Source organism: Amphibalanus amphitrite, unplaced genomic scaffold, assembly GCF_019059575.1.
Source record: "Amphibalanus amphitrite isolate SeventyFive unplaced genomic scaffold, NRLGWU_Aamphi_draft 000723F_arrow, whole genome shotgun sequence".
Lineage (NCBI taxonomy): Eukaryota > Metazoa > Arthropoda > Thecostraca > Balanomorpha > Balanidae > Amphibalanus > Amphibalanus amphitrite.
Window position 1 is genome coordinate 217,811 of NW_024882217.1, and position 144,179 is coordinate 361,989.

Consider the following 144,179-nt stretch of genomic DNA (forward strand, 5'->3'; position numbering starts at 1 on the left):
TTGTTTATTTTCTCTCTCCTGCTTATAAGCAGCTTAAAGTGATTAAAGTGACCATCCCACCTTAACATTAATTTTAAGTTGAGGTAGCCTAATTGGTGGCCATGGCCTAAAAATACCGATTTGGGCACTCACAACATCGAAAAATGCTTTAATTCGGAGATATGGAATTTCAAACTTTCAGTTTTCGGATTCCAAGGGGCTAATGCATTGTAATGCCCCCTTAGAATTTGTGACGTCAGCGCAGATCTAGCGATTTTAAATCTTTTACTAAAACGTTTGATAGCACGCGGTGGTATATGTCACTTTGCGCGCAACAAGTGCCGCACTTTCAAATAAAGTCACTAGGAACAGCGGATATCCCAAAAGTAAACAAGAGTAAAAGTCTAATACACTGTAAACTCATTTTGACAAGGGGTTGTCGTACAACGACGAGCGTTTGTCAAAAATACTAATAAAGGTTATGTCGAACGACGAATATCTTGTCATAGTTGGTTGAATCAACAGGGCAAATATTAGTATCAGCCCCAGCACCCAGTCGACCATTCATAAAATTGACGAGGATTATGGAGGCTATTGTGAAAACTACCAGGGTCTTATTCGTAATATGGAACATAGATTTGCTTATGATTTGTAATTTATATCCTTGTCGAAAGAACCAGCTACACCATTGCAACAATACTGATACATACTTATGTAATCTATGTCCTTGTCAAAGGTATCAGCTACACCTTTGCAACACGGACTTAGTTACGCTAGTTAGACGTGTTAGTAGTAACATATACAAAGCTGTTACTTGTTATATAGGTGGCGCCAAAAACGTTTCCGGCCGTTTCATTTTGAAAGTTTCAGTTGCGCGCCAACCGCCGTGCAGTGATGTGGGCCTGTGGCCTCCTGCGCACTTCCGTGAAAATGGTAGGTGATAACAGTGTTCGGTCGTTTTTGTCATTTTTTAATGAAATGTATGTCTTTCAACTGATAGTAATGCAGATTGAATCAGAGAAATTTGCTAAATAAGTGCGTGATGTATGGAAGCAAGCACAATGTGTTCTGCTCCAGGCCATATTGTTCTGCATATGCTATAATATAGCGATGCTTTCTTTCAGGCTTTCATCAGGAGCGAAAGCTCCAGCTTGCAAGCAAGGGTCGCTACACTGAAGACAGCAAACTGCAGAAACTCAAGAATTATAAAAATGAAAAAGCACCTGAATTCCAAGGGACTAATGATTTTGAATGCCCCTTAGATTTGAATGGGTACAGTGTACTCGGTAAGTGATGACGCTCATTGCTTTTTCGCATGCGTTATTGCCCTTGCCCCTTGGGTCATGAGTGTTATCACCATTGTGTGTGTAATGTGTATGTACCATTTTAAATACATGACCTACTTTCAGTAATGCTGTTTTGCTGTAATAATGAGACTGCAGAGCGGCGACCTGCGATTTGTGGAGAAAACTGACGAATACAAGGGAGGTCTTTGTAAAACGTTACAAACCTGAGACTAGATAGATTGCTTACAAGTACAGGTTTGCTGCACATAGACATTACTATGCTAACTAAGATTTGCATTGATTTGACTTAACAAGTACACGGCTCAGCCCTGTTAAATGCAAACATGCGCAGGTCTTTACCTGGTAGCCGCATGATTATAACTAGGAAAACAGTCGTTCACACAACAATGACAAAGCAAACTTTGGTAGCTAATCTAACGAACTACATGTGAGTGGGTTGTAAGAAAAACTACCATGACAAACAATAGGGTCGTTCGATGACATGGCAAAGGGTGCGGGGATTTGCGCTAAATAATTTTCCTTGTAAAAGTAACAAACGTTTGTTGAAATGAGTTTACAGTGTATCTTGAAAACCGGTGAATATTTTTCGATGAAATTCGGTAGCTATTCGTTTTCGCTCTTTCTGAACCGAGCGACATCACTTTCATGCCAGACAGCCAATTCATTATCTTTTTTGAAGGTGGGAGGGTCCCTTTAACCCGGCGGCCGCTGGGCCTCCGCGCCATCCGCCGGCCGCTGGGGGGGGCATATAGTTGCCCCCCCCCCCTTTACTTCTGCGACGATATCGTCGCAACGCGAAGAGATAGAGAAGCGAAACTTTGCACACATCTTCCTGAGTACCTAGCCGAGGTTGTGTCAAAACTTGGTGTCGATTCCATTTGAAATGACGTCACAATGACGTCATAAGTGAAATTATAGATTTGCGACTCTCATATTCCTCACGATACATCAGACATATGGGACCGAATATAAAAGGGTCGATTATTGGTCAGAAACTAGATGGAAGTGTAGTTAGATGTTTTAGGATGACAGCAGGTGCTGTCTAGTTCATTTACAGTTGAGTTTCAAGCTCAGCGCCATCAGAAACGGTCCATATCGGAAAACGGCAAAACTTTACGACGTCACTGTGACGTCATCTTAGGTGCTACAACCACCAAACTTTCCTCAAACATTGCCTAGGTATTCATTTGAAGCTATGCCAATTGCCAAGTTTCACGTTCGTAGCTCATCAGGAGTTCGGAGATATTTCACAAAACGTAAAGGGGGGGGGGGGCAACTTTATGCCCCCAGCGGCTCGTGGGTCAAGGCTAGAAGTTAATACAGGCAGCTTTGAGCATCAGCACGTTATTCGCGGCTGTCAGGCTGCGAGGGTTTTATGTCGGTTTGGCTGTAAAACTATTAGACGATCGAGAGTGTATGTTGTGGGGTACGTCTAACTGGAGAGCCATGGTGCGGGATTGGGGATGCGCTAACTGCAAAATTAACGAAGTTTCGATAGCCCGCTTAACAGGACAGATTTCGAGAGTGCATCTAGCTCTATAGGAAGCTGATGCAGATCTTCGAAGTGATATTTGTTATTATCAGCTACTCTAAACATCTACAGTCAGCGTCCACAGTCTACAACCATCTACAGTCAGCGTCCACAGTCTACAACCATCTACAGTCAGTGCATATCCAGCGTAACTCTTGATATCAGTGATGGCCAAGTTAACTAATAACTACCCACCATGATGTCCACTGAGTACCCATGTGACATAAAATCAGTGCCCATGCAGCCTCACATGTTTCATTCGTTGACATAACATCAAAATATTAGCAATGGATTATACGGTGAGTTTTTCACTGCTGATCGTTTTCCGCTTCCCTCTTTGGAAGTTTTTATTCACTACGTTCAACTGAGTTCAGCGTTTGATATGGATTAGAACCAGAGAATACACAGTTAGGTCCATTTAACGCTCTAATACGCACGTAATTTACCGTGCGGCAAAATCTCAATCAAAATTTCCGAGACTTAGGTCTAATCTCAACGCCTATTTTAGATAGCTTGATCAGTTTCTATTCAGACTATTTTTGACAATTTTCAGAAATTCCAAATGGTCTGGTAGTATCAATGAGCGACGGAAATTGCAAATGGTCTGCTAGTATCAATGAGCGATGTAAGCAGATTTTGCAGATAATGCATTCTGTGCAGGGAGAAGGCTATTACTGCAGTGACGGCCCCGTTGGAGCCCGATAAGCTATCCGCCATGGTGCGGCTCTCCGTGGCAGCGGCGCTGGTCACGGGGAGGCGGACTCCGACACGAGCAGCGGCCACCGGGCTGTCTCCGGGGAGACGAGGTCTATTGACGAGCGCGCGACTCTCGACGCCGCCGGCGCGATTGGGCCGCCGCGCCGCCGCCGACAAAAACCGTCAGAAACAGATTACTGCGGCACGGCGACTGTGTGTGTGAGCATTTTTCATGTCTCGAGCGCCTGCACCAGTGCGCCGACAGGCAATCAGTGCGGCCACACAAGCGCACCTGAGGCCACTGAATGCGACCCGTCGACAGAGCTGCAGATGATTGGTTTAATATATAAGGTCGTCAGACGCCCGGTGAAAAAAGCACTGTCGCTTCCAGTCGGTTCCAGTCGCTACAGAGCTTGATATACCTACCTTAGATTTCTGACGGTCCCGGTCTGTGGTTGGTAAGAAAAGCCGCAGCCACTAAGTCAGTGAGTCTTCCGTATCAGAATTTGATTGCGAGCTTAACTTAGGCTTCCATATTCTCTCCCGACAAGCCCGAAATTTCTCAATCGGACAGAGGGGCTAGGGCCTGTGCACTTGTGCAGCGTGCTGCAAATTTATTGTGAGCTCTGGCTTCGTCAGTCCGTCCATTCGAAGCTTGTGAGCTATGTCGACTGTGGTCTCTGCCTGACCCTCTTTATGGTCTCAGTGGTCCTCGCTCTAGCCGCAGTGGTCCCCCTCTCTGTCTCTCTCAAATCTCAGAGCTGGTATCAGCTCTGACCCTGTAGCTACCCTGTAACCGCAGGTTGTTTGAAATCAGAAAAATACTACGAATATTCGTTAGAATGTGTTTTTCTATTGAAATATCTACTGGACGCCACGGCTCTCAGCTGTCTCTGTCGTTACAGCTGTTCTCGGCCGACCCTGCTCTGGCAGCTATGGTTCTCAGAGCGGGGTATTCTCTGTCTTACAGCTGTTCTCGGCAGACCCTGCCCTGGCAGCTATGGTTCTCAGAGCGGGGTTTTCTCTGTCTTACAGCTGTTCTCGGCAGACTGCTCTGGCAGCTATGGTTCTCAGCTGGAGTTTTCTCTGTCTTTCAGCTGCTCTCGGCAGACCCTGCTCTGGCGGCTATGGTTTTCAGCTGGGGTTTTCTCTGTCTTTGCAGCTGTTCTCGGCAGACCCTGCTCTGGCAGCTGTGGTTCCCAGCTGGGGTTTTCTCTGTCGTTTCAGCTGTTCTCGGCGGACCCTGCTCTGGCAGCTATGGTTCTCAGCTGGGGTTTTCTCTGTCTTACAGCTGTTCTCGGCAGACCCTGCCCTGGCAGCTATGGTCTTCAGCTGGGGTTTTCTCTGTCGTTACAGCTGTTCTCGGCAGACCCTGCCCTGGCGGCCGTGGTCTTCAGTTGCCTCTGTCTGTCGGTCCTGGTGCCGCTGGCAGCGACTGTCATCTGCTGCAGCCGCTCCTGCCGTCACAGACATCAGGAGACGCACCAGGAGACCTGTCAGGAGCGTGACCGAGCCGCGTACAGGCGGTGCCGAGCCAACTGCAACGTGGCACTGCTCGTCATCACACTCTGCGTCATATTGTAAGTCCTAAACGAGTGCACGCTGTGCCAAGCCTAACAAGTGCCGCAATACCATTGTAGTTACCTACCTATTAGTTGCAGTGAACACAGAGGCGAGCTTACTGCCTACTGGGGCATCATTGGCCACCTTTAGTAACGGAGCCGTGCATTACAATTGAGTAGGAGCCTTAGTTTGGTTATTGGTGTAGAATGGGGCTCAACCTAAGGGGCCCGATACTCTTGGCCGCGTTCGTTCTCCTTCTGTCCGGTGCTTTCCTTGCCATATGTGATTCACTGGTGCTTGGCACCCTCCAGGCCTCGACGGGCCGACACCCACCTGACCACAGATGACCTATCGACCACTGCACTGGCACTCTCCAGACCAATTACCGCCCCTTCGTTCACTCACGCCCCCTGCTCATTTACCCACCCTCGTTCACTCACGCCCCCTGTTCCCCTGTCGGCACAGCTGCGTGGCGGTTCTGCTGGTCGCGGCCGCTGTTCTGATCCGCTCCGGACTGAACCGCTCGGGCCCCGCGGTCGGCGCCGCCCTGACCGAGGTACACACTGTGACCAGTGACGTGGCCGCCCGCCTCACCCACCTCCTCGGCTCGGATATGGAGACGGCCGTCCGCGACACGGAGAGACTCATGGAGGGTGAGGATAAACGGATGGAAATGATGTAAAATCGTGAGTACTCACCTAACATTTTGATTAGAAAAATGAATATGCAATAGGTTTAAGTTGCAGTCACAGTGCATGAAATGTCGAAAAATGAATAGACAAATCATCACGGTAGCGAATGGAAACTAATTGGAGCAGACGCTGCTTGGTGCCTTTGGTTTACAACGCTTTGATTACTTCAGTAGTTAGTTTAACTTAGTTCGCAACAATATCATTGATGTCCTAGAACTTATTAAAAATGATACCAGTCAGATGCAGACATTGATTTTATTTCATTTCTATTGGATTTCAAGTGCAATGTGTATCCAAGTGCTTGTTTCCACGGTGCTCGCTGTTTCATTTCTTTTGCAAGCCATATTGATGTCTCTCGGGGACATTCTATGTGTTCTGACACCCGCTTCAAATGTTGCCGACGTTGTCATTTCGCGGTATCTACCATCAAACGTATCCAGGGCTTTGAGCCTCTCGGTTTAAACTGTTGCTTTATGGAAGTTCGTCGATAAAGTATACCATTGATCAAATGGAAGCAATATTATCAAAAGACATTATTTGGTATTTCCATCAAGCCAATCAGAGCTGATTTATTTATTATACCTTCACCTATCACACACCCGTCTCCAGGCCACCCCGCTGTCTTGTTCACACCGATTCCCTTCTGCCCAGGCGCGGCCCACCGTAGCACGGAGCAGATCACCATGCGGCTGGCCAACCAGTCACGCATGACGCAGGTGTTCAAGTCGCTGTTCCAGCTCGACTCGAGTGAGTGGGACACACTCTCAGGCGGCTCTATGGCTCTCGAGACCTAAGAGATAGCGCAGGATCATGCTGATATAAGATAATGATCACTCGCTACCTACTGGTGTGTATGCAGCTGGAATAGTGACACGGGCACGGCATCCCGGTGCTCTGGCCTATCATCAATGAAAACGTAACATTTATCATATTTCTCATCAAACGGATGCATGTATGTGCATATGTACTTACGAGTATGTCGACCTTTGCTTACCGTATGTTCACTAGCTGCATAGGAAACTTTTAACATTTTCTTCGCCAACTTATGTCCTTGCATTGATAAGTAATGGTTTATTCAGACCATTGAAAGACCAAACATGTCCTAACTCAGATGTTCCTGCAGTAACTAATCTGCTATCGATCAATATGTCACTGTGACTCCTTGACTCCTTCGACCCGCGCTTCTCAGGCTTACAGACGGTATCGGCCGGCCTCCTGGCCCTGGACTCGGACCTGGCCAACCTGACGGCCGGCTGGCCGGGCCTGGTGCGCCGACTCGGTGACCTGCGCAGTGACCTGGAGCGGGCCGTGTCACTCTGTACAGACCGCGACCGACACCTGTGTGAGGGTCTGCAGTCTGACGGACTGGCGCTGACCCAGCTGGACGTCACAGCGGTCAGTGGGGGTTTCACGCGGGCACATCACAGTGATCTTTGAGAGATTACACGGTCACAGAGAGGACGTGCAGAATCGCAGAGGTCAGTGAGAGGCGAGAGCAGAGGCCTCTTGCACCAAAATCCTCTTGCACCAATGCTTGGATTATTTTGCATCGTATAACCAGTCCAAGTCTCAAATGTAACAATTTGCGTGCAAAATTTTGCAAGCACATGTAGGATTATGTATTGGGCTATTGCAAACAAATTTACCACCGTTAGATTAGCTTATTCTGAAACCGTTTTTTCGATTTTACCTAGCTAGGTAGTTTGGTGCAAGAGGCCTCAGTACTCATAGCCACAACGGCAAAGTTATTTATAGGAATGTCACAGAGTTAGCCAGACAGAAAGCGACATTCAGTGCGCTGTGTTTTACAGTGTCGCGACTCAGGGATCCGTGCCATTCGGATAATGATAATGAAGTAAAGGGACTAAACAATGCGTGAAAAGTAATAGCCACCGTCCACGCACCTTCCGGTGTTCTCAGGCGGCACTCGGGTTCCAGTCGTGTTCCATACATCCAGCTGGAGACGGGCGGATATACTGAGCCGCAGACCGCCGGTGTGCTGCGGTACAGTATACCTTCCAGGCAATTCTTGGCGAGTGCCGGCTGCCGGGCGGCGGCGGTGTATCGACGAGCTAGGCCGTTGCTCAGTGCAGCTTGCGTATTGATAATCAATATTTAGTTTATTTGACTCTTGAGGATTACATGAAAAAATGATAGGAACTCTGCGTAGGTATCATTCCAGATAAGTTTCCCCGGAGCCCACGCCCGCAGTAAATGTTCCCCGTGCCTGGACGGCCCGTAGGTATTCCTCCGGTTCCAAACACCCAGTAAGTGGCCCTCCGGTGCCAAACACCCAGTAAGTGTTCCTACTGGCTCGCGGACACCCAATAACCCGCGCCCTGGTGGGGGGGGGGGGCTATTTTTTGCCCCCCCCCCCTCCAGACTTTTCGATATATCTCCAGAACCGCTGCGCCGATCGTCACCAAACTTTCAGTACCCTCCCGGACATCAATTTTACACATTGTGATCAAAAAATTTTCCAAAGGCTATGATAGGTTGGCCGGAAATGACGTCAGAGTGACGTCATGTTCTGCCGTTTTCGACCCAAAAAAGGGTTTCGCGGGAAGAGCTGTCAGGCCTATAGCTTTGCAAATACAGAAAAATGATAAAGACATAAAAGCTGTAGATTGAACAGGGCTACAAAACTGCTATCTCGGATTTTTAAAATTTTTGGATTTTGACCCCCAAAAATCAAAAAATAGATTTTTTGGATATAATAATCGAAAAATCCAAAAAGTTTTTTGAATTTCGCAAAAACCGGAATATATGTGATAGTCCTTACCGCCTTCCATCCACATACCAAATTTGAGATTGATACCTCTTTTTTTGGCGAAGTTATAGCGAAAAAACTGTTCAAAATTGATGACGTCAAATTTTCAAACTCAATTTTTAGCAATTCTAGACCCCGTAGCGCAAAACAAAGACCACCATTAGACTCCCCGTGACGAGCTGCATCGAATCAATACCCATTTTATGCAAAACTATCAACTTTAAAATTTGACCTTTTTGGCCTGACCTTGACCTGACCTTGACCTGAACTTCACCAGAAACTGACCTAAGCCGTACCTGATAGTCTTATAACCAACACCATTGAGTTGGAAATGAAAAATTGGCCATAAAACATGTATCACACAACCTTAGTAAAGTTGGGCTCATGTGACCTGACCTGTGACCCTTGGTGACCTGACCTGTGACCTGACCTGGTATTGCCAGTGACCTCTAATAGCAACATATCTACTAGGCAACTGACGCCCTACCGCTGATTCTCGACAAAATGCGTTTTCCTCGGTGTTATAGCGCATTCCCTAGAAGCCCCGTGAACGGTGAAACACTTCATCTCTGACCTGACCTGTGACGTCATCAGTGACCCCGAGGTCAATGAAATTTGGTTTCCTTCGACAAATTTGACAGGCCTTTCGAACGCCGTTTGAATTTTGCAGATCCGTCCAGTAGTTTCGGAGATACGAGGGGGGCAAAAAATAGCCCCCCCCCCCCATCAGGTCGCGTTATAAACAGACCCCACCAGGGCGCGGGTTAAGTGTCCTCCGGTGCCGGCAGGACGCGCTGGCACCGAGCCTGGAGCTGGTGCGGCGGTACCGGTCCGCGGACGTGGCAGCGCTGGCCGAGACGGCACAGACCTCGGTCACAGCACTGGCCAACAGCCTGCAGAGCGGCATCAGCACCGCCAGACCGGGTACGTGGGGGGTGAGACCGCCGCACTATGTGAGACAGACCGCGACACAGGGGATGAGCTGCGGGTCACTGCTGGGTTTTCATAGAGATAGCTTGTGTGGTATTCGCCGGACCATTGACAACCTGCAATTGACTTCCGAATATAGTTATAAATCGATTTGAATGTTTATGCCTCATGTTGTATAAATGCCAATCGAATACGCATGGTCTATAAGTGCCTGGTACCTACCTATCCTACAGCAGAGCATAGCAATAATTGCTCAGCTAATTATTTACAGATAGCTTTGCATGATCCGCACATTGACAATGATCACTGATCACTGTTCGGACAGGGATAGTGCGGGAGCTGCGTGGCTCACTGGAGAGAGCCGGACGCCACCTGGCAGAGGTGCAGCCCGCCCTGCGACAACTGCTCGCGCACCTCAGCGGACTGGCCGAGAGAACTCGCCGCCGGCCCTTGGTGACGGAGACCGCGGCCACGGCCATCTGGGGCAGCACTCTCGGTAAGTCAGCGCTCAGCTCAGCATCGCAGCACACTCGGTGAGACGGGGCAATCACCGGACAGCCTACCGCTCTCAGAATGCCAGGACTCGCCCTCTTTCACTTTCTCTCTCTCTCTCTCTCTCTCTCTCTCTCTCTCTCTCTCTCTCTCTCTCTCTCTCTCTCTCTCTCTCTCTCTCTCTCTCTCTCTCTCTCTCTCTCTCTCTCTCTCTCTCTCTCTCTCTCTCTCTCTCTCTCTCTCTCCTCTCTCTCTCTCTCTCTCTCCCCTTCCTCCCCTCCCCTATTGATGTAGAATATGAGTGAACAAAAATGCTAACAAACCATTTACTGATAGTCTGGAGAGTGGCTTCTGTTCTCAGAACGCATGAACCATGGAACTGGCAGGAGCTCTGCGCTTCGTCCCGTTTGAGGTTTCCCGAGCCACCACTAGTAATCTGAAGAAATATGATCCTTATGTAACTATTTTATGATCTTATGTTTATTAACCTTATGGCTAGCATAGCTGTAATTAATCGTAAAATTCACCATCCGATAACTGATTCTCTAAATTGCAGCGTTTCATATAACCGTTGCACGAACTTGGCACATCAGTGTAGCGTCAGTGGACTTAGAATATCGACGACAACAAATAGTCCGGCTAGGATAAACACATACCTATAATCTATTTGAAAACAAAGTTTCACTTTGAATTTGAGACTCCTTTAAATCTATCGACAGAACTGACCTTATTTTCTGTCCACTTTCATTGCTAGCTGGCTCCCAGCTTCGACTAGCTAGAACCATATAACGAGTGCTTTTCTCGATTCACGTTGGAGTCATGTTTGTCATGCGACTTAAGCGTCTCTTCACTGAAAAGTTCCGAACACCCATAGGAAACGCTGGGCGAGCGCTCAAGCGGACTTTTATGAAACTTTGCAGCCAAGTTGCTAAAAGCACTCCTGGGTATACTCTACTGAGTCGAGTTCCAGGTAATGAAGGCAAGGCGAGGTCTGACGACCATGGTAAGCGTCGGAAACATGGGGAGCGTTCATCGTTAAAATGCCATATTTTTTAGGTGAAAATACTGCTTGTCTGACCCATACCCAGACGGCTGGATAATGAGAAAGGATATAATTATGACGACATTGATCATGTCTTGTAGAGCAAAATGTGTAGTGCTGACATCCGTCCTGTCTTCTACTGATGCAGTTTGATTCTCAGCTGTTCCCTGTCTAGAACTGACAATTAATTATCCTCCACGGTGGTTTCCTGTCTGTTACTGCCAGTTGTCCTGTCTGGTGCTGAGAATTGTCCTCTTCGTTCACAACCGTTCCCTGTCTGGTGATGGCAATTGTCCTCCACAGCTGATAGCCACCCTTTCCACAGCGGTTCCGTGTCTGGTGTTGACGGTTGTCCTCCACAGCGGTTCCCTGTCTGTCACTCCTCTCCGCCCGCAGCGGTTCCGCGTCTGGTGTTGACAGTTGTTCTATCTGGCGCTGACAGTAGTCTCCTCTCCTCCCAGGTTCCGTGTCTGGTGTTGACAGCTGTTCAGTCTGGTACTGACAAGTGACAGCTACGTCCTGTCTGCTACTGACAGTAGTCTCCTCTCCGCCCGCAGCCGTTCCGTGTCTGGTGCTCACGGTGACGGCGCTGCTGTACGGGGCCGTGGTCGGCTCGTACTTCCCCAGTCGGAGCTCCTCGAGACCCCATCGGCACACCGCCAACACCATTCGCATGTGGGTGAACCGAGACGAGTCGCCGCAACATCAGCCGCAGACCAAAGGAGCTTTGGTAACTTGATCCCAACGGGAGACTATCGGCTTTCAGGTGTACGCAAGGGCAAGCGTACATACGTCATACGTTCCATTGACTTTTTTCATAAAATGCAACACCTTTTCAATCGGTAACAAGGCCTAGACAAAATTAAGTTTGCAAGTGCGACGTAAGCCTGTTATCACGATGCTAGGTAGCACAATGTCCCAGGCCACCGATAGAGGTCGCCGGTGGAAGCATGCTCACAGCCGGCGTTCTGTGTGTTCTCCTCAGGGCGCTGTTTCTGCTCACGGTGACCTCCGCTCTGGTCTGGTTAGTGGCGGCAGTCGGCGCGCTGGTGGCGGGTCTCCTACAGGCCGGCCTTTGCCCCCGTCCGGCGGACGACCGACCTGCTGAAGTGGCCCAGGTCACCCACCGGATGGGGCTGAGGGCGGCCCTGCTGCCGGCCACTCCGGGCCCGGTGCAGCAATCACTGGCGGACACCCTGAGGTGAGGCCAGGGCCACGGGTGGTCGGGAGCGCACGGAGTGAGTGACCGGCTAGGTACAAGTGTCGGGACTACACTTTTACTGTATTGTATTGTTTGTCAAGGCGATCCAATTCGCTATCTCGCTATGTAGCAGCCGGAAGAACGTGCTACTAAGTTTGTTTTAAATAATGAAGCCGAAATGCCGTATACATAGTTGAAACTTGAATGGTTAATAAAAATGACTATTGTAACATTTTAAACGTCCAGCTACTTTCTAGAGAAAACGGCAACATCAAATCCAGATCCAATGCCGCAACTCGAATGTGTGTTAAGTCTGTCTGTGTTTATTCATGCGATCTAGCTTGGTAGGTAGTTGGTGCTCGTAAAGATTCTGCTCAGCCCTACCGAACGAATTTCGTTTTTACCAGATAGCTCAACTTTGCGTTTCAATTTGATTCTAAAGTACTCTAAAGTATTTTGTTGACATACTTGGCAACAATTGCAGGTGTAGCATAAATAATTGAATAAAAGTGGACCAACCATATTCGAGACACACTTTTAGTTCATAATTCTACCGGTAATGTTGCTAATAAAACTGTTCCGTGAAATGGTTCTGTTGAGGATTAATAACGGCCTCGATGTGAAATTCAGTCGGAGCCGGTCGCATTCCTCGGCGACTAATTAGGGCCTCGGCAGTCGACGCGGGATGTCAGTGATAAAAATTCCCACGAGCTACCAGTTGTGGGGCTGGGTAGGTATGTAATTAGGGTAACTGTGGGGAAAACGCACCCCTGGGTTAAACGCCTCCCCTAAAAAAATCGTATTTCTTATCGACGGATAGGTGTTTTATCCTGTCTTTCAGAACAGTCAGCTGCTTGTTTACGTAGGTCTCTATTTCCGGTTCTGCGTCTTGAGGAGCAGCGTGGGTAGGTGCTGATGTTGGTTTTGGGTGTTGTTTTTGTTGTTTTTACAGAAGATTCCTAAGATTTTGATGCCCTCTTTATATCACAAAACTTGCTATTGTGCACATCACTAAAAACTGCGTTTTATTGCCATTCTGTTGAATTTATCATGCTGCGGCGTTAGTGGCGCGTTTTTTGTCAATATTTTGTTGACCGGAAATGGAGTGGATGGGGAAAGACGCCTACTCGATGCATGGGGCAAGACGCCCCCAGTTTTCTGAAAGGGGGGCGTTTTGCACGGTGGTGAGAGTGCAGGGTAGCGCCCTGTAGGTGGGTGCCGAAAAGGCCTCTCCCTGTCCTTTTTTGCTGATATATCCTAAACGACTGCAGATATCGTCACCAAACTTTCAGGACTCCTCCGGGCATCCATTTTACACATTGCAACACAATTTTATTCCAAAGGCTATGATAGGTTGACCACAAATGACGTCAGAATGACGTCAAGTTCTGCCATGTTTATCATTTTCTGTTGATGGATGGGGTGGGGGCGCTTTGCACATGGGTGTGGGCGTATTACCCAGGGTATGGGGCAAAACGCCCTTTTGTAAGGGTATGCGAAAACCTTTTTGGGGGGTTAAATACCACACGCAGGTGTCTTTTCTTGGTCTCAAAGCGTAGTAAAAAGAATGAGCTACATGATGGTGCCCAAAGGTTTGAGTGATCTGTGTTGGGTTGAGTGTCAGAAGGTTTCGCGCTTAATGGGGGCGTTTTTGACCTATTCACCCTACATTACGCTCAGTTTCATTGAAATGCGAAAAGCGACGCTGCTTCGAAGGGAAAAGCTGGTGTCTTTTCTTACCAGAAACATTCAACAACGGGATACGATGAACTTTTAACAGAGTTGCAGTGAAGTAAATTACACATGGTTACGCAGGAGTAAGGACAATATCAGAATGTTAGGTACCTACCTGACGTCTACATCGATGACACCGCTTAGTCAGCCTCAGAATGAATTTATCACATTGTTTACAAGCCTCCAAATCCGAACACATTCCTTTCGCTTCAGACATAGGTACCCCAAATCAGCTTTCGAACAATCGTGCTCCGTTTCAAGCTCAAAGTTGGCCTTATAGTTGCTTCCTTCATCTCTCACTTCGCGTTTCAAACAGCGTGTGCGGTGTTTCAGACAAATCCTGTGTTGTTCAGACCTCAGACAGTCTCTCATGTTGCCGTTATTTCAGACAGGTCCCGTGTCACGTGGCTTTACGATAGACAGTATCGCGTTTACGACAGCCCTGCGCGTCGTTATTTCAGACAACTCCCGTATTGTGGTTCATACAATCACGTGCCGTGTTTCAGGCAGTCCTGCGCCGTATTTCAGACAGTGTCGGTCCGTGTTTCAGACAGTGTCAGTTCGTATTTCAGGCGATGTCAGACGTCAGTTCGTATTTCAGGCAGTGCTGCTCGTACAGCACTGCCGCAGTTTCAGGCAGTCCTGTCCGTGTTTCAGGCAGTCCTGTCCGTGCCTCACGCAGTGCCGGTCCGTATTTCAGGCAGTGCTGCTCGTAGGTATTTCAGACAGTGCCGGTCCGTGTTTCAGGCAGCGTCAGGCAGTGTTTCAGACAGTCCTGTCCGTGTTTCAGACAGTCCTGTCCGTGCCTCACGCGGTGTCGGTCCGTGTTCCAGGCAGTGCCGGGCCGGCGGCAGTCTGCTGACCGTGTTTAACCTGGACCGCCCCGCCGCGGTGAATGCCGCCGGTCAGCTCGACGCCCCTCGCCTTCACTCCCTGCTGGACCGGGTGGTGAGCCGAGCGCCGGCGGACGGACGGACAGACCTGCTGGCCACCAGTCTGAACCAGTACCTCCGGCTGGCGGCCGAGCTGGTCCACACCGACCTCGGCCCCGTCAAGGAGAAGGTGAAATACGCAACTCTGCACTGATGATCCATGTGTAAGGATGCCTAAGTTGTGTGTGTGTGGGGGGGGGGGGGGAACAATATTGTTTTCAAATAAGTCTCAGTTCTCACAAAACCACTCAATGATTTTTTACACCGACTCCTGTAACACTGATGATGGGATCGAATTTGCTAAGCCTATTTAGCAATGCCTGTTACCGCATACATAATTTCCAATAAACTGTTGGAGATATTGAATCATGCGTAGAAGCTCACAGCCAAAGCTTCAATTCTTCCAACATTACCTAAATTATGTATACCTACCTGTATTTATGGGCCAAGGTTTCTTTTTAGTTATGATTTACCTAGAAGTAGAAGTGGGAACGAAACACATCAATGAAGGAATAATCAAAGTAGATAAGCTAAATTGACAATAAAAAGCAATTTAGACAACCACCACAACATAATTAATTTAGAGAGCCCATAAAAATAAACCCGACACCCGACAAGCGCAATAAAAACCAATACTATTCGAGCTTCAAAGCCTGCACGGTCCGACAGAGAAGGGTACAGTTGACGGTTTGGCAGTCCTCTCCATGAACTGGGTACTTTGTGATGTGGATAACCGATAAATTTCACGACCCCGCCCCGCGCGGAGCAGGATGCGGGTCCACAGCTGAGTGGGACATTCTGTATAAAGAGTGCATATACAAGACGGTGAACTGAAAAGCTGACATTAGACGAGGTTCCTTTCTCAGACCTCGTCACAAAAGACGCCGTAAAGCAGACGGCAGTTATGATAGTGGAATTTGGAGATATTTCAGCCAATACAGAACAATGATAGCTTTGCCAGTTTTTAGTTATTGCTCTGTAACTTACAACTTCAGAAGTTCGGCTTTTAGCTTCACCGTCTGTAAGAGCACCATGCCCGTACTGGACGAGCCTTCAGAGGTGATCACAAATCTACATGTGACAAATTGCAGTTACTTTGGACGCTTGTCTCGCGCGCTGTATGTCCGCCTAGGGCGTGTCAGTTACTCGTTTCTAGACGACCGTCTCCCCAATCCGTCAGAGTCGCAGAACCGACTGTCTCTAATACGCTTGGCACCAGCTATCCCCTGACGTCAGGACATGGGTTCAATGTCTTTCAACACAGACTATCTCATAAAATGCGCTGGAAGCTCTGGAATGGGTGCATGGAGTCACATACTGATCTGAATTGTCTGTCTACGTAGCAGCAAGTCTGAAAGGCAGTCAAACTGGCGCAAGTAATGCTGCAGACCATGGAATCTAACTTTTTATCACTTCTTTACTCAATCATCCAGGAAAGGCTTTGACAGCATGGTTCATGCCACCATTACCATCCTTTATTGCATATTGTTTCTACACGAGTAGAACTTCGCTTGAAGAGATTACACGGACATGGTGGAGGATAAATATTTGATCCAAATTGCTTAATAGCCTTTATGGCGCCCCACTCTTATGCGGAGAGCTTTATCTCTCACGGATCTCCGGTGGGCAATAATCAATCAGATCTGATTCGTGAACTACGAAGTAATGAACCACGCCAGAAAATTCACAAAATTATGTGAAGTGCAAACATTTTCCGTCGGACGCCGTGCAATCTCCTCGCTTCAGCCGCTGGCATCCATATCGCGTGTTCAGAACTTGGCCCGGTGCGTTCGTGAGTGGTCAGTCTGTCACGTCCTCCCGGTGGTCACCACTCTGACCCACCGCGTCGCCCACTCATTGGCGGCAGCTGGAGCGCCGCTCGGCGTCCTCGGACGTCGCCGGGGTGCTGACACGGCTGAGCTCAGCACTGAGTCAGCTCAGCTCGGAGACGGACAGGGATCGGCTCAGCGCCCTGGCTGACCGGCTGACCGAGATCGTCACCGGAGCTCTGTATACACTGCAGAAACAGAAGGTAAGCCTCTGTCTCTGTGTGTAGACAAACGGTGGTCGATCGGTAAGAGGAAATGAATATGCTTTTGTGTCGCCATGGATACAACATAGGGAAAAGGTAGGGAGGAGAGAGAGAGAGAGAGAGAGAGAGAGAGAGAGAGAGAGAGAGAGAGAGAGAGAGAGAGAGAGAGAGAGAGAGAGAGAGAGAGAGAGAGAAGGAGAGAGAGAGAAGGAGAGAGAGAGAGAGAGAGAGAGAGAGAGAGAGAGAGAGAGAGAGAGAGAGAGAGAGAGAGAGAGAGAGAGAGAGAGAGAGAGAGAGAGAGAGAGAGAGAGAGAGAGAGAGAGAGAGAGAGAGAGAGAGAGAGAGAGAGAGAGAGAGAGAGAGAGAGAGAGAGAGAAGAGAGACATAGAAAGAGGGGATAATAATTTCTAACACGCGTGATGATACCTATGTTCGATGGTATCGACGCGTGGCTAAGAGACGACGGGTGGCCGCGCTGCCGCCAGGCTCGACTGGTCGTTCAGGTGGCCACTCTGGACATGTCGGCCATGGCGCTCAGAGGTCAGGTCACCAGTCTCAGAGGCCAGATCGCCCAGGTGGACAGCTTCCTCAGCAACAACGCCAGCCACGTCATACAGCAGGTGAGCAGTGAAGAAAGGTATTTGTTGCAACTTGCATAGCCGTACATTTTCTCGTATCAAGCCCTGCGAACCACTTGGGTTCAACGCAAAAAAAAAAAATCAACGAGGGCAGTGGGAAAACTCTGAGAGTGTTGCATCAACCGGCTGTCCCTTCCGTGTCAACAATGGTGGCCAAATGACTTAACAGCCGGTACCGTAGATGTATGCTAAATGCCTCGATGCAAATTGTGAAGCATTTTAGATGTTTCTGAAATTGTGACGCTTCCAATTGGGTTAGCTAGGTAAACCTATCAGTACTTTCTTATGTTCAGCAATCGCCGGTGAGCATCATTAATGTGAGCATGCATAATTCGCAGGTTTTAATAGAACGTTTCGATGACAGAAATGACTGCGCTTTAGATTCAGGCTTTAAGCTGTATTCTGTATTGGAAGATTTGCAGTTATCCAAAGACACGGTGCCCAGATCACAGGTGTGCTCCGTATGAGCTCCGAATGCTGGTGGTTTGGTTCGATTCATCCAGTGCAGTGATGAATGTACATACGTAATATCCGTCATGAAATTCTCCACGAGGATGCTGATTTGGTGAGACGGTAAAATCACTACGACTCATGTCTTTGCCAGTACCTTTTACGTACAGGCCGTTCCCAGCACGCTTCTTGGCGTGGTAAGGAGAGCCGGAAGGAAGCTCTGTCACACCGCACCTACATTCGTTCCAGGAAGAGTCCAATTTCCGCCGCCAGATAAGAGGCCGTCTCGAGCAGTTCTCCAATCATGTGCAGACGGTACTACGCCGCGACACCAGCTGCCTCCCCGTGTGGCTGGCCTTCAGGTGAGAGGATTCCTGCCTCGTGTGGCTGGCCTTTAGGTGAGAGGATTCCTGTCCCATGTGGCTGGCCTTTACGTGGGGGGATTCCTGCCCGGTTTGGGTGACCTTCAGGTGAGGGCATTGCTGCGTGGTGTGGCTGTGCTTCAAGTGGTAGGATTGTTCACTGCTGGCGCCAGGCTGAGGCATTATTATGGTAAGCGAGCCACACAGTGAGCTTAGCAGACCGCCGCTGGTGCTTTGACGGTATTCTACCGGTATTCAGGTAGGTGTTTGGCTAAAACAAATTTTAATGCACCTCGATGTCCAACGAACAGTGTCCTCTCTTCGATACAATACACATGCAACTTTAAATTCCGATCGCCAATTCTCATACATATAACTTCGTAAAATAACACAAGTTCTACTGTTTAGCACAAACTAAAAGAAAACGCATTATAAAAAATGTAAAAAATCAAGTCACTGCCTATCAAATCGTTGAATCTTAAACAACAATTGTTTTTCTTGTTCGGTACTATGCGAGTGCAAAGTAATATTTTTATCGCATTATGGTCAGCTGAACGGTGCCCGTCTCGCTGCAGGTCGTCGGCCTCGACGGCGTGCCACCAGCTGCTGGGGGGTGTCGGCGCCTACTGGCTGGGCTGTGCGCTGACCGGGGCACTGCTGCTGCTGCTGGCCGCCGCCGCTGGCCCGCTGCTGGCCCGGCTGACCAGCGGACGGCGGCCCTCCTCAGAGTGAGTACCCCGGACACTGACCCCGCCGGAGGGGTGACTCCATCTGACCTCTGGCCCCGCCGGAGGGGCGACTCCCCCTGACCTCTGACCCCGCCGGAGGGGTGACTCCCCCTGACCTGACCGCGCCGGGGAGGGATGCTGACCGCCCCCTCAGAGTGTCTCCCTGACCTCTGACTCCGCCGGAGGGGCACGATACCGAAGGCCATGTGCTCGGTATCGGTTCACGGCACAGTGGCTAGGTATGGGGCCAGTGCCAGCTGGGTGCCAGCCGCGAGGTCAGCGTAATTTTCACTGCGATATAGGGCCGCGATTCGCCGTGGGACTATGAATATTTTTGCATGCCCGGCAGATGCTTTTGGGTCAGCTCAGAAGGAAACAGTGTTGACGTGCCGGACGGGGACAATGTTTTTTTCTTCTTTTTCTCAGAAATACCTAATTCACCGGTTGCACCAATTATATCTAACACAAAAGAGCCTGTATCACATTATCATTCCATATTTCCAAACAGCTACTCGTAACAGATAAACCACGCATGCGTGTTGAGCTACTCACATCCAATTTTATGGTCCATGGGCCAATCAGTGTAATAAATAGTAACTACGTACCTCGATCTCGAATCCTTGTTTTGTTACCATGACTATCTAAACAGCCGCCTGAGCCATAGAGATCTTGTAAGCCATAACATACAATTCGGACTTTCAATTTGAACCAAACGGCTTTTGTGAGCCATTTGGATCATAAGGCAGTCTTCTCCCGCTAGCGTTTGGTTAGGACAACTGATCAGTTAGCTCTTAACATCTAAGCTGAGAGAAACACAGCGTCTTGACGTGCGTGTTACATGCTAGGACTTATCCATCGACCGTGATGCGATGCAGTAATGTTTATAGACAGTATCCCTGTCTCATCACTCACCATCGAGAGACAAGACGGCCAGTGACATGTCACAGGACGAGCGCCAGCCGCATTCCCGAGACAAGCAGCGGGAAAACTCAGACACTGCTGTGCACGACGTGCACATTTCAGTGAAGGCAGCGCTTAATAAACACAAAATCACCTGATTTTGAAGCTGAACGCCTGAACGGTACCAACAAGAAGTCTGTGGGAGCGTGCAACCCGCAGCCCTTTACCATAACATACGACCAACGGCCTGCTAACGCTATGGTGGCTAAAATTGTATATCAGCATGTTGTATGTTTTTGACTGAAGTCAATTTTTTTCAGAGAACCTTCTGTTGAAGGGGATTTCAAGCTGTGGGGATCAGTGTCTTCAGAGATGCAACAGTAAGTGCCTACAACGCTCATGCACCTTGGTCTCTTGCACTACGTTACCGGAGCTCACTCAGGTAAAGGCAAAAAAAAAAAACAGTAGCCATTTCCGCCCAGATCGCCTCGTTCAGTTTCGTGACTGCGCACTTCTGGTAATTACTTGCCCGGTGACATTTCTAAGCCTGAAACAAAAACAGCTCAGCGGTGGGCGGTTCACCTTCCGACCCAGCCTCCCGGCGGCGTACCAAGGAACCAAAAATAACAAAGGCCACCTCCTTACCCTAAGTGCGCGGCGCATTAGCGGCGGTGCCATTTGGGCTGTGTTGTGGCCGCGCGCCGAAGGGAGGCTGGCCGGTCAACACTAGAGGCGGTCCTTCAGCCGAGCGGAACAGGGGACTTGTGTGTGTGCATACTCGTGTTGTGGACGGACGCACGGTGAAGGTCTTACACGTCACTTCCAAAAGGAAGTGCTTCTTCTCGCGTCGGAAATGGAACAATCAATGAGGCATTAGTCGGGAAACAATTGATTCATATAAAGCTGGTATAGGCTTGTCTCGGAATCACGAGTAGTTGACAGTTGATGAAGGCAATAATTTTATCTTGCTTCGTGATGAAATATACGTGGGCACAACGAAAGGCGAGAATGCAAAATGTAGGACTCCATTGTTGAATAAAAATATACCACCATAGCAGCAAAATTCATTGCCATTGAATAAGAAAATAGTTCACCAGACAATGAATACGCCTACACATTAGATACATTAACATTACATTAGCATTAGCATAACCTGACCATTAGGCCTGTACACACTCGCCATTTGATTAACCCGCGCCCCACTGGGGGGGGGGCTATTTATAGCCCCCCCCCTCCCGTTTTTCTGCAATAACTTCCAAACCGCTTGACGGATCGACGCCTAACTTTCAGTACCTTCGGCTGCATCAATTTGACACCTTGTGTCAAAATTTAAACTTCGTAGCTACCATAGGTCGGCCGGAAATGACGTCAGAGTGACGTCATGTTCGTCCGATTTCGACGCAAAACATTGAACCACGGCAATCGCTCCCAAGAGCTCAGTTTTTAAGCTAGATCCAATTTCTTTGCATGAAAGGTCTCAGAATTGACCGCGCTATCAAACTGCTATCTCGGATTTTCAAAATTTTGAAAATTTCGAAAATTGTATATAATAATATTCAAAATTTATATTTTTATATTTTTTTCAAAAAGTTTTTGACTTTTCGAAAAAACCGGAATATATGTGACAGAATGCATGATTATGACTAGCTCTAGCAAGTTTTAGCTAAATATCTTCAAAAATGGCCAAGTTATACGCATTATTGCAAAAAAATTCACAATTATTAATTTTTCAAATTAATTTTTCAGCACGTATTTGACATCGTACACCAATATAAATGGCACCATCGTGTTCCTGAGCTCAAACTGCATCCAATAGACACCTTTTTTGTTGAAAAATTTTAACTTCAAAATTTGACCTTTTTGACCTGAAAGTGACCTGACCTAAGCTAAATTCGACTCAAAATGACCTCGAATGACACAGACGACATCAAATTCGAAATCTATGGCCTAAATGGACCATAAAACATGTGTCACGTGACCGACGCATGATATAATATTTTCGTGACCTGTGATGACCTGACCCTGACCTGAAAATCGTTTGTTTGTTAATTGGGGCTTTAGGGCGCGCCGACTACTTAGGTCATTTTGCGCCCATAACGTGGTTTTAATAAAGGGGAATATTTGTTTCTGGTCCCTAAAAAGCTGTTTCTGGCACCTAATTGCTGATCAGCCCCAAAATGCTTATTCGACCCTAATATCTGAATCTGGCACCTAATTGCTTCCACACAGCCTAAAGTTGCCAGATCGTCTAGTTGAACTCCGTATTTGCTGTTTGCTGATTCAGCACCAAAACCAAAACATCCAGCATCTATTTTATTCCACGTTTGCCTACCTAATTCGCGTAATCTTCCTGATTTTATGTATCCTAACAACATGAACGTTGCATTCGGTGATGTCAAGTGCCATTTTCGCCAGTGGAGATAATGATTAATGCCATTTCTAGCCAAAAGAGAATCACTAGCCAGCTATGGTGCAGCATAGCAAGACGCTCCTATACCAGCCCGCTATGTAGAGACTAGAGATTATTGCACCCTCAGCCATTTTAACGTGAAAAGTTTGGATCCGTCACTTCCAGCCAGGCTCTCAGGTCATAAACTGGAGTAAAGCAAAATGTAAACTCTGAACAGACATGCCACGCAACCGGCCCTCTTTTCAATATTATTAGCTTTCTGCAATCATCGTCTGACTCCATCTCGATCAAACGCAGCATCCGGTTTCTACAGGGGCGTTTGACTGACCGGCCACACAATAACCAAAAACAAAATCAAAGCTTCATGCACACAAATGACATAAGTAAGAAACGGATGAAAAAGGCACAACCACGGCACAACTCTGCGCGGCAAACAACGGACAATGTCCCACGCAAGATCCCGCGTTTCTTCAGCGGCCTTGAACGGAATGAAAACATTACATTTCTTTTTTGGAGCTATTTGATGACGTCAAAAAATACAATACCCGTTTTAATGGTCAAAATCGAGACAATTACTCACAAAAATGTTTCCCTTTAAGCATTACAAATAAATGCTTTTAGATATTTAAATGACATTGTTTTTTTTCAAACAAATCAATATTATTTGCTTACTTAAACGTCATATACAATGCTGAGATCACTACGGGGCTGTCTTAGAGTGTAGCTGCACTGGCAACCTTTAGACTAGACTCCAGGGGTCATTATACCAGAACAACATGATTCTACCAGCCAGTAGTTCATTTTTCTACTAGATTGGTGCTACGCTCAGCATTTAGGTGCCATATTCAGAAAAAAGAGTAAGGCGTACCGATGAATAGGTGCCAGAAACAGCTAATTAAGGTCATTTTCCATGATTGGTGCTGGTATCCACCAAATAGGTGCTGAGGACCAATTTTGGGGCGAGTCAGCTTTTAGGTGCCAGAAATAGCTTTTCTGGGACGCAATTAAATGGCGTCCTTTAATAAAACAAGTGTGTCAAAAGAGAGAACCTTCTAGATACGAAGACTAAAAAGTAAAAGACTCGATATAAAAGAGCAAGGTAAGATAAAGCAGCGCAAGAGTGTCGTCCTAGACAACTGACTAGATGTAAGGACTAGAGAGGACTAGTTGGATTTCATGTCAGGTCGAGTAGATCACTTGGAAGTTGATCGAACGGATAAAGGAAAAAATGTTGCCGGATAAAACCCAGGGTGAGTCATCACCCAGAAGGTGGCGGATAGTGGTTACAGGAGCAATGCGCCCGAGATAGCGTGTCCGGTTCGGTTCAGCGAGAGGACAAGATAAAAGCACGTGAGAGACAGTGAGAGGCACGGCACACCGACTGCATGTGGGTTGTTCCTCTCCACGGAGGAGATAGCCATGAGTCGCGTACGTATGACCAATACGCAATCTGCAGAGGGCCACTTCCTGGTGCCTGTTGCTTTGGAAGCAAGACTGCCAGGGCTCCAAGGTAGGCTTTACGCTCCGCAGCTTCCCAGATCCTTGGAGATGCCACTCTGCCTGCCAGCTTGACATCGTGAAGGTTTGGATGGCTGAGTAAAAATCACGAGCCGGCAGGGGCAAACGCCGAAGGCATGGAGCCGCGGCCGCGCGTCTCGCGGCCGCGTCGGCGAGCTCATTGCCAGTTATACCCACATGGCTTGGAATCCAGCAAAACTTGATAGTTTTGCCTGACTGCTCCACCGACGTGAGCCGAGATAAAATGTCTTGGACTATCGGATCGTCTGGGTTAAACCTCCGTATAGCCAGCAGGCTGCTGAGAGAATCCGATAAAATGAGGTAAGACAAGTTGTCAGACACCTCGATAAAACACAACGCCTTCTCGATTGCAACGACCTCGGATGAGAAAACGGAGGCAGAGGAAGGCAATGAAAAAGTGCGCGTGTCGCGACCAGCCACGAAAGCGCAGCCGACGCCGTCCTTCGTTTTCGAGCCGTCTGTAAACACCGAGATAAAACCGTCGTATGACGCAATGTGTTCCAATGCCCGTGCTCGTTGCACACATGGCGGCAGGTCGTCCTTCTTGACCTCAGAGAGCGTGAGGTCTACTTGCGCTGGAGCGTATTTCCATGGCGGAGAGGGCGTACCCCACGTACGTCGCACTTCACGGAACTCTATGTGAACTGTAGAAAAGAGCTCTTTTATGCGCAATCCGAAGGAGACCGATTGTCGCACTCTGTCAAGACGATTAAAATCAGGAGAAAAGACGTACGGATACGTCGGATGTCCTGGGAACTGGCGGAGTTTCAGTGCGTACCTCATCCCCAGCATCTGACGGCGGAGAGATAGTGGCGGTTCGTGTGCCTCGGCGAGGAGGCTGCTCTTGGGCGACGTGCGGAATGCACCTGTGGCAACACGTAGCGCCGCGTGGTGCACGGAGTCAAGAGCCTTTTTACTGGATTCGCTGGCAGAGTCGTAAACAAAGCATGCGTAATCCAGTTTCGATCGGACGATCGACCGATATAAAGAAGGAGCGTCCTGCGGTCTGCACCATAAGATGTGCGGGCGACACATTTTAAAACGTTCAGGGATTTAAAACATCGTTCCCGAAGCGTTCTAAAATGTTCTCTATACGTCAAACGACTGTCAAAAAAGATTCCAAGAAACTTCGCCACCGGCCGAGTAGGAATCACCTGTCCATGGAGCTTGATTCCCAAGGCTAAGTCGTCACAGCGGCGGCGGCAAAAGTGCATAGCGACGGTCTTCGTTGTTGAAAAACGAAGGCCATTGTCGTCGCTCCACCTCTCCAGACGGGTTACAGCGAGCTGCAACTGTCTGGCAACGTGACGGGCGGTCGTAGCTGAAAACCAGATCGCGAAATCATCGACAAATAGTGATTTGCCGATAGATGGTGCGAGTTTGTCGCCAATGTCATTGATCGCCACAGCGAACAGCGCCACACTGAGCACTCCGCCCTGAGGAACTCCGTTCTCCTGAACAAAACTGCTCGAAAGACGGCTGCCAACACGGACTTTGAACCGACGACCCGATAAAAAGTTCTTGATAAAGAGACCCATTCGGCCACGTATGCCGTACTTATGTACTTTGGAAAGTATTCTGTGTCGTAACACTGTATCATAGGCCGCCTCAATATCAAAGAACAGTGCTCCAAGGTGCTTCTTTTCAGTAAAACAGGTGCGTATCTCGGTGTCAAGGGCTAAGATGTGGTCCACAGGGCTGCGGTGTTTTCTAAAACCGCACTGGGCGTTTGTAAAAACACCGTGATGTTCCAGAAACCAGCTAAGACGCACATTGACCATCTTCTCCATCAGCTTTGATAGCGATGATGTGAGAGAGATGGGCCGATAATGGAGAGGGTCATGTCCCGACTTGCCAGCCTTCAAGATAGGAATGATAATGGCTTCCCGCCAGGTCTCAGGGAAGGTGCCAGTCTCCCAAAGCGAATTGAAGGTTGCTTGCAGCGCCTCGAGGGCAACTGCGGGGAGATGACGGAGCATGTCGTTGTGGACAGCATCTGGACCTTCTGAGACGCTGCGCAACGAGCTGATGGCAGACGTAAGCTCAACCATGGTGAAAGGCTCATTGTACACGAAATTTTCAGCTGTGCTGAAGTCCACGGCGGCTGGTGCAGGTCGTGAGGACTCTCCTCGGCAGCGCTGATAGAGTGCACGGCCTATCGTCTCTGCGACGTCTGAAGGGTGAGATATGTCCGTGTTGTTCACTCTTAAAACCGGAAGCGGAACAGAGCTGAACCGGCCTTCAATGCGCTTCATGCGTGCCCATATCTGGGTCGTAGGAGTAAAACGGTTTAAGGAACTTACGTAAGTGCGCCATGAAACAGCCTTTGCCTCTTTTAAAACGCGTCGGGCAAAAGCCCGCGCTTTCTTAAAAGCGATGAGGTTCTCAGTGGAGCCACTCCGGTCAAACTTTCTAAAAGCGCGTTTCCTGGCACGAATCGCGTCTCCGCATTCCTTGGTCCACCACGGAACAGGAGGACGACGAGGCTGGCTCGACGTCTTGGGTATGCACCCGTTTGCGGAATCAATGAGTAGGGACGTAAACTCCTCTGTGGATATCACAGAGGTGTCGGCTCTGGATAGAACAGAGGCCTCTACGGCGGTCTGGAAATCGCCCCAGTCGGCCTTCCGAAGATTCCACCTAGGTGGACGGCTGCCTACTACTGGGGACTCCTGGTGCTCCAGCCACACCGGGAAATGGTCGCTCCCGAGTGGGTCGTCATGGACGAACCAGTTAAAAAGCTGAGCTAGCTGCGGGCTGGCTAAGCTCAGGTCCAGAGCCGATGTTTGACCGGAGGGTGTTGTAAAATGGGTGCGCTGTCCTGTATTTAAAATACAGAGCACCTCATCCCGGATAAAAGATTCTAAAAGTCGACCACGAGTGCCAGTCGTGTCGCAACCCCACGCCAGGCTATGAGCGTTAAAATCGCCGACTAGCAGGACCGGAGGTGGAAGTTCATCGACAAGTCGATGTAGCTCAACCACCGGGAGCGCTCTACCTGGTGGTAGGTATAAAGAGCACACGGTCAGTTCCCGGTGGTTGAAATCAACTCTGGCGGCCACCGCCTGCAGGGGAGTCTGCAGCGGCACCTGGCGCGCAGGTACGCTATGGTGAACCGCCAGAAGCACACCTCCATGGGCAATGGTCGGGGTATCTAGGTCTCTTCTAAAAACAGAGTAGCCCTTGATGACAAAGGTGACATTTGGCGCTAGCTTGGTCTCCTGGAGACCTAAAACAAGGGGTGTGCGCCAACGGATAAGAGACTGTAGGTCCTGGTAGTTGGCCCGGAGGCCTCTACAGTTCCACTGTAGAATAAAAGGCGTGGTTAAAAAGGCGCAAAAAGGGCGCGTATAACATGAGGCAAAGGCGCACGCAGATACCTGACTGGCCACAAAAAAGGTAAAAAACACCGAGAGAAACGCACCTGGTAAAAAAGCGCAATAGCGCGAAAAAGATAAAAGGATAAAAGAGGAAATGACTAGAGTAAATGACTAGACTAAGTCCTCTTTTTCCAAAGAGGCGCTCCCCCCGTAGCGGATACGGGGGTGCCCCGAGCCCTCTCGGTGGAGTCTGCCTTCTGCGGAGGCAGATCGGGCGTGACTCAAGCCTTGCTGGGGCTTTTTCGCCCGAGGAGCGTCACCCTCCGAGGGCGACCAGCTCGGGGGCGTCTGCCGTTTGGCAAGGCGCCCCGGAGCCGCAGGGGGCTGAGGCTGCCCCGACGGGGATGTCGGGGCGGCGGCCTGTGTCCTTGACACCGGTGTGTCTGGCAGCGACGGCGGAGGCCGCCGCTGCTGCGAGAGCGAGGGAGGGGGCGGGGGACCCATGATGGGCCGAGTCCCCGCCTGAGGGGTCTCCGGGGTGTCAGCGGCGACAGCCGCATTGGCACTCCCGGAGGCGGAGGCGGCAACAGAGGCCTCCTTAGCCTCGATGGCCTTTTGAACGAGGCGAGCCCTCCTCGCCTCTCGTGCCCTCCTCTCCTCCTCTCCCCGCCGCAGAGCCTCCTGCACCGCCGTGGGCGGTCGGGGGCGGGGCGGGGTGGATGGTGCCTTACCCTGCGCCGGGGGGCGCCGACCACCCTGTCGGCGCTGGACGACGGTCCAATCGTCTCCCTCACCGCTCGCAGCTGGAGCGGGACTGGGTGGACCCCACACTGACTCTTGAGCAGTCTGCTCTGTGTCACTCGGCGGCGCACCAGGCGCCGAAGAGACCGCGGAGTCACCAGTGGCTACGACAGTGAGGCCAAATCTTTTGAGAAGCTGCACGAGCTGTGCCACGCTCATCTGGGGGGCATCGGTAGTGTTTGTCACTTTCACCTTCTGGGCATACGAGGTCTTCGGGTGATTTTGGTTATATACCTCCCGGGCCTCTTTGAATGACAGATTCCTGGTAGCCTTGATGGTGTTAATCTCCTTCTCCTTGACGTATGTAGGGCAGGACCTGTCATACGCGGAGTGCGGTTTCTGCCCCTCTCCGCAGTTGACGCATCGAGGGGTCTCCGAGTCGCACGTATCGTCAGTGTGGTCCTGAGAAGCGCACTTGGAGCATGTGGGTCTACCCCGGCAGTTGTCCTTCGTGTGGCCGAACCTCTGGCACCGATAGCAGCGCATGGGTGCCGGGACGTATGGGCGCACACGGACCTTGATGTACCCCACACGGACCTCGTTCGGCATGTCGGTGGTGTCAAATGTCAGAATGATGTTATTTGTCGGGACCGTGCCTCTCTTCGTCATGATGCGGCGAGCCGCTGTCACGCCGAAATCGGCGAGCCCGTCCGCAATGTCCTCGTCGCTCACTCCCCTCAGGTCGAAACAGTTAATGACCCCTCGTGAGGAGTTCTTAGAGCGGTGGGGCTCCACTGTAAGCGGGATGGAGACGAGCCTCCGGCCGGATGCCCGTCCCTCGGAGAATACGAAGCGAGTAGCGTCCAACGCTTTCGCCGCCTCCTCGCTTTTCCTGAATTCGACCTCCAGCGCGCCATCACGCATCCGGTCACAACGAACGATCGAACCAAACCGGTCGCAGCCATCCTTCCGCTGGAAGGGCGTCAAGGAGCTCAGCTCCCTGTCGGCGCTCCGGAAGATGAGGATTTTTGGATTTTTCGGTCTTGGACCGTGCACCGTTCGCCCGTCGGCCGAGGCCGGCGGGCGAGAATCGGCCGAAGCCGAGGGATTGGTGAGAGAGGGGGAGGAGGGGTTGGTCTGGTTATCCATGCGAGTCTGTTGGTCTCCGCCAGCTCGGCCGCCGACGCTCCGCAACGGCGCCGCTACAAGGCCTAGGACGGCCGAGCTGACTGTACGGGACTTGGCGGCACCTTCCGCGGGGGAGAGAGAGACTCACCACCCCCCACGGTCGGATACCGCCTCCTCCCTTGACGCCTCGCCGAGTCACCGCCAGGGGCAGCGACAGATCAGTCCCACCGACGGAGGACGAGCACAAGTGCCCGAACCCCGCCGGCGACACCTCTCCGACACCACCCCCGGCGGCATCACGACTGGGAATGGCTCCTCAAGTGCGGCGCCCCACTGAGTGTCCCGCCCTTACAGAACTCAGGGCCAAAGAGGCGTGTTGCCCAGCCACCGCGACTGGCTCCGCACGGTGGGGGGCTCAACCTCCAGGATCCCGTTGTCCTGGGGTACGGGTCGGCTCGCCTAGCCTAGTAAAACCGGCTGGTACCCGAGGGGACGCCACTCCCCTTACACTAGCCCAACTCGGCTGTGTTCCTGCGGGTGCAAAAACAACGAAAAAGGTAGGAAAAGAATCAGAAAGCTGTGATCGAACGAAACGCGGACATCCGGTGAGAAGCAAAGCAAAAGCAAACAAAGACCGCTCAAGAGAAACAAAACCACAAAAAAACAAGAAAAGTCGGACCGTACCATCTGTCCATCCAGCGATCAAAGCAAGTCATAAGCAAGCATGGGTCAAGCTGGGGCCGAGGGGGCGCTACTCCCCTTGCTGGCCGAGGCCAGGGCCGCCGCGGGGCAAAGGCCCAAGGAACCCAGTCCAACAGCGACCCCGGCCACTGCCAACCCCCTGCGGGGCCAATCCTGCAGACAATCCATCCAGTAGGCAAGGCAAGTCCAGGTCAAAACGCGCGTCAAGCTGGGGCCGAGGGGGCGCTACTCCCCTTACTGGCCGAAGTCACAGCCGCCGCACAGCCGGAGCCAGATGACCCCGGCTAAGCAGCAGCTCTGACCACGGTCAGCCCCCTGCGGGGTGACCTGAAAATCAAAGTACAAGTTTGGTACCCTCAAGGTATCTAGAGCATCTGTTCACGAGTGTGGAAACCAAAAATGAGCCTGATCTGACTTGTAAGACGGCGGCCAGAGCCCAAAATGTGAACAAGCAAAAATGCTAATAATTTTTACTTTGACCTGACCTGTGACGTCATCGGTGACCTCGAGGTCAATGAAATTAGGTTTCGCTCGACAGTTTTCCGGGGCTATCAGACGCCGTTTGAATTTTGACGATCGGCCCAGTAGTTTCGGAGTTAGGAGGGGGGGGGGGCTATGAATAGCCCCCCCCCAGTAGGGCGTGTTATACACAGACCCCAGTGGGGCGCGGGTTAAAGAACTTTGACTCACGGTCCATAGCAACAAAAGGTTTAAAATACTGAAGAATATAGTATTTTATGTGTAAAATATATTCTATTTAAGACAAAATCTTACTTAAAAGCCAAACTTGGCAAAAGTAAAAGATATATTTGACTCAGCATGACCCCTTTGTTTTCAGGACCAACGTGAAGACTGTCGGCTCTGCCACTGCCTCCGAACCGACGGACTCAAATAGTGGCGAGGGGCGATGGTAGCCGGGTCCTGAGCAGCGGTGGTGACCGGACCCAAAAAAATGGGCGACGGTGACCGGAGTCTGAGACCCAGAGACGACGGTGAAGGCGCCCTGAGACAGTGATGGCGACCGCCGGACCCTAAAAATGGGCGATGGCGACCGAATCCTGGACAGTGGACGGAGGGTGGTGACTGGTGGCGACCGGACCTGAGACCCACGGTTGATAAAAACCGGACCTAGAGGGCAATGGTGACCGGACCCCGAGACCCAGGGGTGATGGTGACCGGATCCAGATGACGTGACCCTGACGTAGAACAATGGTGATCGGAACATATTTTTCATTTTGCTTAATTTTGCTCGTTCCGCCACTAATTCTGCCCAGGATGTCGATGTTATGAACGGTTCCGTGTTATGACGCGTATGATGAGAGTCAACACGACTGGCGATTGGCACATCTGTTTAGTAATCGTGTCTGGCAGCGGCAGAGACGCAGTATTAGATATATCAATGACACAGAAAGCCTCACCTTCCTGGCGCCATTTCATTTTTTGATAAACATGGATGCACGCATACATAGAGCAAACTCTGGAAGTGCTACTTATCAGTTGAAGCAACGGTAAAGGCCTGGCTACACTATGCGTTTTCTGCGTGCTTCTTTTGCGGGTTTGGGGTTTTTGCGTAATATTGCTCTAGAAAAAAATAAACAATATCACGTTTTTGTGATATTTTTTATGTTAAATTTTAGTTTATATAGTGGTTATACCTATTAATTTTTATATAACTAATTTAAAAGTTAAATTATTTATAACTTTTCTTTTCTAGAACGATTTTACGCAAAGAACGCAAACCCGCCAATAACGCACGCAGAAAACCCATAGTGTAGCCAGGCCTTTAATGGTCACACGGATGGAATGACTTCCCGAGTGTGTTCTACTCATTCGCTACAACTGGGAATAGAAGGAGGTAGGAGTAAAGCATGATCTCGATATTGTGTGTTTCGAGTTGAATGAGCAGGTCCTCATAACATGCTGGATTACTTCGTATGTAGGCCTGCATAGTGCCTTTGTGCACCATGTGTATTTGTGTTGTGTATTGTACGGTGCACAAATATATTCATAAGGCACATGCGTATAACGACCATCATAGGGAATGGATTGAATCCACCCCTGAAGAAACGTCTCTTTTGCTGTTAGTTTGATAACATGAATATGCGAAATGAATAAAGTGCTGGGTAGGTATGCTTTCCTATTTATTAATTAATGTACCACAAACAACCAAGCCTTCCCTGCCAGTGATGTTACGTTTTGCCGACCTCATGGGCCAGAAATAAATTTTAGGAATGTCATTTTAATTTATGTCTATCTATCTTCGTTTATATGATCTGAAAACACCAGCAGCTGGCAACACCCGCATTTATTTGCGCAGGGATTCGAGTGAGCAGGTCTGTACGACGTGCAATGTGCATGCCTTCACGCATATATTGTATGCGTATCTATATGAAATGTATTCACATCGGTTAACATGCATGTATTTGCACCGGAGTCGTACTTTGACATCCTTGCACCTGTTCTTCATCACCTGTTTCATGTTTCACAAGCCACTTGGCCTTGGGATAAGGATCAAATGATCTCGAATGCATGATTCAGGACCGTAAACAATGAGCTGTGGCGCCGATAATAACCTACAGTAAATCTTTCAAGTGTGCAGGCCGTCATCTCAAGGGATGATTCAGCGACAGAATGTCGATAGGCTGCAGATATCTCTTAGCATCTAGGACTAGATTATATTTATGCCTACCTGTCTAGATCGATCTAAGAGATCTCAGGTCAGACTCTCCCCTTCCCCCGAGTGTCAGCATTGTGTTGTAAGTGATCGATTTCTTAACTCACATATTTGGGTCGAAATGCAAAATACGAATGTATCGCTTGACATGCCCAACCATGAAATAGCTAAACGTCATGCTTGATGCTATAATATAATTTCAGTTTCCGACCTACCGTTGTCAGTAACTCACCTTATATGAGACACCGCGTCGCACAGCTTTACGCCATGTTATAACGGGACTGAACATCACAAACACAGTGGGAAAATCTTTTGTATCAGGCTGAAAATATTTCATGTTGTGGAAAGTATTTGACGATATGCAGTATGCACGAGCTCCTGTTGTTTCGGAATTCACATACGACAGCAGAAGAATTGTCGCAATGAAATACAATTTCAGCGTAAAAAGTTGATCACGGGCCTCTATTCCCATGCAACAAGTCGTTGATATTGAAATACGGAAGGAGGTTGCAACTAACCAATCTGGCAGGCTCGTCAAAAAAAAAAACTGGCTTACGACAATACTAAGTGATACGAGAATTGTCACTTGGAACTCTTGCGGGATGTACATGAACGTCAACCGCACATATCCGAATTCTACTCCCTCCAAACTAAGGTCATCGCCAAACAATTATCAAACACCCTTCAATCCCGTATCGGTGAGAGCACAATCATCGGACACACGTCAATCCCGCATGGTGAGAGCACTAGCATATGGTTCAACTACGACCGACTTCGAACGCATTCTTACACAATAATGACACTTTGTCAATATTGAGCTTATGCGACATTCAACACTTAGTGACACAAACCGTCCCTGTATGTGCAATTGCACTTTAACGTTACAAAGCCTGATTTGATGCTGATTCACCAGTAAGTGTGCCCGACTGTCCGAGACCCTCTCAGATGAGGTCATCAAGCGCCGACTGTGCAGTAGCCCACCGAGAGGACCCAGGTCACCTGTTCCACCGATATCCCGATATCCCAACGTTAACCCGCCCCGGTATCTTGCTCGATGACCACAGAATTAACCAGCGGCGTTCGACCCTGCGATCGTGCACACGGATAAGATAGCCTGCCGAAACACGTGAGCCGCGATAGCAAGGCCGTCATGACCTACAGGGGTGGTCGAGGTGATGGTCCGACTGTTGTCGCCAGACACAACAGGGAGCCGACCGCGGCCGTACACGGTAAGATGCAGGGGCGGATCCAGAAAATCTCCAAGGGAGGGGCCATTAGAAACCAGGAGGCCCCCCCATAATCCCACCTGTTGGAGGCCCCATCTTCCCACTTGTTGGCCCCCCCCCCAAAAAAAACTGCGTCTATTGAGCTTATCTAGCTGTTCAGGCAACATCTCAACATCTGTGCAGGCTTGGAGGCCCTCTGTGCAGGTTAGCAGGCCCTGTAAAAGTGGTCATCTCTGTGAGTATAAGAGACCTCCAAGTTATGAAAAGCTTTACCAATCTTCTAACAAAGAAGTCTTCTCAGCTAGTCTTCTAAGAAATAACTAAGTGGGTAGGTTAAAAAAAAAACTCATCGGATTTCGGCCACTTTATTTTCAGGAGGCCCCCTTTTCAGCTTTTTAAATTTTTATTTTATTTTTGAAAAAAAATCGGCCAAGGGGGGGCCATGGCCCCCATGGCCCCCCCCCTTGTATCCGCGCCTGGTAAGATGAAGCGCTTTGGGTGTCATGTTAAATGTAGTGTTCAGAGTTAAACACGGTAAGGTAAAGGGTATCATCTTAAATTACTTACAGTGTGAACTTGCTGTGTACTTCACCACGACTTTGACAGTCAATGTATTTTAGCACTAGCCTATTCAAGGTCCGAGAGGTTTTCAAACTAAGAAACCATTTGAGGGATATGCCCGCTGCGTGCCAAACCACTTTTTATTCATCGATGCGTCTGACTGAAAATGACGTTTTTAAAAGGACAATCGGAGTAACGCAAACACATAATCACTAGTGTAAGTAGACAACTGCCGAATATATCTTCTGAAACATGAAAAATGGGGCCAACATCATTGCAAAATAATAGCATCCTTCATCATTCTTTCTAGAATAATAGGTAAAACTTATTCTGGTGCGGTTCTAGCGACACTGCAATAGGGCGGACAGATTAGATAAGGCCTACGACCATTAACCATGACAATTTAACAAGCATGCTACTGTGAGCAGGGGTGGCTTAAGGCTACGGTTATCTAAGTCCTTAGTAATTCGCAAGAACATAATCCAACTTACATAAATGCACAACAAAAGTAGGTAAAGACAAGAGATATCAAAAAAGGACCTTTCTTACAAAGTGCCCAATCGTATAAGAAATAAGTAGCACCATCGCATAAAGAAACGACCGTTAAGAGCGCGTGTTTCGACGATCCCTATGCATTCAGTTTTAAGGTGACCCTCTCCCCTCCCTTCCCAGAAAGCATCTTGCATTGTGAGTTTGGTTAAAACATCTTTTTTTCTTTTGCTATGATTACAGTCACTCAATTCAGACGGACTATAGAACTGCTGCCAAGTTCGCCTTTTACTAGCGTTACTAATTGACTTATGTGAAGTGTTGCAGGCATGTCATCAACTGAAAGAACAATGACTGATTCAGAGAAATCGAAAGGTTGCACTTGAAATATTGTATTGACATGATAAAACAGTAGATCGCTTACATGTTATGTAAGCGAGTGCTTCCTGAGCTTATATCCGTAAAAATCTGAGTCACACAATTTTTCTGAAGCAATCGGATCCCACCATCAAAAGCACCCTCGCAGAAGCTCACTCATACACCAGCCTACATATGAAGCGGTGCGTTTCAGGTGCCTGGATGGGATCAGGAGAATCGGTGCCGACGGCGCCGGCCGGGGCGACGGTGCCAGACATCTGCCCCGCTTACAACTCAGCAGCGGCCTACTGCACCAGCGACAGCTGCCTGAGTCTGCACATCTGCCAGGGCTTCGTCATCGGAAACTGTCTCTACGGCGAGAGGTGCAGTCGCACCCACCAACTGACCACTGTGCATAACCAGCTGGTGCTGAAGGTAAATAATTGGACAAGCAGCGAGCAGCATCCCCAGTTGATGACCATGCTTAAAGAGAAAGTCGGACAAGGAGCAGCTAGTTGCAATGGGGTGAAGATTTCAGGTCTGCCAACTCCTGAGCTATGTCTAGACTACAATGCTCTAGGATGTGTGCGTGAAGATTGCAACAAGCTCCACCTCTGTCTGCATTTCATTTTGAAACAGTGCAACGCTTCGGAAGGTCAATGCCGTTTTATGCATGACTTTGGCAGGGATGAGCACAACATGCTCGTGCTAAGAGGCGCAGGACTTCTAGACATAGATCAGAGCGTTATCATTAAAAACCTCAGCGAAAAGTACAGAAACCTATACAGCGAAAAACAAAACATCGCGAAAGCTGAGCCGCGACGGGGAGACGGAGCATCTGTTCGACAAACGAACGACCCCACACTCGAACAGGCTGAGCGGAGAACTGAAAAAGCCCAAAAAGAAGCCGATAAAGGAGCACCAAAACCCAGAAAAGCCCCGAGTGCTTGCATTGAATACAACAAGCGCTTCTGCACTAATCCTTCGTGCCCTTTTCTGCACGTCTGCTTCAGCTATTTAATGGGGCGCTGCAACAAAAAGAGCTCATGCCTCAAAGAGCATAACATCTTCAGAGGCGAACACAACAAGGAGATACTCCAAAAGTTCAATCTGCTTGATGCCGAAGACGTGTTCGCCACGATCCGTGAAGGATATGCTGCCAGAAAGGCGGCGAAGAAGGCCGCGGCCGTCGAGTGCCCGGAGGGTGCCACTGGCGGAGAGGAGCCACCGTCAGCGCCGCAGCGGGCCGGCGCCGGCGCCCCGGTCAGCCTGACCTGCGCGGTGTGCCACGAGTTGTTCGTGCGCGCCACCACGCTCGGGTGCACGCACACCTTCTGCGAGGGCTGCGTGCGCGACGTGCAGCGCCAGAGGCAGCCGTGCCCGCTGTGCCGCGCGCCGATCGCCACCGCCGTCCGCTCGCTGGTCATCGACGACACGGTGGCCGAGTGGTTCGACGGACAGGACGAGGAGACGCGCCGCGCCCGGCGACAGCTGGAGGCCGAGCGACGCCGCCAAACCTAGCTGCGCGGCTCGACCAGCCGCCCAGCAGCCGCTGGAGACGACTGCACAGCCACCGGCAGCCGGCAGCCGCACCCTTCGAGAAAGCTTACTTATGTCTATGTGGCACACTATGTCTCACTCCAAAAGCGGATCATGTTTCTCGATATTTCCGAAGTGGAAGAAATGGACAACAATGCGAACAATAGGCGTAAAAACAACACTTGTAAACCCTGTATGTATGCTTTGTAATATTAACAATCGTAAGTCGGTAAGGTACAGTATGAAAACCTATAGATTCGTATGGCACCAAATCGCAATCATTGTGATGCTTACCAATGGTGATTGTTATTTTGATGGATCAAATAAAAAATAAACAATAAAACCGATTCTCTTTCCGATTACGATGAGCGCGGAAAAGCAGGGAAAGGAGAGTGAAGGAAAGAGAGCGAGATTGAGAGGGAAAAATTCAAGACCAGGGAACCGCCACCGAAGAGAGTTAAAGGGACTATCCCACCTTTAACATGGGGTTTGAGTTGAGATAGCCAAGTTTGCGGCGAGGTTCAGAAACCACTATCTATAGTAGGTTGCAACCCCCGCGGCCTCTTGGTGTTGAAGAGATTCGTTCCCTTCATTTGAAAATGGGCCTTGCGCAAGGCCCTATCTTCAACATGGAGCGACCGTTAGTGTGACATCACCTCGTTTAGTCATTCTGATTTAAAGGTAGTGTGCCACCTTTGAAAGATTTCCCATTTTATTTTTCCTAGGATAAGAAGCTTCTGTTTTTACCTAATATCGCAAAAAAAAAATCAAAAATGGGCCTGGAATAGTGCCTTTTTCGCCTAAAAGTTTATCGGTTTTTAGATATGTATAACAACTGTAGTGGGCTCACCTGCAAACAGGCGTCGGGCAACAATCGCGAATGCGGCGCACTTGTGACAATAAGCAAAGGTCATTATAGTGTTACGACCATACGACGTACGGGAATGAGTTATCAGCTGTCTAATCGTAGACAACACAATGTCGAGCCTTAAACTGTAAGCCCGTATTGGTATTGTTTCTTTTATTTGGCTGTCGAACATTATTTATGGTTTGAAATATGATTTTATGTAAAATAATTGATATGAAAAAGCCGTCTTATAAGTTATGACCCCATTTCACCACACGCAAGTGGCAGAAATGACAATGATCAGCTGACACATTTTCTTGGCCGAAGTCAGAGCGCGCAGCCCGACGCACCACCACCGCACTACAAAGTATGAGCAGAAGCCGCACCCAAAGCCAGGGCCCCGGTAACGTGAGGTAGCCGAGTCGGGGCAGCGTGCGCTGACCCAAGCCGGGGCCGCAGCTTTGGGCGCGGTCTACCGCATCCCCGCGGGCAGCCCCGGGCTAGCACATGACACCGGGAGGACGCGCGGCTCCGGCTTGGGTCAGCGCACGCTGCCCTGACTCGGCTACCTCACGTTACCGGGGCCCTGGCTTTGGGCGTGGTCTACCGCACCACCTAACAGGCGTGTTCGAAACCGCAGGAGCTGATGATGAACGGGTTTATCGAAACTTGATTGGATGAGCATATCGGTAATAGCGATTTCAGTGTGTGCATTTATTGTTCATAGTGGTGTGAAATGTGGTTGGGGTACGACCGACAACCCGTCGGGGCGAATTTCGCACTGGGGTACTCAAAATTTGAAGAATTTAAGACGTTTCCATGAGTTTTGAAGGTATGGATAAGTTCTAAAAATCCGGTTCTCCTTATCTGGGCCATTAACTCCATACGGTCCAGGAAAGCTGGCACACTACCTTTAAATGGGTTTGTTCGTTGAAAAATCGCTTAAAAATTGGTCTGAACTTTGTTGTGGTGCCTACAGAGTAAAAAGAATCAGCTTTATGACAGTAATGTGGCCTGGGGAAGGAGGTAATTTTGGGCTGTGACGTCACATATTTGAAAGTTTGTGTTTGGAATATGGGAAGCCTAAGATGTTTAATGAAAAATAAATGCCAGAACCGTGTTCCTGGTCATCCAATCTATAAAGTCGGGCACAATTTAACTGGTTTTAACAACATTTTAGAAGGTGGGATAGTTCCTTTAAAGGTAGTGTGCCAGCTTTCCTGGACCGTATGGAGTTAATGGCCCAGATAAGGAGAACCAGATTTTTAGAACTTATCCATACCTTCAAAACTCATGGAAACGTCTTAAATTCTTCAAATTTTGAGTACCCCAGTGCGAAATTCGCCCCGACGGGTTGTCGGTCGTACCCCAACCACATTTCACACCACTATGAACAATAAATGCACACACTGAAATCACTATTACCGATATGCTCATCCAATCAAGTTTCGATAAACCCGTTCATCATCATCTCCTGCGGTTTCGAACACGCCTGTTAGGTGGTGCGGTAGACCGCGCCCAAAGCCAGGGCCCCGGTAACGTGAGGTAGCCGAGTCGGGGCAGCGTGCGCTGACCCAAGCCGGGGCCGCGCGTCCTCCCGGTGTCATGTGAAAGCCCGGGGCTGCCCGCGGGGATGCGGTAGACCGCGCCCAAAGCTGCGGCCCCGGCTTGGGTCAGCGCACGCTGCCCCGACTCGGCTACCTCACGTTACCGGGGCCCTGGCTTTGGGCGCGGCTTCTGCTCATACTTTGTGGTGCGGTGGTGGTGCGTCGGGCCGCGCGCTCTGACTTCGGCCAAGAAAAATGCGTCAGCTGATCATTGTCATTTCTGCCACTTGCGTGTGGTGAAATGGGGTCATAACTTAAGAGACGGCTTTTCATATCAATTATTTTACATAAAATCATATTTCAAACCATAAATAATGTTCGACAGCCAAATAAAAGAAACAATACCAATACAGGCTTACAGTTTAAGGCTCGACAATGTGTTGTCTACGATTAGACAGCTGATAACTCATTCCCGTACGTCGTAACTCTATAATGACCTTTGCTTATTGTCACATGTGCGCCGCATTCGCGATTGTTGCCGACGCCTGTTTGCAGGTCAGCCCACTACAGTTGTTATACATATCGAAAAAACCGATAAACTTTTAGGTGAAAAAGGCACTATTCCAGGCCCATTTTTGATTTTCTTTGCGATATTAGGTAAAAACAGAAGCTTCTTATCCTAGGAAAAATAAAATGGGAAATCTTTCAAAGGTGGCACACTACCTTTAATGGGAACAAAATCGGCTACTCGCCAGCATTCAGTGCGGCTTTCAGATTCTCCTTTTCAAGACTCGCCAAGCGTATGTAACAGGTCGAAAAGAGGCGCGGAGAGATGAAGGAGCTCCTCTGTCCCCTTGGGTGGAAGCCCCGTTTTCCATATGAAGCGCGCTGGCTGCCCAGTGGGTTCAAGAACATTGTACGTTTACATGTACCTACCATGCTTTTGATGTTTCTAAAGGATATTTTATAGGCCCTGAAAAAAAAACATACTTGACCCACAAACCCTAAATGCAGCGATACTTCACGACGGCATTGAAAGGTTAAAGCCCGGGTCGGGGAGGGAGAAGATGCTCAATAGAAATGAGCCAGGGCACCGCTTCTTTTTAGACAACTGCCTGCCTCAGACTTCAATACTTGTTTCCCTGCCCGAGATCGGTAGCTAAACTAAAATGCCAGTACGACATTGCCAATAGTCACGCATGTAGATGTACACATTGCAAGTGCTCCTACCACTGTCCACTCGAGCTGACAGCTGGCGTTGGATGATTGGTTAACTGGTCATCTCTGCCCAACTCTGAGGCCTGCACTTCTGAGGCATCTTGCACCTAAATACAAGAGGGCTTATCAGCAAACTATTTCAGTAATTAAATAGCATACAGTGCCGATTTTAGTGTTTCAGCTCATAACGTAAACCTACAGGTGCTCGGCACAATTTCTGGGTAAACTGTCACGGTAGCATTTCAGAGTGGGTACCGGGTATCGCAGAATGTAAGTACCTAAATTGCAATTTACCTGGGTAGGTAGGCATTTTGCTGCAAAAGGCGTCCTGGTGGCCGTCTAGTCAGTGCAACCCTTCAAATCGTAGGCGGTCTGCCGGGCACGTACCTATATTTTATACATATAGGACAGTCACTCTACTCCTTTTCCATCGCATCCCCTTTCCCGTCTTGTGCGTTCCACCTCCGGGCGCCAGTGCATCCGTGTTCAGGTTTTCTCATTCACGTGATCGCCTTAGAATGATACAGAACATCTCTTGTTTCAGGGTCGCCATGGATCCCGAAACGGCGGAAGCCGAAATGCCTAGCATCAGCGATGCAGCTGGTGCTATCATAAGGGACAGACAAGTCCCCCACCTGTGTGCCCGCTACTTTAATGGAGCATGTTTTGACGAAGCATGCCCGCGACTGCATGTCTGCCTTTGGTATATACTTACAACATGCAACAACAGTGGTTGCAAGAAGATTCACGACCTGCACACAGCAAAGAACCTCAAGGTGCTAAACGATGCCGGCTGGAGAGGCGAAGACGACATAAGACTTGTGTTCGAAAAACTACGCCGCATAGCTCGCGGGAAGAACGTTAACATCTGTACTTCGTACAACGAAGGTTCCTGCACAGGTCTCTCTTACAGCACGTGCAAGTGTCCCTATTTGCACGTCTGCTACCGGTATGCGTTAAATCATTGTCCGCTGGACGACTGCGACCTCAGCCATGACGTCAAGGCCGGCCAACACAACACCAACGTACTGGAAGCCACAGATCTATCAGACATGCCCTTGGCGGATTTGCTGCAACGGCTCAGCGAAAACGTTCGGGCGATGCCGAAGACTCCGGCCAAAAATTTGCAAGAACTTTGACAGATCTGGCAGGGAGTGCAGCAAGCACTGTATGCGGGTTCACCTTTGCAGTGCTTTCACGCGTGGCGAGTGCAAGAGCGGAGACAAGTGTTCCAGGGGCCACAGCCTGGGAGGCACGCACAATCGACGTGTGCTACGCTTCCTGAGCTGGACAGAGAGTCAGGCACTCGCACTGCTGATGCCGAACAGCAGTTACGGCCGCAACGCCTGATCAGACGCAGCGGCCTGCAGAGGCGCAGCGACTCGTCAACTATCTCAAGGAATACAAAGAGCGAAAGGCAGGTGTTAGCAGACAGCGTCAGTCACGCCGGGACAGGAGCTCAGAAAGAGACTCTGCGGGAGATGTCTGCATCGTGACAGACAGCCGGGCAGCAGAAGACAAAATCGGAGAGGCAACAGAAGTGGACACAGAACAAAAGGTAGCGGACACAGACGAGACACAAGTGCCGGAGGCAAGTCCGACAACACTAGCAGACGGCATCGACGCTGCAGAAAAACAAGAGGATATGTCAAGAGAAGCAACAGGAGGGATACCAGTGCTTCAAAAAAGAACAGAAGAGGGAAACGATCAGCAAACAGCAGATGATCCTAGTCAAGCAGGATCACATGTAGAAGCGGAAGCAACAGAGCGGGAGCAATCGCATGAAAACGAAGTTGCTGGGGAGGCAGACGGGGTACAGAAGGCGACGGAATCCATACAGGCGGAAGCTGCTTTGGAAAGTGAGGAAAAAGAAAAGGAAGGAAGTGAATTAGGAGCAGTGATGGGACACTGGGACCAAAACCAGAAGTAAAACAGGATATAGCGAGAGCAGTAGCTAAAAAGGGCAAAGAAGAGAGAAAGGGCCAACAAAAAGCAGATGGCACTGGTCAAGCAGGATCGCAGAAAGAAGACGAAACCGACCAAGGGCTACTACAGGAGGAAGAAGTTGATGGGGAAGCAGTAGTGGCTGATGATGTGACAGGATTTAAACAGGTGGCATCCGCAGTGGGAAGTGAGACAAAGGGTGAAGAGCGAAGCGTATCAGATCCAGGGAAAGATGCTTCAGGACCAGAAATGAAAGTAAAGCAAGGTCTATCAGGAGCAGTAAAAGGAGCAATACAATTGCGTCAAAAGGATACAGGCGACGGAGAGGAATATCAACAGGCAGATAACACTGATGAAGCAAGCCCAAAGAAAGAAGCAGGAGCAACGGAGCAGGAGCGACCAAAAGAGGAAGGATTTGAAGCACCGGGGGAACCAGCAGGGGCAGAGAAGGAGGCACATGAATTAAGAACTGTAGAATCTGTTCTGAAAAGTGAGCCAAAGGGCGCAGAGCAGACGGCATCGGAAGCAGCATTGGGGGCGGCAGGGCCACACGGAGCAGAGATAAATACAGCCAAAGAGGCAGACAAGCCAGAAACAAAAGCGCCGAACTCAACCGAAGAGATGGTGACAGGAGGATTTGGAGAAATAAAAGGGAGAACGTCGGTGACGACTGATGCAGGAGATACTGACGCCATGTGGGAGAGAGCAGCAGAAGAGGATGAACAAGATACTATGAACGACACAGGCAACGTAAAACATGTCGTTGAAACGTTTGAACAGCAAATTGCGCAGCGAAACGAAGCAGGTTCGGATATAAGTGCGGCTTCAAAGAAAAAGGCTAAAATGGTGATGAGAGTAGCGGAAGCCCAACAGGATGCAGATAATGGGAGCAAAGGAGAGAGAGAGAGAGAGAGAGAGAGAGAGAGAGAGAGAGAGAGAGAGAGAGAGAGAGAGAGAGAGAGAGAGAGAGAGAGAGAGAGAGAGAGAGAGAGAGAGAGAGAGAGAGAGAGAGAGAGAGAGAGAGAGAGAGAGAGAGAGAGAGAGAGAGAGAGAGAGAGAGAGAGAGAGAGAGAGAGAGAGAGAGAGAGAGAGAGAGAGAGAGAGAGAGAGAGAGAGAGAGAGAGAGAGAGAGAGAGAGAGAGAGAGAGAGAGAGAGAGAGAGAGAGAGAGAGAGAGAGAGAGAGAGGAGAGAGAGAGAGAGAGAGAGAGAGAGAGAGGAGAGAGAGAGAGAGAGAGAGAGAGAGAGAGAGAGAGAGAGAGAGAGAGAGAGAGAGAGAGAGAGAGAGAGAGAGAGAGAGAGAGAGAGAGAGAGAGAGAGGAGAGAGAGAGAGAGAGAGAGAGAGAGAGAGAGAGAGAGAGAGAGAGGAGAGAGAGAGAGAGAGGAGAGAGAGAGAGGAGAGAGAGAGAGAGAGAGAGAGAGAGAGAGAGAGAGAGAGAGAGAGAGAGAGAGAGAGAGAGAGAGAGAGAGAGAGAGAGAGAGAGAGAGAGAGAGAGAGGAGAGAGAGAGAGAGAGAGAGAGAGAGAGAGAGAGAGAGAGAGAGAGAGAGAGAGAGAGAGAGAGAGAGAGAGAGAGAGAGAGAGAGAGAGAGAGAGAGAGAGAGAGAGAGAGAGAGAGAGAGAGAGAGAGAGAGAGAGAGAGAGAGAGAGAGAGAGAGAGAGAGAACGTTGTGAGACCCCGACCAACGACATAGCTTTTTCATCCCTCATCCAGGATACCCTGGGGTTGCTTTAATGATGCTGTGGATAGACATGACTCAATACTTGATACTGCGCTTTGAGTTCGGGAATACCTACTGTAACGACCAGCCTTGTCTAATTGTCGGTAAATGAGCATATATTTAATATAGTGTGTACTTATGCGTGCATGAGTCCGTGTTTGCACGTACGTACGCTGACGTCTTAACCCTCGCCCTGGCAGGGGGGGGGGGTCGATGCCACCCCCCCTAAGGTTTTTCGAAGATAGCGTAAAAACGGCGGCGCGCAGCGCCGCCAAATTTGGCACAGCCTATGGGGCAACCTTTTTACACATGACCTGAAAATTTCAGGTCCGAGTGACCTAGGGTCAGGTCACCAGGTCAGAAAAACCGGTACAAAGTCATGGTCAAATTTCAATTTTCTTTTTGCACCTGTCCAACTCACAGTTTTCGACTGATTTCCTTCAAACTTTCAGGATGTGCTAAGTTCACCGAGTTGTATAGCATATAGTTCGGGTTTTTCGAGGTCACTGACCTGAGGTCAGTTAGAGGTCATTACGTCGTAATGTTAAGCCTATTGGAAAATACTAAATTCGGAAAATACTGGAGATATCCGCTTCATTCTATCACTTTTGTGCTTTGAAACCACAGTACTTAACAGCAGGTCACTTGGTGCTTCTTTGTTTGGTGTACTTATCCATGGGTCAGGTCAAATGAGGTCAACTGAGGTCAAATGACGTTTTTGCCAATAACTTGGCACATAATGACGCTAGAGCTTAAAAAATGGTATCATTGTGTTCCTGGTGATCAGCCGAATCGAATGATATGCGATATGATGCAATTTGGCTAACTTGAACTTAATTTATTAATTTAACCCTCGCATGTGTGCGGCGTTTTCCAGCTTCTAATGTGTAGGGGGGGGGGGTCGGTTGGACCCCCCCTTGCCGTTTGGCCCCTGATCGAGCTAGAGCTTCGCGGAAAAAACGAGCGTGTTGCCCGTGACGAGAGGAAGCCGATGATACCCAATTTTAAGGTCCTAGGTCATTGTTTGACCTTCCAGGTCAGGTCAATGACCCAAGGTCGGGAAAATTGGGACCTGTTAGAAAGTCGTAAAGTGTGGCTGCTAAGGGGTTTTTCGGGGTGCTGTCACGAATATCGTGTTAGTTTTGATCACCGATGATGTCTTTAAGCATTTAGACCAGGTCGGGTCAGGTCAGGTCAGGTCAACCAGTAGGCGTCGTGACGGGTATTAGTATTACGTGTCAACCGCCTCTGACAGCTTCGTAACATGTTACGAAGTCACCAAAACTACTTCGTAAATGTTCAAATGGTTGCTAAATTCGAATTCAGCTCCAAAAACTAGCCTAGAAACATGTAAAACTCGAAAAAGTGAACCGAGGTCACCAAAGGTCAATGACCTGACCTGACCTTCAGGTGACCTTGACACCCACCCTAATGCATGGGAGCAACATCAAATCACATGTTTGAACGTTTGAAACCACGAAAAGCTTGCAAACGCGCGGCTAATGCGAGCCGATATACGCGGAATCGCGGTTCCGGCCAAACATGGTCTCGGAAAAGAGGTCACAGGTCAAAGGTCATTGGGGTCACGGTCATGAAATTTTCAGGGTAGGTGTAAAATTGATCAATGCGAGGGTACTGAAAGTTTCGTCGCGATCGGCCGCTTTTTACGCGAGTTATTCGCGAAAAACCATGGGGGGGGTCCATCCGACCCCCCCCCCCTACACATGCGAGGGTTAAGTTTACTTAAAATTTGAGAAAAAATTTAAGTACACTTAAGCAAGCTAAAAAGTATATCATTCGACGCGCCTTGACGTGCTGAGTTCACTGGTGCTTTTCTTTTTGCTCTATCTTAATTAGATCAAAAGTTATAAGCGAAAAACTTTTGACCTGTTTTTAGCGAAATTTTTACATTTATACCTCCCAAAACCCCCCTAAATATTGACCTAGAGCAACCAAAATTGCACAGGGGCGAGAACTCCAGGGGGCCCACCTACCTACCAAATTTGGTGTTTCTAGGTGCCATAGGAGCCAATCGCGAGGGGGGGGGGTCGCATCGACCCCCCCCCCCCCCCCTGCCAGGCCGTGTTATGAAAAATGCCCTGCCAGGGCGAGGGTTAATTGTTGCTCAATGAGTGACCTTGTCATTGTTTTTATAATCATGAGCGACGAAACATACATCCGCTGGCCCAGGGCTTCATTATGTCTTGTCAATGATTTTCAGAAATGCAATGCATAGGTTTAGGAATGCATCGCCACCACTTAGATTAGTGCATTATTAGGTCGCTGAAACCTATCAAATGAATGCTCGCTCCTGCACAGCGAACACCTGTTTTAAGTCGAATTATAACATGTTTTTAAGGTCAAATGCCGTGTGAAATGGTCATGCTATAACTCCGGCAGAGTTTTATGTGATGTGACGTTCGTATTGTATTTGTCTAGTGATCAGCGGCTCTGGAAGGGCAGTGCCGAGTTTTTTCTTGTGAGAGAGGGGTTTTTACGGCTGAAAGTTGCTTAAACATCGACGAAGCTGCACAGATAGCTTTAGCAGGCCACGACCACAATTACCCCGTTGGATTCGATAACATTCAGACCTCAATAGAATTGTTCAGAATTATTCGTCCTCTGGCTACCCCTAAAATCATGATTGAAAGAAGGTACTTTCTTAACCCGCGCACCGACGGGGGTCTGCGCCAACTTCGCACCGACGGGGGGGGGGCGGATGACCGCCCCCCCCCCGAGATCTCGAGAACGAAGCAAGCTAGCGACAAGCGGTAAACGGCATCGGATACGCACGGTCAAGATCTACAATTTTTACTAAGGTCATTTTCAGGTCAGGTCAAAGATGACGTCACAGGGGTCGAAAAAGTCAAAATGGCGGCGCTAGATATGGAGAGGGTTTTTTTTCGAATAACTTTCGAATTAGTCAAGATAGGAACAAACTAAGGGCATCATCGTGATCCTCTCGTCAACCCGCATCGAATGATATATATGTTGACCTCGAAAGGTCAAGGTCAAAGGTTGACCTCAGGTCACGTGACCTCGAGGTCATCATGCATATCATTCGATGCGTCTTGACGAGCTGAGCACAATGAGACCATCCACGCGTCTGTATCTTGTTCCTGTACGGAGTTATTGGCCAAAAACCTTTGGTGACCTTTGATGACGTCACATGACCTCACAGCTGCCCAACAGCAAAACAGACCTCAAGGTAGTGAAGGTTGATCGTATATGAAGTCATGTATGGTATATGGGGCCATTCCGACCCGTTTTAGTGGTAAAAACAGGGAGTTGATTTTCCCCCATTGACTTATAATGGGGAGGTCGCGAAATTGACCTGACCTTAGGCCACCGATATCAAAATTCCAAAATCAAAAAAAAAATCAAAATTCCGAGATATACAAATTGTAGCTACTAATGACCTTATAACATCCTGCGACTTTCAAAGGCCTCCGACATCTACTGTAGCTCTCGCACGGTGACAAGTTGCATAAAAGTGACTTGAGGTTGGGTCATTCAAAGTGACCTGGTGACCTGACCTTGAAAGGTAGGAGGTTCAAACTTGCACACCATGGGTAAAATTGATGAGGGAATAGTCGTACCAAATTTCGCGGCGCGTAGCGCCGCGGTTTTCCCGCTATTCGCGAAAAACCTCAGGGGGGGGGGCGGATATCCGCCCCCCGTCGGTGCGCGGGTTAAGGCAAAACCCCTTTGAGACGCATTACTGCCATTCACACATTTCCAATCAAGAAAGATAGATCGTAGATTGATACCGATTGTAAAATCTTTCCTCGAAACCCGCAAGCATCCCAACACTGAGACAAAGTCTAATCAGACCTCAATGGGGGCTGGCCCACCGGCTCTTGACAGAAGCATTCAGATAAAGACAAAAGCAGCACAGCTTACCAATGGGTCCTCCCTCCTATGGCTAGTTACCATTAAACCCCTCGTTGGACACCATCCATCATGATTGCGCTGCCCTGGGAGCGCGGCCGCTGCCCCAGAAGACCAAACGCGCAGTCGCTGCCTGTAATCCCCAGTTTAGCGGAAGGCGCTCGCTCCGTTCCGAGCGAATACCGGTGCCCCTCATACCCTACCGCTGCCCGTAATCCCTGCTTTGGTGGCGAGCACTCCCTCTTAGCAGAGGCCGGAGCCGATGGAAGGGGAGTTCAGCTGGCTCAGTGCCGTGCCGAGCCGCTCGAGTGGAGCTCCGGTAGATGTCAGGTGGTCAGACGCTCTTATACGGCCTTGGTCAGAGGCGGAGAATCAGAGAGTGGAGGCGGCCGGCGGCGACGCACGCCGCCTTCTCATTCTGTGAGAAGGGGTACTCTCGCAGGTCGCAAGGCGGCTCCTGTAGGTACACTTGGGGGAAGATTGATGTTCCACCACTCCCTACCCATCGGACTCCCATGGCTCAGCCCTGGCTGCTGCCAGTGTTGCCTGCCCTCAGCACTGGTCAGCACTGCCTGCCAGTGCCAGTGCTGCCAGTGTTGTCACTGGCAGTAGCCAGTGCTGAGCCATGGGAGCCCGATAGGTAGGGAGTGGTGGAACATCAATCTGCCCCCGAGTGTACCATGCAACGCCAAGCGAATAATAACATTGAAAAAAACCTGGAATAAGCACTAAACAGTTCATGAAGACACATATGATGATAAGCCATGTAATCACGCAATCTATTTAATTTTTAGCGTATGGTACCAACACACACTGAAACGTGCTCTGGGGCCGCGAAGACATCGTGCGTCCCCGGCTGTGCTGTCAATTGCAATTGAGAACGTTTTCTATAGCTCATAACATTACTGATATTCTGCTGCTTTCCGAGGCATTTATAGGTATCGTGTAGGTGGTACCGTGGAACAGTGTGTAAAAACACACTGAGTACATTGAACAGGCATTCGTCGCAGAAAGAGTGGCGAATTAACTTGACCCAACCGGGAGCGCACACCGATAATTTAATTAAACGAGCTCCATTTAACCCGAATTGAACTCCATCCAACTGTGGCTGAACACAATCTCCGTGCACGCACCGGCATTCCGCGTCGACTCCCTCTCCCTGCCTCTGTCACGTGCCTTGGCGTGCGCGCCACTTGGCGGAGCCTTTCAGCCAGGATAGGCAATCGGTCTGAAGGTAGTCAATCAGATTCAGGACTACCCACCCATGCAGTGACAGCCCCATATACTTTATCTTGGTGAATAGTCACCACATCAACAGACATCATTGCCTTCATCTATCCTCGCAGACATTTTAAAAGCGCCTAACCCACTAATCCAGACTTCAACACGACTACCGGTCCACCCAGCCTTCACAACACCCAGCTAGAGATATACTTGTATTTTAAGTCCCAACAGGTGAGCAGTGTAGGTCACACTACATAGGTTTCAACCAGCTCTTAAGACCTTTCCAAAACGGAGCAGGACACCTGCTCCGCGGACCGGCGCTACCCAAACTGCACACGAACGCACCACGGCCTTCTTACAAACCTACTGGGCCGGCGACCGCCGATCAGCGCCGAATGGCATTCAGCTGCATAAAGCTGCCTTTGGGCACACACGCATAGCTCGGTATAATGAAAGTACATACCTACAAACTGCCGAATGACGTCAATCACCGCAATCAGTGTATAATGCATCAAATTAGCGCATGATTTCAGACTGTGCTATTAACCAGATTAAACTGCATCAAGCTTATCATTGTCATCGCAGTTCACTGGCCGCTGTTGTGCGTCTAATCACCTATGATAAGCCGACATACGATACCCTGATCTTTTGCACGGTACAAAGCTCGGCACAGAGCCCGGCGGACCACTGGTCAGCCTGGTCCGAGGGGCCGGGCCGGCGGACTGGTCAACGGAAGACATTGCACGGGGAGGGTCCAGAAGCGGCCCCTCTGCGGGCCTGTACGGTCCGGCCGGGCACGGCTGGCGGCGTGGACTACTCCGGCCGTTTGTACTGCTCACACCAGCGGCGGGCTAAGGCACTGCTGAAGGCAACCGACGGCTTGAGCTGCTGCGCGAGAGCAAGTCCATACAACAATCACAACCGGACGAAAATGGCCGAGCCAGCTCAGAGAGGCGCTAAGTGAGGGAGGGAATAACCTAGCCCCAGAAAAGACACAATGAACTAGCACGGCGAGAGGCCAAAGATTGACCAGGCATGAGGCAGGTGATATTGGGTGGGGTACGGAGGGACGAAAGACTACACATCCCAGGAAGACAGAGGAGTCTAAGCATATGTAGAACGGAGGAGATCGGACTCGCGAATTGCACAGCATCGCGACTGCTATGGCCACTGGCTAAAATTAAAACCTCTAATGATTAAAATCAAAGAACAGTCGCGCTGACTAGACAGACCACACAGCAAAACTACGCACACAAACGGGTCCACCCAGATACGCCAAATTCGTCACAAAGGCGTATGAAAACGTGATTCGTAAAATCGCCCAAATCACAAAAGCCCCTTAACTCTGGCAGCCTTAGCTGCAATTAACTCCAAGCCGGAAGCATCCCCATGGGCCAAAATCGACCATTACGATTGCTGGTGCAACAAAATCAATCACGTGCGTTCATCAACAAACGGCATGCAAAACAACTACCAACAATCGAAGACAATCGCCCTATTTAGCTGTCTTTTGATTGCTGATGGACTAGAGCAAATCACACGATCCCCAAATGAACACAAATCAAACATTATATACACGATTTTGCTAAGACTAAGTACCAAAAGGGCACAGGTTACCAATAAATACATCTGACTACCGTCCAGCGTCCACGTCACTGCACTGAACAGCCTCATGGCACGATAAAGTATGCCTCTGAGCGGGGTACAGGATGGCGACGGTCACTACGCTCGCCCATCTACCACTACAGGGTAGCTAACAATCACTTGGGTTCCGGAGGGAATGGGTTCAGGTTGTCTGCAGGAGTGGTCTTCACGCGGGCTCTAGGGAATGTTGACTTGCACACCAGTCACCTACCACGCCTACCAAGGGTACCTAGCTACTCTGGCCGACGGCGGCCGGCGGGAAGCTCGCTGGAGGAAGACTAGGAATGTTTCGTGACTAGGGTGCTGGCTCTCTGTGGGCGGGGCGGGACAGGGTGTGTGCGCGGCGCGCGCCTCAGCAGGTGGTGACGGCGGCGGCGGCGGCGTCAGCCGGGGCCGGGGCGGGGGCCGGTGGCTCGGCGGCCGCCGGCGACGGCTGGCCGCTGCTCTCGTCCACCACCAGAGCCGGCTCCTTGTCGTCCTTGGAGTCCTCGGCGGCGGCGGAGGCGGCCGGCGCCGGCTTCACCGGCTCGGCGGGCGCCTCAGACGACACGATGCCGTGGTCCAGCATCTCCCGCAGCGCCTCGCCCTTCACCTTGTGGATGTTGGTGATGTGCTTGCGAAGCGTGTCCCGCGACCGGGTCGGCGTCGAGCACAGGGAACAGATGTACGTCAGGTGCTTGTGCAGGTCCATGTGCACGCGCAGGTTGTACGCGTTGCTGATCAGCTTGCTGCACTCGGGACATTTGACGGGAAGCATGCGCCGGTTCGGTTTCGGCAGCAGATTCTTCCAGACGGGCCCGCTCTCGGCGCTGCCTGTGTCTGGAACGAGGGCCGCATGCATCGGTGTTAGTGGAAGCCCGTTACCAGCGTCAGACAGCGCGAAAATGTGAATGCAGTAGGGGCAGGGGAGATTGAGTAAAGAAAGCCGCAATTCCGCCAAGCGTGTATTCAGGCATCAGAGACGGTAGCGCAGTTAGGCACGTTACATCGCAGGCAGGAATTATAAAAAAGAGGCCGCAGAGGCGTGACAAGTCGCATTGAGGGCGAACCCCTGCAAAGAAAAAACTGAGTGTTAGTGACAAGAATGTTGCATGTGTGGAAATCATGCTAAGCCAAAAATTGCTGTTGCCCAGTTAGTGCGGCAGCGCATCTCGGCGTTTTGCAGTTAGTGAACAGCGTTGTGCAATATTTTAAAACAGCAGCATATTAAAAGTAATACAAAGTTTGCTCAGCATGGACCATGTCAACAGGCTCAAAGTATGAAGTGTGAAAACGGCAATGATGTACAACAGCCGCTGACAGACAAGTGGACAGAGACATGCAAAAGAAAAGCCAAGCGTATTGAGCATACTTATCTGGAATGCCGCACCGGAACTGTCGAGCGTCTTGCGCACTGCTGATTGCTCCACTTGCGCCCAAGATTCGAGTCAACCTGGATTGCAGCACTGACAGCTGCAGCGATGCTAAAGGTGAACATGGTTTAGCGTGTATGGACTCATTACCAACACCAACAGAAACTCGCAAAAAGTATGGGGTAGACCGAAAAAGGCGATTTTAGCGTCCCTTGCGTTTCCCTGAATCTACAATTATGATGTTTATGAAAAAATATACATTCTTTACAATTTAAATTGTCTGAGAATAACAATCTGAAAAAACGAGCATTCGTATAGCCAGGTGAAAGAAATTACCAACAAAACCCGAACATGGAAATTTTGTCCACTCTATGAGGACACATAAGCTTCATAAAAACGTTTATCCTGTCATGTTGATCAAGCCGTGGCTGCATAGGGCGTCTGCTAGTTATTTATGTAAGATATGTTTCAATTTTAGCGTTTTATACTTGTGCCACGTGCAGCCGTTTAGAAAAGACCAGTAATGTTCAGCCTCACAGCTACGCTTCAGAAGCGCCACGCCTCATCTCTTCAGAACTAGAATTACTCGAGAGTATAAGCTCCCACCTCAAATCAAGCTCAAAGGAACTCAATACTTGCTCAATATCCAGACGAGTGAGCAGCGCCGGCGCCTTCGCGGCCTCAATTCCGCCGCGCGCCTTTCAGAGGGCCGCGCCACCGACGGCCCATAGCGGCGGGAAGTTGGCTGGGCGCCGCCGGCGCGCCACTGGGAGGCGGCTTCTCGGACTGGTCGGCTTCGCCCAATCGACGCCGCTTGGCGGTGACGATCGTCCGACACCAGGTCGGCCTTTGAAAGGAGCGCGGCCGCCGCCAACGCAAAGGCCCGTTCCAGCCGCAAAATTGATTGATTGTGCTCACGCGTAGCGACCGCCTCAAAGGCGTTTTGGCGCCGCAGCCGCCCTCCATCCGGTGGGTGCCGGGGAAAATGGTCAGAGCCGCGGCAACATCGGCGCCCAATTCGGCCCAGCGCGTCATCTCTGCGTCACGGGATGCCCTTCTGCGTCCTACTTCAGCTCCGCCAGTATGGCGGATCTTTGCAGTCCTGTCACACCATCAACACATAAAGCGTGATCACACACAAAGAGACCCAAATACATTGCATTCACGGGTTATCCAATTTGGCAAATCATTAACCATTGACAGGTCTGCAGATACGCCATTGCTACTAGAACTGAAACAGGACACAGAAGCGGGGATCCTGGCACGTAGGCGACTGACACTATTGGACGCCTGTCACCACGGCAATGACTTCCTCCCAGAAATCCCAACAGAGAGAGGGCGGCAATCCCGCATAACGCCTTTTGGTTTGCTATGCACCATTATAATCACGCAGCTGAAATCCAATAAAATGAACCACCTTGGCCTGTAAATGTGCATTTCCAGGAGCCAAATAAGTCATCCGAAAAAAATCAATTTAACCGACGCCACCAGCACGCCGATAGGATGAAAGTCGCCCGTAACCGCCGATAACCGGAGGGGATGCAGAGTTATCACATGGCTGAGTGCACCGACCTATCGCAACACTAACAGCAGCTCCAGCGGCGTGACATTTAGAAATCAGCAACAACGGCCATCAGCGGATAAAGATTATTATGCATCATTTATCCGCACTGACATGAGAGCTGCGGGGATAGTTCTCTTTTTTTTCTGAAAAGGAGTAATAATATCAAACCGATTTTGAGGTGGCCATACCATTCAATATCGACTTAGAATGGCACACCACAAAACAATAAACCTACTTTGCAGTATGGTTATCTTAAATATTCGAAACAACCATTTTGGTTGATTTAGTTGCTATTTGGCACGAAGATGTGCTTGGGTTGAATGGATCAAGCCACAAGAAAAATAGCTGAAGCCGATAAAATGGTCTGCAATTACACGAAACAACTACCACATACGTGTAGTGTGTTGATTTTAAACCAATAAAGGCAATAAAGGCAATGACAAAAGTCACACACTTGCCAGCATGCCGTACTTAATAGTCTCGTATTTCAATAAGCTGTTATAGAATCTAGAAAAACGCATTCCTGAAACAGTTAAATCTTTGTAACTTGAATTACCGTAAGGTGGGGCTATTTGAGACAGCATTTAAAATTGCTATAAAATAAAAAAAAAACATTTAAAATTGATGCTTAATTTTTTGCTCAGGCGATTTACTGCTCGATTCCAAACCTCCCTGAGCAGAAATATCACACAAAAATCAAACGATCTTCATTTTATAGCGATTTTAAGTACTGGCTCAAATAGTCCCATTGTCTCAAATAGCCCCACTTAACGGTATGTCAAGGTATCACAAAAATATCGCTGAACCCTTCTCCAGACATCATAGCATGCACGCTGAAACAAAATTACAGAAATGTTATTCGGAGTCACATCTCAGCACCAAACCCCGTCAGCTCAATATTGTCATAACGATTGATATTTAAAAGAGGAATCAGAATATCTGTAGTCATAAATATGCATAACCTTTAACCTTCAAATGCTCAAAATAATTATGCATTGGGCTTAAAATTAGCCATCCGAACATGAAATGTTTAAAAATGGCATTAACCTACTCAAACATGGTCAGCAGGCAGACGATAAAATAAAAAATGACAACACATTGCATTACCAAGATGAGGTTCTAAGGTAGCGGGGGAGAATGGTCACTTTCACTCAAAAAGTTGCAAGAATTGGTAGGTATTTATAAAGACGGCGGAAAACGGCCAAGGTTAGTTTATTGGGGTTTTAGGGCGTGCCGACTACTAAGGTCATTTTGCGCCCATTCAACGGCCAAGGTCAGTGTTGGTATAAAGACACTAAAAAATTATATTTTGGCTTCGGCGACAGGGGGAAATCTCTCAGCAAAATGGTGATGAGTGAAAAAAAAACACGGCGAGAAAAGGTCAAAAGGGTGGAATACTGATGGATTTCATTTAAACGTGTGCATGCATACATTTCCACGCGTGTGTTAGAAATGGATGTAGGATGCGATGAATGGAACAATGAGGTCCATCAGACTATACAAACATGCTCTTTCTGGGTAAAATTGGGAGTGGAAATTGCTCTTGAAAAATGGAGGCTAGAGTGAAAACTCTTTTCCCTTTAAATGTCGTTTCCCACGCGAATCGACAAAGTTCCGGACACTGTGTGAGCTTACATGCATCAGTCCGCTTGAGCCCAATGAAGCATTGCAGCATCAGACAGGCGACATTTGCATATGGCACTGGCACATTGGAGTCAAAATGTACACAAGTGCTCCGGCCAAACGATCATGAACCCGTCGAGTACGATTTTAGAAGGGCAACAACCGTTGCACCGTTCGTGAAAATTTACTAAAGAAGAAAACTGCAAACTGACGAAAGGTCAGAAGATATTGGTCGCAAGTCTGTTAGTATTGATGGATGCCCGAGGCCCCCAAGCTGCTTGGAACAAAGTGCCCCCGGGGATTGAGCGGTCCTACTCTGTTCAACTCCGGATCCGAGGCGTCTGAGTATAGGACGCATCCATACGTATACCATCTTAAAGAAGAGGAGAGGCAGAGGCAGATGCAGAGGAGAAGGGAAGAGATGGCGGAGAGGCGGTAGGTACCTGGCGGCGACACGGTGGCTGGCACGGACGGAGGGCTGGCCGGCTTGCTGCTCCGGCTCTCCTTCGAGTCCCAGTCTAGCCACGAGCCTGGCAACAAACAATACAAAATCACTGGCAGCGACAGGTGTGGACGAGCGAATGGGCGGGGGAGACAACTTTACCAACACACAAAGTCCAGAGGATAGTCAGTAGTCACGGCATAGCGAAAATAGAGCAGCACACGCATAATAATGGCATCACTTGGTTTATGAATTCCACGACGACCAAAAAGAACGTAAAAATGCACAGTATAGGAAAAAAAACCATATAAAAATATAGGGAAAATATTGAGTTTGACAAGTATCACAATAAAACGGAACAAATGCAACAGCACTCGCGAATATCTTCTAATCGAAAATTATGATAATGAATGACGAGCACTGACGAGCACTGAAACGATATTGGAGGACTGAGTGATGCTTCAATCATGCAATTTTAATCTAGCGCATTGCTGAACGTAATTGGAGTGGTGGACGGCGCACTGAATTCACATGATCAGCGCGCCATGCGCCATACATTGGTCTCAGTCGATCGGGACAGTGATCCATATGAGCACTCTGATCGGCACGCCCGGCCGGCCCGGCTGGTTTTCCTCAGTGGCATGTCCACCCTTTCAGCCCCCCTCCCATCTCCCCAGGTGGTCTGGACGGACCGTCCACCCTCTCCGCGGGCCTCAGATAACGTCCGACAGAACAAGACACGCGTTAATCAATCAGAAACTATTGGCGACGGCACAGGCGGCCGGCGGCTGGCTACGATGGTTCGCATGCTCCGGAGATGGGATGTCTTCGGACACGCCCTCGCAGACGGACCGGCAGGCGGAGGGGGCGGCACGACCTGCCCGGCGGGAGTGACCAATTTCTCCAGGTCGCCTACCTAGAGTGGGTCCTTTGTTAGGTCGGTCAATTGTCAATCTCTCCGAAGTGGGCTGTTCAGAAATGGCTACCATGCTGGCCAATTGAACACGTAGCCACAAAAAGCGGGAATATGACCGAAACGCGTGGCTTTATTATCAATCTTATAAAGGGTTCAATGTTTTACCTCAAGTGCCAAGCTACCCAATCCATATCTGGAGCCAGTACTAAAAATATCTGCTCTTAATGAGCTGTTTCAGAATTCCGCACCAGAAATCATCCAGATTAAACTTTCACAGGTCTCAAGCGACGAGCCCGCTCGCAACCGCCCAAAATCGAGGCGCGACATACCGACAGTTGAAGCATGAATCCCTCCCAATGACATTACGTTCATATTCCAGCGAAGTTCCATTTTCTGAAAGCGTGCGCATATACTCATATATTATAAACTATCTGATATCACTTTAATGGAAACGTACCAAAAGGGGCAACATACGAGTATCATTCAGTTAATTTAGGACCCATATCTCATCGTTCTAGTGATCAGAACAAATCCCGTGAGGACGTCCCCTAGGCCACCGAAAACGTGCTCAGAGCTCGGTCCGCCTCATTATTGCATTATGATAGGGACAACGGCCCTCCGAGGTAAAATCAAACGATGTCAAAATTACTAATGAAGAGCAGCGAATTCTCTGCCGTAAAATAGTCTCCGTGATCAATTCCTGCTGCTCTATCCTTCGCTTGGCCTCAAACTCGTACTATCGACGCAGGAAGAGGCGCGGTTCGTCAGCCGAGTCGACTGCGCCAATATTTGACAACAAACGAGTGGATCTATCTGTTCAGAATGAGGTGCTCGGCCAAAGGAGCCGGTGATCCAGCGCGATTGGACGCGCCGCCTGTATTGGCACTTGGGAATACTTCACGATAACGAGCCAATTCAGCAGCCATTGTGCAGCTATTGGTACGCCACGGACGCGCGGCGCCGGCCTACTGGAGACCTGCCGCTGCGCCCAGGTCAGCTGCGGGACTCAACTAGTGGGAAAAATTACCCGCGGACGCAAGGCATTGACCTCCTGGGGCTCTGTCGCTGGGCGAAGGTCAGCACTAGCACCTAGCACCGGGACTCCCTCACTGATTTTGACGGAGAGACTGGGCTGGAGTGATGAAGTTATGCCGAGAACGCACGGCCAGCAAGCTACAGCTCTGTCGCGGCAGCTGAGTTAGCATCGGTCTTCCAGTGGTGATGGGAACTAGAAAGTTCTCGGCTCTACGACGGACTAAAAATCGAACTCTATGGGACAGACTACAAAGTCAAAACGTTTCAAAACAAGCGCAACGAAAGGTGATTCTGAGTTAAAGGAATGCCTGGCATAATTTGATTTTCAGGTTGGCCGTAACTCGGCTACAACTTCGTGTCACAATTGGTTGTGGGGAGCTATTGCGCATGTCCTTCGCACGCAGCTGGACATCGCTCAGCCCTCTCCACCGTTGTGGCCCTAACAGCCGCGCCCCGCTGCTCCAGCCACCGGGCCTCCCCATTACGGCGCTGGCAGCGCACGCACGGAGCCATTACGCACACGCAGCGGGCTCTCACCGTCGTCCGACTCGACGCGCGGCGAACCGTCGGCGCCGTTGTCGTCGGCGGCCAGCGCGGCGCCCGGCACCGTCGGGATCTTGAGCGTGAACCGGCCGGCCGGCGGCTGGGCGGGCTGTGACGGCGGCGGCGGCGGCGCGCTCGGCGCGCAGGACAGGTTCAGAGGTGTGGTGGCCGACAGCTCGGAAGGAGAGGCGGCGGCTGGCGGGTCGCGCCGCGACTCGGCGCTGCCGCCCGTCTTGGCACGTTTGGAGGGCGACTCGTCACTGGGCTGCGGCCGGGCCCGCGGTGTCGGCTGCGACTGTGGCTGGGGCGTGAAAGCCTCGCCCCAGCCCACCTGAGAAACGAGGGAAGGGAATGTCAGCGGGCTGCCGAACAGCTGGAGGGGAGAATAGATCACCGATAGACCACAAACACCATCGAAAATGCTGCTAATACAGTTTGAAATCAAACTTTTGACCGAAGCGTCTGTAGGTGCCAAAGGTGCGCCAGGTTTCGAGCGACATTATTCCACGAAGCTCAGTTTGCTGCCTGCATGATGAATGATGATGGAAAGGCAGTTATCTGCAAAATAACCAATAGTTGAACGGCTAATGGTAATGAGCTTTTCGGAATAATTGCGGGCTTCATTGACACTCCTTAAGGATCAGTCTAATCAAGTGTCGCCCATTAGCAAACGAGCATTCCTCCCGAAAAGACACCAGAGTTCAAGGAGAGATTAAAATGAAGACATGCGAATTGCGAGGACTTCCTGAAATTATGGAGCGGAAACATCCTAAATTTCGCTGAAGACCATCCGTAATGCATATTGCTAATTTCCATTGACTTTCGAGCTGGATGTTACCATTACAGCAATGGTAGTTTTTGTTGATGGTAATTCACACAAAAGACTGAAAACAATCCCGAAGTATGAAGTTATAATTGCAATATTACCGTGGCTCATATCTCGATTGATGCGCTTCTTTTGCGGGACATTTAATCGACCGTAAGCAGCTCTCTGCTCCATCAGTTAACAAACGCTTTAAATGTTATCAGTGCAGAAAACGCCTGCGGTGACGACCTCCTATGCGGGCTGCTATCAACCATACGCTGAAATGTCCCCCGTATCAGGTTATCCGATTATCATATCAACACTTCGTCGGCCCATTTATATTCCAACATATATTACTCAGTTTGCAATATCCGGAGGCCTTATCGCACCCCGACTCTGGGCCACTTGATTCACGTCCCGAGCGAACAAAGCCGCGGCGAACGGCGTCCGGCGGTGAATAGAACGGCTGTTTAACGTGCGACTGCGCAGAGCGGATCTCGGCCCGTCCATCATCACCAGAATGCCCTCATAGCGCGTCCCATACACCATGCTGAGCGCCTCTCGAGCCCGCTGACACCATAAGCGGCCGATGAAATCATGCAGCTCGGTTCGCCGTACGAGAAGACGGCGTCCTTACGAGGGAATTGATATTGTGACCTCGCTCTTTGATACGAACCAGGATTCTGTCCCGTGCCAGGTACGCCGACGACAACTGGCATTGTTACACCTATCTCGGTATTTGATCAGAGGTCACCCAATAAGCTGGAATATCATTCACCTGGAAGGCCTTGCGTCAATAGGTTTTATACAGCGTTAGTTCAAAGGGCTGCTGACAGCTTGCGCTCCCCCGCTGCTCGAATGCTATCAGGCGAGCTTGTGAAGGTGATACCTGGGACTAACAACGCACGCAGTCAGCTAATGGGAATGGGGAGAAAAACAATGCAACACGAATATACACCACCACCGTGGGTAGCTTGACAGGAGGCCATCGATCAAGTAGCTTTCAAATATGCCTATCAAAGCCTCCTATCACCCGAATGCAATGCAATTCCACGTCGGCAGTTGGATTGAGCCTTCGATATTTCATCCAATTTTATATTTATATAACACCGACAAAAGGATATCTCTCACGTCCGATCTGATTGTTTTACGTCCAAAGCCTGCTCTGCCATCGATCGACACTATATAATGCAGTACCAAGGAAACGAAATACGAGTACGATTAGCCCAGACCGCGAGCTGGAAAAGCGTGCTCCTTGTTTTTACTTCCGGTGAGCAGATTGAAGTAAAAACAGCAATAACATTAAGTAAGAGTTAAATGAAACACACAAAGCAGTTAACCATCGACCCAATCCATCCATTGCTAGGTTGAAATTCGTCTCACTTTTTGTGAGAAACCCAGCGTACACAGAAACCCTTTCATCTAAAACCGGCGTCATACTTTGGACCAACTGCCGCTCCGAGCCGATAAAGCCCAGCGTCGCCGCCGCAACTAATTCAGAACGCTTACCACGAGTGGCGCACGTGGCAGCAGCAAGGCATTCAGCGAACCCCCGATCGACACAAATACAGGTCACCTCTCCATCACACATCTCCGACAGAAGCCCGGGCAATGCGGGCCGGGTGCGGGGAGGAGGGCCGGGGACGGGAGAACCGGCGGGTGAGGGAGCCGAGGGAGCCGGTGAGGCCGGTTTTCCAGCGCTGCTCGACAGATTGGCCTCCAGCCAGTGCAGGTACGGACGACCCCCGCCGCCCACCGCCGCGCCGGCCCGTTCTCCGCGACACTTGGCACGCTCTGGACGGGCCGGCCGCACCGGCCGCCTGCCACCGGCCGCTGGATGCAGTGCCGCGCTACTTACACCGGGTCCCACCGGACCCCGCTGGGACACAGCAGTGTTTCCTGGAGCGTTATGTAGTCACGCGCCGTGCAGCGCTCGGTGCCGGTCCCCAGGTGCTCGGGGACGCTTATACTTCCCCCAACAGTTCCGCTACGGAGGTCACGAAGCGCTCAGCGATAAGTGACTTTTGTTATACCACGTAGACAGAAACTATAAAGGAGGTGGTCACACAATATCAAACGCGGAAATCATCCTAGTACTTTTCTCCAGTCTGGGTGCCTGGAGAAAAGCCTTCTATTCTAAATGCCTTGTACTTGGCGATATCACCTGACCTGGCAGCCAGACTCGGTCACAGTCCAACAAGAGGTGGCATCCCACCCAATTTTAGCAAACCTTACGTAGAAAGGATAATACGTATGGTCCTGAAAACGTGCCCCCGAATGCTCGCTCTAATCTCCAAACAGCTGACAGCGGTAGCGCACAAAAAGCGGAGTCAAACAGCACGGCACGGGCTACCCGTCCCCTTCCCTTAGCTGTTCCATCTGTCCCAGTGCGCGTCATGCCATCTGTCGGTCCAGAATGCCACCGATCCGCGGCGGGCCGGCGGCTGCCAGCGGCGGCACGCGCCCCACGCGGTCCAGAATCCTGGCCGGCCGTCGGGTCGGGTCGACACGTCGCCCGCTCCCCCGCTGCCGCCGCACACCCGAAATAGGCTGGAACCGGCCGATCACCGGCCGGGACGGGCAGCTCAGTGTCACCGACAGACACCGGGGACGGTGAGAGGAGTACCAGAGGCAGGACTTTAGCACCGGGCAGGTCCGAGTCACGTGTTACCGTCGGTACAGTCTGCAGCGGGTGGCGTGGGACATCTTGTCTTACTAGCCATTGTCAGATTTACACGGGTTTATTCAACTTGAAACATTGCGAAGAATAGTCACAGTCGAATTGGGATTCGCCATAAACAAGACGCAAAAGTCGGCAGAAGTTGTACGTCGGATGAATGAAAAGTTTGGAGCCTGACACAGTTACAAGGACGCACGTAAATGAGAATTTGGTCACATGTTGTGCTACTATTTATATGTGTATACCAAAGTTTGAAGTCGTAGTACTTTTCGTTTCGTTTTTGGAGTCCGTTAAAGTAAAGAGGACTGCCCGTTCGGTGAAAATGGAGAAAATCTAGAACCGAGCTAACATAAAGTATTTCAATTTGGAAGGCATGTCTTCGTCTGGAATTAAAAAGGATTTGAAATTGAACTCATTCGTTGTGGCCCATTACATGGCACTGTTAAGGTTTGAGCTGCTAATTTCAAGCAAGGGATGAACAGCGTTCAAGATGAACAAATATCCAAAACTCCGTAGGATGTGACAAAATCCAACATGCCCACACATATAAATAATGGCAAAACATGTGACCAAAGTTGCATTAATCTGCGTCACCCGTAACTATGTTAGGCTCAAAACTTTTCATTCACCCTAAGTACTTCAAATCACAAATTGTTATTAGTTTCTGGAACTTCGCCAAATAGTTGCATCAACAGCCTGAGTTAACACCAACACAAATATGATTAAATGCAGCGATATTACCGCAGCGCTAGCATAACCGGAACTCTTCACAACGAATAATCACATTAACAATCAAGCCATATGTGCCCAATGACAGCCGGTCGTAATGATGAAATATAAGCGTGGGAAACTACGCCACGAGTGCCGGCCACGAAGGGTCAGTTACAACCAATTATGATAATTCAATGCGCAGTTATTTCTAATTCAAGATCCTACAATAGTGAGACGAAACAGTAGAATAAAATGATCATGCTATGTGTATATCCTTCAGATAATTTTGAGTGTTTTATTTTTCAGGCTATGCTATATGTAATGCATATTATCGTCCACCGTCCAAAATGAATGGGGAAGGTGTCACGACCAATAGTACCTAAATAGTTACCACATGCTGCAGCAGCACCAGAGGTTCCATCAATCACCTGATAACGTAAGTGATCAAGGCTGCATCATCTAAGTGGCAGAGTATACATATCATGATTATATGAAAGAAAAACATTGACCTTATTCCTCGAATATATAGCAAAATTAATGCCAAGTTACCTTTTTATTTACGTGATATTTCGGCCAACAGACCATTATCAAACGAAAAAACGACCAATGTAGAAGACTTCTACATTGTTCTTTCTTTCGTTTGATAATGGTCTGTTCTAGCATTGCACCATCATTGCGCCCTGGCAATTACTAAAGACATCCGAGAAGCACAGCCATGAGCCAGGCGGATGTGCGATGGACGCTCCGGAAAGAAGCCAGTCAATAGCCACAGAATTCCACTCGGTTCCGCGATTCCAGTCCGGTAGGCAGTACCACCTGGTGATTTTGGACTGACGAACGTTGGCATGGCGTAATGACACGCCATGAGAAAATAATACGACAGTTGGCACAGCGCATTACGGAGCAAAGCGCTGATAATCGGTAATCAGACAATACTGATGATGACTGATAGGCAAAATGATCTCCGCAGCGTGTACACGGACACATGCCAATGGGCCGGAAATTACCATAATATACGCAAACGGAGCGAACCGACCACATCATACAGTGCTTAAAGAAATCATTTCGAGGAAAATCCTCGGGCATCACATTACAAATGGAGAAGTTTTGAGAAGGTAAGATTTGTGGTGCGGATAGAAAGGTCACGGGAGGGGCACCGACTCCCAATTTGGCTGGTGCCAGGCGGATGTCATCTAAGCGCTGTACCCAGGGGTCGGCGGGACGTCATCGAAACGCTGCATTATCTGCCATTGCGGTCCACGTCTTATAAACCACCGTATACTTTACTGTTCCAGGAATTTAATTACAGCTATAATGATGACATTTTCACGTGCGTACCCGAATTAACGAACATAGACCTGGGACGATACATACATAAGATGAGCTGAAATCCGTGAAAGTATTTTGCATTGAACAACCGTTAACTGCAGCTGAAACTCGGCCAGTGCTGCCATCCCCATTTACAAAACTCTGTGAGAATGGCCAGGGTGCGGGTAAGCACGGGCGACATTAAGCCACAGACCTCATGCCGTATTCATTATGGCAACTGACACCCAATGCCCGCCTCAGTGCGGCAAATGCCAGCACAGCTTAGTTTTGATAGCAACAGGAGATGGCAAATGGATAATTATCGCTATTTTTACAGGATCAAATAAATAGCACCAACAAGCCGACAACACTTCCGAACACCACTGGCTCTCCTCGACGACACTAACAAGTATTAGTGGTTCCAAATAACCCAGCCCGTAAAGTTCAGTCGAGCTCTTTGCTAGAAAACCTGGCTGCGGCAGAAATTCCGAAGCAGTTAATCGTTGGGCAGCAATTTTCCATGCCTCCAGAGCACACGTCGGCCCCTAATCCGGTGCCACATAAAGCGCCGCCGCCACAGCAGAGGTCGGTCGGCCGGCCTGCATTCGGCCGACACGGAACAATGGGCGGCCGGCGGCCGGCGCCGCGCGCGCTAAAGCAGCCACTTCCGGCGCACCGGCCAAGTGCCCCTCCGAGATCGGAGCCGAGAGATTTAGAGCCGGCCTGAGCGGTGCGCCACGAGTGGGAGTTGTACTGGCGACTGCGGAGTACGACCCAGATTACCTCAGTGCGCAGAAGTTGAGATTGAGAACAGACATAAGGGAGCCGAATGGGAGAATGGCGCACAGATTACCAGCCATCAGACTAAGCACTGAACCGGATACCTGTGCCCGTCATTTCTGTGAACTGCCAGACTCCACAAAACCTGCATGCCAGATGGCAAAGAAATGAGAAGCACTCAGAAGATCAATACTGCACTGCACAGCTCTCCAAAAGAGCTTTATTGCGCATTAGAGCTGACAAGAACAAGTGAAATAGAAAATTGGGTTCTCTAGACTATCATTGAATAAGACTAAAAGAAAACACACTCAAGGGAAATAACTTCAGAGTAGTTGGCGTCCGCTTTAAGAAAAAAAGGCTCCAGAATCATCAGAAAGGCGTCACAGGACAATGCAGAAGTTCACACACCCAACAGAACTCGCTCTCTCCTGCACAAAATATCACGCAACCCCTACACAAGAAACGCAGCATGACTCCCAGCTCAGCCAACGCGGAACAGGCGACGCGATTTCCCGAGTATGCACACGCCATTTTAGGTCTGTCGCCCACTGGATGAGACTAATACTTTTTTTTTCTAACCTCTCGTCTAACCAGTCTAGCCTGCCAGGCTTCCCGTTCGCCGTTAAACGACAGCGAGCTGAACATAGGAACTGGCGTGAAACCAGGACATCAGAACCGAACAAAGGAATGGAACAGGAACGGGACACGAGAACAGGACACGGGAGCGGGGCACGGGACGCGGGTACGGGGCACAAGAAAGGACACGGGAATGGGATACTGAAACGGGTCACAGGAACGGACACGGGAAGGGTCACGGGCACAGGACAAAGAACAGGGCAGGAGAATGGAGAAGGAGAACAGGACAAGGAAGCAAAACTCGGTACAGCGCCTTGACCTGGGAACGGTTTCCGGTTCACCGGATGGGGTCTCGCTGAGCACGGTGTAAGGGTGCGCGACCCGGGGACCGGCAGACAGTGCAGGCGACAGCGGGACACGGGACACGCGACAGGACGTCTCGGCGGGAGAGGGGTGGCAGGGGAGGCGGGCCGGAGACCGCTCGCGGCGCGCGATCGATCGTCGATAGAGTGAGTGGGCCGGCGACGGCGGCGTGCGGTCGGCGGAGCCCTCCCCTCCCCTCTGGGTGCCGCCAGCTGCCGGGCGCTGCTGCCACACACAGGTGGTCGCGGCCGGCCCACTCCAGACGGGCGCGCCGGCGGCGGACGGGCACCGCGCTGGAGCCGCCGCCTCCGCCCGCATACAGCCGAGTCCCCCGCCGTGCCAGTCATCGCACAGAGCCCCTCCACGCGACCAACCGACAGGCCCCTCGGGCCCAGCGGCGATTAGGGCGGTTTGCATCCCGCCAGCCTCGTCCGTCGACACGTGCTCAGCGCCGGCGTCCACGGGGAGCCATTTCCATCACGGCGGGTCCCCCGCTCTGTACCTCCTGCCTATTGGACGTGCCCGTGGGGATCGGCACACATACACACAGGGACAAACGTCACCGACACAGCACGGCAGAGCGGACCGAGCCGAGCAGCGGCGGACGGCTGACGGAAGAGACGCCGCAGCATGGAAATAAACGGACCGCAGGATACCAGCCGAACCGATAAGGAGATAAATGAGAATACAATGACGGTGGTATGGGAGGGGGTGCACGATGGAGAAATAATGGAAACGCTGGATGCAGACGCAAAAAGTAGAGTCTGTCTGACTATCCATTCACTGCAAAGCGTATAGACGCAAATCATAGAGTCTGACTATCCGTTCATTGCAAAGCACGGCTTGAATATCACCCACAGCTTGCAGGCTTCATCTTCAAAAGCAACACCGAACCGATTTTCGGCATGTTTTGGCCGAGGCACGGCGATCATACAGAGCACACAAACACACGTGAAAACAGCTCTCCGAGAACGAGCACTATCTTTTACCGTTATGAACCAATTCCGTGTTATGCGGCCGCGCAGATGTGTTGTCGCTGGAGTTTTACGGCCGCGGCCCGTTACAGTTACGGCTGTACATACACCGTTTGTTTATGCCGTGTGCGTCGTGCGCGCGATGTGACGCGAGCAATGCGTATGCGGTGGCATGCTGACGTGCCTGTGGCTAAGCTGTGAACGTGGCTGGCAGGAGGCAACAGGAGGTGGACCCGAAGGAAAAGCGAAATTTCCTTTACACCCGAAAGTCACAGCATCAGTTGACTTGCACCAAGCAAGAGATCCACCTGGACGAAATGAATAGCATATCGTGTTATGTGCTAGCCAAAATAATTTCCTGAACACAAATTTTATGAAAAGTAATATGAAAGCAAAATCATAACAAGTACATCAGCCTTAAAAGTATATCGAGTAGTAGTGGCGGCACCCATCCTTTCGGTTGGCTTATATTGAGTTTTGATTTTGTTCACCGGCCGAGCGTATCAAATGAAAACGGTGAGACCCACATCACCGGCTGAAGCACATTCTCCACCGCTGGGCAGCAGTTTCGATCCGAGTGGAGTACACCCAGCGTTATTTATCGCCAGTTTTGACGCGATGTTGATGATAAGTGACGCTGCTCTAATGCTGTTTACATGGGAAATATCTACCGTACACCAGCGCTCCAATCAATCTCCCTCGGCCAGCGATGTGGAAATATTTGCGGGTAAAGGGCACTGGAGCAGCCCCGTGGACCGACGGTGGGTAACGTTATTAGTGGCGGCCGACTCATAACACGCAGTCGCACATACAACCAACGAGTCATGTGCACAGGCCACTGCTCATAATAAAGCGACCATATCACCGCTAGCATTTGCCATGCACGTCAGCGGGCCACATGATACCCACCATAACCATTCCAACCATATCATACCTGACCACACCTACACTTGATAGCACAGACCATGTTTGTGAGATAGCTGCCGCCTTCTGGAGCATACACGGTTGCCGATACGGTTGCTGCCATTGACGCACGCTACGTAATTCTATGCACCCTCTGTTCCAAGTCCAGATCCCCACATATATCGACAAAAGAATTTCCATAAGGAAGTCAATATCGTCTGATATCGAAAGTAATGATAGTTGCATATTTTCCGCGCCGACTTTGTTCATTTTTATGCATTTGTTATCTCCGTTCAAACAATTTAAATAACCTTGAAATGTCCATGTTGTGGCACTTCGTGCAATCGAGGCTTGATGTTGAGAGTTCAGGTGTAGCGAGTGCAATATACATCCATTGAAATGTGACAGCCGACAGGCGTCATCAATGTCATCAAACATAGCTACCTACTGTTGATCACGTCATATGCATGAATCATGTGTAGATACCGTCATCGTTACCTTTACATCGATCAATACAATCTAGGACCACACTGCAAGTCTACTTCACTGCCGCAGACTTATCCCCTCCCTCCCCCACCAACACAAAAAAATGAATCGGCATTCCGCCTTTGGTAGTTTCTGTGGAGCGCGGCGGGTATATGAGGTACGGTGGGTGCCGATTAGGTAGGTAAATACGGACTGTGGATTATGCACTTGGTCTGTGGCGCTTATATGCCGTGGGAAAATGAATCGGATGCGAATCAAGGAGGAAGATAAAAAAATAGTTTTATGGTGATGTATCATCGGCGAATTAATGGGCTTCATCGTGTTTTCGTTAATGGCGATATAACGAGAAACAGATGGCTAAATAATGATTTAACTGAATCGCTAAATGCTGAGATGTATGAAAATGCCCAGAGGATGATATTGTAACCACATGAGGGTTCGTCATACGCCGAGTCTCCGCCGTACGCTGTGAAAACTGTACTGTGAGTGTAGTTTCACACAGGCCCGCGGTGACCGTGGCATGGCCGAGCCCCACAGCTCGCCCGGCAGCTCAGCGGGCGGCACTCCACGGCGAGTTTCGACAGGAACTTAGCATACGCTGGCTCCGGGACTCATCAGGGACTCTGAGGCACTCTACGCCGGGACTCACCAAGGACTCTGTGGGCGCCGGTTACGGGACTCACCAAGGACTCTATGGCGCCGGTTACGGGACTCACCAGGGACTCTGCGGGCGCCGGTTACGGGACTCGCCAGGAACTTAGCATGTGCCGGCTGTGGAACTCATCAGGGACTCTGAGGCACTCCACGGCGGGACTCACCAGGGACTCGGCGGCACTCCACGGCGGGACTCACCAGGGACTCGGCGGGCGCCGGCTGCTCCTCTCGCAGGTGGGACGGCGTCAGGCCCTTGATGCTCAGTACCTCGGCTGTGCGCAGCAGCGACGGAAGAGCACTGTTGGATACCTGGCAAACACAAGACGCAACAGTTAGAAAGGAAGTGCGTCAGACTATTCCTGCTCCTTCAGAGCGTATTGCCAGGCATACGCGCTGAGCTGTGGCGGAGCAGCGGGATAACAATTATCCACCGTATCAAAAACACACCCGTTTATGCAATATAAGTCGGTTACAATATTGCCAAGAGAGGCACCACCCGAAACACAGCGTCAATGTTTGCAAAGACGCTAATTAACGCCAAACGCTAGGTCGCAGCGCTGCAGGCACGGTAACATAATTACCAGCTCACTTCAAGGGTTGTATTTAACAATAAAGTAAGACAATAGCAGCGGCATACCCCTGGGACACCGTTAATGTAGTTGCAGGTCAGTGCTCTGCGAAGATCGGAATTTCATTGGAAACAAAGGCCAAGAAACAACCAATGAAACAGAACAACGCATTGCCGGGAGCCGTTAACGACACAAATTACATTTTAAAAGTATTGAAAGAAGATTAAATGCACCCAAACGGAGACATCAAGAAGAGAAAGGACAGTTGTGATCGCACAAATCAGAAACTTGTGCTGCAAGAACGAGAGAAATGGAGCAAGACGTGAAAAGAAAACATTTCTAAACAAGAAATTCCGCCCACTGCCCAGCTGTCGGACCGGGGCGGAGGGCGTCGCGAGTGTCCGAATAACGCATCGGTACCAAGAGCCCTCCATTTCGGGTGGTTCCCAGCCACCGTTGTCTGCGCGGCACGATCGTCTGTTGTGTGACGGTGACACAGCCGGCGGGCTATATCATTTCCGGCCGCGCGCACGGCAGCACCGGTGACCTTTTATCGCGAGAGGGAAGCCGTCGGCCGTCTGCCTGCCTCACCAGCGGCCAGCGGCCGCGGCGGCGGCTGGCGGTGGCGGCAAGGGCGGCTCCAGTGAACCAGCGCTCAGTGGGAGGTCATGAGCTGCCGGCATGTCGGCCGACCGGGATATTGCACTGCTGCTCGATCGGAACTTTATTTTCAAGTAAATTACTTTGAGTCCCGACAAGCGCGCCAGCTAATGGATACTTAAAATTCTTTAACACCCAACTGCATTGCATATTCAGAACCGCAGACTTTCTTAGAATGAGCTGGTGGTACTGAGGAATTCGAGGAACGATGGCCGCGCTGATGATATTTGAAAGTGCTCCCACTGCCGCGCTGGTAATTTTCCCAAAAACGATATCGAGAACTTAACTTAACTTATAAGGGCAGTGACGGTGACTTCACGACGGTAGCGGGAGTGCTGCTTGGATGACTGGGCTGACTCGGCCCCCTTCCCCCCCCCCCCACATCTCTGAACTTATCGGAGCAGCCGTCAATATGATGGGTCCGACGCTAGCCCATCCAGCCTCGTTTCAGAGCTCCCAATCACCAGCCATCAGCTCTCAAGGAAAATGAGAAATCGCTGAACCTCAATTTTCCTGATGTACTTTATGTACGGCATTAGGAAGTTTCACCAAGTAAGCTTTATGTACGATGTTAGAAACTTTCAGACACTCCCATACTGAGCATGCATCACAGCAAGAAAGACACGGTCTCGGGTGTTGCTAATATCACGGAAGGCGACAAACACATGTTTTGTTGGATGATAAATGGCACCACAAAGCTGCTTTCTTGTACAGGATACCGCATCGATCCCATCTTGCTAGCATACCAGCTAGATCCGTCCGCAATAATTTCCAGTAGCAGTCAAAAGGCATATATATCCCGTTGTTGGTTGACCTTGTCGGACTCATCACACCTGTCCCCGTACACAGACTCTCCTGCCGGCCGCGTCTCGGCTAGCACCCTCCCCTACCGGCCCTATCCCTGCCTCCACCCTCTCCTGCTGCTTTCCACCCTGCTGTGACAGCCCCGGCCCGTATGGCGGCAGTTTTAATCAGTGTCGCCGCCGGCGGCCGGCAATGGACCGGTCGCCGGTGAGATTGCATACCCGGCCGAACGGGTCACCCGGAGCATTAGCAGTCGGGCCGCGCCGGTCATGCGAGCGGGCCAATATCAGCGGCCGGCCGTGACCGCCGGCAGGGGAACGGCGCCGGTCACCGGGGGACGCGCCGACCCCTATCCCGGCACTGCCCAGCGCCCCGCGGCAGTCATTTATCTGTTACAACCAACGTGATTTCAGGAAAGAGAAAGAGACGCCAGCTTGAGCATTGGCCAGAATCGAAAGCTCTCGGTATGGAAGGAAGTCAAAATAATTCTCGGTAATCACTGGCTTCATTGTGATTGGCTCCATGGTAATAACGTGAGATATTGCAAATGAGATACCAATACGACGATACTGCAACATCGTTGTATACAAAGACTGCAGTTCAGGTAATTCATCGCCGACAGTTGAGAAAGTTCTTGGACTAGTTCGCCATTCAATAGTCATAAGTCGACATCCAGTGATGCTGAGTCAGCCTACACTGTCCTGCTATCCAAAATAAGCTTGTTCGACATTTTCAAAACATTGCTAAGGGAAGAGATCAAACCCCGGCAAGACGAGTAACCGGAACGGAACTACATTGGAAGATGTCTTCATGAACAGTGACGGAAGTTGGAAAGTTCTTGTATGGTTTACAATAGCTTTCGGCAATACAATTCGCTTTGTAAATATTGGCAATTATTTGTTTAGATGACGTGCTCCTACACCATGTCACGATTTATCTACACGCAACAGTGGTGAACATGCGACTAGAAACTGTGCGATGCTTATCTTTCACGTCCGCATTCTGCCACCAGCCAGTGACTGGGTGCTGCCAATGCCGTGATCCGACGGCGGCGCGCCGAACCGGGCGCGTTCCATCCGCCGACTGTCCCGAGGAGCCGAGCGCCGGGCGACGTGCCTGGCCGGCATACCTCCCGGCCGCGCACCCGGTCGTCGCCGCGGCGCCAGCCTCGGCCGGACACGCCAAACACGCACACCGCGCGAGGGGCTAATTCCGTCCGTCCCCACCCGTGGCCGGGCGCTCAGCGGCCGGTGGCCGACTGTCCTGGCGCCGAGCGGCCGTCCAGCGGACGGTCGGTGGTTCCGCCGACCCAGGCGGCGGCGGAGAGGCACTCACCTGCACCTCGCCCTGGTAGATGAACGCCAACAGCGTCTGAATGTCGGCGAACTTGCAGTCGCGCATCACGATCACGGGGTGCTGCTGGCATGGCAGCGTCTGGCGACAAATCGCACAAGCGTGACCCAACAGCCGCGATCACTGACTCATCGAGCGCCTAGTGAAATGAAAGCCGACAGGCCACAATAGCATAATCAATATTCCGCCAAAGCCTGACTCGCTGTGAAAAAGCCCAAATATTGAGCAATGTATCGAGATCCCGACGGTGTTAAATCTCATCGGTACTTTAATACCTATCCCTCTCGACTAATGTACGATGCAGCGAAACCGTATCGTAAAATGAAGGAACACTATCATACGAATTTGGCGTGGGTGCTGGGTACGAAACATTTTTAGTAAAAATCGAACATTGCCTAAAAACAAAGTCAACGGCACAATAACCGCCCCAAACCATATCCCGCAGCTAAACCAATTGCCTACTAAAAACGCAAAACTCGTAAAAACCGTTAGATATCGCCCCGGACGAGCAGTGGCGCGGCACGCCGACTCACCTTGAAGAGCTGTTTGAAGTAGGGACTGCAGGCGGAGAGGACGACCCGGTGCGCGCCGACGGTGCGCCCCTCGGCCGAGAGCGTCACGTCCACCAGCTCCTCACCCAGCAGCTGCTCGTGCAGCGCCGACGAGATCGACGACTGGAAGTTGTTCCAGCGCAGGTTGAACATCTGCTGACCGCCCGAACCCATGTTGGCAGCCCCCGGCCGCTGAAATAACGCAAAACGAGGAGATTTAGAGAAAAAAAATACAAATTGTAAGGAAGCTCAAATGCTTGGTCTCATTAAAAATGTTTGCCAACAGTTTTTGTGGTACTTACTGATGTCAAAAAGGAGTGGGAGCAGCACACCATAACAGCACCATAGAGGTATATAAGAAAGCTCTACCTATCATGACACCATAAACTGGTGTCCAGATAGGTTGATATTTGATAATACTATCAACTGTGACCAGTAGTCATATGATCCAGATCAGCATCAGTAACTTATCTGTCAACTTATAGGTTCACTTCCTTGCATCGGCATTGAGTAAGCTATCTTATCAAAACCATGACATGGCCACCATGCACCCCACAGTGATGAATCAGAAAATGCCCTCTTCAGACATGATAATATGCATCCTGCTAAGGAGCCTCGCAATGCTCAGCTAAAGTATAATCAAAGTCAGAATCCAGCAAGAAACATCCCCGCTCAATATATTACCGAAAACTCAGGAGAGGATCCAGGGGGCTTTGGGGGCTTGGCCCCTAGCCGAAAAAAGTAGTGCCGCCCTCGGGCGCCACAACACGAAGACTGGTGCAACAACTTTAGAATGTTAGCATTCTGCACCCTATGGAACACATACCTAGTCCACCCTTTCCAAGCCAAATAGCGCCCCTACCGAGCCACTTGCGCCCTACTAAGCACTGTAGCCACCCCATCCAAGCTCAACGGCACCCCTCTCAAGCACCTGTCGCCCCTCAACAGACACTGGCACACTATCCCGGCGCCCTGTTGATGACCTTTGCCCACGGCCATCCTATCTAAGCGCAATGGCGTCCCTATAAGGCACCATGCACCCCCCACCCTCCCCCAAAAGATACTGATGCCCTATCCAATATCTTAGCCGCCCCAGCCAAGCCCAAAAGCAACCCTCCAGGATAACCAGTACCCTCTTAATGACCACAAATGCCCCATTCAAGCTTGATGACATCCATCTAAAGCACCCAGTTCCCATTGACACTGAAGCGATGATGAAAACCGCAGTCGCTGCATCCAGGATAGATGGTGCCTCTCAGGCCTTAAAAAAGCAACATCCTACTAAAGACCACAGTCACCCTATCCAAGATCGAGGGCTCCTATCTTATATTTAGAATTCAGCGCCCTACTCAAGCCCACAGGCACCTAATGCATAATGATCAAGATCAATGGTGCCCCTCAAGAGTCATCAATGCCCTACTAGAGACCTCAGTCGCCCCATCCGAGATCGATGGCATAGCTCAAGAGCCAAACAATGCCCTACCTAAGACAACGGTCACCTTATCCAAAAGATCAATTGCACCCTTCCAAAATCATCAGTGTCTGCTGAAGACCCAAGCGACCCTATCCAAGAGCAATAACATCTCCTCTCCTCAGGGGCAGCTGGTGCCCTGTTGAAGACAACAAGGACCCAAATTTGAGAGCAATTGACCCAGCTGGGTGATTTCCTCCTTTTGTAGTGTTCACCCTTTCAAAACTGAAAAAAATGACAAAATAAAGCATAGGAAGAAAGAACACATCCTCCTAAGGTTGAAAAGTGAGACCACATTAATACTTATGATACTTTTTACACAAGCCATTTATAAGTTACACGCAACCACATGTTAAGTAAGGTAAGGTTATCTTACACTGTTATGCTACATAAGGTTACTTCAGGTGAGATAAGCTTTTGTTATTTCTGCTTGTAGAGTACTTGATTTATAGCATAAAATGAGCGTATGAAGTGAACCATTTTCAAGGTTGATAATTATGGTTTGTGTCAATATGGTGTGGCTCTTATTCAATTTTGAGCCTTTGGTGCTAACCAGCAATTTCACCCCTAGCCGATAGCCATCCTCAATGTGGAAGCATCACCCTGCACATGCAACATAGGTAGGTGGATGCGGGCCATAGTCACTAGCATACTTGTAAGTTGTAGGTAGCGTGTTCCTTTTTTGTGACATCGTGTAAATTGTGCCCTTTTCCTGAGGAACCTCTTTGATAGCTACATTGTTTTGGGATCTTTCATAAGATTGCAGATCAGTTTAATGAAAAATGTAATTTTAATGTCAAAAACTGTCTAACAAGTAACAGATGCAGTTTTTCACTCATGAAAAAGTTCACACCATGTCAGCAATCAGCATTCTCTCATGACACCTCCTGGGCGGTGTTTCACGGGCTGCTGCTACCACGCTGCTATCAAATTGTGCGAGCTGACGTCACACTTGCGGCAGTGTTGGAGCAATGGGCCTGTTGATGTTTCCATGGAAACCCAATTTGACACGTGTAAAAGCAGCGTGCTGCTATCACCGGTGAAACAGGGCCCTGGTATTTATCGCTTTGGGTGGATGCTTGTGGACAGGTGCTTTAGACAAGGATGAGATAATCTCAGTAGGTATTTGTTCAGAAAATGTCCAATCTAAAATTGTGGTGCCGTTGATAAAAATATGCAGCATAAGGTTAGGTCAGGTTTGATGATGCTTTTCCCTGGCATCCCAGGAAGATGCCAGAAACCATTGAAGGCTGTAGGTTTGTAGGGTAGGTTGTAGGTTTGTAGGTAAGGTTAGGTCAGGTCAGGTTTGTTTTGGTCTATGCATCTAAGCCATCCCAATCTGGCATCTTCCTTGGACGCCAGGCTTACTAATACTGTAGGTTTTAGGTTTCAGGCTGGTGTTTTAGGTGATAGGTTTTAGGTTGCAGGTTTAGGTTATAGGTTTTATGTTGTAGGTTGTAGGTAAGGTTAAGGGTCTGTTCCCGTCGCTCCTAAAAAAAAAACTTGGATGAGGTTGGATGAGCTTGGAGGAGAGCCATTTCAGAGGAGCCACAGGAACATTTTTGCGAGGAAATCAGCTGTTTGCGGGCTGTAACGGTCGGCGTTTTATGGTGCGCAAACATAAATCTAGAGATAATAATCGCTTTCTAATAACATAACCATAGATAAATAGTGAACATTACTATTAACAGATATCACATCCTCATCGATCATTAAAATTGTTTTCACTTCCCTGAAATCTCATTTATAAACAATTCACATTTGTATTACATGCGCCAAATATGTCTACGCAGAGCCTCCTCTGAAAATCCAACTTTCGTTGGACGCCGGTGAAAACAGGGCGCCGGAGGGCATATTAGTCACGTGATATTTGGAGCTTCTCCCCATTCGTGGGCCTTCTACATCCTAAACGTCACGTGCGAATTTCACGAACCTTGATCAAATCGCCCCAGGCGCCCTGTTTTCACCGTCGTCCCTTTCTTTTGGGATGAGGGAGGAGGCAACTAGTGGTGGTGAGATGTGGAATCAAGATGAGCTTGGATGAGCTTGGAGGAGCGACAGGCACAATTTTTTTTTAAACGAGAGGAGGTTAGAGGAGCTTAGAGGAGGTTAGAGGAACGACAGGAACAGCCCCTAGGTTAGGTTTGGTTTAATTACAAAGCTTCTCTGGGTATAGCACCTCTCCTTAATTGCAAAACACGAGTGTGAACTGTGACGCCTACTTTACGACTACCCATGTTTGGCCAGCATAATCTTGATGTTAGAAACAAGTCTATCAGCACGTCCATAAAGGGAACAATACCGGCACTGGATGAGCATACCGTGATAACCTCATCATAATTTGAATTGTTTTATTTCCATTCCAAGCCCCCCTGGATCAGTCACTGTTGTTGCCTAGCCTTGACAGCACCTCCTGTAGCATACCAATAAATCTGAGAACTAATTCATGTGTTAACTATGAGAATGTCATCGAAAAAGAATGGCAAAGTGAATATCGCAATAAATTAATGACTTACCGCCCCTGGCTCGCGACCACACAACCACCCTTTCCAGCGCAGCAAGGAAATGTAGAGTTGAACGATCCAATTCCAAACGATCCAAACAATCGAGAACGGCTATCGATAAAAAGATATGCACCGGCGAGATTTCACTATAGTGCTGACAATGCATATATCGAAATATAAAACATTTTTTATTTTCAAGTTTTCAAGCTTTGATTGAGTCACCGGCAGGATAAGATCCTTGCAAGTTTTTTTCTGGAAAAACCTTGGATTACCATTGACATGACTCATGCGTCTGCTAAGAGTGGCTGAGGCATCGATACAGTGGCGTTGCCAGGAACACTAAAAAGAGGGTGGGTAAACTCATGGATGAAGTTCAAGGCTCGATAGAAGGCAAACTGCCCGTCAGTTGTCGATGGTTCCGGGCCGCGTATATTAATAATAGGCGAGAAACTGCAACGTAAGTTGAATCATCTTGTTGTAACTGAAGATATGTGAAATGATGTTTGACCCATGCATTAGGTATGGTGGGTGCAAGGGTGGGTGGTAGGGCCGCGCGAGGGTTAGGTGACGCCGACGGTCATTGACCTTAGATGACCCTTGCCGGCTTAGAGGGTTTAGAGGGCTTAGAGGGTGGTTTAACCACTAGCGTCGCCACGAGAGGGGGGCAAAAGTCCCCAATCTTCGATCGGGCGTTTTTTCCTTAACCCGGCAGGCGGTTAAGGGGGGCATTCCCCCCCCCCCGGCCCTCGTATCTCCGAAACGTCTGGGCGGATCCGTAAAATTTAAAGGCTTCGATAGCCCTGTCAAATTTGTTGAGGGAACTCCAATTTCTTATTTCATTGACCTCGGGGTCACCGATGACGTCACAGGTCAGGTCAAAGATAAAATGTTTAGCCGTTCACGGGTCTTCTAGGGAATGCGCTATAACATTGAGTAAAACGCATTTTGTCGAAAATCAGCCATAGGGCTAGGGCATAAGTTGCCTATTACATAGGTATGTTGCTACTGGATGTCACTGATTGGCCAGGTCAGGTCACAGGTCAGGTCACCAAGGGTCAGCACATGAACCCAACTTTACTAGGGTTGTGCGATGCATGTTTTATGGACAATTTTTCATTTCCAGCTCAATGGTGCTGGTTACCAGAACATCACGTACGGTTTAGGTCACTTTCTGGTGGAGGTCAGCTGTTCAGGTCAATGTCAGGTCAAAGAAGGTCAAAGCTCAAAGTTGATAGTTTGCATGAACATGTGTACCTACATTGTACCAGGGATATAATAAAATTGTTCCAAGTGCATTTTATCTATGAATGTACTTAACTAAAACGCCTCGAAATTTACGATAAGAACAACAACTTAACAGTTCAAAAACTTGCAAATTTCGCTGCCTGCTGAGCTCGGGCTCCGGGCGGTAGTACCCAGTGGGCCAGGGCCTATTTTAACATGTTAACTGGGGTGGCAAAACCCACCCCAGTGGTGCGGTTTTCCACCCCAGTCGTCTTACTTTGCCACCCCAGTGAAAAACAGCCCAAAAGTCCGCCCACATATATTGGCTGCCGACAATCACGGATGCGACACATTCTTGGGGCGCAACTCAGCTTGACAGGGGGAAAAGGGCTCACTGAGGCGCCACCACCACCAATGGGGGTGCCCTCTCACTACTGGGGGTGCCCTGCCGCAAGTGCAGCTGTGGCGCCCTACTTCGATTGGGACACACTACCGGCAATGGGGCGCCCTACCAGCACTTGGGCGCCTACCACGACTGAAGTGTCCTATCAACATTGGGGCGCCCAGACACGATTGGGGCGCCAACCACCTTTGGGCGCCCTATCAGAAATGGGACGCCGTACCACTACTGCGGCGTCGTAACACTACTGTGACGTTCCGCTGGTGCTGGGGCGCCCTAAGTTTCTGGTGCACCCTACCGCCACGAGGCGCCCTACCACCACTGGGGCGCCCAACACTACTTGGGCGCCCTACCACTACTCCGGCGCCCTGTTACAACCGGGGCGCCCTACCATCACTGGGCGCCCTGACACAGCTGGGGCGCCCTATCACAACGGGTGCACCTTACCACAACTGAGGTGCCGTACCACTACTGGGGCGCATTTACTCTAGCAATAAGTCAAGTAACTAACTCGCCCTTACTGCCACTACTGGGGCGCTATGCCACAACTGAGACGCCTTACAACCAGTGGATCGCCCACCGCTGTTTGGGCTCAATGCCGCTACTGGGGCTTCATTACACTACTGAGGGGTGCCCCGTCACGCCTGGGGCGCCCTACCGAGACTGGAGCGCCCTGTCACTACTGGGGCGCCCCTCAGGGACGCCATACCGCTACTGGATTGTCCTACTATTCAGGCGCCTTACCACAACTGAGAAGATATCTCGGTTGAGGTATCAATGGCGCATCGATGACAAATAGCAATATACAAATTACAACACTGGTCAGTGGTCACCAATGCATCTTTCCTACATGCCGGGGTATGTCTTAAGCACAGCACGAGCCGGGCAGTAAAACTATGACCAAGAAACTGTCGGTGTCAAAATGCCATGTTATTTGATAGGCCGGGCAGGAAACAAAAGTTTACTGCCCGAGTTTACTGCCCAGGGCAATGACCTCTAAACTACAGTTTATCGCATTAGTCCAGAGGTATAATTGACAGGGAATGTATAATTGACATCATTATTGCATGATATTTGCCGCGTAAAATTAGAAAACTAACATTTTTTGGTAAATATCTGCTCTGCTTATCAAGGGTTTTGAAATATTTTGTATTGGTTACAAAGCCGAAATTATGGTAAGATATATAGGTACGCCTATTAATCGAAATCCGTTATCGCTTGTTGTCTTATCTTCGTTTGATATGTCCACTGATACCTTGGGCCTAAGTTAATGCGTTTTTATTTGGCAGTTGTAGTCCTTTCCTCGAAACAAACATGTAAAATATGGAAAATATAATGTATTTAACGAACGTTTAGCCATAGGGCATATCAACCAAGTACGATTACATAAATGAAGCAAAGATTCTTGCAAGAGCACTGGGAAAATTCACGTTTAATCACTAGGAATATTATACCTTCTTCTTGTTCTTATGTCGTGGCAAATCATTCAAGTATTATGTTCCTTGGATATCTAATTCAAATTGTTGTGCCATTCTGAGTTGATATTTTCAGACGTGATTCTTTTTGAAGTAAGGTATTTTGATGCATTTTCTTCTATAAATTTCCTTTAAGGCTTTATCCACAGCAGTAGCGCAATCACTGTTAGGAAAATATGGACAAAAGTAAAACAATTGTATAAAAGTGTCACCAAAACCTGTCGAAACTAACCTAGCTATGCGGCATGTAGGAAAAATCTTACTGACCTCAGCCGTACGAAATTATTTGGAAACTCGGCTTGCAAAATTTGACTCCGGCCCTCGTGCTTCGCACTCGGGCCTACGTCAATTTTGCAAACCTCGTTTCCAAATAATTTCGTCGGCCCGGTCAGTAATATATATTCTTGGCATTACAGAGCCATAAGCTCTTCAAAATCTGGAGAGCGTCTCGAGGCAGTGGCGTGGCGAGATATTGGCCGCAAAATTGAATTGTGATGTGGCTTTGAGACTGGCCGCGTGATCAACAGCGGATTTTCAAACGCACGTGCACGCATTGCTTCTGACGAGGGTATTTCCAAGAGAAAAATCTGGCGGGCGGCGGTTTAATCCTCGCCCGTATTGGTGTTTTTCCAGCCGCAGACGTATAGGGGAAGGGGGGGGGGGCGTTAGACCCCCCACCTTGCCGTTTTAACCCTGATTGAGCTAGAGCTTCGCGGAAAAAACGAGCGTGTTGCCCGTGACGAGAGAAAGCCGATGATATCAAATTTTAAGGTCCTAGGTCATCGGTTGACCTTCCATGTCAGATCAATGACCCAAAAGTCGAGAAAATCGGGACCTGTTAGAACGTCGTAAAGGGTGGCTCCTATGGGGTTTTTCGGGGTGCTGATGACGAATATCATGTTAGTTATGATCATAGATGATTCTTCATGCATTTAGGCCAGGTCGGGTCAGGTCAGGTCAGGTCAACCGGTAAGGGTTTTGCCGGGTATTCGTAGTAAGTGGCAACCGCCTCTGACAGCTTCGTAACATGTAGTGAAGGCACCAAAACTACATCGTTAATGTTCAAATGATTGCTAAATTCGAATTCAGCTCCAAAAACTAGCCTAGAAACAAGTAAAACTCCAAAAAGTGAACTGAGGACATCAAAGATCAATGACCTGACCTGACCTTCCAGTGACCTTGACACCCACCCTAATGCTGGCATGGGAGCAACATCATATCACATGCTTGAACGCTTGAAACCACGAAAAGACTGCAAACGCGCGCCTAATGCGAGCCGGCACGCCGAATCGCGATTCCGACCAAACATGGTCTTGAAAAGTAGGTCACTGGTCAAAGGTCATTAGGGTCAGGGTCATAAAATGTTCAGGGTAGGTGTAAAATTGATTATCGTGAGGGTACCAAAAGTTTCGTCGCGATCGGTCGCTTTTTACGCGAGTTATTCGCGAAAAAACGAGAGGGGTCCGTTTGACCCCCCTCCCCTATCCTGGCGACCGGTTAAGTGACCTCGAGTGACGCCGCTGCCTTGGGATGGGAAGGTGTTTTGTTTATCATGGACGGATCGGGGGGGGGGGGGATTTTAGGGCCATCGGCATAAGCAGTAAAAGTTCTCTGACGAAAGGGGGTTGCACCATGCACAGCCGACTTTTGGCTGAATTCTTTCCATGCAGCGCCCGAAAGGGCTATGTTAGAAAAAAACTATGCCAATAAACGCCTCCAGACACTTTCCCGAAACATTAGCCCTTACGTACTACCGTCACAAATAAAAGATTCTGAGACTCGATTGTGTCGCCCCCCCCCCCCCATCGAAATGCTGCGCACATCAGCATTTCGGTGGGAGGGGGGGGGGCGCCCACCGGACAGGGGCGCCACCACTGCCTGGCCACCCCAGTCAAATTGTCTTAACCCGCGCCCGGCTGGGGGTCCTGGATTTCCACGCCCTGCTGGGGGGGGGGGTGTTTGAACACCCCCCCTTGTAACTCGGCTCCTGGGCCACGTAGCGATACGCGGAAGGCGGCGTTCGAAAGAGCGTCAAAAATAATGACGAAATCACTTCGGTCAATTTTTGGTCAGGTCAAAGGTCAGGTCACCAGAGGTCATTGAAGGCAAAATTTCGCCGATTTCCAGGTCGAATGTCGAAAATTTCCAAGAAGCCAACGCATAACTCGAGAACCAATAGAGCTACAGCGCCGCGGAAAAGCGCATTCGATAGCCCTATTAAAGCCCTTTCTGAGTAATGCTCTCAGATTTGACCTAACGTCAACGGTTTTGCCTGCAGGGGGCAAAAACTGCAAAAATAGCCGATTTTTTCGGAAACAGTTTTTCTGCAATAACTTTTGACCTAAGCCTTGTACGAGCTTACTTTTACCGGCATTGTGTTCCTCTCGTCAAGACGCATCGAGTGAACTATAAGTTGACCTTGAAAGGTCAACTTGAAAATTTGACCTCAGGTCAAGGTCATGACCTGACCGGGAAGGGTCATGTTGCATATCAGTCGATCCGTATCGTCGAGCTGAACACATCTAAGGCGTTTTCATCGCTCTAGTATGCCTCTATCAAAAGTTATTTGCGAAAAACTGTTAGATACCATTCGTGACCTAAGATGACCTCAGGGCATAAACAAGGGTCACGGACACCAATTTCATGTTCAGTGTGTCTAAACCACTTGTAATTCGGTGTTTGGGAGTGTTTATAATGTCTTTTGTCCAAAAGAGGCGCATTTCAATTTTCTCCCATTGACTTATAATGGGGAGGTCGCAAAATTGACCTGACCTTAGGTCATCGATATCAAAATTCTGAGATATATATTTTGTACATGCTATTGCTCTTAGCAATCGCTGAAAGTTTCAAAGCGATCGGTCACTCGGTGTAGCTATGACAGATGTTTAAACTTTTTATGAGGTGAGGTCACTTCAAGTGACCTGGTGACCTGACCTTGAATGACCTTGGTCTGAAATTTTCACAACATGTGTAGAATTGATGTATGATAAGGTGTACCAAAAACGGCGGCGCTCCGCGCCGCCGTTTTTGAGATATTCGCGAAAAACCACAAGGGGGGGTGTTCAAACACCCCCCCCCCAGCAGGGCGCGGGTTAAAATAGGCCCTGCAGTGGGCGGTGTTACCCCGGAAAATGTAGGCATTTACTAAATCTGGAATAATGCAATTATGAACCAAACTACAAGAAAACAATTGGTTGATATGCATGCAAAATCAATGCGATAATTTAAGGAAGCTGAGAGTTTGACTATGTGGCCAAAAATTACGTGACCAGAACCTAAAAGGTTAGGGGGTCGGTGTTCGCCCGTCTTCCCCTATACCACTCGACGTGCCTGAGCGAGGTAAACACGATGATGCCAAAATTGCGGCTCTGCGGCCGTTTTTCGCGAAGTTATTTACCAAAAACCGAACCCGACCTTGAGCCACTTGACCTGACCTCAGTGGTCACCGGTTGACCTGAGACCTTAAAATCGGGTTTCAGTCGCTGTGTCTCGTAACGGCGCACACGCTCGTTTTTTTCTGCGACGCTCTAACTTTATCAGGGGCGAAACGGTGAACGGGGATCGTACCAACCGTATGTAGGGGAGACCCGGGAGGTATGGGCCCCCTGGAGGCATGGGCCATCGCAGTTTTGAAGAAGTGTTGCGTATTTTTACACATTTGATGGCGTTAACTGGTAGCAACTATTCCGTTATACAACCCACCCACGTGACTTTCAAAATCTTCCTCAGTCTTCTTTGGCAATGAGCGGTGATAAAGCGTTTTTGCCCTCTTCGAGTAAAATACTATACATACAGAAAATTCGAGATAAATTTGAACCAGGCTCGTTTTATGATGTCAGACCATCGCTAACATAAAGTTTAAAGCATGGAAATTATGACTGGGTAGACAATTTGAAGCTTCTTGCAATATTATGAGCTGAGATGCTACGCACATTCTGGCGTCCTAACCGGGAGGCTCGGGCCACCCACCCGGCACCCCGTTGATCCTAATAAATAAATAAAAAGATGCTTTCATTGAATGTCCCCGTCAAGAAGTTTTTTTTTTGTCACGCAAGGTCGAAAATTTACCTTCAAATTTCATTCGAACAGAAAAATATTATTGATCTTATTTCATGGTGCATGATTGAGTTAACCAAAATACGTATGGGCCCAAGTGACCTCCACGAAGTAAGCTGTTGGCCACTTATGCGGTTCCTGGGCTCTAAGAGAGATCAAGGTAGATACCAGCTACGAGTATTATTCTCACTGTCGAGAAAAGAATATGAAACATGGCACCGGCCCATACCTCCCGGGCCATGGCCCATACCTCCTGGTTTTGATGGATTGAAAAAGCACATGATTTATTGAAAGTTATCTGGAGACAAAATAGTTGATCCCAGATGCCTAATATCAGGCACACGTTGTAGGCCAGTGGTCGGCAGGTCATTCGGGGTCGTGCCCCCTTTTTGGGCGCCAGGCAGGGCCATTACCCCCACCTACCAGACCCCATTGCTGACACAACCAAGTTTACTGAAATTCCATACCGTCCTGGAACTCTTTGGGTATTTGTGCATTTCCAATGCATCAAGTTTAAAACATGACACTTCCTCCACAAAACATTTAATGCCTATATCCCAGTGGCGCAGCCAGGGGGGGGTCAGAGGGTCAGCTGACCCCCCCGAAATTTCTGTCAGGGGCCCGCTCGAGAGAAGGAAAGAGAGAGAAGGAGAGAGAGAGGGAGAGAGAGAGAGAGAGAGAGAGAGAGAGGGAGAGGGAGGAGAGAGGCCCTAATCTAATCGGACGAGCCCGCTTCGAGAAATGCCTACTGGGACACCACGGGTGAGGGGTCGGCCTGGGGCCCCAGGTGGACGGGGCCCGGGCCCCCGGGAGAACGGGCCCGGGCCTCCTGGGTGGATGGGGCCCGGCCCCCCCCCCCGTTGATGGGTCCGGGCCCCGGGAGATTGGAGAACGGACCCGGGCCTCCCGGAGAACGGGGGCCCGGGCCCCCGGGAGAATTGACCCGGGCCCCTGGGAGAACGGGCCCGGGCCTCCTGGGTGGATGGGGCCCGCCCCCCCCCCCCGTTGATGGGTCCGGGCCCCCGGGAGAACGGGCCCCGGGAGATTGGAGAACGGACCCGGGCCTCCCGGAGAACGGGCCCGGGCCCCCGGGAGAATTGATCCGGGCCCCTGGGAGAACGGGCCCGGGCCTCCTGGGTGGATGGGGCCCGGGCCCCCGGGAGAACGGGCCCGGGGCCCCGGGAGATTGGAGAACGGACCCGGGCCTCCCGGAGAACGGGCCCGGGCCCCCGGGAGAATTGACCCGGGCCCCTGGGTTAACGGACCCGGGCCTCCTGGGTGGATGGGGCCAGGGCCTCCTGGGTGGATGGGGCCCGGGCCCCCCGTTGATGGGTCCGGGCCCCCGGGAGAATGGGCCCGGGGCCCCGGGAGATTGGAGAACGGACCCGGGCCTCCCGGAGAACGGGCCCGGGCCCCCGGGAGAATTGACCCGGGCCCCTGGGAGAATGGGCCCGGGCCCCCTGGGTGGATGGGGCCCGGGACCCCCGTGGATAGGTCCGGGCCCCCGGTAGAACGGGCCCCGGGCCCCGGGTGGACGCCGGACCCCCGGGTGAATGGGGCCCGGCCCCCGGGAGAACTGGGCCCGGCCCCCGGGAGAACGGGGCCCGGGCCCCCTGGTGGACGGGCCCCGGAGCCCCGGGTGGACGGGGCCCGGAGCCCCAGGTGGACGTGGCCCGGGCCCCCGTGTGGATAGGGCCCGGGCCCCTGGTTGAATGGGGCTCGCTAGGGTGACCCGCTTGCTCCGAAAAGCGAATAAGGGGTATTTTCGATCGGTGGGCGTTTGGTTGGTCTTGTGTCCGTGGGTGATGTATCCATTTCGGTTGATTGCTTTTTGACGGCTAAGCATTTTGGATTGGGAAAAAATATCCATTGCATCGAGGTGCTCGTGTCTGATAAGCATGCGTTCTAGTACTATAGAACATGTCATGTGTAGTTTATAACAACGGTTGACGTAGGTTATTGAAAAATGACAGCCATCGATGAATTACTATGTAGAGGTTGCCAACATTTATATTTTTAAGAATACTGTTGCTCGTCATGCAAAAGCGATGATTGGATTTTGGACAAAATTGAATGCTCTTTCCAACTATGCCATTTTCAACTGTCAAACGTACCAGGTTATGCAGTAAAACCCGTGTAATTAAGTAAGTCATTAACAAATACCATTCTCTCCAGCGATTTGTTCCACCTTGTTTTTGATCAATTACCTTTTCACAATTTTTCCATGACAGGCGGTACATTTCTTTTGCCAACAGGCGTTGTTTGAACCCGCTCCGTCAAACAGTCACCCGAAAATAGCATTAAGTCCCAAATCTGTCCGAAACGTAAATTTTCCAGCATAAGTGCCCTCACGGGTGCACGTGGCGCGTGCCATCCCTGCACCGCACACCATTCGATAGCCCTTTTGATTCTCTACACGATACCCCGTGGCGATTGGGCCCACGGTTACCGAGATACTGCACGGGGACCGGACCAGTGTCTAGCAAATTTAGTCATTTTCGCCCGATTTTGCAAGCCGATTTATACATACATGTAAAGTCCATAACGCGAATTTGCACTTTTTGAGCACGCGTCATGTGCTCGCTATCAATTCGATCGAGCTGAGACCCTCAAAGGCACGTTGCCCAAAGGCACGTATAAGTTGCGCAAATTTCAGCGCACTTGGCGCAACGGTCGGGCCCGTACCCCGCGCTAAGTAACACCATGCCGGGACCTCGATAGCAGACAGAATCTTCGTCACCACATCACCACGCCACAACAAACCCGGCCCAAGGCAATACATGTCCCATATGAGCGCGTCAACCCTCGCCGGCACAGGTCATTCCGGCCATTTTGCGTCCTTCGACGGCACAAGAGGGGGGGGGATGGTACGACCCCTTCGTGTTTGGCCCATGATCGAGCTAGAGCTTCGCGGGAAATACGAGCGTGTTCCCCGTGACGAGAGGAAGCCGACGATACCCAATTTTAAGGTTCTTGGTCATTGGTTGACCTTCCAGGTCAGGTCAATGACCGAAAAATCGGGAAAATCGGGACCTGTTAGAACGTCGTTAATTGTGGCTGCTATAGGGTTTTTCGGGGTACTGATCATGAATAGTTATCATGTTAGTTTTGATCACAGATGATGTCTTTAAGCATTTAGACCAGGTCGGGTCAGGTCAGGTCAGGTCAACCAGTAGGGGTCCTGCCGGGTATTCGTAGTAGCTACGTGCCAGCCGCCTGTGGCAGCTTCGTAACATGTTACGAAGGCACCAAAACTACTTCGTAAATGTTCAAATGGTTGCTAAATTCGGATTCAGCTCCAAAAACTAGCCTGGAAACATGTATAATTCGAAAAAAGTACCGAGGTCATCATAGGTCAATGACCTGACCTGACCTTCAGGTGACCTTGACATCCACCCTAATGCATGGGAGCAGCATCAACTCACATGTTTGAATGCTTGAAACCACGAAAAGACTGCAAACGCGCGGCTAATGCGAGCCGGCATACGCCGAATCGCGATTCTGGCCAAACATGGTCTCGGAAAGTAGGTCACAGGTCAAAGGCCATTTGGGTCAGGGTCATGAAATTTCTAGGGTAGGTGTAAAACTGATCAACGCGAGGGTACTGAAAGTTTGGTCGCGATCGGCCGATTTTTACCCGAGTTATTCGCGAAAAACCTTAGGGGGGGGGAGGCTGCATCATCCCCTCCCCCTGTGCCGGCGAGGGTTAAAACTGCTTGTGAGCGAATTCACGTAATGAAGAAGAATAAAGCACAATCTACTACAGCAGCCAATAGATGACTGAGTTAGGACAGGCACGTGAGACTGCTTAAATCTTGTCCGAAAGAAGCAGACAACAGTTCCGTTTGCATATATGCTATGCATATTGCGGAAGGGGCACATTTCGGCCTCGAAAGATACGAATTCATACGTCATAGTAACATATTTCTGTCATGGTCAATTCTCGTGGAAATTGAACACCGGGTGATTACCGAGCTATTGTTCTATCAAAATTTTCCGATTCAAACTCGCTCAGGGTTATCATGCAGGTAAAGGGGGCCCGCTCAGCAGAATGCGTATGAAATATGGAAAGATTCTGAAAAATGGGTGGGGGGACCGCACACTAGGGGGCCCGCTTTGGAGGCGATGACCCCCCCGAAACGAAATCCTGGCTGCGCCACTGCTATATCCCACTAGCGGCGGAACACCTTCAATAAGGGGGAGGGGAGGGGGGGGGGGGCACTGCTGACTTTTGGTCCCATTCTTTCCATGCAACGCCCATAGGGCTAATGTTAAAATGCAAAAATCAAAGGGTGCACGGTGCCCCGGTGCCCTCCCCGTTCCGCCGCCTATGCTATATCCCATTTAACCCTTGTACAGTATGTCTAAAAAGTATGTCCCCTGGTTTGGCTCTCCCACAGGAGGCGAATCGGTAACTTGGCTGAATCCCAGTTGCGGCACCCGGCCGCCAGGGTCGCTGCCGCGCGAGCGGCCTTGACCGCTCGCATATCATTGGCAGTTCGGTCCCTCCCCATCTATACAGAGGTGGGGAGGGGAGAAGAGGGGAAGAGAGGGGAGCCGGGAGGGAGCGGCATCCGCTCGGCACTGGGCGATACCTGGCTGACCCCGCGCTCCCTCGCTGACCTCCGTCCTGCCCTCAGGCGAAGACCGACTTCCTCGGCCCGTAGCGGCCGAGCGGAAAACCGAGCTCGCAGGGCGCGACTCCATTGGTCCAATCTTATAAATGGAATGCTGTTGTATTCACGGCATTAGATAATATTAATAGTGATACCAGCAGTGGATGTCGTAAAATACAGTCCAAAACAAACGAAAGCACACGATTGACGCATAATGCGCCCTCCCATTCAAATGAGCTCGCCCACTTCAATAGATGGTGTAGTTTCTTAGGGCGTAAAAGATGCAAAACACTACCAAACTTTTTTTAGCTCGGCCACTGGGACCGTCAATATACAATTGACTGAAATGCATGAAAACCATTTTGCATTTAATAGCCGTTTCCTGCACCCAAACTTTAGCCAGTGACGCCCTGTCCATTCTAAAGCGTTTATAAGATTGGTCCCAGCAACCGATTTTATATGAGGAAGTCGTTTAAAAAGCATCTTTTCTCTAACCAATTTATTTATTATGGCCACTTTTACAGGACGTTTATAGAGCTTTGACTCTTACATTTCTTCCTCGTTCAGGAGCAACGTTTTAACCCTCACCGGACCTTCAAGTTTTCTGAATACCGAGGGGGCGTTAGGGGGTTGGAAGTGAGGGAACAACCCCCTTTGCCGATTCGCCCCTTACTAGAGCCTCACGAAAGAAACGATCGTGCGCGTCGTTACGAAATGCAGCGATTGGTCTCCGATTGGACTAGATTGGACTAGGATCAGCCGATGACTTCTGAGGCTAGGTGCAAATGGCCCAAGGCACAGTTTCGGTTTTTGGTAAATAACTTCGCTAAACATGATCGCAGATCCGCGATTTTAGCAGCATCGTGTTCGTCTAGCTCAGGCGTGTCGAATGGTATACTTTTTCTTCGGGTGAGATCAAGTTAAGGTGTTAACCTCGGGTCAAGGTCAGGTCACAGCCCGTCAGGTCACGAAGCTGGTCAAAGCATAGAGATCTTATATACAATTTAATTTAGGATAGTTTAATGCAAGTCGGTATGAATCCGACTTGACAATTTACTAGGTGGGTTTTGCAGCGCTATTACTTCGGCATGTAATTATAAATCATTGCTTATTTCGATCCGGATGTCGTTATTCAATGCTGGCCTTTGCGCCCTCAGAAAACTTTATAGTCATGAAGGCTTGCATTGACCCATACTTTCCATTTTTCAGCACCATTATTCGCCGTAGTTGACCAGGTATTTTTCTTCAGCTCTCCGCCGAATCATTTGGCTTAGACCCATGGCGTATCACCCGTGCATCGCAAGACGCACCTACCACACACAAGTTCACGATCCCCACGAACCCACATCAGCGTCCGTTCGCTTGGTGTGTGACCCCTTGACCTTTGGCCGCGACAACTGCCAGCTTGCCGGAGCACCCCTCCCTGCACGCGCTGCCCCGCCCGCTCCCCTCCCTCTCTCCCTCCCCCCCCCCCCCCGGGGTCGTGTCACGAAGGTTCGGGCTTACGCGACTACCGGCCGCTGCACGCAGCTGTCACCTTATAGCGCTTGGGAATGTGTGGTCTGGTGCGGATTCAGCCAACTACCGGCTCGCGACACCAGCGCCACGTAGTGGCGACGGTACATTCTTTTTAGACATACTGTACGTATAGGGGCGGCGGGTGGTTTTTCGTTAAAAGCTCACGTAAAAGGCATTGGATCACGACCAAATTGTACCCTCGAGCCCATCATATTTTTTTACCAACCCGGAAAATATCATGACCTGAGACCAGTTTTACCAACAGAAAAATAACCGCCTGCCGGAATTTTTGCCTCAAGACCGCTTCACATACGGAGCGTAAACGCGATGGGCTCGTAAGCGGATAGGGCTGTACCGTTTACGCTCCATATGTGAAACGATCTTTAGGCAAAAATTCCGGCAGGCGGCTATTTTTCTGTTGGTAAAACTGGCCTCTGGACCCATAATGACCGTTGGCTTATGAGCTTTTTCTGGAGATCATCTTGAGCCATAAACTCTCACTTCAAGGAGTTATAGCGGGTCCCGATTTTCTCGACACTTGTCATTGCCCTCTTGAATGAGACGGAATGACCAAGGACCTTAAAAATGGGCAGCAGCGGCTTCCTATTGTCATGGGTATTGGGTAGCACGTTCGTCTTTTTTATGCACAGCTCCATATCAGAGTCCGAGAGGCCGCGGGGGTCCGATCGACTCCTCCCCCTTGCGTTAGCGGCTGTTGAAACACCAACAGACGGGCGACGGTCCAAAGTTGCAGCTGCTTTTGTACGACTGTACGGAGGGGTGAGATGGTGAGGCGAGCAGGTACAGTCACCAGCAGTTGCTACCCATCACCCTCGGACGGCGGGGGAGCAAGCTACCACCGCCCCTGCGAGACTAGCGCCGCCATGCGCCAAGAAGTGGAAACACCACGTGACTGAGGCCACGTGAGGGCAGGGTCACGTGATGGAGGGGCGGAGCATAGTAGCTTTTGCGCCCGACACTAACTGAAATGCGGCGCTGTGATTGGGCGCCTTAGCATGAATGAAGCCCCGGCGCCAGAATCAGCCGTTCGCCTTATATGGAAAGTGAGCCTTTGCGTTTCACTGTTCTGTATTGGTTTGAGAGCCACGGCACCATACGAATTGTGAGCCCCTTTGAACGGGTCACCGCCCGAGGCACTGAGGCGACGGCTGTGCCGGGCAAAGTCTAGCCTGGTGGGAGAGGTGGGCCAGGGAAAGTGCAATCGAGCAGCCACTGGGACGTGGATTGGTATTATCCAACCGCGACAAACGATGTCAGTAGCCTCTTCTCGTGTCATAGACAGTGTCTATGTCTATGACACAAAATAGACACTACGAAATAGACAGTGTCTATGACACGAAAAGCTAGACAATGTGGACAGTGCCCAATCAAAAGCTACTAGACGATCCAGTTAAGGAGTTGGCAAGGTAGCCAGACCAAATAAAAAGTTTTTAATTCGATTTTGGTTGACAAATGACATACAAGCCCGCTGTGATGGACCAAAAAAGGAGCTGAACAGTTCATACAACTTCTAAAAAGCTCAACGGTTTAAAAATTCAAAAGTTAAATGTTAAAATTCAGCCTGCATGTAACATTATTAAACTCTGGTCCGGCGCTGGCAGGAAGCTTATATTGCCGCTTGCAATTCCACTACGTTGTAATATAACCAATTGTTCTGTGAGAGCAGCAACTGAAAGCCCCGTTGAGGGGGGAGGGCGGCGCAAAACGGTCCCCTCTCTCCTTTTAAGTCGATAGATCTCCTAAAGTATAGCAAATGTCGGCACCAAACTTTCAAGACCCCTCCGGGCATCATTTTTACACCTTGTGACCAAATTTTCCAGAGCTCTTATGAAAGGTTAGTCACAAATGACGTCAGAGGGATGCCATGTTTTGTCATTTTCGACCCAATAAAAGATTTAGCGGGGAGAGCTGTCACGCTACAGTTTTGAAGATAACGAAAAATATTCAAGATCAAAAAGATGTAAAATAAACAGCGCTACCGAACTGCTAACTCTTGTCTCTAAACAAAAATTGATTTTGACCATCAAAACTTTAGAAGTATAACACCCCGAAAATACCAACAACTTTCAAAATTAAAACTGAAATATATGTTATAGAACTATCTGCTCTAGATATGCCAAACTTAAACTCGATAGCTCCATTTTTAGCAAAGTTATGGCAAGAAAGCTACTCAAAATTTATTACGTAAAATTTTCAAATTCAATTTTTAGCCGTCACAGAACACACAAAGCAAGCCAAAGACTATTGGATTTCCTGTGATGAGTTGCATCGAATAGATACCCCTTTTATGCAAAATATCAACTTTGAAATTTGACCTTCTTTGACCTGACCTTGACCTGACCTCCACTCACACCGTCTACGGCCGTCTAGCTCACACCATTGAATTTTAAATGTAAAATTGGCCATAAAACATGCATCACACGACCCTAGCATAGTTGGGTTCATATTGTGACCCTAAGTGACCTGACCTCTGTGAACTGACCTGGCATCAATGACATCTTTAGGCAGCATATGTATTAGACAACCAACGCTCCATCGATGTTTTTTTCGATAGCATGCGTTTTATTTGATGTGTTAACTGACTGTAACGCATTCCTTAGACTAAATCGGTGAAAACAATGCGACCTTTGACCTGACTTGTGATGTCATGGGTTGCACCTAGGTCAACGAAACCTGGTAGCATGGTAGTTCCCTAGTGGGGCTATCGAACGCTCTTGGAATGTTTAAAATCGGTCGGTAACTTTCCGAGATCTCAGGTGGAGGGCGAAACGGCTGCACCACCCGATCAGGTGGTAGGGTCCGCCAATAGCCCAAGGGGGCGCGGAATATTTATTCACTCATACAGTGTCATTTATTTTGAGAGCACCTTTCTCACGCCATGACAAGGCCCTCTCGTAATAGAACGAAATGAGGAGAGTGTTTTCACGCCTCCTTTTGCACGGCTCTAAGTGTCATTGAGCTATCAACTGTCAGCGGTTTTCGGACAATGAAGTTCTTAGTTCTTACTGAATCCAATTTTATTTCAGACGATTGTCACTGTGCTAGTTTTCACTGTGCTGCGTAACGGGGAGAGCACCGGGACACCGTGCCCCCTCTGATTTTGGCGTTTCTTCATTAGCCCTATGAGCGTTGCATGGAAATAATAGGGCCAAAAGTCGGCAGTGCCCCCCCCCCCTTAATTGAAGGTGTTCCGCCGCTACTGCATCCCGTCAACGTGGGTTTATCATAAGGATGCTAAGATTTAATTTCCAATCCGAAGCTGTAACGATGGAAAGCAAATTTGCATTTTACATGTGAAACAAGCTGACACAACTAAATATTTCCTCTCTCGCTCCCTCTCACTGATTTACCAATTGCCCTCTTTCTCATTTTACCCTCTCTGGTTTTCCTTTCAGTTTTTTTTCTCTCTCTCTCTCTTCTCTCTCTCTCTCTCTCTCTCTCTCTCTCTCTCTCTCTCTCTTTCTCTCTCTCTCGCTCTCTCTCTCTCTCTCTCTCTCTCTCTCTCTCTCTCTCTCTGTCTCTCTCTCTCTCGCGCGCGCTCTCTTTCTCTCGCTCTGTCTCTCGCTCTCCCTCTCTCGCTCTCGCTCTCTCCCTCTCTCTTTCTTTCTCTCTCTCTCTCTCTCTCTCTCTCTCTCTCTCTCCCTCTCTCTTTCCCTCTCTTTTTCTCTCTTTCTCTCTCTCCCTCTCTCTAGTCTTTCTCTCTCTTTCTCTCTCCACCTCTCTCCTCTCTCTTTCTCTCTCTCCCCTCTCTCTTCCTCTCTCTCTCTCCCTCTCCATCTCCCTCACTCTCTCTCTCTCTCTTTCCTCACAATATTCTCGACTGTCACTGCGTTGTAGGGCTTGTTTCCAGACAGGTCCAGGCGCTCCCACTCCGCAGGCCCCAGCCCACACGGCCCAACCGCTCAAACACCCTCCGGCGGATGACCTCTGACCTCGGCGACCTGACCCCAGCCGACCGATCGCGTCCCTCTCCACGCCTCCGCCCCGCTTCCCCCACTACAGCTGCATAGTAATTGTAGCGTGTGCAAAGGTCACGTGACATTATTTACTTCTGCGGCTTGTTCGGCTGACAAGAGATGGCACTAGTGGTCTGTGGATCAGAGGCGGGACTAGGTTCTACGACTTCTTGGGGCACACTTTAGGGCAGAAAAGAGGTTTTTTGGCTCCCCATCCCAAAATGCTTCGAATATACAAAAACAAGTTAGATATTCGAAAATCGGAGGACCAAACGGATCGTTTGACGTATCTTGCGCGACTGAGAATTGATCGGTCTTCAAACTACTGAACAAAAACGAGGTGATTAGTAGCAAGTGCTGGTGACTGTACGTGAAAATTGGTATCTAATCAATGTGTGCTGACTGCTGTGCCTTTGGCCTGGGCTAATCTTTGAACCCTGGGATGCACCAGTCACGATGGCTCCATCACTGGAGCTACAAACTCTAAAAAGATAGGCTTTCTCAGAATCCCTCATTACCCCCACCGAAAGGGCTCCATTACCCCCAAAGGGGGCATGCCCCACCATTTGCCGACCCCTGTTGTAAGCGAAAGGCAATTTTACGTACACAGAGTGAAAAACCGGGTCTAGCCACTGCCCACTGGAAGAAAATTGCCTTTTCACAAAACCGGCCCATACCTCCCGGGTCTCCCCTATACCTACCCCCCTCGGCCGGCGCGTATGTAGAAAACCAATATAGGTCCGGCGAGGGTTAAGGCGGCGCAATTCACCCTCCTTCCCCTAAAGGTAATGGATAGGGCGCAAAATTGGCATAACCTTTGGTCACTGATATAAAAAATCCGAGATGTACATTTTATAGCTACCTACCTAGTACCTACCTACTGATATTCTTATCAATCACTGACAGTTTCGACAATCGTTCGGTCGGTGTAACTGTGACCAGCATTCTATTTTTTTCTGAGGTGACGTCACTTGAAGTGACCTGATGACCTGACCTTGAGCGACCTGGGTCTGAACTTTTCGCAACGTATGCGGAATAGATGCATGAACTGAGTGTGTGTGTAAAACGGCGGCGCTGGCCACGCCGCTGTTTTTTAGATATCTGCGAAAAACCGTAAGGCCAGTGTCCAAACATCCCCGGCCCTGCGTGGACGTATATATGTTACGGGTCATATGCTAACTTGGGCAGTATGCAAACTACCCGGACAGTATGTAAACTACCCAACAGACCGGGCAGTATGCAATACCCCCCATGGTAGTATGCATACTACCCGGGCAAGATGTTTTCTCGGGCAATATATGCTGACCGTGGCCCGTGAGACTATATGCAATAGCTCGGCATATATACATGTCAATGACAGACGCTTTAACCCGCGCCGGGGCGGTGCTCGGCGCCAGTCGTGCCGGGCTGGGGGGGGGGAGGGTTGAACACCCCTGCTCGACTCCCGTGCCACTTAGCGGAACAGAAGTAAGCGGCATGTAAGATGCCCTAGGCATTTTTAAGGTCAGGTCAAAGAATAGGGCAACAGAGGTTATCAAAGATCAAACTTCATCTTTTTCATTTTTTTATAAATTCGCCCATAACTCGGAAGATAGTAGAGCCACAGCGCCGCAGTAAGACGCATTCGATAGCTCTTTTAGAGCTTTCTGGAATAGGTAAGTACTCGAAGTTGATCTAAGTTCAAAATTTGACCTGAGGTCAAGGTCACGACCTGACATGAAATGGTCATGTTGTTTATCAGCCGCTCCTTATCATCGAACCGAACACATCTAAGGTTGTTTCCATGACCATCGCTCCAACACGTCTCCATAAAAAATAATGGTCAAAGAACTGTTGGAGACCTTTTATGACCTGATATGACCTCATGGTCATAACCCGGCACCGCCTGGGCTATTTCCGTACCCACGACAGCCTGGGGGGGGGTCGGATCCGACCCCCCCCCCTGTTATCTCGAGAACCAATGGTCGTATCGAGCCCCGCGAGGCGGCGTTCGAAAGGTCTCTACGAGACCTTCCCAAAGCACTCTTAAGATTTTAAGATTGAGGTCAACTTTCGGGTCAAGGTCAGGTCAAAGGTCAAATTCAGGGGTTTTGCATGATTAGGCTTACGGACAGCGGAATCGATAGCTGCTGCACGAAACTCACCAAAAATGACATCAAAGGCCTAGTGAAGGTACCATGTGCGTATAGGGGTCATACTAAGTACGGGTCAAGGTCATGTCAGGTCACGAAAGGTCACGGTTTTCACTTTCTGCTACATGGGCGTGCGACACATGTTTTATGGCTTATTTTTCACGCCGAATCCGATGGTAATAGTTATATGTGACCCCAAGTCACTGTGCTGGTGATAAGTGTGCATTGAAAGCATAAAAAATCGTTAATACCATAAATAACTAAACGAGGGCTAAGAAAAAAAGTCAATTTTTCAACTTTTTATTTTTTACATAAAAATGCATTTTTCTAGACGAGCTTTGTCCCAGGAATCTAGTGGTGCCATTTGTTTTCACATGCGATGTTCGGAAGTGCCTCTAATTCACGAAAAAGCTTATGACGTCACCTCACCATGCCCTATGCATGTTGGAGCTATTTTTTACAATTTGGGGGTCAAAAATCAAGATAGAAAGTTGAAATTTGGGGCATCTAATGTTCTAATAGAGCTCTACAACATATATTCCGGTTTTTGGAAATTCTCAAAATTTTGGATTTTATTAGCTGTTTTCCAAAAAATATAGTTTTTTGAATTTTTAGGGGTGAAAAACGCATTTTATGGAACATCCGAGATAACCATTTTAAAGAACTCGTTGAGCGGCGTCTTTTCTCGTCCTTAATTTGCAATTTGCTTTAAACCCTGATTTTTGGAGATTTTTTAAACATTTACCACTTTTTGACTAAAAACGCCATGTAGTTACATCACTAAAATCGATATATCTCGAATATTTTTGAATTTTTTTTCTTAAAAATTGCACAGGAGACGTCAAATTGATGGGGAAGAAGGTATGCCAAGTTTCAAGTAGATAGCGAAAGTGGTTCATGAGTTATTCAAGAAAAACGGAGGGGGGGTCGGATCCGACCCCCCCAGGCGGTCGCGGGATAAAAAGGGGCCACACGTGCAATTTTCTCAATTCAGTGCGTCATGTTTACCTGTAACCTGATGTTTGAGTGCTTAGAATGACGTTCATCAAAAGGGGCGTCCTTCAACTTTCTCCTGTCAACTTCTTAGGGAGAATGTGCAATATTGACTTGACCTAAAGTCATCGGTATGATATCAAAATTCAAATACATGCGTTTTGAACCTATAATTTTACTCTTATTAATCGCTTAACCCTATTAGTGGCAGGGGGGGGGGGTAAAAGTTGTTTTTATCCACCCCTCAGGTTTTTCGGGAATTTCTCCGAAACCGCTGAAGCTACGATGCTGAAATTTTCTGACTTTTCCTAAAACTAAATTGGGCACATTCCCTGAAAATTTCAAGTTCATAACTTTACCAGGGGCGGCTCCAGAGCACTGGGAATTGGGGGGTCCTATTCGTGAAGCGAGTCATTTGGGCGAAGATCACGATGCTGATGTATTATAACTGTATGCACCAGTTTTACGAACAGTGAATGAAAGGTATCATGTGATAACATATACAGTTATTGTGCATCCTCTTTTGACACGTTTTTGCTATAATAGGCGGATCCAGGCGTCCAAAAAGGGGGGTTATGTTATAACTCCCAACATAGGTGCCCTGACACCGCCTATGCATGACCAATACAATTGTAGTCGTTCTCTCATAAGAAAATTGTAACATAACAAGACCATTACCACCCTTTTTAGAAACAGTACCAACAAAAACCTTATTTACTATACTTTTTGTGTACCCCCAATCTCAATGATCTGTATCCGCCTACGATTTTGAAAATGCATATTTTTAGGATCCATGTGAATTCCTGGTTCATTCTCTATCGATCGGCAAAAGTTGCGTTAAGATTGGTTCAGAAACCTGGCCGTGATAAACAATCTAAAATGTATCTGCAATTTGCCCGTTTTTACCCCCCTCTACCCCCCTATTGACATTTTTTAATTTTTATTTTTTAGAAATGTAGATCACGTTCAGCGAAATCGAATGCCGTTTGAATTTTGAAAATCGGCCCGTTAGATCTCGAGATATCAAGGGGGGGGGAGGTCGTAAACAGCCCCCCTCCCCCCTGCCACTAATAGGGGTAGCCAGGAGCCTGCCACTAATAGGGTTAAAGTTTCAAAGCGATCGTTCGGTCGGTGTAGCTATGGCGAGCATTCTAACTTTTTCTGGGGTAAGGTCACTTGACCTGACCATAACAACTTGTAACGTCTTACATGTGATGGTTTCATCATCATGTAACATTAGCTAAGTTGAAACACCCTCTGCAGGCCCAAGTGCCAAACCAAAGCCAGCGAGTGATGGCACCATATATCTGTCGTCATTTCAGATGAAAATGACTTGTTGGCCGCTGGCAATGAAATTCAATGAAATACTGGGGAAATATTTTAAGTCTTTATATTCAAACATTGTTTCACCCTTCGATCGATAAATCACGTTTGACGGCAAAAAAGTCTTCGCGATTGAACTACGTTACTTTTTTAAAATTTAGTCCGAACCTTTTGAAAAGAAAGATTCACAGGGACAGAACCCCCGCTAAGCGAAGCTTGTTGCGGTAACCCTGCCCTCTACCCTCCGATCGCGCAATGCCGGTTCTATGGCAGAATTTGGAGTCCAAAGTTTAAAGTGCGCACAGAGCCGCGAACGGCCGGTCCTCCCACTGACTTCGCTTGGCTACGGCCTGCCACAAACCGCAACCATGCCTATGAGGAGGCAGTAAACGTCAATCGCCCGTCGCGCTTCGAACCCGGGCTTTTATAACCTGGAACGCGTGCTCTCACCACGGTGAGTCCAACGCTCAACGACTGAGCTACGGGACCGGCCAATACTTATAGAGCCATACTCCTTAAAATGGACATGGAATACACAACTTCAAAACAAGAAGCGGGCAGTATGCAAACTGCCCAAGCTTTTGGGCGGTATGCATAGTGCCCAAGGGGTCGGGTAGTATGCATGCTACCCGGGCGGTATGCATACTGCCCGGACTGTTGGGTAGTTTGCATACTGCCCAATGCCCATAGCATGTTACCCGTAACATATACCTAACAGTTTGAAGTATGCTGTAAAAATGTGTTATTTTACATTTGTGACCTACTCCTTGAACCCCAATATGTTTGCGGCAGTTTTTTTTCTAATTTACCAAAAAGCCAATGCAGCTTACGTTTGGAGCTCAATCGCATGCCTTTTGCCGCATCAAAATCAGCCCTGCAGTTCTCAAAAAGAGGGCCGAATCGGTGGGCCCTTCGTACAAGTTAGCATACCTACAACAATAAAGTCCACAAGCACAGGTAGAAAGGCTGATTTTTTTCTTAGCAGTTTGAAACAATTTGTCGAATACTCTCTCTCCTCTCTCTTTCTTTTTATCTCCCTCTCTCTCTCTCTCTCTCTCTCTCTCCCTCCCTTCCTCCCTCCCTTCCTCCCTCCCCTCCCTCCCTCCATCTCCTCTCCATCCCTCCCTCTCCTCTCCATCCCTCCTTCTCCTCTCCATCCCTCCCTCTCCTCTCCATCCTTCCCTCTCCTCTCTCTCTGTCTCTGTCTCTGTCTCTCTCCTCTCTCTCTCCCTCTTAGACCCTATCTCTCCCTCCCTCTCCCTCCTCTCTTCTTTCTACTAAGATCAGCCTTGCGCGAGTTCAGTATCACGCGCAGCCAAATGCGGGCATCGAGCTTGGATCCCTTAGGACCCGTGAAAACCGCCCCAAAGCCAATCATGGTCGCGCGTCGTATCCGATGGACAGCAGGTCAACGCTGCGGCGTGTGTAAAGAGCGGCCGGGCTGAGCCGACAAACACCCAGTGTCAAACAGTGCGGGCCAGCGCCAGCGTCACAATGGCGGATCGACAAAACTACGATAGCACGGCAGTGTAATAGGGTGACCTAATGCGATTGCAGGTCACAGGTCTTTTGTTTTTGTTTTTGTTTTTTGTTGGGTTAGGCCCTTTCGGTCCAATGAGACCATTTCACTGCCGGGAGGATGATAGGATATAGGGGGAGACATTGGTCTGGGCAGGCACCCTAGTGAGTCGCCGGGGCTGAGCCCGTCCAGAGGACAGGCCACCCAGCCCCAAGGCACTCACTGCACCCGGCTACGGGGTGCGCTCCCTCAGGAGCAGCGGTGCCGCTCCAAGGGAGCAGCCCGCATGAGATAAAGTTGCCTGTCCAGGCCGGAGGGAGGTTGCGGCGTGGAGGAGAAGGATTTCAGTATCCTGAGGACAGAAGCACGGAACGGTGGTCACAGGTCTGTTGCACAGGATATATGTTGCACATATGTGAAATACAGATGAGATGAGATGAGGTCTGTCAGGTCAATGATATAACAATGTGGGAGGTGGTCGACGCTTTTAGAATACCATTTTGGATTTTTAGTCGCCCTGAATACCTCAATAATTTGGACGACAAGATACCGGATGCCTAGGTAAATAAATAAAAGAGTTGATTCATCACTGACAGCGTTTTCTAAGAAAGGTAGTCATCATATCTGCACTTGTCTCGGTAGTTATTTTTGTTGACACCGACAAAGACATTGACCACCGAAAACCTGCAGCGCTGATTGGAGTTTCAGGTTCCGCCGCGAGACGGCAGCACTATGCCCAGCCCGATGTGCAGTGGCGGCGCTGGCGCTGGTCGCTGGTTGGCGAACGCTCGTTGTCGCTGGTCGCTGGTTGTCGCCCGCTATAGTCGGAAAGCTGCTCTGCTTTTTTCGAGACTGGAAAAACTAGTCCCAAGGTCATTAGCGGTGTAAGAATGGAGCTGGACGAAGCTACTCCTAGGATGGTATTAGTTATTACTAGTATAACCCAGCCCACTAGCTCATGGTGAATGATAAAACTGGACAGAAAGCTTCGTAATAAGACGGTTTTATTTTTTAATAAGGATACCTTTCTGATGGTGGCAAAGCTGGACTACGATGGCTAATGATTACGCTTAACCTATCTGTAGCCTTCAATCAGAAGCTGAGCTGCTTCAATGATTTTGAAAAAAGAGCCAGGCGCCGCTAATGGCAGCTCGAAAAAATAGCATCAAATGATAACTAGCAATGCGACTCATTTGGGTCAGTTGTCAACCTTGCCTTGAGGTCCATTTAGGTCGGGTGCCGTGAGACGCTGACCCGGTCGCGGGTTAACCCTAGCCCTGGCAGGGCATTTTTCATAACACGGCCTGGCAGGGGGGGGGGGTCGATGCGACCCCCCTCGCGATTGGCTTCTATGCCACCTAGAAACACCAAATTTGGTAGGTAGGTGGACCTTCTAGAGTTCTCACCCCTGTGCAAATTTGGTTGCTCTAGGTCAATATTTAGGGGGTTTTTGGGGGGTATAAATGTAAAAATTTCGCTAAAAACAGGTCAAACGTTTTTCGCTTATAACTTTTGATCTAATTAAGAAAGAGCAAAAATAAAAGCACCAGTGAACTCAGCACGTCAAGGCGCGTCGAATGATATACTTTTTAGCTTGCTTAAGTGTGATTAAAGTTTTTCTTAATTTTTAAGTAAACTTTAATTATTAATTAAGTTCAAGTTCACCAAATTGCATCATATCGCATATCATTCGATTCGGCTGATCACCAGGAACACAATGACACCATTTTTTAAGCTCTAGCGTCATTATGTGCCAAGTTATTGGCAAAAACGTCATTTGACCTCAGTTGACCTCATTTGACCTGACCCATGGATAAGTACACCAAACAAAGAAGCAACAAGTGACCTGCTGTTAAGTACTGTGGTTTCAAAGCACAAAAGTGATAGAACGAAGTGGATATCTCCAGTATTTTCCGAATTTAGTATTTTCCCATAGGCTTAACATTACGACGTAATGACCTCTAACTGACCTCAGGTCAGTGACCTCAAAAAACCCAAACTATATGTTATATAACTCGGTGAACTTAGCACATCCTGAAAGTTTGAAGGAAATCAGTCCAAAACTGTGAGTTGGACAGGTGCAAAAAGAAAATTGAAATTTTACCATGACCTTGTATCGGTTTTTCTGACCTGGTGACCTGACCCAAAGTCACCCGGACCTGAAATTTTCAGGTCATATGTAAAAAGATTGCCCCATAGGCTGTGCCAAATTTGGCGGCGCTGCGCGCCGTCGTACTTACGCTATCTTCGAAAACCTTAGGGGGGGGGTCGCATCGACCCCCCCTGCCAGGGCGAGGGTTAAATACCATTTCAACATCAACAAAATATGTGTATTTGAGTCTGGTAACACTTGTTTTCCAACACAAGTCTTTTGCCACACAAACAAAGCGCGTCGTACACCAAACGAGTTTCAGGGGACGTCCCACAAAGTAGTATCGAATGTTGGGCTATTTGGATAGTGAGAATGATCGACATCACAATGACAGCCAGAACGTTACACGTCGAATAATAAGCTGTCGACATTGGTAAGCAGCTCACAAAACACTTAGCGGACACATAATACCACTGATGGCTGCGCTGCGGCGATGGGAGCACCGGCGGTGCGCACGCCCTGATGACACCTGATGACACCCCAGCGCAGCTCCGCGAACGCCGAGAGCCGCCTAACTTATCGGTGTCCAAAGACGGATGAGGGACACCAACAACAGCTGAAAGCTCTCCTTTCATCATTCAACAGCGCGGTTACTTTTCGCTATACTGGAGTTCCCATTTGGCATACATAACAGCCACAATACGTTCGTCCAGATTCGGCAAACGCATAAACCCTGCATTCCAGAGTACACAACTTCCTTCACATAACATCACATACGCGTATAACACAAAGCGTCTCGCAACAGTTTTAAATTTTACTCTTTCATTCAACACATGACATTTTTTTTTTTTTAAATCAGGAAGCCTAACTTGCAAACTCATAGAGCAGCAAGACAATAATAGCTTCTTCATTGACCCAACTGTCACATCGGGAAGTCAATCCACACTCTCAAAACTTCTACGCACATTTGCCGTGAGAGCAGTGCTCGATCACGATTAATCGCACGCATTTTTTTTAAACACCACATTTAGCCAAACATTCTCACTTCATCGCCAACGCCATCACACTATAAAACTCTGTCCTCACAGTTTTCGCGAGTGTGTCAGCGTTATTCACAGATTCAGCTGACCGTAAGCACCTAAAAGCGCTATGCGTAGCCACTGTTCAGTGCTCATCACCTGGCGCTTCGGGGTTCGTATGCCGCCTCACCAATCGCAAGGGTCGTGCGTCACATACACGCGCTGATTATTTGTCCCCGTCACATAGGCCGCGGGAGTCGCATGTCCCATGGCGCTGCTATCCTAGACGGTGGCTCGGAGAGCTGAGTCGGTCTGTGTTTTTTTTTTCTGTGTGCCGCATCTGAGCGCCGGTGACTGGGGTGGGTCTGCGGGGCTCGACGCAGGCCTCCCCCGTCCCAGTCGGCCCACGGATGCGCCGCCATCGGACGCCATTTGTGACAGCAGGCTGTGTGAGCAGCTGCACGCAACAACAGCGCCATGCAGTGGGGGGCGTCGCCGGAAGAAGCCGCACCTCCACAGAAATGTCCCTCGTCTGAAATATGGTTCGGTTTGCCACTGTTCTAACAACGACGCTCTTTTCTTGGCCGATAAATCTCGGTATCGTCCTACTCCAAGGCTGTTAGCAGTGATAAATTGCGGGTGGGATGCAGTTGTGACCCAGGCGGGCGGCCAGAACGGGCGAACGGTGGCGGCGCGGCCGCGAGCTCCGACCAGAATGCGACCGCGCTCGGTGCGCGCTCCATTGCCAATTCCGGCTCGTCAGCGTTGTAACGGACCACGCGCTGCCGTGCCTCACTGTCGGGTTTTCCAGACGGCTTGCGTCAGGAGCTGTCGGAGCTATTGTAGGTCGTTTATCGGCCCTCCCAGGATCTCCAACAGGGCCGATACTGCCCGCAGATGATACCACAGAAATTGAAGCTCGATTAGTTCCATTCAGCAGCACCATTTCGCACCCAGTGATGCACGTCTCCGTTCGTCCGCCCACCCGCTGACGAACTGGAATGACGCCAGGAGAAATTCTCCCCCGCTGCGCCGCCAGTGCCGCCGGAGGAGCCGGGACTTCCGCCGGAAGTCGTCAGCTGTGGACAGAAGGGTGACGGTTTGTGAGTGAAATTGGCCGTCCGCTGCTCTCAGACTTTTAGCGGCACTCTCAGTCGGCGTTAGCGCGGAACGGGTCGAGTTTCGTCGTCAGTCGGCGCGTCTCCAGGTGCACTTCGAGAGAGCAGTTACGATTCGGGAAACGCTGACGAGCTGCGACAGAATGTGGAAGTGGCCTCGGAAAACGAGCCGGTGGGCTCGCGCGAGGACTAAAGTGGGGTCTCCGACACTCAGAAAAACTACCGACTGGGCAATTCAGGCGTTGGCACATCTAAAACCATTTTACTGCCTATTTCATCTTTTAAAACAGAGTTAAATAGCAAAATAAAAGTGCAATGTTATGCGACATGTAAATAATATATGAGAGAACTTTGCAAGCGAGAGACTCGAGAGAGCTCCTATAATTTGACACGGCAGCTGTCAGCTTGAATTCCTCCCGAGAGAGATGGGTACAAAGTACGGCCTGAATAATAGAGGACTCAAGTGCGCTCGTATCTATCACTCTTTGGTAACCGAGAGGGAACATTTTTGATGTTCTGGGCTAAGATTTGCTCACGTTCGGCAATAGATAGGCTGAAGTTTACCATCTACTTCCCTTTTTATTGATTACATCCCGTGTGGGTTGGATCAAAGTATTTTGAAGTCATTAGGTAAAAAAATACCAATTCTTATAGTCATGTTTAGTAACGACGTGTTAATGCTATGAAAAGAAGGCTTTTGTTCCGATAGATAGCGGAACACTTTCCGTGAAATTAATTCTTTGAAAAATTAGCTGACAATTTAATTACTCAACCATGCAAAGTTTCACGAATCTCTATTCTCGGCGCCATGGACAGTGAAAATTGTCGGCTTCTGCAAGCTCACTCAGGCCCTCGGACACGATTGCTACAGGATACAAAGTTGCCCTCTGTTGCTAGTTTAGGTGGGTGTCCGCCATTGTGCTAAGCCGAGTGCTTATGCCCGCTATTGCCCCTGGTTTGGTTGAGAAATGACAACCCTGCCTGCAGTTGCTGGGGCAGGCTCATCACTCATGAGGTAGCGCCTGTGCCCCAGCGATTGGCAGATACTTACAGCACACCATGTTAATAAAAAACATACATTATTATCGTAAAGAAAGTGATGCGTTATGGTCTAGAAAAAGGCATTATGTTGATTGCTTATCACTTTGTTGGACAGGACACTTAACAGGCAATAAATCAAAGACCAAGACCAAGACTAAGACCAAGACCAAAGACCAATGTCCAAGACCAAGACCAAAGGTTTTTTCGGGCATGAAAGGAAATTTACAATTGATGTTTACTATTGTCCCGCTCTCTACCGAAAGCAATCGTAGCGGCACGCATTTCTACGCCAGACGCCACATGTCCCGTTGCCCGGATGCGGCGAGTGCTAACAGAGTATCAGCAGCATCCCCGTGATACTGGAGCGGGATATCGCTGTTACATCTTTCCACACACCTGGATAGTGGATATCTTTTCCACTTCCCAGTCAAAAGCTCTACCCATTCTCTGTGCGCTGTAGTCGGTGCCATTCTTAATAATGCCGGCCTTTCATATGTGCTGGAGGAGCACACCGATTTAAATGATATTATTGGTAGAGTGCACCTGTTTGAGCCAGTGCGTATTAGCTGGGGAACAGCCCGAGCATCGTGCGAATCGGCATGCTATCGATATCGCCTCAAATTGTATCAATCCAGCTTTACTTCTGCATGCCAATCGCCAATTTATTTTGACAGCTATTGATGCACGACCATTTTTTAAGTGAACAACTCATGCAATGGTTTGCTGTTAACACGGAGAACAACAAACTGAGCAATGTGTACACGAGGATGTGTTTTGCATGTTTTGTAATGCGTTTGACAGGACGTTAACTCGCAGTTGTCGCAGTTTTTCTCGCGCAAATTGCTCGGGAATTATAGATATAGTGAGTTGGTTGATCACCAAAGTCGTATATTGCAAAATGCAGCGGCCAATGCATAGCATAATGCTTCAGCGATCTGTCCCAGCCAGCCGGTAAGCTGCCGTTATCTTCCGCCGGGCGGCGCGCGCCTAGCTGGTTATACTGTTCCGCCCAACTGTGGTGTACCGCGGGCTAGTCTACATTCCAGGCCAGCCAGCCAGCCAGGCCGCCGCGCCGCCGCGCCGCGTGTCTTTATTCAATACGGAGCTGGAACACGCAGATCGATGGATTCACCCAATAAAAAAAAAATCAGTAGCACAGTTATATACCCGTACGTATGTACTTGAGACCTTGCCACGCTTATTAAAAATATAGTTTTCAAGATATTGTCAATCAAGTGCAAGAAATAAGTGACAACTTTATTTTTTCTGAGAATGTGTTATTTAATGCCCCAAGCGGCTGGATCAATGGGAAATAAAACGTGGATCCAACTCCGCGGAATGACTGTGAGACCTGTAAATCACTCTAAAAGTTACGTCTACCCGAGGGCACCGTATATCTTTGTTAGTCCAAGCTCGATCCACATGAGAGCGCAACCTTTTCAAGTGGGCCGCTGGGTTGATAAATGCTGCACGCTGAGGGTTTTGATTGTTAGCAATGCGGTCAGTAATGTGCAAGTGGTGGACTAAATTAAATGCATTTCGTGGGCTAGTGTGCTACTTGAGTGGGTTAAGGGCTAACCCACTCAATTCCTTTGAACTCAAAGAACCTTTGTCTTACACTTTGGGTGTCATTTTGAACTCTGTAGAGTACGACTGTATCACATAGGCTTCACACCGTGCACTCAGCTCTGTCCCTATAAGGGAAACCTTCAGCCACCACCTGTTGCGTTCGACTGAGCTGTTATCGATCCCAAAGATAATATATAGTGACAGGTGTTCCCATAAACACCGTACAGATGGGACCCGAAAACAATGAAAGGCTGATCGATTTTCATGACCCAAATGTAACGGCTAGCACTGTTCAGTAAAGCGTAAATTCACAAGCCTCCAGTGGAACGTATATTACTGATCATGATGAGTTGAGGATTATCAACTCATTATTATTATTATATGTATATTAATATTATTATTAGGCCATACATGCACTATAATATGTCACATTACTGATCATGTTTCAGTATGTGTTCGGATCGCTCCCAGTTGTATGTAAGTATATCTGATCCCACTGTACCCGGACAGACAGCAGTGGGACGGACGTCGACCGATGCCCATTCCCCCGGGCACGTGGGGCGCGTGATTGGCTGGGCCAGGCGGGGCCGGCGCGGGACAAAGCCTAATTGAGGCTCGCGCTAGACCATGAGCAGGAGAAATGTCTACTGTACGATTCCTTGCTGGCGCCAGAAGCGTGCCATGACGGATATGTATTTTTAGATATACAAAAAGACAACGAGAAGCATAAAGATGTGAGCTAAGTCTGTTAACATTTTAAAACTACAACCATTTTAAGAATGAGCCTTATTCCATTATCGGATCCATGAAATTGTCAAACTGAAGTGAGATTCTTAACCCGCGCACCGACGGGGGTCTGCGCCAACTTAGTACCGACGGGGGGGGGGCGGATGACCGCCCCCCTGAGATCTCGAGAACGAAGCAAGATAGCGACAAGCGGTAAACGGCGTCGGATACGCACGGTCAAGATCTACAATTTTTACTAAGGTCATTTTCAGGTCAGGTCAAAGATGACGTCACAGGGGTCGAAAAAGTCAAAATGGCGGCGCTAAATATGGAGAGAGTTTTTCTCGAATAACTTTCGAATTAGTCAAGAGAGGAACAAACTAAGGGCATCATCGTGATCCTCTCGTCAATCCGGATCGAATGATATATATGTTGACCTCGAAAGGTCAAGGTCAAAGGTTGACCTCAGGTCACGTGACCTCGAGGTCATCATGTATATCATTCGATGCGTCTTGACGAGCTGAACACAATGAGACCATCCACGCGTCTGTATCTTGTTCCTGTACGGAGTTATTGGCCAAAAACCTTTGGTGACCTTTGATGACGTCACATGACCTCACAGCTGCCCAACAGCAAAACAGACCTCAAGGTAGTGAAGGTTGATCGTATATGAAGTCATGTATGGTATATGGGGCCATTCCGACCCGTTTTAGTGGTAAAAACAGGGAGTTGATTTTTCCCCCATTGACTTATAATGGGGAGGTCGCGAAATTGACCTGACCTTAGGTCACCGATATCAAAATTCCGAGATATACAAATTGTAGCTACTAATGACCTAATAACATCCTGCGACTTTCAAAGGCCTCCGACATCTACTGTAGCTCTGGCACGGTGACAAAGTTGCAAAAAAGTGACTTGAGGTTGGGTCATTCAAAGTGACCTGGTGACCTGACCTTGAAAGGTAGGAGGTTCAAACTTGCACACCATGTGTAAAATTGATAAGGGAATAGTCATACCAAATTTCGCGGCGCTACGCGCCGCGGTTTTCCCGCTATTCGCGAAAAACCTCAGGGGGGGGCGGATATCCGCCCCCCCGTCGGTGCGCGGGTTAAATCTTACAGCGCTAGGAGACTGTAATGAAATTATCAGATAGCAGTCTCCATCCCTGACAATACCTTAGGTATCAGTGTTATTTTCTTTCACAGTAAAACCTGCTGGTTATCACAATTGGCATGTATAATTATGCTGCTCCAAAAATTATGCTGCATAATTATACTGCTCCACAGCCCACTGCTCCAAATCAGTGGGCTGTGCCACGCAACTTTTGTCAAAATAATTGGGTTATGTTTTCTAAGAGGTATGTCCTTATTCCACCCAACCATATTTAACTATTATTTCAACACCACCAGAAACTATGTGGAGCTGCGTACCAAGGATTCCAATGTGCGCCAATGTTGATGGATGACCTCTAAGCAACAGGCGATTACAATTATGGCACAGGCAGGAAGCCGGCCTGTACTGGATCGATCCCGAGCACAGTTCTCTCAAGAGGCCGCCATGACAAATGGTCTCATGTCATGGTATGTTCAGCGCTTTACGCTGACCGGCACAGCCGATCCTCAGCTGACAGCGACTAATTCCAGCCAGACTGATAGCTTCAAATGGAAGAGAACCGGACACTCCGAACAAATGACGTCCGTTTGTCCGAAACATGGCAAAACTTTGACGGTAAATTTACTGAAAAAATACGACCACGGAACTGTCGAGCAACATTGCGCCACTCGGTGACACACATCAGTGAGAGCTGTTACTGTGAGAGACATCCTGGTCTTTACAAGGCTGAGCTGCCGGTTCTATTGGGTTGCGATTCGTGTAGTTGACTAAAAACTAGCTTCATTGTAATTCTTGAAACTCCGTAATAGGTGTGCTATTGGCAATAAGAAGTGCATATATTTGCACTAAGTTGCAGGTACTTGCACTGAGTAGTATTTGCCACTAAATTGTGCTAACTTGTGCATGAATATTGCATATTTCTTACTGCATTCAGACACCGTTTGATACGCTCAGGCACGGTGGTTGACTATATAAGTGAATAAAGATAATGCGATGCTAGCACATGATAACTACTTCATCGACTCGCATAACAATTTCTTTGTCGACTTCTACATATAGTGGAATTTGTGTCAAAATGAAGTTTTGTGCTTGCATGACGTGAAGAGTGCCACGTCTGATGATTCAAAAACATCAGGGACAGATCCATGGTTCATGGGGTCATGATCCCACGCAAAGGCCCTGAACGTCGTATGATTTGACCTCGAAAAGTGGCAGACATAACTGTGGGGTTTGGGGTTTCTACGAAGTTACAGTGTGTCGACTGTCGACTTTCCTCTCCGTACCGCCGAGCACATTTTGCTGCTCCGGTCAACAACAACAGGCCATTACTCCCCAGCTCAACACATCTTTAGTTATACAAAGGTATAGAGTTTTAGTTGACCTTCCCTCAAAAAAGAAGAAATAAATTCATGAAAATTGACAACAAACGCAGGGCTAGACCAGTCATTGAAAATTGACGTAAGCTGCATACGTTATGCTGGCATTTAGCATTGACGAGTGCATAAAGCAGCATTTTCTCGTCTGACCCGCGACCATTGACCAGCCATGAGTTGCAGAGTTATGGTTGACTTCGGTCATCTATCATGATAGTAATGTGTCGAGGTCTGCTCTTTGGACATAGGTCTGTCAGAAAAGGCGTGCCCTGACATCTTCAGTGCGTCTGCGGTATCATCGAGACCATTGTTCATGGGGTCGTAACCTTCAGATATTGTGCTCGCGCCCAGAGGGCTTTGACAGAAATACATTGCTGAAGGGCGTCGCAAAGGAAAGACGGCGCAGTAAAGGGATGAAGAGCGGTGACGTTCCATAACAATATGGCTGCTGGTATAAAATGATGGCCTTTGCTTTTGAGTTATGCTTACGACGCACGTGCATTTCGTATAATATAGCTAAGTTGAATCAATTTTGATATCCTTCTTGATTCAATAAGTACAATCGTATATGCTGTTAAAAGTACGAGTCACTTTCTAATGAAGTGATAGTGATGAAGTGATACGATCCGTCCAATTTATGGTTATACTTATACGCGTGAAGAGGACGGGGAAAAACGATAGCGTTCATTGACTGCCAAGGGTATAACAAAGTAATCAGTCGCAGCTTCGATGCAGCTGTTCAGCTGTTGCAGCACTCTGCCTGGCGTTTGTCCGTACCGTGTCTTGTGGATTCGGGAAATACGTTGGAAAACACTGTCACCTACCCTTTGAAAGCAATCAAACACTCCATTATAAAAAGCAGGCCCGCGTGTCTCTTACCTCCATGCCGATTAGAGCAGCTGGAGCGGAATGTCCCGAGTGACCATGGTCTCCTCTCCGGGCGGCTGGTACGTGTGACTCCTACCGTTGGCCTGTGTGCAGGTCAGCAGGGTCCTGAGGTTGCCCTGCGACCGCTCCTCCTCCGGACTGGCACCGGAGCGGCCCTTGCGGAACAGGCACGGCAGCGCGCCGTGCGCCAGTTCGATAAACTCCTTCCTGAAGTTGTCGTTGAGCCAGCCGTACAGAATGGGGTTGGAGCAGGCAGACGTCATCAGAATCATGTGGCACACGGCGAAGATGATGCGCAGCTTCTCCAGCGAGCCGTTGTACATGATGAGGTCGATCACCAGGTTGCAGACGTTCAGTGGCACCCAGGAGATGGCGTAGATGAGTGAGATGGCGATCAGCAGCGTGTGCGTGCGGCGGGTGCGCTGTTCGCGGCCCTGGCGCAGGCTGGACGTCCGGCTGGCCATCGATGACATGCGGAAGCGCAGCTTCTTGGTGATGCGGGCGTAGGCGATGCTGACGGTGACGATCGGCACCACGTACTGGCAGATCATGCTGAAGATGGAGTAGTAGGCGCGGCCGTTGCGCACCGTCCACTCTTCGACGCAGTAGTGGAACGTCTTGGGCAGTCCCGGCAGCGTCTCGTTGAGTGACGCCGGCAGCAGCTCGCGCACGACGAACATGGGCGATGCCAGGAGCGTGGCCAGAGTCCAGATGCAGGCGAGGATGATGCAGACCTCGACCAGCTGCAGGCTGTTCCTGGTCGGGTAGACGATCACCTGGTAGCGGTCCAGCGCGATAGCCGTGATCGACATGGACGAGACAAACTCGGAGACGCCCGTCAGGCCGCCGAACAGCTTACAGAGGAACGTCGTGTCGCCGCCCAGCGGCCAGTAGCGTGACAGGATCTCCAGCAGCGTCAGCGGCATCGTCACCAGGCAGAGCAGCAGGTCGGACACGGCCAGGTTCAGGATGAACAGGTTGCGCGCCGTCTTCATGGCCGCCTTGCGCAGCACGGCCAGCACCACCAGCAGGTTGCCGAGCGCGCCGAAACAGATTAGCAGCGCGTAGAGCACGATGAGCGTATAGTACGCCTCCTTGCTGACGCTGCGGTTCTCGCGCATCCGCGCGATGAACTCCGGGTCGATGAAGTCGGCGACGGTGACGTTGGGCGGCGGCTCGTCTGCCGGCGCCATGTTCACGATCTCGGTGGCAGCCGAGTCCGGAAGCTCCGTGGTCAACAAGACCGAGGTCATCGCGACGGTGGGTGGTGGCTCACGATGACAGATCGCGACTCAGCAGACCTGAAGAAAAGAGAAAAGGAATCATTACATGGGCAAACATGGGGCTGGTTGTTCTCATCAAATGGTGGCTTTTTTGGGGGGGGGGCAAGGAAGACTTGAGCGATGGGCATCTATGCCAGTGTTAGGCTATTTTCTAGCAGGTTACTTGCGTCATGGATGCACGTGACGCACCAAATGTTTGGCTCAATCAAAATGCAGGTAATAACATCATGGAATCTGATATTGACCAAGGCCCTGATATTGACAAGAGTTTCCGCTATCCTACATGTGCTTCATCCCCTCCCGCCAACAATGCATTCCTTGCCACCCGGGCTCTTCACTGTATGTCGGCTCGGCCGCGGAGGTGCCGGAATGAAAACAGCCGCCTGCTGGGATCACTCCCACTAAATAAATGTTTGCGCACACCGGCTGCTGTTTAGGTCGGAAGACATTAACATAGGCAATTTGGGCCAGACACTGAGGGCCGGCCTAGATACACACAGCTCGCTTCACACGCCACCAAAGAACAGTTTGGGCCTTGGGGGAAATTCGTCTCGTCAGGTTCAGAAGCGCGCCTCAAAAGCATGCGAGCTCAGCTCCTTATAGTTAAGACAATTATAAACTCGATGTGTTTAGCATCAGCAAACTTGAGAACTCGACAAAAAACTTAAGAAATAATGTGGAATAAGTGTTCAGCGACACAAATATGGTGACACATTTTGTTACTTTCTACTTTTGCCAGCGGTGTTCCTTATGCTTTGCTTGGATCACTGCAGCTGGTGTTCGGCTAACCGTCCATAATAGCTTACAACTGAATGTATTGATTGCACTCTGAACAGCCAAGATCCATTGGCAATTGGGCACAAACAGCCTTGTGCTCTTTGACTGACGGATCTGGTAATTTCCAATCAATCAGCTGTCAGAGCCGCTCACAGCACATGCCAAAACGAACATTACAGAATAACGGCATAACTATTCTTCAGTACCGTTGCCATCCTCTATGCACCCCTGACCATCTTTTTACATGTGTGTTAGAAAAAGTTGATTTAGCGGATAAAACACGCTTAATCCTTATTGGAACGGGCGCCGGTGATGCGGTGGAAATGAGAATTGGCTCGTTTAGTGCCGCTGCTGATTGCTCGTTCAGTTTTTCAGACCTGTAGGAAAATGCCGCGCATACAGAAGCCTGTACGAGAAAAAAAAAACACGAAACGGGACTGGTTGGTACCAAGAACGGCTAGGTAAATCTGATTTGTGGAGCAGACAATTTCATTTCGTGCTTTGTAGAGCTAGCTAATTTCAAACACATTAGAGCGGAAATACAAGATCATCATTCATTGCGATTTCCAAAATCACAGGAGTTGTATTTGCATGTGTTTATTGAGGCTAAATCATTTCGAAGCAATATATTTATTTTATACGGTTTTATGCCCACTCAAGTTGACAATTAAGCTACATTTAAATGATGTTTCAATGTAAGTTACGGGTAAATTCAACTTACGCATCATTAAAGCTACACACCATTATGAATCGGTTGACTTCATATCCCATGCTTTTCAAACCGTCGGCGGAAGACGCTGAAAGCCATGACAGAGGATAGCAGTGCACTTTGGCAGTACACCTTGGCAGTGCACCTTGGCAGTACACGCTTCAGTCGGGGATCGGGCGATCGGCAAGGGGGTCAGACGGTGGCAGCGCACAGGGAAACCTGGCGCTTCAGTCGGGGTCCGACGGGCGCCATGAACGGCAAGATCGTTTCAAATTTCACGTGCCATTGACTTGATGGACTAGCTCGGGCTCGACAGGCGAAACGATAAACGTTCCGCCTCCGTCGGATGGTACGGTTTCATTAAAGAGCGCCGCTCACGGCAATTTCGGTATGATGACACAGCCCATTGAACTGTGGGTGACATATGATCGCCATGATCATGGAAGTTGTTAATTAAGCCTAGACCTCATGGGGTGCTCGACTATTTGTCAAGGTGAGGTGTTTTGGTTGTTCACATTGTTGCATGGCTACCCTTAGAAATAGAAATAAGACATGATGCTAGAAATGCTGCACTCATCCACTTCACTGTTACCGTGCCGCTGCAAATCGACTTTGAAATTCGAGACAATAAATTCTAGAAATCAAGCGACTATTTCATTTTGATGTTCGGAAGGCAATTAGCCTAAGTGGGGCATCGTGTGAATTGTACTACAAATTAATATTTATTACGTTATAAATCACAAAGTATTGAGTATTGCATTACCAAGTATTACGTTCTTAACATTACACACCAACAAGGGCGGGCGACAGTGAAACGTCTGCTGCCTCCAAACGCACCGGTGAAACTCTAGTCGACACTGCTGTTATCGTTTTAAGCCAGAGCGAAACCAAGAGAGCCAGTGACGAAAAGGCTTCCTCGACCTCCAGGAAATGTTGCTGGGTCTAGAGAGTTTGTGAGAGTATGATGGGTTTTTAACGAGAGCCAAGTGACGCAGACGGAACAGTGGCCGTTAATTGCTCATTTCCGCAGAGTTTCAACGATGAATGCAATATAATACATTCGATACAACACTAAATGAATAGAAAACATAATATTTACGTTGATTTTATTAGGTACGCTTGAACGCTTGTCCCAAACTCTGAGAACACACGGTACAGTTCTCATCGGCAACCTGAAAAGTGTTTATAATAGTTTTATCCTACAAGGGGACGTGGAAAGTTGTCAGCTTTATTAAAAAAATGCACGACAAAGAACCAGCGTAAGTCAATATTAAATTTTCCTAGCAAATAACGTTGGTCGTCAAAACTGCAAAGACGTTGTTAGGTATGTGCAATATGTATTGCAGGCTGTAACGCTGTCAGTTATTGAATCATGAATTACTATTTAGCATGTTAATCTTGATAAAAATGTTTCAGATTACAGCTAGCATTGAAAACACGAAAAAAGAAGCCTGAAAATCGGCAAGCTTGCTATTTTGTCTCCTCATCAAGTTCAGAAGTTTGGGACGAAGAGACTTCCATCACCAGGAAAACATTAGTAGCGATGATGAAAACAAACTCTCCTTTAATAATTTCATAAACATTAAATTTCTTCTCAAATTTGCTTCCTCTAAGCACACTCGAAGGTAGGAGCTGCTTGTTCAGACTATGTACTTACATATAGGTATGTAGGTCACCAAATGTAGCGAAGTATAACACTTGTACCTGCGTTCGATCATAAAGAAGATTAAAACCTATTCCGTTTCAAAATCTACATTTCGATGAGTCAGACAATTATCAGCAGAAAAGGAGACGTCTACTGATGACCTGATTGATCACTACTTTCGGGATATGCCTCTTGGTTCCACCGGGTTTGCTCGTTGATTGATAGTGACCGAACATGTTGTGTGATTCATTAGATCATGTCAGTGAACAACGATGCTGACATGACATTATCGCTTGCAAAATATATTTTGAAAACGACTTTGGCTGTGGGTCAAAACTGATAAATGTGTTGATGTATGACAAGACATGTTCTTCATTTTACTCATACGTGATAACAAAAGACTCAATTTTGTATACCTTATCGAAAGGAAACCAATAACGTGCAGTGTCCTGAAAAGAGCATTCGTTGACACGACTGATGTTAGTGCTATCCTTGACTTAAGTCTGTCAATAAAAGAGCGGACAGAAAGACCCATTCTTCTACTCACGCCATCGTGTGACAGCGATGCGTGGCCTTCAGCATCGATTTGCAGTAAAGTGAGCGCGCTTATGATGATTGGTGACTGTCACACGTGTGTTTCTAGACTATATTTCTTCAGAATTTTTGATGCTTCAAAACTTTGGATTCACAAACTTTGTCGATAAGGGCATGCGTCTCCAGTTTCTGTATCATTCCCAGAAGAGGGTCACTTTCCAGCCCAACTCGACACGGGCTGTCTGCACCGCATCGAACCGACATTTGATTGGCCAACTTGGTCACATTGGGCGCCGAACTGAGCTCGGCAGTACTCATTTCGAGACGGGAAACTGGCTGTGAGGTGGCGCCGACACCCGTGCCGCCATGGAGGCAGAGGTCACAAGGGTGTCGGTTGCGTCGTGTCAAAGGTCAGAGGGGTGTCGGTTGCGTCGTGTCAGATGTCACGTAGGTGTCGGTTAAACCATGTCAAAGGTCGTAGGGGTGTCGGCAGCGCTGTGTCACAGCAGTGTCAGCAGCGCCGTGTCAAAGGTCATAGAGGTGTCGGCAGTGCCGTGTCGGAGGTCACACGAGTGTCGGCTGGGGCCCGTGCCATAGGCCACAGACTCACAGTGGTGTTTGGTACGTCATGTCAATGGCTATACGGGTGTCGGTTGCGTCATATCGGTGGTTATAGGGGTGTTGGTTGCGTCATGTCAAAGGTCACAGGAGTACAGACTCGGTGAGACGGCTGACCCCAGAATGTCATGGCGACGGGAGACGGGACAGTTTGGACCCGGCGGACTAGGCGATTCCATTATTTCACGGAGGTGATTCCATCATACGAGAGAACTCCTGAGGGAAGTGTCGGTGAGTTTCCGACATATGCAGCATGGATTCACGGGGCTTCCAGCCCCCAGCCGTGGCGAGATGAACAGTACGGCCACGGTACTGCGGTGCGGAAATTTTGAGCTCGAATATCTATAATTTCAACACAGAAAGTATGGCCTACCATTTCATCATTAAAGCATGGAACCTTGGTGAAATGGTCAGTCACATAAGACAAGACACCAATACATAATCTACTCTGACGACTTAGGCTCCACTGTATCACAAAACCGCTAATGTTGTCTGGAAATAAAATCCATCTCCCTCAGAAGCCCTGCACCGGTTAGAGTGTCATTACGGTCGGCTATGGTTTATACGAGCAACCAATCTGAAATTTGGCGGCCCATTCTCCTGGATCACCCGGCGTCCATCATGTGTGTATGCTGCAGTGGCCGAGTGAACCGGGTCGCTCCGGCTGATGCATGGCACCGCCGTCCCGTCCCGAGTTTCCGGGAGCACCGTCCGCGCTGCAGGGAAAGAAGCTCATAGCATGTAGTGTCGGCCGGCGCCGCCATTTGGGCCAAGGCTGGCCGCAAAACGTGCGATTTATGGCCGGCCGGCGGCTAATTCACTGCGCCACACCATCTCGTGCCTCAGCGGTGGGCCTGAGCGCCGGACAGGGGACAGGCCACCGATCACGGGCCGTGCGGTGTGCCGCTCTCACTCACGGATAGAGCTCAACCAGCTGCCGCGGACGGTCCGTCTAGGAACGGAACTGCGCCGCCGAGGCGGCCTCCACTGGAAAGGGCGTCGGCCTTTTTCACAGCTATAACGCGCTGAAGCACTACAATACAACAATACACCGCTTTATTAACAATACACCGCAAGTCAGAAACGATTGCAACAAGTTACTTCTCCGGTGGAGAGGTCATGTGCGGTTCCGGTACACTGCATTTATCGAAAAGGAAATCATCCATATTTCTGCATCCCACGCAGCTCGCACACTTACTTAAGGAGATTATAGATTCCTGTGACACAATTGTTGGTTACAATTGGTAAGATTTCTCGGCGTATACCGTATGGCTTCAACCGGACTCGCGGTTGACGTAGCAGGCGACCACATCGCTAAAATAATTGCAATCGGATGCCAAACAAGTGTATCTAATAACAATACACTGCAAATAATGCTGTGCTCGACTGACGCAATGCGGCCACCATTACGTCGACAATCTGTACGGGCTGTCTATCCGACTGGCGGCGGGCAGGTGCATCCCACATAAACCCAGCCTCGATACAGCTATCGTTCCGATACGGGCCGGGCCTGTGGACAGGGCTGGACAGGGGTGCTGGGTCCAAACACGGCTGGCAGCTCGGCCAGACACCGGCGAGGGGTGATACCGTCAGAGAGGACACGAGAACAGGATGCCACGCTGGAAAATATACAACATTAAGGAGTTATTGCAGTGAGCAGAAAAGAAGGTCTTCTTTTATTTAGCATAATCATGGCGCAACTTATAATGTGCAAATTTATCAATAGAATTATTGTTACTGATTGGCTTGAAATGAATAATTTCTTCCTAGCCGTGTTTCATCAAGCTTGTTTTCTTGGCATGGAGTGGATTTGCTAAGGATAGTTAGCAAGAAGCATATTCATTCACTTTATATCAGAGATGTGCAGATTGCTATCTTCAAGATAAGCAAAAAAGAAGAAAAGAACATTTTGCCAATAATAAGGGCGTTGCAGCTGTGCTGTTTCTAACCATGAAAGCAATAACTAAGACGGATTACATGTGTCAGTGGAACAAATAACAGTAAAGGAAACCCTATCCCAATCTCTGTTATATGCTTTGAAGATGTTACAGCCGAATATTTCTTTCCACAATTAAGCAGCCAGTTAACTTTATTCAGAAGAGTGATGACTGTAATATCATCTTTGCCGGCCTTTCTCTCGATCTAATGCACAGAACCTCTGGACGAATTGAAAAAGCTCCATTTAAATCACTCCGAACTAAAAACAGCTTCAAATGAAACGGAGCGCGCGGATGGTGCCACTCTCAGCGGCCAAGCCCGATATCCCCTGGAGGTAGCCTGTGCCGCAAAACACGGTTTCGCTAACGACAGGTCGCACTTCAAAGCCGCCACTGCCCCGCTGGGATCCACGCCAGGCGCAGGGGAACTCGATTGGCACGGCTCCAAACTCCTTGTTTGTCACTTCAGCGCTGTTTATGTTTGGCTGTTTATGCTGAAGAAACATGCTCTCCTATTTGATTTTCACACCGTCTATTTATGCTACTCCCTAGGCGTTCTGCCGCCATTTGTTGCCTATGTGCAGCTACATATATACTTCACCATAGACTACCAGGTAGACTTCAAATAGCATATGACTTCGCAAATGATACGCCACGTTTTCCGAAGATTTATGTTAGAGAGAGAAACGGCGATATTGGCACGGATCGCTCAGCCGGCAACTAAAGTTAGATTGGGAAATCTGAAGCACAGCAACGCTAGCCTAGAGAGTCAGGTGGCATAATTTTTCCGCAGTCTGTAATAACTATACATTCCCTGGTGTTCCTCATCAGTTTTTAAAAATTCTTTATGATCGCAGAAAGGTAGCGATCATATGAAACATACCCTATGGGGGCCTCCCATCGCATAGAGTATGTGCTATTTATCCCGCGCCCCGCTGGGCTATTCAGCCATACGCGCCCTGCTGGGGGGGGGGGGGGCAGATTCTGCCCCCCCTGTCTAACTTCCGAACCGATGGTCGTAGAAAGACGGGGAAAACGGCAATCGAAAGCTCTCAACAAGGCGGATCTTAAGAGCCCAAATTTTTTTGCTTAAGTAGGTCAGAGGTCAGGTCAAGGTCAGGTCAAGGGTACAAAATGCAAGTTTCTACAGTATCGGCCTTGCACCGTAGTTGCCGAAGAATGGACTGAGACTGATTGCCCAAAACGTGTTCTTAGACTACCAAGACAATATTCGTTGCATACAATGTCATTCAAAGGTCAAGGTCAAGGTCAGGTCAGGTCAGGTCAGGTCACCAAAAACAAAATATAGTAAAGGGCATGTGCGACACATGTTTTATGGGTCATTTTACTCATAGAATTCAATAGGCACACTCAATAAGTGATATGGACCACCTCTGGATGAATTTCAGGTCGAGGTCAGGTCAAGGTCATGTCAAGTGAGGTCAAATTTTGAAGTTGGTTTTTAAGGCCTAAAAAGGTGTCTATCTGATGCAGTTTTTCACGGCGAATCGAATGGTGCTATTTTTGTTTCCGTACGAGGTCTAGAACTTCCAAAAAAAATCATTTTTCAAAATTTTTGTGTGTCGTGACGTCATAAAATTTTGAATAACTCCCACATTTTTGAACCGATTCTTCTCAAAATTGGTATGTAGGTGCACATAGACCACTTCTCTGACATATATTCCGGTTTTTTCGATACACTCAAAATTTTGGATTTTATAACTATTTTCCCAAAAAAGTCAGTTTTTTGAAAAAAATTGGGCCAAAATCCAAAATTTTCAAAAAACCGAGATAGCCATTTAATAGACAAAGTAGAATCACGCATAACCTTTTTTGTTACGTCTTGATTCCTTTAAAAATGAAGATGTTAGCGGCGTTTGAAATTTTGCCGTTTTTGAAGCGAAAATGGCGAACATGACGTCACTAAAACGTCAATTTCTCAAAAATTTTCCGACGGATTTCGCTCAAATTTTCAGGGAACGTGTCAAATTGATGTATGATAAGGTACCGAAAGTTTGACGTCGCTGGCGTAACGCGTTTAGAAGTTATTGGCGAAAAACGGGAGGGGGGGGCAGATTCTGCCCCCCCCCCCCAGCGGGGCGCGGGGTATCATATTGGGGAAGCAAATTGCTTAGCATAACAAAACGTTGCGCGTTTTCTGTACCTAAACCATCGATAAAAGAGGCCAGCGCCGAATCTTTGAAGGCGATACCCGGCTGTGCGACAAGTTTTCACACTTACCGGTCTTCCCTGTTATCGACTTTAGATCTGCAGCAGGGAGCGGGTCCATTTGTCGCTCGGAGACGCCCTTGGCACCACCCGAACGGCCCTAGGTAGCTAGGTAGCAGGAACACGACGGTCACAAATTCCAGTTTGGCGTTCACATGCTGGCGATATTTCTCCGCTTCTTATCCATGTTTATGCTTAGTAATTTTCAAGAATGGCATATTTGGGTAGCAAAGCAACGCCAGGGGTTGAGTGGGAAAGCGGCGTGAGTTGTTTACGGGGGATGGCGAGGAGAGGAAATTGGCAGGGTGCGTGTGAAAAGAATGTATGTGTGCGGTTGCGTGTGTGTGGGCGAGAGAGAGAGAGAGAGAGAGAGAGAGAGAGAGAGAGAGAGAGAGAGAGAGAGAGAGAGAGAGAGAGAGAGAGAGAGAGAGAGAGAAAGAGAAAGAGAAAGAGAAAGAGAAAGAGAAAGAGAAAGAGAAAGAGAAAGAGAAAGAGAAAGAGAAAGAGAAAGAGAAAGAGAAAGAGAAAGAGAGAGAAGAGGAAGAGAAGAGAAGAGAAGAGAAGAGAAGAGAAGAGAAGAGAAGAGAAGAGAAGAGAAGAGAAGAGAAGAGAAGAGAAGAGAAGAGAAGAGAAGAGAAGAGAAGAGAAGAGAAGAGAAGAGAAGAGAAGAGAAGAGAAGAACAAAGCCGGCGAGGCTTTATTTACAGACTACTTCCTCATCACGATAAGCGAGGATAACGGGGAAAGTCACAATCTGAGTATACTCGTATAGGATAATTATACATATCAATGACATTGACCAGCGATACCTAATACGACTTCCTGAAACATCGCTGATAGATACTTCACAATCCAGATGATCAAATAAATGATGCAATTGTGTGACGAGTTCAGTCGTGAATAAACACATTGATTAACAGAAGTCGTGTCATAGTCAAGCAGCCGCACCGCGTTCACCACAATCATCCCATGCTCCCCGGACTCTGAAAAGCGCGGTCGAATTGCGCTGCAAAGCTGCTCTTTTTTATACGCTTGACGTCGTTGCACCTGCAAAAGCGCGCTAACACTCACAAATAGTTATGCAAAATCGTTAATGCACATTTAAACTCATTAGACACGACTGATCATTGGACGGTGTTAAAATGCATTTGACGAGCGACACCTACGGGGTCGTGCGGCAAAAACTTTCTCTGTCCGCGGGCGCCACTGCAGCGACACCTGCCGTGTGGCTCCAACACTATTGGCTCAGTCTGTGCGCCCACGCCGTGCCGCGAGCACCGATCCTACACATTGTTCAGCGTTCTTGTCTTTCCGATTGTAGTTGGACCACATCTGGTGAGTTCTCCCCACGTGGTGGGTGCATTACGCCGAGATGGCCTGGCTGGGCCGTGGTGTCGTATGTTTATGTTCGCCCAGTGGGCTCGCGGCACTGGCAGCCGGCTCTCAGTTAGGAACTGCCAGACCAAAGTACCAGTCGCTGGCTGTTTTATTTTTTTTTTCTATCATTGCCTCTAGGGCCCTTGCCGCAGGTTCCTGCACCACCGACAACTGTGGTGTCCCCTACGGCCGCAGGGGCGCGCCGCGGCCCGCGATCGCGTCGTCGGCCATAGCGCGTTTGCGCCGGCGACCGTATACGCAGTTACGCTCGTGCCGCAATTCAGGGAGTTACGTCTTATGCTGCCACCAGACTGCTAGCCTCGTATCTTGTTGTATTCATCGCCCTGTCCACGCGCATGACCTAATGTCTCTGTGCACCCAAGGCCAAGCCACCCTGACGCCATCTTGGCGGGTCCGAGCAGCAATCGTGTGACCTCTGCCCAGCGATCGCGTGATCGTGACGTCAGCGGTAGGTGTGGACACCTCCAGCGCTGGTGGCGCCGCGGCGGCAGCGACAGCAACTGCTGGTAGCCACGTGGCCGCCAGCGGCGCAGGCGCGGGCGTGTCATTACGTAACCGTCATCCGCGCCGTGAGGCGGCCCGGGTGATTCACCCGCCGTGACGTCAGCTGACCGTGACCGTGGCCTAGCGGCCTTTGGCCCGGCGACCGGACCGCAGGTCCGCAGCTGATTGGGGGTCGTCTTGCACCGGGTCTGCAGCGGGCCATCTGGGCCGGAGTCAGGTCACTGCTGGCTGTATGCCACTCTGTGGGAAGCAGCGTTAGTCGGTCACAATTTGGCCAGACGTGTACGCAATCGTGTATGCCTGAGAGGCAGCGTTAGTCGGTCACAGATTGGCCTGACGTGTACGCAACCGTATATGCCTGGGAGGCAGCGTTAGTCGGTCACAGATTGGCCTGACGTGTACGCAACGGTGTATGGGCTGGAGTCAGCTCACTGCTGGCCGTATGCCACTCTGTGGGACGCAGCGTTAGTCGGTCACAATTTGGCCAGACGTGTACGCAATCGTGGATGCCTGAGAGGCAGCGTTAGTCGGTCACAGATTGGCCTGACGTGTACGCAACCGTATATGCCTGAGAGGCAGCGTTAGTCGGTCACAGATTGGCCTGACGTGTACGCAACGGTATATGCCTGAGCTGCAGCGTTAGTCGGTCACAGATTGGCTGGACGTATACGCAACCGTGTATGCTATATCGGTTTCGTCCGCGTCCCACTCTGGGAGCGTCCAGGGCTTACGTAATTTGGTTTTTCTCATTGCAGGCATGCTCGTCGTAGGGGACAGCTATGCTGTCCACCTCCCCCGCCGCTGTTCGCCCCACCTTGCCGTGGCGGCGGCCGGTGTTCGCGGAGGCTGCGTCAATGACGACGGCTTCAGGCGCTGGGCCATCCGGGCCGCAGTTCGTGCCCGTCCTCGCGTGGTCACGCTCGTGGCGGGCGGAAATGACCTCGCCAGAAGGGACTGCCGCGTTCAGCGGTGGCTCGCCAACCTCCAGGAACTGACGCTCGGGCTCCTGGCAGCCGGAGTCGTTCGCGTCTATGTGCTGCCCATCCCTCCGCGCACAGGCTTTCCATCCAGCGGCGTGTCGGCGCGAATTTTCCGGCGGCGGCGCTGGGTGGCCAACAAACTGTTGCGCCGCCTTTTCCGCCAACCGCCGGTGCTCCTGCTCCACTTTGTGCCGCCACCTGACTTTCTGGCGTCGGATGGGGTTCATCCGTCCGCGGCCGGGTGGCGCACCCTGGAGAGCGTGCTACAGGAGGCTATGGACGCCTCCTCCGGGATTTAGCGTGTACCGGGTCGCTCCCGTGCTGTGTCGTGTGTGTCCCCCCCCCCCCCCCTCCTAACCGGCTGGCCGTTTAAATACACATTCCCGCTAACATCGTCGTCTATTTTCATGCATTCGGAGCTGCTATGTCACGGGCCAAGTCGTCGGCGGGCCGTGCCCCGGCACGCCCCCTGCCAGCGCCACGGACGGACGCGCCGCGACGCGCCACTACGAGACGCTCCGCGGCGGCCGCGGCCGCGTCTGGCGCTGGTGCCACGAGCCGCCGCCCGCCCGCTGCTGCGGCGAGGCGACAGGCCGCAGTGATGGCCACCACTCCGCCCAATCCAGGGCGGGGCCATGCTGCTACAACGTCGGCCGCCGCCGCCTCGCCCCCTGACGCCGCGGTCATCGACCCCGCCGCTCTTCAAACAATGGTGGGCGACATGGTCCGGGCCGCCGTCGCCGCCGCTCTACCTGCCAGCGAGCCATCACCGCCGGCGACGGTCGCCGTGCAGCGCGGTCCGGCACAGCGTCTCCAGGATGGGCCAGCTGCCCATCTGACGTCCGCCGACCACGCCTACACGCCGGCTGCCGAACTGCAAGCCGGGCCAATGGCGCTCCCGGCGGTTCTCTCCGGCGCCCCTCCGACCGCCGCCGGCCCTGCTCCACCTGCGCACCTGCCAGCGGCGCAGTTGCCCGTCGCCGGCCGTCCGCCGGCGCCGGTGGAAAATTGCCGCAGGTGACGACCTAGCGGCCCGCGCTGCCGTATCCCCCGCGGTGGCGGCCCTCATCGTGTCCCATCAATTCATTGACCTAAACACTCTCCTCAACGACTCTATCCCCCCGGCAGAACCAGGGCTGTTTTGCCTTATCGACGGCCGTCTCCGTCCCTCGGTACAGCGCCGCCCAATCCCGCATTTCGGCGCCTGGGCCACCGCGTTTCTTCGATACGCGGCCGTGTACTTGGCTGCCCACCCCGCTGACGCCTCCGGTCTGTTGCGCCACATGCAACAAGTGTCCTCGCTGCAGGCGCCCGGCCTTGGATTCGCGTGGCGCGATTTCGATGAGGCCTTTCGGCGCGCACGGGGCCTCTGCCCGGAAGCTCACCCATGGGGCTCCACGGCGGCCACGTCTCCCATTTGGCTCACCGCAATCGCTCGCGGAATCGCCGGTTCTCGGGCCGGGTCTGCAGCCGGTGTAAGCGGCGAGGGTCGGGGCGGCTCTAGCCGGCCGGCCGCCGCGTCTGGCTCTTTTCGCGCGCTCTGCCTCGGCTACAATCGCGCCGCCGGGTGCCGCCGGTCCCCGTGCCTGTTCCGGCACGAGTGCCGCCTCTGCCGTGGCCCCCATAGCGTGCTCGCCTGCCCTCGCCGCGCCGCCCCAGCCCTCCCCGGCACCCGCCGCCCCGGCCGCGAATGACTCCCTCAGCTGCGGCTGCCAGCTGACAAGCTGGCACGTGCCAGGGCAGGCCTCACGAGCCTGCTGGCCCGCCGGACAGCGCCCCTCCGCATGGTCCGTGAATGCACGGGGCTCCTCAGCTTTGCGTGCACCGCAGTGCCACTCGGTCGCCCGTTCCTACGGCGCATGTTCGACTTGTGTCGCGGCGTGTCGCGCCCTCACCACCGCGTCACGATCACCCGGGCGGCCAGACAGGATATGCGCGCCTGGCTGCTGTTTCTAGACCGTTTCCCAGGCCGCGCGATTCTCGCTCACCGGCGCTGGTTGTTGGAGCCGGGTCTTATCCTGGAGACGGACGCCTCCAGCTCGGTCGGGCTCGGTGCCATCTGCGGCGAGGACTGGCTCCTGGGGCCGTGGCCCGCGTCCCTCCGCGAGGCCCCTATCAGCGTTTTGGAACTAGTGGCTGTCGCTGTAGCCGTGCACGTGTGGCGAGATCGGTTCGCGCATCGCTGCGTCCTTGTGCGCTCAGATAACTCCGCTGTGGTGGCCTGTATAACCTCTCAGTCATCTCGCTCGCCTGCCCTAATGCCATGGCTCCGATTCCTTTTTCTCACCACCGTCTCTCATAACATTCTCGTGCGTGCCGTGCACATACCCGGCATCGCCAATGCAGCAGCTGACGCCCTGTCCCGCGGTCTTGTGCAGGTCTTCAAGGAGCTCCGCCCGTCCGCAGCAGCCACGCCGACGTCCTGGGACTGGCCGGCCTGCGGCACGCTCTCACCGTTCACCAGCTAGCTGGTGCCGCGCTAGCTCCTGCCACCATTCGCTCTTATCGAGCAGTGTGGGGCCAAATCCGCGTTTTCCTCACTCTGCCGCCCACTGCTGCCCTGTTTCCCATCTCAGTGGCCGACACTGCTGATTTCCTGGCCTCTCGACACGAGCAGGGCTGTTCCGCTTCCACCCTCGCCGCCGAGGCGTCTGCCATCTCCTACGGCCACAAGCTAGCCGGCGCGCCGGATCCCACGGCGGACTTCCGGGTGCGACAGCTGTTAGCGGGATCCCGCCGGCTACGGCCGAGTGCGGACAACCGCCTCGCCGTCTCCCTGACCGAGCTCGGCGAGCTCTGCGCCGCACTCCATTTCCTAGGCCTCTCCCCGGTAGACCGTGCTGCATTCCGTGCCATCTTTACATTGGCTTTCTTTGCTATGCTTCGCCCGGGCGAGGTCGTGCGCGGCCGAGACCTGACCCACACAGTCCGACTCAGCCACGTGAGTCTCGTCGGCCCCCAGCTTTCTCTCACCATTCCATCCTCAAAAACGTCGGCCTCCCCGTTCACCACCACGCTTCGAGCCCGGCCTGATCTTGCCACGTGTCCGGTCGCCGCTGTCCGCGACTACCTCGCGGTCCGCGGCACGGGCCTTCCTGATGACGCACTGTTTATCGGCGGCCATCGCCGCCCTCTGACATCGCGCGATCTCACTCGCGTACTTCGCATGGCGGGCCGTCGAGCTGGTCTCAACCCAGCCCGCCTCTCCGGGCACTGCCTTCGCATCAGCGGCGCCTCCCACGGCGCCGCAGTCGGACTAACGGAGCCCCAACTCTGCCACGCCGGCCGCTGGTCGTCCCAGGCCGTGCGGCGATACGTACGGCGGCCGGTCTCCCTCCTTCAGGCATCCTAAGCGGCGGGTCCCGTCCAAAGAGGGTTAACGTTGCCGGCCTTCCACCGCTACCGCTCCCAAACCCGAGCCACAGCTGCCCGTTCTAGGTCTGGGTGCACGGGCCGCGCCCTAGCAGGCGTAGCGGCAGTCCCGACGCTGCCTGTTCAGGCCCGGGCTCCCAAACCGCCGCCCTCGCAGGCGGAGCGGCGGCGTCCTTGGCCACCTGCCTGTTTTCGGTCCGGGATCCCGGACCGCCGCCTTCACGGGCGAGCGGCAGTCTTGTCAGCTGCCTGTTTTAGGTCCGGGCCCCCGGACCCCCGCCTCACGGGCGGAGCGGTAGTCTGTCAGCTGCCTGTTTCAGGTCCGGGCTCTGGGACCGCCGCCCTCGCCGGCGGAGCGGCAGTCCCAACTCCCCGGCTGCGCGCCACAGTGATGTATCTGTATATATGTAACGTCGGGCTCGCGTGTTCATTGTTGGTTTAGCTCGCCCGCACAGCTATAACCCAGATGAAACTGCAGTTTCTACGCCACAGCCGCACCGCCGACGGTGCCATGTTTGTGCGTCGCGTGAGGTGAATTACGCCGTGCGCGGCATGTCATGTCCTCTGCCGTCGCGTTATCGCCACGTCTGTTAATCCAGAGGCATCCATCGTTTTCCATTAGCTTTCTGCCGCCCTGGCAATTTTGTTCATAGCGAATGCCTCTCCGTTCCGCGCGGGTGCAGATGGGGTGTTGGGCGTAATCTGCACCCAAAGTGCATGACGGGTGTACAAACGTACGAATACACAGACCCATATTCATCAGTCATGCATTTGCAAGCGCAGCGGAACGGAGAAATGCATTTGACGAGCGACACCTACGGGGTCGTGCGGCAAAAACTTTCTCTGTCCGCGGGCGCCACTGCAGCGACACCTGCCGTGTGGCTCCAACACTATTGGCTCAGTCTGTGCGCCCACGCCGTGCCGCGAGCACCGATCCTACACATTGTTCAGCGTTCTTGTCTTTCCGATTGTCCACCGCCACCCCGCCGCCGCCTGTGGTACTGTGTTTCCATGCATTGCTGGCTGTGTAAGCGTAATCTGCACCCAAAGTGCATGACGGGTGTACAAACGTACGAATACACAGACCCATATTCACAAGCCAGGAAGATTTACTTCAGCCCCACACAGGCGAGCGATTCAGCAGTAAATATACAGCGACATGCTTTCAAGAGATATAAACAATGAAATGAAGAGTGAAAGGAAAAAACACGCTAGGCGAAAGCAGGTTGTTTACCAATCGAAAGCGTGAGAGCTGAAATGCTCTGGAAATGTTAATAATGATATATGAGTTAAGTAATGTCATCTGAGCTTCAGCGCGCACAGTTCAAGAAACGCCTCGTTATTGGTTCATGCACCGCCACCGCTTCCAGCATTGTGTTACTTTCATAATAATTTTAATCAGGTGTAATAAATTAAAGCAAGGCCAACGTGCTAGGTCTACGCACTGATGGCCACGGGGGCTGACTTGCTTTTGTCATTCATTAAGCTTATAGTGCATGGGAAGCGAAGAGAAAGTGGGCACTGGACCATCACTTTGTGATATCTTCACCGCCCTTTTCCGCTTGATTTTAGCCGCCAGTGGATGCATACAGCATTGGGTTATAGCAAATGGCATACAAATTAGGCAAGTGTACAAACAAATGACACCATTAAGTTGTACATAGATTAAAGTCACCATTATATTGGCGTAATTTAAGCACGATGCGATGGTTGCTAAATATTCATTCATACGTGCCCGTCCGCGCTCGCCCTATCGGCCTATCAGAAGTCGGGCACGTCAAGTGGTTTCAGCTCCTCAGTGGGTCGGTCCTCTTCACTCAGCAGCGCTCAGCATTATGCATGCCATTCATTGATCTGTGAGCCATTGAAGCATTCAACTAATATCATCAGAACTTTGAAGTTAATCTCAGGAGCATCGGTCGAGTTCAGTGAACGCTACCATAAATCTATAGAGCTAGCGATGGTCATTTGCATATATTGGTGACGCGCACGAGACCCGAAGTTTTGAATTAGATGGATATTTGAGCGGTTTACTGCCATATCTCGCATGTGCATTGTGCAACGCCTCAATTGCCTCGACAGTCTGTTATGACACTTGCAAAGGAGATGCGCATTGCGCAAACATCGCGCATGCAGCATTTAGACACCACGACATAACTCGGCATTCGTAATTCTTTGGGTGCTGCAGCGGTCGTAGCAAAAACACTGAGTACGATCAACTCAATCGTTGTTGAATGGCCATCCGGCAGCGCACTAACAATTGCTAGGTGAAGGATATTTGAGCGGGCATCGGGAATTTTCAGAACAAGTAACATATACAATTATTCCTGAATTTAAATAGCAACACTGCAACAATTAACATTGTATTTAGCCGCAAAAAGTTGGTCCTCTTAAACGTTTCATAAGGCTGGGACGGAGATAAACGCGTCCTGAAAGGCTGACGTGGTATTTGCACCTTATTCGTATAATGAAAACTCACCAGCGCATAAAACGATAAGCTCCTCAATTTTCGTTCCCACTACCGGCTTCAAACAAAATCCAAATCAGTTAATGGAGAAAAAGCCAAAATATCCCACTCATATGACCTAATGAACTTGCAAATATTGCAATTAGAAAATTGGATTAATTTGCTTTCACCTACTGACGGATAGTAAAGAATCCTCTGAAGTTCTTTGAACAGCAAAACCGGAGTTGAGCTTATCTTAGACATCTTCCCAGAAAAGAGCAAACTCGTTTTCTTTAAACGGATGAGTGGCGTAATAGTGATAGTTGGTGAACAAACGATTGTTCTCTTTAGAGATTCGGGAAAACCATGCTTATCATCGCTTGCATTTAAATTTGCTGCCGATGCAAGCAACTAACTTTCCATAGTACTTATGTAGTATAACAACTATTCAATGCTTCATCCTTTGGCTTCTACGACAAATATTCGTCTGGACTTGGAAAAAACCTTCGCGTAGCAGTTCCCCAGCTAAATCACAGTCCGACGCTCGGGTCAGCTGAGGGGGCCGGGATGTCGCCCCATGCCGGCGGCAATCAGGCCTGACCACCATCGGTTGGGTATACCGCCGGTCGGCGATGGCCATCCGGTAATGAAGGGGCCTCCCGACACGTGTCGTGCCTGAGCCGCGGCCGCAGCCATGCCTCGCGCGCCTCTTTAGTGCCGCCGCTGAGCCGGGTCGGATGGCGCGAGCGAGACGCGCACGCCGCACCCGTGATCCCCACGTGCCACGGAATACCGGCACTCATAGACGGGATCGGATTCCGGCGCGCGGCACTGTCACATCGTGCGAGCCCCAAGAGAGATACGATAATTAAAACGAAATTTAGGGCATCGAGTGAGAAAGGCGACCGGCCAAATTCCTGAGAGTGCCATCTCGTTTCTTGGATGAGTTTCATTATTTACAGAGCAGCATTGATGCCGTGGACCCTCACGTCCGAAATTAACCGTCGTCTTGAATTCTGTCATGAGAGTGCAAGGGAACAACGGAATTCTTTATTTATGGGCGGCAGTAAATTTCGTTATTCGTTTATTAGTGTCGGTTACTGAGACTCGCTGTCGGACCAGAGATAAGGTCACCAGATACAAACGACAGTCCCTGATAAAATATTTGCATCTCTTTCAGTTTCTCGTAATAGTGTTTGAAGCAGAAGTCCACATGAGGGTGCGCACTGCACGAGCAATGTCTTACGTCGGCACTAGAGAACATACGCCACTTCATTCTGTGACCTCATTCAGTCATGTGCAATTGCGTAAAATATCGCCCATGCTCCAAACTTATCGCCCTATTTTCGAATCAGGGCTTTTGAGAACCTGAATATTGAACCGAAACTAGTTCAGGTGTTTCCTACAGGCACACTCTTGAATGGCTAATGACCGTGCCCCATAGAGCTCTTCTTCTTACACCATACAGCGCTTTTTGCGCACATAAAGCACGTTCAAAATACCGCAATACCATAGGCGGCGGAACGGGGAGGGGACCGGGACACCGTGCCCCCTTTGATTTTGGGCATTTTAACATTAGCCCTATGGGCGTTGCATGGAAAGAATGGGACCAAAAATCGGCAGTGCCCCCCTTAATAGACGTGTTGCGCTATGCAAAAATGCCACTTTTTTCGCACGTACTAGATGCTATTTGATCTGAAAACTCCAACGGTGAAAAAATCAGCTTGATTCGTGAAGTTCAAATGCCTTAAAAATCGGTTTAAACGTCAATTATTATCACGTGACTAAATAACGAGCGTTGATTGGTCGTGACGTCACGATTCGTATCCAGCGAGCCCGTGAAGGTTGGCTGCATTTAGTGTTGGTCGGCGGACGAAGGTGAATCTTTGTGGAAGAAAGATGGTAGGTACCTACAAAGCAAAATAAAGTGGTGTATTACTCCAGGATGTACTAGTAGGTACTTCATCCTCAACACCTGATAAAGTGTTTGTTAACCCGCGCACCGACGGGGTTCGCGCCAACTTAAAACCGACGGGGGGGAGGGCGGATGACCCCCCCATGAGATCTCGAGAACGAAGCAAGATAGCGACAAGCGGTAAACGGCATTGGGTACGCACTAGAGATGCCCCAAATTTGCAATTTCATTACCCGCCCCGCCCCGCAGCTACCCCTTGCCCAACCACAACTACCCGCAAGCTGATTTTGGCTGAGCCGAACCCGCAAAAAACCCGCAATCTTAAAAACATACTTTTGCAAGAAAAAAAAATACAGCTGAGTCAATGCTAGAGCTATATAAACCTTACTTGCTTCATTGCTGTGCAGAAAAAGACAGCCAAACAAATAGTAAGGACTTGAAATTGTTATGCTAAGTCCTCAGGAAGTGCACACTGGATAGTGGAAAATGAATAATGCATCAATACATTTGAAATTCCTTTCTGAAGAGTTCAGTAAAATCTTTCTCTCACCTTACCCTTCAGCATTGGCTGAGGATCAAAATTTCACTCTGGCTCCCTCTCAATGTTAGGCCTCTGGAATGATATTGTTATCAAAATGAATGTTGATATAAAAAGATATGCGATTTCCAGTTAAAAATAAATAGTGACACAGTGAATAATGAGTATCCAGTCGATCTACACATAAAACAAATCATGCAAAATCCCAGCAAAAATCAACTATAATAACATACATGGCCTTGCAACTAACCACCAATGAACCACGCATTTCTGGAAACATGCGTCAGAAGCGTCACCAACAGCTGATTGCAGGGAATGTTACAGCGACTAAATTATTGCGGCCGTAGTTAGTCGAACTTGTTGCGAAAACACTGTTGTATAATGCATATTCATGTGCCATTCTGATTAAATTATTTTACACAACAGCTAAAGTTTTACAATTCAGAGGTTAATCACCGGTTTAGAAATAAAGAGACAGTAAATGCTAAATTAAATGTAATGATTTTATAGATGGTCTTGGTAATGCTCTCCGGCTGGTCATCTGTCGGCATACAAATGATAAGGACGTAAAAAGACAAAAGAAATAAATGCGACCAGCTACGTGGTTTTGTAACATGTATAACTGCTATTTTGAGGCATTCAAAAACCAAGACAGAAAAACTGATTGAAAATTATTGCGTCATCAATGACAGCTTTCCTTCGCCTCAGAGACCAAAATTGACGCAGTCAAATGCCAATCCTTGTCAGAATGTCGGAAGTGCGCCAGTATTGTATTGCGTTATGTTTGGGCCGGCCGGTCTATATTTTGATTTTTTGTAAGGGTAATTGGTGTGTTATTTTCGTAATATAGGGTGGAACAGAACATAGAGTAGGATAGGTAATCAATGAATTTGCATCAAATTTTGTTTAGCTGATAGCTCTTTTTTATGCCGACCAGACGCAAATAAAGTAACATGTGGCATTTGCTCTGATTTTCAACATCTCATTTAAGTCTGGGTTCTTCCATAATGTATACCTATCTAGTGCACACTGCACAGTGCACATAGACTTCAGTTCAGCTTCCTATAAGTTTGCTTTCAGGGTCTTTTATGTTTTATGGAATGCTTTCATCAGCATTTATTTATGCTTAGTAGTTTATTGCTTGTACCCTGGTTTGGTCATTGCCAGACTGTGGATGCTATTGCTGGTTGTTTTCAGTTTTGCATTTGAAATGTGCTTCCCTGATATATTTTTATATTTGGTTCTGTTTTAAAAGTTGTTTTGATGAATATTGTATTGTTAACCTGAGCAAATGCACTTGGCATTGTGTTTTGCATCTAAAAAAAAATAAAAAAAATTATAGGTTCTTAAGTCTGACCGCCAAATACCCGCCACACGACAAGTTTTGCTTCTCGAACCCGCCAAAAACCCTGCGGGTTTTGAAAACCCGCAGAAAGCGGGTTCGCGGGTTCAAAAAGGGCATCTCTAGTACGCACGGACAAGGTCTACAATTTTTATTTAAGTCATTTTCAGGTCAGGTCAAAGATGACGTCACAGGGGTCAAAAAAGTCAAAATGGCGGCGCTACATATGGATAGTTTTTTCTCGAATAACTTTCGAATTAGGCAAGCTAGAAACAAACTAAGGGCACCATCGTGATCCTCTTGCCAATCGGTATCGAACCATATGTATGTTGACCTCGAAAGGTCAAGGTCAAATGTTGACCTCAGGTCACGTGACCTCGAGGTCATCATGTATATCATTCGATGCGCCTTGGCGAGCTAAACACAATGAGACCATCCGCGCGGCTGTATCTCGTTTCTGTAAGGAGTCATTGGCAGAAAACCTTTGGTGACCTTTGATGACGTCACATGACCTTACAGCTGCCCAACAGCAAAACAGGCCTCAAGGTAGTGAAGGACAAGGTTGATCGTATATGAGGTCGTGTATGGTATGTGGGGCCATTCCGACGCGTTTTAGTGAGAAAAAAAAAACGGGGAGCTGATTTTTCCCCCATTGACTTATAATGGGTTGAGTTAAAATAATATAATAACACTTCAGTCAAGGCGACGACGTGGAACCAGCTGGCAGCTACCGAGGACTTACTGCGTGCGCGCGCGGCGCAGTTCGACGTGCACAGCCGCACGCCAAAACGCCTCATCCCTCGCTAATAGCCCTCGACAGTACCTACATCTCGTCGTAATCAACACTTACGATCGTGACCTGCCTTTTGGTTTCGAAGGACGGATCAGCCACACAGAAGTATGCCATTTTGCACTGCGCCTTCAGCATCAACAACTGGATCTGTGCCACATGTTTCTGCGCGTTGATCTTTCTAGAATCATTGCTGCCGATGTACCTTACCTACGCAGTGTTTTGTCAGACGAGGGACACTTCACCCCAACTATACTACCACTGGCGTCTGGCAGTTACCTCGTTTGGCGAAGCAGCGAACGCAGGATGTTCACCGCTGCTAAGAATGCAATGCTAGAGCTGGCGATCTTTTCGCCCAGATGCTTTTCTACTTCCCTTATCACTAAAGGCTCTAGCCTTCGGCCACGCGCCATCGCTGCAGTGTCCTTCACCTTTGCAGCACCGAGGCTACCTAACCCAAAGAGCCATTGTTCTTTTGGCAGTGAGCCACCCCGTGCGCTTTGGACGCCGTAATGCGGCCAAATGGCACAGCGTGCCACAGAGGACACTTCCCCTGACCCTTGGTCGCCTCACGCACTGCAGCACACAGAGCCGGAGTCATCCTACTTCTACAGTAGTCTTGGAATCCATCAAAGCTGTCAGCCCCCTCCGCACATCCTGCCAGTTGGGTGGGAAGAGGCTTAAAAAGTAAGGCAGTTCCTACAATGCAAGGTTTAAACATGATAAAAACAGTTCAGCTCTCCCAGGAATGGATGAATATGTCGAAGTCACAATAAAGACGATGCAAATTGCGAATTACCACAGAGATTACTACGGCCCAATACGCGTCTTCAGTGCCGCCGTCCGGGAACGCTGCGCGCGCATACGAATCGTGACGTCACAGCCAGCATGGCCGTCGTTTTCGGTTGTCTGCTAGTTGCGATTTTTATAAATGAAAATTAAATATGAAAACGTGAATGAAACTGAGTTTTTTTAATTCTTTGAATATGAAATCGCATATGAAGAATTCGTTTATGGTATTCTTGAAAATATAACAATCTGTCTATTGAAGGTGTTCCGCCGCCACTGCGCAATATGTTCCGAGGTATAAAATCGAGCCAGACGCTCACGGAGGTTGGCCTTTTCTGGACTGGAAATGCAGCCAGCTTTTTAAAATTCAGCTCTTGTCGCGGTGCGAAGTCCCAAGTTTGGTTGCATACGCATTAAGAATACAGAATGGGTTCCTGTGTAAAATAGTAATGCAAATAATACAAATGGGTTGTAGCTGAAATATTGTTTAGATATTTGGCGTTTTAAGGTATCTACATTTTACAGAGAAGTCACTCATAGCTAATTCTCAGTTAAACATACTCTGGTGTTTTAATTAAAAGCATCCAGAAAAAAAGACTCGTTGTTGAGGCTGCTACATGGGGAAAATGTCTTATAAGTGGTTTACGAGGAAGGACAAGGTAAACATATTTTCAGTGTTAAGCATATAACATATGTAGGTATAAAAATGTGAGGAGTTCAGCAATGCTATATAGATGATATGTTGATGGACAAACTTGATTGTTTTTGGTTTAAAATAACGGTTCAGAGATGTAAAAGCATTGCTCTGAAAACAAACTTCAAGTCTGATAATGCAAGTACTGCCAAAGACGTGACCCTAATCCTCGCCGGTAGAGGGGAGGACTGCAAAGCACTCCTTCTTCAGGGCCTTGCTGGCAGGATGCCGCATCGTTTTCTGGAGTCTGATGAAATTTTTCAGTAAACTTTGAGAAATAACTTGTGGTTTGGGGTGAAAGATAGACCAAAAATGACGGAGCTATGACGCCATAAACTAAAGAGCATTGAACAAGTACTGCCAAAGACGTGACCCTAATCCTCGCCGGTAGAGGGGAGGACTGCAAAGCACTCCTTCTTCAGTAAACTTCACTGCCACTGGCTTAGCGTCAACACCAGCCCAGCCGAGTCGGAGGAGTAGGAGAAGGAGGCCCTCCAGCTACAGACACTGAAGGAGAAGGAGCTGGGTCGCCGCTGCCACTGGCAGCACCTGGGGAGTAACCAGCTGAGGTGCACTGGCAGCAACGCAGAGAACCGCGGCCCTGTCGATCGTGGAGGAGGAGGGGGCCCTCCAGCGGCGGTTCGTGTGGGAGACGGAGCTCAACGTGATGATCGCGAGACCCTAGACCGGCGGCGCTACCGTCTTCTGGCCGCATCGTTGCCGCGCTGCACAGCGCCAGCACCTGAGACTGACAGAGTCGGAGGAGAAGGAGAAGGAGGCCCTCCAGTTGCAGATACGGAAAGAGAAGGTGTCCAACGTGACGTTGACAGGACGCTGGGCCAGCGAAGCCGCCGACGTCTGTCGGCTGCATCGTTACCGCGCTGCTTAGCGTCAACACCCCAGCCTGGCCGAGTCGGAGGAGTAGGAGAAGGAGGCCCTCCAGCTGCAGACACTGAAGGAGAAGGAGCTCAACTTGGCGATGACGGGAAGCTGGGCCAGGGGAGCTGCCGACGTCTGTCGGCTGCATCGTTACCGCGCTACTTAGCGTCAACACCAGCCCAGCCGAGTCGGAGGAGTAGGAGAAGGAGGCCCTCCAGCTACAGACACTGAAGGAGAAGGAGCTCAACTTGGTGATGACGGGAAGCTGGGCCAGGGGAGCTGCCGACGTCTGTCGGCTGCATCGTTACCGCGCTACTTAGCGTCAACACCCCAGCCCGGCCGAGTCGAAGGAGTAGGAGAAGGAGGCCCTCCAGCTGCAGACACTGAAGGAGAAGGAGCTCAACTTGGCGATGACGGGAAGCTGGGCCAGGGGAGCTGCCGACGTCTACCCGCTGCATCATTACCGCGCTGCTTGGCGTCAGCACCCAACCTGACAGAATCGGAGGAGAAGGAGTAGGAGGCCCTCCAGCTACAGATACGGAAGGAGAAGGAGCTCAACTTGACGGTGACAGGACGCTGCGCGAGTGAAGCCGCCGACGTCAGTCCGCTGCACCTATACCGCGCTGCTTAACGTCAGCATCCAGCCTACTCGAGTCGGAGGAGTAGGAGAAGGAGCTCAACTTGATGACGGGAAGCTGGGCCGGCGGGGCCGCCGACGTCGGTGCGCTGCGTCGCTGCCGCGCTGCTTGGCGCCTGCGCCTCAGCCTGGCCGACTTGGAAGATGAGGAGTCTCTGTAACCACAGAGTCTGATACTGAAATAGGCGTCTATCATGTTCAAGACGAGGCCCGCGGCCGTGCGTTCCGCCGCTGTCCAGTTCCCAAACTAAGTCTTTGTTCCTTGACGCCAGTGCTGTTCATGTGTTGTTGAGATCAGCGCCATCTGCGGCCGTCGGTGGCGCCATCTGTGGCTAATGCTATGCTACGTGTACTGAAATGGACAGTGAATGGGCTGTGAATATGTCTCTGTTCATACATTTCTTTAGTGTTGGCGCTACCGGTGGCATTCCTATATCTAATCATCTAACAGTGTATCCCGTAACATGACTAACTATCATATCCTTCCTACCACCTCCACCGATAGCGCCATCCATATGCCTATTCTCGTTCGTTATACCGAACCAGGCACCATGGCTGTTGCCCCAGACTGAAGCGTTTAAATGCACTTCATGTGTACTCGTTAAATAATAAACCGCCGGTGGACTCCGGTGAAAGGAAAAAGAAAAAAAAAACAGAAAATATACGTTGAATGACAGTAGTACCGACAATGACAATGACAATGACAGTTGTACAGGCGAAACTCCCCCTCATCACAGCTCATGAGCGAGGAGACTGAACCTTATCCAATCCCATTGGAGTTCTGTGTGTTTCTGGATATCCTCACTCGACCGGCTCGTGTTCCAAATATATGGGTCCTGCGGTGAGAAACCTTGGCGCATTTTTCGACACCCACCTCATATATCGTCCATATCGTCCCTCGATCAAAAATAAAGCGGCACTCTGATCAGACTGTCCCCGTGCGCCACCTTATCCTTAGTGAGCTCCTGCCAACCATGGCCATTCTTCTTTGCCAACCGTGGTGTACTTTTTGCCAACCGTGGTCATCGACTTGCTCTCCTCGCGTGTTCGCTATTGTCTGTCGATCTATGGTAACAGTCCGGACAGAAACATATAACATGTGCAAAAAAATCAATTAGTGGCGCTGCGTTATGCGGTCGGCCGACGTAGTTCGACTCCATATCAGACGTGTGGGGTATGCTCGGCTGGTCAGCGCTAGTCCGTGGGACGATCTCCACTCCTTGAAGGAAAAGAAAGAGGAATAAGCTGACGTCTGTTGACTATGATCATGTATAAGTACATACAGTGGGATTTCATGAGTTAATGAATGCGAAATTGCTGACCTAAATAAGCTCAGAAGCCTCACATTTTAGGTCACTCGGGACACTCAGCTCACTAAAACAGCAAAGAAATTATATCATCATCATCACCATATCATGGAACGGCCAGTAATAGTCTTTTTATATGACAATTAACATTTCTTACGGCAACAAATCCAAGCGCGTTATGCTCTCCAAGCACAAGCATCCCCCACATGAAGATATAAGCACGGATGCACCCACGTGCACCAAAAGACGGTCATCATTGGCTGACGGTCAAATCATTGGCTGACTGTCAATCAATCATCTGCCAACATCGCCTCATTTGGCAGTAAATGGCAGTCGGTCAGTTTCCTGGCGGTCGAGCGCACCTCGTCAGACAACAGGCGGAGGTCGGCATTTGGCAGCCCGGCCAAATATGCCCGCCTTCCCCCGCGGGGTCAGTCGGCGGCTCGCGGACAGAGGTCAGCAGGAAGAGGAGATGGGAGGGATCAGTGCGGATCGGGCCGCTTCTTCTTACGGAAACGCCAGAAAGGCGGTGGTGGGTCATAGATAGCCAATGTAGGGGTATGTCGGTGGTTCGGTACATGGGCCACGGAGCTGTTAGCCCGATGTTGAAGCACAGAGAAGCCCGATCACCGGCCGCGGTGAAGCATTAGCTTCGGAAGTGGAAAGGCTACGTCACCTAGCAAGTATTCTGTCTCCAAACAAGACCTGACATCATAGACCACCCGCAGGCAGATCGGACTGTGCAGGGCGCATCAACAAGCTCTTCAGCAGGGGGATGGGGATGACCCCGGGCGGCTGGTGCGGGGAGGGAGCGGGTATAGGGGTAGGTCGAGGACGAGGTCACGACCTAGTGCGGCGACAGTGACAGTCGGTGCCGGGTAGCCTGGCGGCGCGGCCACCTCCGCTGGGTGACGATCGGACGGAGCCCGGCGCCCGGCGGACGATACCGCCGGTGACTCAACATCATCGACAGGTCGCGGGCCGATCACGTCAGGTGGTCACGGTGGTTATATACCCACCGGGCGTGACCGGTCGCCGCGCCGACCCCCGACCACGGCCACATACCGCCTACGGCACATAATGGACGCGCCGCCAACGACGTTAGCGCTATTGTATCGACGAAACGGCACTGACGAATAATGCATAATGAAGCCCAGTCAAGCTCAATAATTGACAAAATGATGGCTTTCGGTGGTACGTGCTGATTAATTTAGCAATGCCATATTGTTTCATTGTTAAATGCTAATTATTACAAAACGAAAAGCAGTCCGTGTTAACGTATTCTGAAATTCACATAAATCGCAGCCTGCGACGACAGATGAAAATAGTCTTTCAACATTGCTAATGGCTTGGAGTTATGACTGTTCCGGGTTATTGAAAATGCATTAAAAACTTGAGTTAGGATGAAAAGTTTGGTTTCTTCCGGAAAGTCGCGAGTCATTAAATAATTAGGAGCGGAAGCGAACGGAAACTCGGTGCGAACTATGTTACAGTAGGTACACAAACTTAGCCATGCCGGCGAGTTGAGCAATTAGCGCGCTAACGAGCGGCAGCCGGGGCTAAGTCGGTTGATTGGTTTACCGACGCGCATCACCTTTGTTGGCACGCGTCCAACCGTCCAACTCGGCGGCTACAGGCCTGCCTGGGGGTATGTAGCGGTTCGTCGAGCGGCGTCCCAGCTGACACTCCTGCGGGCTCCCTCTCTGTCGCTGGTAATCAGTGTCGGGTGGGTGGGGACCGGTGACAGGATGACGGCGGCCGGGGTCGTCACCTGCCCTCCTTAGAGCGAGGAAGGCGACTGTCTGTCCGGTCATTGGGTGCCATCCCATCCACAGCCACCTTTCATATCAGCAGCCAGTGCAGTGGGCAGCATCCCCAGAGCATATCCACTGTCCCCAGTCCAAACCAACTGGGTAGTATTTATCAACATCACCAACTGGGCTCTATCTACATCCGCATTAACAGCCACGCCTGTTGGGAAAGAAGTGAACAGGCCGATTGGCGGAAAGCTACTTGAAATTGTGAATCCAGAGTGGGTGCTCAGTTCGGCCTTGCGCGATAAACTAACTCGTTTCATTCGGCGAAAAAAAAAATGTTTCGCCGTCGCAAAGACGGCGACGGCGAAGACGGCGACTGCCATTGACATCACCACATAGGCGGCGGAAGGGGGGGGCACCGGGGCACCGTGCCCCCTTTGATTTTGGCATTTTAACATTAGCCCTATGGGCGTTGCATGGAAAGAATGGGACCAAAATTCGGCAGTGCCCCCCCCCCCCTTAATTGAAGGTGTTCCGCCGCTACCGCATCACCATACACCACCAATGGTCTGATCAACAGAACCTCAAAACGGATAATACGTTGTTCGATTATATTATCATAACTATACGATTTGCTGAATGATTTCACCTCTATTCTAATAATCACTTCAAAGAAAACATACTATCGTCATTTATTTTGTGCTTCTGCGAAGGTTTGCATTAGATATGCATCTACCTGCAATTAACTACATAGAGAAGCGGCTGACGGGGAGCGAGACATCCCTTGCATTTTCAGGTGCGGCTGCTGGTTGGTACCCCGTTCAGAGCAACAGCGCACTGTTGCATCCTTCAGTAATAAACTCGCTGCATCATCAAACCAAATACCTCATTAAAAACTTTACAAAGCTCATCCGATCCATTTCACGGGGTCTGAAAATCAAGCCACTCAGGCTTCATCAGGCTAAAAGTTACTCAAAATGATGAGGTTTCCTTAGAACTTCGTGAAAATCTAGACCAGGGCATTACTCAGAAGTTCGCAACATTCTGTACCCAAATTACGGCGGTGAGCTTTGCTGCTCATGACTGCCTAATAAAAGTATTCATCTGTTTTGTTTCTGGCTTAAATGTAAGCCCTTTATTTCATCAAAGGATCCCAGCACTCTCGGCCTACCAGCAAATGCGGTTACAAATATCTGCAAAGAAAATGTCCCCGTTGACCCGAAACAGCGAGTCGGTTTTCACTGCATGCATTTCTTGTTTCGCACTGCGACGGGGCAGAAAAAAATCAAGAACCTACGTATAGCAAGCCAGTGAAAGCAACTCTATAAGAGTGGTCTCAGCTACACAAGCGTTCGGTAAAGATCGTGTGCTATCGGAGGGCTCAAATCTCGACGGCGATGCTCTGGGGCGAGCCCTGAGCTACAGCTTGCATAAATGCATCAGTTCATCATTATTCCAAGAATGGGCGGGACGGTCAAATTGAGTTCAATGTGCACTCTGTCTGTGTCACTCGTTCTGTGTGCTCTTGCAGTGCATACCTGCTCAAATCAAACGATCTTGTGTAGCAAGCCATCGATGAGGGGCTTCTGTAAGGCATACATGCATCGGGCATGCAATGGCCATGTTGTAGGCGGCGTGGGCGGCGTGTTAGCTTATCAGTCCTTCTTATAAAGAGTATTATGTTATGGTTGACGCCGTCTTCCTAAGACCAATTTATTTTCATGCCGTTGTCAAAGTTACTCAATAAGAGCGATGCAACAAGGTGACGCGCGGAAGTTAGACAGCAACATCTACATATATCACATTCCAACACAAATGCATGGTACCTAGCCCTTTTTCACGACGAAACCTTCGGCGCCTGCTTGATTGAATTTGAAAGACAAGAAGCAAAACAATCGACATTTTATTCGAAAGGTGGCAACCTTCTAGTAAGCAACTGCCAACTATTGAAAGTTATCAGGACCAAAATGGAGCAAACTGATCAAATAGGTGCCCACTGCCCAGCGTTCCACCGTGAAAAGGGCTATTGTGCACATACCGGGTGGCCCAGAAAAAACGTTCCGAACTTTGGAGGCTTATATCTCAAATTCGAGTGCAAATAACGAGCCAAAATTTTCATCAAGTTTGCGTCATTTCTTTGCGCATTGGTATGCCAAATTATAACACTGTATCATCATTTTCAAGCTGACAATCTTGAGTTCAATTAAGCATGACGTTTTTGCTTTTTTTGCCGATGTCGAACGATATTGATGATTGGGTTAGACGTTCCATGTTATAAAAAAGAATAGAAAATTAGAGCACGTGAATGAAACCAGCACGTATGTTCTTATTTCAAATATTTTTGGATCAATTATGTGCCAAATATTCAAATACTGAGCCAAAATGGTGCTCATGGATGCCATTCGTTTCAACACCAAATCATGTTTCGAGCAGGAGTGGCGTGGTACATGGACTGCTGCTGATTACCCTCCTTTCAGTAGATCAAACAGTAGGTAAATCGACCGGATAAGGATAACAAACTAAAGCAGACTGGTTCCGGTACCAGAAGACCACAGAATAGCTCATGAAAAACAACAAAGCAAGCAGATGACAAAAAAAAAACTGGTTGCAAAGCTACATTTTCCCAGGGATGTCAGCCAGGAAAGCATTTGAGCCACAAGATGGTTGAAACACTGGAAACTTCTTCCGATAATGTTGCCGCTGGCACAGAGCCATCGTGGTTGCCTGAGGGAATGTGTCATCCTAAGGCCCGCACTATCAATGAGACTAGCTGCCAGTGGCAGTCCTGGCTGTAGGCCGCAGTGCTGGGGTGAAAGTGCGAAGGTGAAAGTTTCCTGCTCGAGGCAACCCGTTCGCTCACATTTTTTAGTAAACATCGGAGCAAAAAAATAATTTTTACATGGCATGCTTGAAACACGAACCGTTCAAAAAGTAATTTACCGAATAGCATGAAAATCACACCATTTACTGAACATATGTGCCGCATTGACTCTTCGAAGTTTCAAAGTTGTATCTTTATCAGTTTCTGAGGAATATTGACTTAAAGTTGGGAACGTTTTTTCTGGGCCACCCGGTATATGACCAGACTCCCCATTGGCAAGATTATCTCAAACAGTCGGGAGAGTTAAAGTTTCCTTGGCTACAGACGCAGCAGATCGTAAATTGCTTTCACGCCAACAACCGTATTTAGGAGAGCCAATTCGCTAAAAGCACTCTTCGGAACAAGCGGTGGCATTTTTGTCTGCGGCGATTTCGTCTGGTAGCACGCCTTACTATGCGTGACAAAATTATTTTCCTAAGAAAATTTGATGATACAAGCTTGAAGATAAACCAATATCAAAGCGCCAGAATGCAATAACTAAGGGCGTTCTTTATCACAACGGGCTGCTAGAGTTTCCAAACCACTTCTCGCGCAGGGTTTTACCATGCTGTAGCGTGCAAGTAACTTTACAGCTGGTGCAAAATTACTTTTTACTCGCCCACAAGTGTGGCTATGAGCCCTCCTTGGCTCCCGTGCCGTCAAAACATGACTCCGACTAGTCTCGAAAATTGTGAAAATTAGAGCTTCAGATTTTGCACTTAGCTTTCCAGGGCAGCCCCTGCGACAACCGTGTGATGTGTTGCACGTCGGTTGGTCGAGTTTTTAACAGATCATTATGCCTACGCAAGTACGATGTTTTGATCATTACTCGCCCATCCCACGACGAACTTCAATAACAGGTCGGCTGAGCCGTCAGTCTACTCACTCCTAATTGGTAATGTAATTTGCTGCTCTCAGCTAAGCTGAGGATCAATGATCATCACTTCCGTGATCCACAAACACAACCTAATCAGGGGAACATGCTGATGATTTAACAAGCCGCATTATGGACAGAATTTTAATATCACATTATGTTTAATAACAGCTCTTTCAGCCGAATCGGGTCATCACTTGCCAACGAGCGCAATAAACTGGTAACGGAAAGGGAAAATATCAGTAAAAGAAATCCATAGAGATCAGGGCAGCATGCTTATCTCATATCACCGATGATAAGTCGAACAACAATATTGTACACCACCGCTCTAAAAGCGAACCTTTGAAATGCTCTTTTTTACACCAACACAATGACGGGTGAATTGTCGCGCAAAACCTCGCATTACATTACACAACATACTCTTACACCGCGGGGTGCCACCATCCCAATTAATCTGCTTAGCACAACAGTGATTATTACCGGGACCAATCGTCTATATGGTACATACCCGCATTCGCAATCGTGCCGCTTGCTTATTGGAGTTGGGGCAAGTTGTTGGATGATGCAAATTGTTCGAGGCTTGATAAGATGTTGCATCTCCAGGTAGTTAAAGATTATGTTAAAATGGGTGACTAGTGAAATGTTTCTCTTGCACGAATTTATTTTAAAATACGTGAAACTAAATTCGTTGTACTGTTCAGCTATCTGTTCCACTGGCCCTTGTGACTGAGGTTAATCTTTGGGCAATGGGCATATCTACTTCCGTAAGCGACTGTACAGAATAACGTCACAAGGCGAAGCAGAAACAGAAAATCAGGTGATTATTAATGACATTGGTGCATGTAATGGACATTAACCGTTACATCAC

The 144,179-nt window shown here is 49.6% G+C and overlaps 4 protein-coding genes and 2 long non-coding RNA genes across 7 annotated transcripts; 4 read left to right on the forward strand and 2 right to left on the reverse strand.

Annotated features, from left to right (window-relative positions):
* Nucleotides 1–875: 875 nt before the first annotated feature.
* Nucleotides 876–1,387, forward strand: LOC122365228. Its single transcript, XR_006253705.1, has 2 exons — nt 876–912; nt 1,104–1,387. It is a non-coding gene; the product is annotated as an uncharacterized LOC122365228 (long non-coding RNA).
* A 1,717-nt stretch (nt 1,388–3,104) lies between these two features.
* On the forward strand, nt 3,105–32,096 carry LOC122365227. Its single transcript, XM_043336231.1, has 16 exons — nt 3,105–3,116; nt 4,870–5,093; nt 5,542–5,729; nt 6,420–6,515; nt 6,958–7,163; nt 9,327–9,462; nt 9,794–9,964; nt 11,560–11,677; nt 11,988–12,203; nt 14,771–14,999; nt 16,737–16,901; nt 17,387–17,521; nt 18,239–18,351; nt 18,927–19,079; nt 20,300–20,359; nt 30,658–32,096. Exons 1-16 carry the CDS (start codon nt 3,105–3,107, stop codon nt 30,731–30,733), a joined length of 2,298 nt encoding a protein of 765 aa, XP_043192166.1. The 3' UTR covers nt 30,734–32,096.
* Nucleotides 32,097–33,531: 1,435 nt separating this feature from the next.
* Nucleotides 33,532–37,008, forward strand: LOC122365219 (protein mono-ADP-ribosyltransferase PARP12-like). 2 transcript variants are annotated; one of them, XM_043336224.1, is made up of 2 exons: nt 33,532–33,722; nt 35,341–37,008. In XM_043336224.1, exons 1-2 carry the CDS (start codon nt 33,644–33,646, stop codon nt 36,645–36,647), a joined length of 1,386 nt encoding a protein of 461 aa, XP_043192159.1. In that variant the 5' UTR covers nt 33,532–33,643; the 3' UTR covers nt 36,648–37,008. The 2 variants fall into 2 exon arrangements, with proteins under 2 accessions (XP_043192159.1, XP_043192158.1); XM_043336223.1 differs by lacking the exon at nt 33,532–33,722 and adding an exon at nt 34,029–34,047.
* Nucleotides 37,009–49,253: 12,245 nt separating this feature from the next.
* LOC122365220 (protein abrupt-like) lies at nt 49,254–76,666 on the reverse strand. The gene is made up of 7 exons (XM_043336225.1): nt 76,338–76,666; nt 72,333–72,542; nt 71,782–71,880; nt 68,612–68,722; nt 58,168–58,504; nt 55,681–55,767; nt 49,254–51,517 (listed from the first exon to the last, which is right to left on the reverse strand). The coding sequence occupies exons 2-7, from the start codon at nt 72,522–72,524 to the stop codon at nt 51,051–51,053; spliced, it is 1,293 nt and encodes a 430-aa protein (XP_043192160.1). The 5' UTR covers nt 72,525–72,542; nt 76,338–76,666; the 3' UTR covers nt 49,254–51,050.
* Nucleotides 76,667–101,871: 25,205 nt separating this feature from the next.
* LOC122365221 (neuropeptide F receptor-like) lies at nt 101,872–111,802 on the reverse strand. The gene is made up of 2 exons (XM_043336226.1): nt 110,489–111,802; nt 101,872–103,748 (listed from the first exon to the last, which is right to left on the reverse strand). The coding sequence occupies exon 1, from the start codon at nt 111,748–111,750 to the stop codon at nt 110,500–110,502; it is 1,251 nt and encodes a 416-aa protein (XP_043192161.1). The 5' UTR covers nt 111,751–111,802; the 3' UTR covers nt 101,872–103,748; nt 110,489–110,499.
* A 9,573-nt stretch (nt 111,803–121,375) lies between these two features.
* On the forward strand, nt 121,376–127,245 carry LOC122365222. Its single transcript, XR_006253702.1, has 2 exons — nt 121,376–121,564; nt 122,887–127,245. It is a non-coding gene; the product is annotated as an uncharacterized LOC122365222 (long non-coding RNA).
* Nucleotides 127,246–144,179: the final 16,934 nt, after the last annotated feature.

Excerpts from the sequence above, each read along its gene's own strand:
- LOC122365227 (XM_043336231.1), top strand. Across the intron at positions 6,516-6,957 it reads GCTGTTCCAGCTCGACTCGA|GCTTACAGACGGTATCGGCC; the intron begins GTGAGTGGGACA and ends CGCGCTTCTCAG. Across the intron at positions 9,463-9,793 it reads CATCAGCACCGCCAGACCGG|GGATAGTGCGGGAGCTGCGT; the intron begins GTACGTGGGGGG and ends CTGTTCGGACAG.
- LOC122365219 (XM_043336224.1), top strand. The coding sequence starts at position 33,644 with ATGACCTACAGGGGTGGTCGAGGTGATGGTCCGACTGTTGTCGCCAGA. Across the intron at positions 33,723-35,340 it reads GCCGACCGCGGCCGTACACG|GTGCCTGGATGGGATCAGGA; the intron begins GTAAGATGCAGG and ends GGTGCGTTTCAG.
- LOC122365221 (XM_043336226.1), bottom strand. The coding sequence starts at position 111,750 with ATGACCTCGGTCTTGTTGACCACGGAGCTTCCGGACTCGGCTGCCACC.
- LOC122365220 (XM_043336225.1), bottom strand. The coding sequence starts at position 72,524 with ATGGGTTCGGGCGGTCAGCAGATGTTCAACCTGCGCTGGAACAACTTC. Across the intron at positions 55,768-58,167 it reads GCGCGTCGAGTCGGACGACG|GCTCGTGGCTAGACTGGGAC; the intron begins GTGAGAGCCCGC and ends GTTTGTTGCCAG. Across the intron at positions 51,518-55,680 it reads AGCCACCGTGTCGCCGCCAG|ACACAGGCAGCGCCGAGAGC; the intron begins GTACCTACCGCC and ends CCCTCGTTCCAG.